General features: G+C 43.2%; 2 protein-coding genes across 5 annotated transcripts; both read right to left on the bottom strand.

Annotated features, from left to right (window-relative positions):
- Window positions 1-40,237: 40,237 nt before the first annotated feature.
- MAPK13 (mitogen-activated protein kinase 13) lies at window positions 40,238-48,815 on the bottom strand. The gene is made up of 12 exons (XM_045772043.2): window positions 48,613-48,815; window positions 47,677-47,806; window positions 46,367-46,425; window positions 43,565-43,673; window positions 43,317-43,346; window positions 42,884-42,931; window positions 42,642-42,756; window positions 42,464-42,535; window positions 41,433-41,512; window positions 41,089-41,167; window positions 40,814-40,990; window positions 40,238-40,576 (listed from the first exon to the last, which is right to left on the bottom strand). Exons 1-12 carry the CDS (start codon window positions 48,729-48,731, stop codon window positions 40,494-40,496), a joined length of 1,101 nt encoding a protein of 366 aa, XP_045627999.1. The 5' UTR covers window positions 48,732-48,815; the 3' UTR covers window positions 40,238-40,493.
- A 17,417-nt stretch (window positions 48,816-66,232) lies between these two features.
- MAPK14 (mitogen-activated protein kinase 14) lies at window positions 66,233-138,633 on the bottom strand. 4 transcript variants are annotated; one of them, XM_045772058.2, is made up of 12 exons: window positions 138,114-138,629; window positions 114,255-114,384; window positions 107,938-107,996; window positions 93,952-94,063; window positions 93,218-93,247; window positions 92,835-92,882; window positions 91,597-91,711; window positions 90,956-91,027; window positions 75,135-75,214; window positions 72,709-72,787; window positions 69,428-69,601; window positions 66,233-68,619 (listed from the first exon to the last, which is right to left on the bottom strand). In XM_045772058.2, the coding sequence occupies exons 1-12, from the start codon at window positions 138,227-138,229 to the stop codon at window positions 68,552-68,554; spliced, it is 1,083 nt and encodes a 360-aa protein (XP_045628014.1). In that variant the 5' UTR covers window positions 138,230-138,629; the 3' UTR covers window positions 66,233-68,551. The 4 variants fall into 4 exon arrangements, with proteins under 4 accessions (XP_045628014.1, XP_045628013.1, XP_045628016.1 ...); XM_045772057.2 differs by lacking the exon at window positions 75,135-75,214 and adding an exon at window positions 79,104-79,183 and having other exon boundaries at window positions 138,114-138,627; XM_045772060.2 differs by lacking the exons at window positions 66,233-68,619; window positions 69,428-69,601 and adding an exon at window positions 69,752-72,206 and having other exon boundaries at window positions 138,114-138,633.
- Between the last annotated feature and the right edge of the window lie 5,546 nt (window positions 138,634-144,179).

Genomic DNA, 144,179 nt, shown 5'->3' with positions numbered 1-144,179 from the left:
CAAAGTAGATTAAAGACTTGAACATAAGACCCTGAAACCATAAAACTCCTAGAAGAAAACATAGGCAGTAAAATCCTTAACATTGGTCTTGGCAATGAGTTTTTGGATCTGACTCCAAAAGCAAAACTAAATAAGTAGGACTACATCAAACTAAAAAGCTTTAATACAGGAAAGGAAACCATAAATAAAATGAAAAGACAATCTGCCAAATGGGAGAAAATATTTGCAGGTCATAGATCTGATAAGGGGCTAATATCCAAAATATATAAAGAACTCATACAACTCAATAATAAAAAACTCCATAAATCCAATTTAAAAATGAGCAGAAGATCTGAATACACATTTTCCCAAAAAAGACATATAGATGGCCAAAAGGCACATGAAAAGATGTTCAACATTGCTAATCATCAGGGAAATGCAAATCAAAAGCACAAAGAGATATCTCTTCATACCTGTTGGAATGGCTATTATAAAAAAGACAAGAAATAACAAGTGTTGGCAAGGATGTGGAGAAAAGAGAGTCTTTATGCCCTGTTGGTGGGAATGTAAACTGGTGCAGCCACTGTGGAAAACAATTTGGAGGTTCCTCAAAAAATTAAAAATAGAACTACCATATGATCCATTCCTGGGTATATAGTCAAAGGAAGTGAAAACAACAGCTTGAAAAGATATCTGCACCCCCATGTTCATTGCAGCATTATTTACAACAGTCAAGACATGGGGACGCCTGGGTGGCTCAGTTGGTTAAGCATCCAACTTTTGATTTCAGCTCACGTCATGATCTCAGGGTCGTGAGATCGAGCACCCCGTTGAGCTCTGCTCTGAGCATGGAACCTGCATAAGATTCTCTCTCTCCCTCTCCCTCTGCCTCTCCCCCACTCTTAAAAAAAAAAAAAAAGTCAAGACTTGAAAACAACCTAAGTGTCCATCGATGGATGAATGAATAAAGAAAATGTGGTCTATATACACACAATGGAATATTATTCAGCAATAAAAAAGAATGAGATCTTGTAATTTGCAATAACATGGATGGACCGTGAGGGTATTACGCTAAGTGAAATAACAAAGACAAATACTGCATGATATCATTTATATGTGAAATCTACCAACTCGTAGATACAGAGACTAGATGTGTGGTTGCCAGAGGTGGAGGTTGGAGTAGGGGACATGGGTGAAGGCGGCCAAAATGTACAAACCTCCAGATATAAAGTCCTGGGGATATAACATACAGCATGGTGACATGATAACTAATAATACTGTATTTTATATTTGAAAGTTGCCAAAAGAGGAGATCTTAAAGTTCTTATGACAAGAAAAAATGTTATAACTGTGTATGGTGATAGATATTAACAAGACTTGTTGTGGTGATCATTTTGCAATATATACGTATATCGATTGATTATGTTGTATACCTGAAACTGATAGAATGTTTTATGTCAATCGTATCTCAAATTAAAACAAAAAAAGATTTCCCCAGTGACTTATTTTTCACCCTGCAAAGCAGGCACTAAATCAAGAGAGAGTTGCCACCACAATATGAAATTTATTCAAAATTGGTGAGGAGGTAAGAAAAATGTATCTTTTAAGTCAAATTTCTTTTAAGTCAAAATTATGTTGTCTTCCTGAACCAAAATGAAAGTGTTTATATAGGACGCCAAAAGCACAATTGGTAAAAGAAAAAAAAAAAGGTAAATTGGACCTCATCAAATTTAAAAAATTATATACTTTAAACACCATTAAGAAAGGGAACAGATGAGTCACACCGAAAAAATATCTGCAAATCATGTATCTGAGAAAAGACTTGTGCCGTTGCAACTTAGTAATACAAAATTAAATAATGACTGAAAGATTTGAATAGACACTTCACCATAGAAGATGTATAGAAGACAAATAAGCACATGAAAAGATGTTAATATCCTTAGGCATTAGGGAAATGCAAATTAAAACCATAGGAGATGGGGTACCTGAGTGGCTCAGTCAGTTAAGCATCTGCCTTTGGCTCAGGTCATGGTCCCAGGGTCCTCGGATCAAACCCCGTAACGGGCTCCCTGCTCCGCTGGAGCCTGCTTCTCCCTCTCCCTCTGCCGCTCCCTCTGCTTGTGCTCTCTGTGTGTGTGTCAAATAAATAAATAAATAAATAAATAAATAAATAAATAAATAAATCTTTTTTTAAAAAATGGGAGATACCACTTCACACTCACTAGAGTGGCTATAGTAAAAAAGACAGACAATAAAAAGTACTGACAGGGAGGTGGAGAAACTCCCATATATTGCCAGTAGGAATGTAGAATGGCTCAATTACTTTGGAAAACGTTTCCAGTCTTACAAAGGATTTATTTGTTTTAATTTCTTTGAATATTGAAATGCCATTTTCAAATGAAATGGCACATTTCACACACTGTTCCTTTTCATGTAAAAAATTTGCTTACTTAAAAAATATTTTAGGGGCACCTGGGTGGCTCAGTCATTAAGCGTCTGCCTTCGGCTCAGGGTGTGATCCCGCCGTTCTGGGATCGAGCCCCACATCGGGCTCTTCTTCTGGGATCGAGCCCCACATCGGGCTCTTCTTCTGGGAGCCTGCGTCTTCCTCTCCCACTCCCCCTGCTTGTGTTCCCTCTCTCGCTGGCTGTCTCTATCTCTGTCGAATAAATAAATAAAATCTTTAAAAAAATATATTTTTAAAGGAAAATGGAAACGTCTTTGGTATTAAGTCTCACTGTTCAAGAAGAGGTCTTTTTGCTCAAATCTTCGTGTGCTTAATAATGCTTTAGGCCCCACCCTCCTCTGCACTAGGTCTTAACAAATTTCTTGCTAAGGCTATCCTTGGGTATTTTATATTTTTGTTTCTATAATAGGTGAGGCCTTTTTTTTCGGTCTATCTTCTGATTATTATTCACATAAATGAAAACTACTTCTATTCATGTATTATTTTTTTGTACTCTACCTTACTGGATTGTATTATTGTTTGTAGTAGTTTTCAGTTGATTATCTTGCATTTTCCATGTATACAGTCACATTGTATATAATAAATAATATTTATTTATGTGTATAATAAATAATATTTATTTATGTATATAATAAATTTAAAATAAATTTTATATATTTATTTACATATATTATAAATAATATAAAATTATTTTATAATGTGAAGGAAGAATCTATTCTTACTTTTAAAGTGTTTTTATTTTATTTTATTTTATTTTATTTTTTTAAAGATTTTATTTATTTATTCGACAGATAGAGACAGCCAGCGAGAGAGGGAACACAAGCAGGGGGAGTGGGAGAGGAAGAAGCAGGCTCCCAGCGGAGGAGCCTGATGTGGGCTTGATCCCACAACGCCAGGATCACACCCTGAGCTGAAGGCAGGCGCTTAACAGCTGTGCCACCCAGGCGCCCCTAGAGTGTTTTTATTTATTTATTTTTTTTAAAGATTTTTATTTATTTATTCGACAGAGATAGAGACAGCCAGCGAGAGAGGGAACGCAAGCAGGGGGAGTGGGAGAGGAAGAAGCAGGCTCATAGCAGAGGAGCCTGATGTGGGGCTCGATCCCAGAACGCTGGGATCACGCCCTGAGCCGAAGGCAGATGCTTAACCGCTGTGCCACCCAGGCGCCCCTCTAGAGTGTTTTTAAATCAAGCATGTTTGTTGAACATTATCAAACCCTTCTCTGCATCTCTGCAAATGATATTCTCATCTTGAGCTATCTTTGTATTTCTGAAATAATCAACATCATAATGTGTTGTCTTTCATGTTTTTGTTTAATGTTTCTCAGGTTTTGTTTGCTGTATTTTAGTTAGTGTAGTGGGCAGCATTCTACACCCTTGTATAATCCCCTTTCCTTAAGGAGTTATGAAAACTCCCATGATTATGCTAAATTACATGGCGAGGGGAAAGAGATTTTTGCCAGTGTAATTAAGGTGTCTAATCTGTTGACTCGGAGTTAATGAAAGCGAGATTACCTTGCATGAGCCTGACCTGATCAGGTAAGCCCCTTCAAAGAGGGTCTAGGACCTGCCCTGAACTCAGAGAAGCCTTCCTGCTGGCTTTGAAGATATCAACTGCCCTGGTTTTACAGCTGTAAAGAAATGAGTTTCTGCCAACCACCATGTGAGCTTAAAGACGAGGTGAGCCTCACGTGAGACTGTACTGTAGCTTGGCTGACCTCGTGAGACCCAGCTAAGCCACGCCCAGACTTGGGGTCCGCGGAAACTGTAAGGTAGTAAGTGTACATTGTGGTTTTTGTTGTTGTTTTTAAAGATTTTATTTATTTATCAGACAGAGAGACAGCCAGCGAGAGAGGGAACACAAGCAGGGGGAGTGGGAGAGGAAGAAGCAGGCTCCCAGCAGAGGAGCCCGATGTGGGACTCGATCCCATAACGCCGGGATCACGCCCCGAGCTGAAGGCAGATGCTTAACGACTGCGCCACCCAGGCGCCCCAGTGTACGTTGTTTTAAGCTGCTGTATTTGTGGTCACTTATCACACAGCAAAAAAAAAAAAAAATCACAAAAATACTAATACTCAGTATTTTTGCATCAATATTCAGAAGTGAGACTGGTCTGTCATTTCCTTCCTTTCCTCCATTGTCAGATTTGGATATTAATGTAATACTTGTTTTATAGAAATAACTTAGAAGTTTTCTCCATTTTTCATTGCCTTGAAATAGTTGAAAAAGCATTTGAGAAAGAGGCACTGGACCATTGTCTGTTTCTTAAAGGCTTGGTAGAATTTTTTTTCTGAAACCCGCAACTGAATTTTTTGGGAGGGTGTTCTTTAAAAACTATCATGTTTTGGTTTTCTTCTTACTTGGGAGTTTGTTTTGATAAATTATGTTTTCCTCAGAAGTAATATATTTCATGTAGTTTTTCAAAATTGCTTGCATAGAATTACAGTAATTTTTAAATGATTCTCTAAACTTTTTGTTTGTTTCTATGGTAATTTCTTATTTTGTGTATTGGTGCTTTCTTCTACATTTGCTTCAGATTGTTTTTTTTTAAAGATTTTATTTATTTACTTGACAGATATAGAGACAGCCAGCGAGAGAGGGAACACAAGCAGGGGGAGTGGGAGAGGAAGAAGCAGGCTCATAGCGGAGGAGCCTGATGTGGGGCTTGATCCCACAACGCCGGGATCATGCCCTGAGCTGAAGGCAGATGCTTAACGACTGAGCCACCCAGGTGCCCCGTCCGTGAGGTTTCTTATGTGTGTTTTGATAAGTGTCCATGGTCCCTTGAAAAGAAAATATATTCTCAATATGAGACTATAAAATTATGTGTGTACACACACTAGGTGTGAATGTTTATGTGTGTGTGTGTGTGTTAGCCTTGCTTTTATCCACGGGGATCTTTCAAATACTGCAAAGAACGAATTAAAGTATCATCCTGCTAGTATATTTCTTCCTATCTCTCCTGACATGTCTGCCTTATTAATTTGACTACCATATTATTTATTACATAGATATTCAGAATCGTATCTTTACTGTGAATTGTGCCTTTTAGAATTACGGAGCGATCTTCTTTGTCTCACTTAATTCTTTTAGTGCCTGGATTCCACCTTTCTGACATTAAGAGCAAGACCCCACTTCTCGAAAATTCGTATTTACCTATTGTGTTTTAAAAATGTACTTTTTGGTATATCCTTTAACATTTTACCTTTCTGAATTGTTTGGGTAAATAATTTTCTTTTCATGGATGATTTGAGCTCATCTATACTTGTTGATATGATGGGTGTATTTGGTTTGAGCCGTCATGTATTTGATATTATATTTTTCCGTTTAAGTCTTGCGGTATGTTCACTATGCTCTGCTTTTTATTGGATGGCTCTTCCGATATTTAGAGAGGTTTTCATTTTTGTCCCAATGTTACTTTTTATGATTATAATTTTATATAATATCCTTAATTCTCTATTTCTTTAGATAGTATGAATTTCCTACTGGGACTGGTGTTAAAATCAATGCGCTTTGTCTTCTTTCCCATTGCCTTCCTTTTCTTCTACAGTCCAATGTTAGTTATAAAAAAAATACCTTTCTTTTGTTTACCTTTGAAATGCTAACTATGGTTCTACTTCTGTTACTTGATTTGCCAGCTCTGGATGGTATTATTCGACCCCCAGCTGTTACAGATGAGGCGGTTATCCAATTTAAAGTATTTGCCATCTTCTTTTTTTTTTTTTTTAAGATTTTATTTATTTATTCGACAGAGATAGAGACAGCCAGCGAGAGAGGGAACACAAGCAGGGGGAGCGGGAGAGGAAGAAGCAGGCTCATAGCAGAGGAGCCTGACCTGGGGCTCGATCCCATCACGCCGGGATCACGCCCTGAGCCGAAGGCAGACGCTTAACCGCTGTGCCACCCAGGCACCCCTGCCATCTTCTTTTTCCCTTCCCCTCCCATTTTTTTGTTCGTCCTATCATGTATGTATGGTCAGACCACATTACATTTAAATACTGATTTGCTATCCTGATCTCCACATTTACCTTAATCTTATTCCAATGGTTATATATTAGGCGAAATGTTGATCACCGTCCGAGAGTCATGGTCTTTGCAATCATCTTTTCATTGGCTAAAGTTTATCCTTTAGGTGTTTTCTCAAGGAGAGCTCACGGGAACGATATCCCCCAAGTTTTTGTGTGTCTGTGGTCTTTATATCGTAAGACAGCCTCGCTGGATGGTAAATCCCTGGCTCACACTTTCTTTTGATTATTTTTCAAGTATTGCCCCACATTCTGCTAGCAATGTGTGTTGCGGTGAAGAAATGTGAAGGCAGTCTGAGTTTTTTTCTTCTATAAGTGACTTTCTTTGGAGGGAAGAGAAAATACCTGGCTACCCAAACGTTTGTTTTTACGATCCAATAATTTTATTAAGATGTGTTTGAATCCATTTTCCCTGGCACATGGTATATATTTTGATTCGAAAAGAAGACCCAAATCTTCTTTTATTTCAGGGAAGATCTTTAAATTTATATCTTGAAATAGATCTTGAACAATATCATAAATACTTAAGTCTCCATTGGTTTCGTTTCCTTTTTCAGGGGTTCCAGTTACACGTGGGGTCCTGTCTCCTTTGCCTATCTTCTACACCTCTCATTTTCTCTCTCATCCTGCACTGCCCAGTATGGTAGCCGTTAGCCACATGTGGTCATTTAATTAATTAAAATTAAATCAAATCTAGAATTCAGTTCTGTGGTCTTACCGCTCACATGTCACATGCTCAATGGAGGCTAGAGGCTACCACATGGAATAGCACATCAGTAGGTCATTTCCGTCATCACAGAAAATTCTAGTGGACAGGGCCACTCATTTGAACTTCATTTCCATTTCCTTTTGTTTGCTTTTGTCACTTTTGTCCTCTATGTCCCTTTACTGTATTTTGCATCATGTCTGTTCTCCCTTGGGCCCTTACTAGCTAGATCCTGAATTCAGAGATGGTCTATTTTTCCTCTCCTATTTCTTTCTGAAGTTTGGCCAATTCGTATTCCATCTCCTGTTTTCTTGCCATGTCTTCCCTGATTTCCTGCATTTCTGCTCTGAAGCCTTTCTCCATGGAGGCAGCTACTTGTTTTGTTTATAGTTAACTTTTGAAAAAAATATTTATTTTAGTGGGGGGACAGAGGGAGAGGGAGAGGGAGAGGATGGCAGACTTAAGCAGACTCTCGGCTGAGCACAGAGCCCGAGGCTGGGCTCGATCCCACAACCCTGAGATCACGACCTGCGTGGAAATCAAGAGTCAAGCACTCAACTGACTGAGCCTCCCAGATGCCTCTATTTATTAACTTTTGATCAGAATTTTAATCTGTTCCTTGTCTGGTTTTTCATCTATTAACTTTTGCATCCCTTCTCACCTTTTTTTCTTGGAGTATTTTTGTAATGCTGATGTGCCAGTTCCCTTTTTATGATGCTTTATGCAATGACAGGAGGTTCCTTCAGTGAACGTGTGATGTGGGCATTTTCTGAGATCTGACACCTCTGGCCTCTTTCTGTTCACTTAACCTGCTGTGGTATCTGTTGAACTTGATCTCTGTGTAGCTTCTGTGAAGGTTTGTTTTTGTTTTTTTTTTTTAAGATTTATTTATGTATTTATTTATTTATTTTTAAAGATTTTATTTATTTATTTGAGAGAGAGAGAGGGCGAGCACAGAGAGAGAGAGAGTGAGAGGGAGAAGCAGGCTCCCCCAGGAGCAGGGAGCCCAATGCAGGACTCAATCCCATGACCCTGAGATCGTGACTTGAGCCAAAGGCAGACACTTAACCGACTGAGTCACCCAGGGGCCCTATTTATTTATTTGAGAGAGAGAGAGAGAGAGAGAGAGAGAGAGCATGAGCAGGAGGGGCAGAAGGAGAAGGAGAGAATCTCAAGCCGACTCTGTGGTGAGCACGGAGGCCTCCCGCATGGAGCTCCATCTCGTGACCTGAGCCAAACTCAAGAGTTAGATGCTCAACCAACTGCATGGTACATTCTGTGTCCTAGATCTAAGGATTCATGTCTTTCATCTGGTCTGGAAAATTCTCAGTGGTTACTTTTCCAAACATGTCTTCTTTCTAGTCCCTTTATTCTCTTCTGTAGCTTAATAGATTATGTTAGACCTTCTCATTCTAGTCCCCCATATCCCTTAAGCTCTCTCTCTCAGAGTTTTTCAACTTCTTAGCTCTCTGTGCTCCATTTTGGGTCTCTTGTTCACTCACAGTGTGATTGCATTTTTACATCTTTAAGCATTTCACACACTTAAAAATATTCTCTGCCAAGTGAAAGATGCTAGACACAAAGGGTAACATAGTGCACAAGTCCATATATATGACATTTTGTAAAGGGCAAAAGTTTAGGTTCAAAATTCAGGTCAGTTGTTGCCAAGAGCTGGGTGTTGTGGAAGAAAATTGACTTCGAGAGGGCATGAGGGAATTTTGGAGGTAAAGGAAATATTTAATATCTTGATTGTGGTAGTGGTTATATGACTGTACAGTTGTCAAAATTCATTGAGCTGTATACCTAAAAAGGATAAATTTTACTGTACTAAATTAGACCTCAATAAACTAGATTTTTTTTTAAAGATTTATTTATTTATTTATTTATTTATTTGACAGAGAGAGACAGCCAGCAAGAGAGGGAACACAAGCAGGGGGAGTGGGAGAGGAAGAAGCAGGCTCCCAGAGGAGGAGCCTGATGTGGGACTCGATCCCAGAACGCTGGGATCACGCCCTGAGCCGAAGGCAGACACCCAACGACTGCGCCACCCAGGCGCCCCAATAAACTAGATATTTAAATAGTGTACAGTTAACCACTACTTACATGCCAAATTTAAACAGTGCAAGTGGGGAAGAGGAAAACAAAAATTTATTAAAATGTATAAACATTTATGCAATAAGGAAAGAAATATGTGTAGAGGTGACAGTCTTTATTCTATAATGACTTACGAGGATATAGTTGGTATGTATGACTTTCCCTGTCTGTAATTTGTGCCATGTTCCCTTTTGCACAAGCACTCAGGGAGTTGGGGTTTGTTACCAGACTTTGAAGGGATCGGAGCCTTTGATAATCCTGTCCTTATAGGGGCAGGGTAATCTTCCATTAATTTTTTCCCATTGGAGGGATGCCTGGTGGTGCAGTCATTTAAGTCAGACTCTTGGTGTCAACTCAGCTTGTGATCTCAGTGTTATTAGATCAAGCCCCGCCACGGGCTCTGTGCTCATCAGGGACTCTGGTTGAGATTCTCTCTCTCCCCTTTTCCCTCTATCCCTCCCTCCCTCTTTCTCTCTCTCTCTAAAATAATTAAATCTTTAAAAAAAATTTTTAAAAATTTGTTTCCATTAGATGTGGTAGTATAAGAACAACATTTCAGAGTTCTGTTAAGATTCTTCCATGCCGGGGCGCCTGGGTGGCACAGCGGTTAAGCATCTGCCTTCGGCTCAGGGCGTGATCCCGGCGTTGTGGGATCGAGCCCCACATCAGGCTCCTCCACTATGAGCCTGCTTCTTCCTCTCCCACTCCCCCTGCTTGTGTTCCCTCTCTCGCTGGCTGTCTCTATCTCTGTCGAATAAATAAATAAAATCTTAAAAGAAAAAAAAAAGAGTCTTCCATGCCCACTTTGAAGCTGCAGTATTTTTCGCCTTTGAGTGTCAGGATTATACAGGATTAGTCACCCCACCTAGCACTATGACCCCCTTTTTTGCTTACTCATTTGTGGTATAAAAGCCTAAAATGAGCAGAAGTGGAAAGATTTTTTCCTTTAAGGAAGGAGTAATCTCTTCTTTGTCCAAAGCCCAAGTCAGCAGATCTCCAAGTCACAGAGAAGAGAAGCAATTATTTGTTAAGTCATTTGACTTAGTCATGAAAGGCACTGTCCCACTTCCAATCCGTAGTTTCCATACTTGCATATTCTAATTATAGGAGAAGCAGTGCTACAGATATATTGGTTCATGATTCTGAACATATAATGCATCCTGCAGGCCAGCATCCCAACCTCATGAGGGGTTGTCCCATTTGGAGGCTTAACTGGATCTTTAATAGGCCACTCAGCTGTTCTGTGAGGCAAGTAGCTGGTCTGGGCATGGAGGGAGTATGAGTAACACACTCATACAACTTACTATGTCTTCAGAAGTGTCTGGATCCTAATCGTGTATATTATACCTCTTCTAGATAATGATAGAGTGTTGCTGAGAAGGCCCAGCTTTGTAGCTTGATGGCTCAGATAGCTCACAGTGGGCAGCTTCAACATGTACACCAACGTTTGAGCTCCCCAAGTACCCTGGGGCACAGCTTGAGCAAGTTCTCAAAATGAAAATACTCACCTGAGAGGTTATAGTTTTGCTCCATGACTCTAGGGGCTTCTGCTCAGATTCCTATTGAGGCCTGCCATAGACTACCACATGGACTACCACATGGCGTTCTCATCTGCCACCCATTCGTGGAACACCAGTGGATCCACTGGGTCATAGAGTCTCCGTGAAGGAATTCTCTGCCTCTTCAACAGGGTGTTTCAGTAGATACATCAAGTAGAACGTGACTATATTACCACCCATCCCGGGGGCTCATCAGAATGCTTTTGACTACAAGAAAAACTCTAATTCAAACTGTCTTAAATGATAAGAAAAGCTACAATCTTATGTAAAGTGGAAGTCCAGAGGTAGGGTGAGTTGTGAGTCATCATGGGGTGTGATTCAGTGGGGTCGTTACCATCAGCACTTAGTACTGTCATCACAGAGGTTCTTCTGGTTGCTCTACTTTCCATTCCTCTGTGTGGTGGCCGTGCTCAGGCTGGCTTCCCTCAAATTCACAAAGTGGCTATGGTAATTTGTGTGTCATATCCAGACATAAAGTCCAAGGGAAGAAGAAAGGTTCCCTTCCCCCCCTTCCTGTGTTTGGGGTAGTTATCTTATTTTAGGAAAGAAGATACATTTCCCAAAAGCCTCCAGGAGAATTCCCTTCATCTCTCCTTACCCAGAATTGATGACATGTCCAGTCCTAAACTAATCACTGGCAAAGGGAATAAGAGTACCATAATTGACTTGGAGACTAATCACTGGGGTGGAATGGATGTTGGAAAATCAAACACCGTGACAAATATAGACTCAAACTAAACACCTCTAAGCTCTTCACTGCCTATTTGAGTAACAATACCAACTTTACCTCTGATGGTTAAGTGCCACTGTATGACCTCTGCCACCCTGGAAACTCCCAACCTCATTAAAATTAGATATTCCATCTCATTTCCATGGTCCAGCAACATCAGTGGCTTCCAAAGAAGAGACATTAAAATGCTTTTCAAAAATGGTGGCACACCTTCACCAATATCTTAAGTCTTTGGTGAAGAGAATATCTTCTGGGCTCTCTGAGAGCCCATAATTGTACGTACATGGTTGTGGTGGTGGTGGTGGTGGTAGTATTTACATAGGACGAATTGTTCCAACCTTTCTGTCTTCCTAAGTCTTGAGGTTTCTTTTAATGCATTATTTCAAGAAACTTCTGGCACCTCAGTTTGGTGTGGTCCATTGTTAAGTGAAGGCCAGAGTGGATCAGGGTTTTGGTTAACCAGCTGAGTGAATTGTTAGAACTATGCTCAGCTGTTAACACAATGAATATAAAATATTGAGTAAGGACACCCACATCAATAAATTCAGTCCCAATCTAAAATTGCATTCCTCCTAACTTGGTGGGCAGACACAGAATCCAGTCATGCTATAAATTAGCAAGATCCCTATAATTATTTTTTGTGTGTAAGCCTCTTCTCCAAGATTTGACTTGAATTTTTCTCTCCCATGAGAGATGTCCATGAGCATGCCTAGATCTGACTCTAGCTATAAAGGATTGTTCTTCTCTTGCAAAGGAAGGGGGTATATGTGTTTTCAAGCAAGGGAGAGATATCTTCATCAGATAAGGAATGAGAGATTGTTTTAATGGGTATAAAAATGGAAGCAAATAATGCGACCAAACGCAGGAAGGTAACTAACAGTTCCTTCCACCCAAATCCTAGCACAAAGAGCACAGAATAATTCCCTAAAAAGAACTGAACACAAAGTCAAGAGGGACGTAGGGCAGCTAGTGTGATTTTGGCACCCCAAGTAAAGCCCTCCTTATTCTGAAATTTGAGGACTTCATCCGAAACAAGATCCCAGCACTTTACACAGAGGACTGCAGGCCTCTGACATACATGGCCCTCATTGAAATGTTCTCTTTTGTATTTTTACAATATGAACAGAAACCCAAAGATCAACCAACATTGAGAAAGGCCTATAGCATGAAAGTGGAAAAACCATGATGAAAAAAATGGGGAAAAAAATCTGAAAACAGAGACAATTCAAGAAATAGAATAGAAACAATAATAGCAACAACAGATGATTAATAGTCCCAAAGATACAGCTTTTTTACAAAAACAAGTCATAATACTATGAAAAAAGGAACAAAGAACAGTAAAGAATCTTGAAAATTAAAAATATGATTACTGAATTTAGGACTATGATGATGGCATCATAGTATTTTTAAATTAAAGCTTTATTGTGGTATAATTGATACATTCTGTACATGTGTAAAGTATCAATTTGTCAGTTTTGACTTATGTATATACTCATAAAACCATCACCACAATCAAGATAATGAATATATCCATCGCTTCCAAAAGTTAGTTCAGGCCATTTTATATTTCCTTTCTCTTATTCCCCTGTCTCCCCTCCCAGGAAACCTATGATATATAAATGAAATGACAAAGTATGTCCTCCTTTATGTCAGGTTTATTTCATTTAACATAACTATTTTAAGATTTATCTATCCTGTGGCATGTACCAATAGTTCGTTTCTTTTGGTTACTGAGTAGTATACCATTGTATGGATATACCACAGTTTTCTCTGCCATTCATTTGTGGACGAACATTGGATTATTTTAATTTTTCAAACATTATATATAAAGCTGCTATGCACACTTGAGAGCAAGTTGTTTTGTTTTGTTTTGTTAGATGAGAGAGAGTGAGAGTGAATAAGCACTTGGTGGGTAGGGGCAGAGGGAGAGGGAGAGAGAGAATCCCAAGCAGGCTCCATGCCAAGCACGCTGAGCCTGAGGCAGGGCTCAATTTCACAACCCTGAGATCATGACCTGAGCCGAAATCAAAAGTCGGACACTTAACCAACTGAGCCACCCAGGGCACCCTGAGAACAAGTTTTTATGGGCATATATTTCCTTTCTCTTGGGTAAATTCCTAAGAGTGGTATGGCTGGATCATAGCAGCAGCAAACATAGCAGATTTATGTTTAACTTTTTAAAGAAACCATCAACTAGTTTTCAGAAGCAGTTTTCACATCCCACCAGCAGTGTGTTAGAGATCTGGTGATTCTCCATCTTCACCACTTCTTGGTGTAGCAAGTCCTTTGAAAGCAGCTTTATTGAGATATAACTTACATACCATAAATTTCACCTGTTTAAAGTATACAATTTAATGACTTTTAGAATATTCACACTATCTAATTTTTAGAATATTTTCATCACCCTCCAAAATGTTTCATATCCATCAGCAGTCACTCCCTAGTCTCCACACACACCCCTATTTTAGGCAGCTACTAATCTACTTTCTGTCTCTAGATCTGTCTATTCTGGACCTTTCAAGTGAATTGAATCATATAATATGTGGTGTTTTGTGACTCGCTTTTTTACGTAGCGTAATGTTTTCAAGGTTTATCCATATTGTAGCATGTATCAATACTCGTTCCTCTTTTAAAAAATTTTATACTGTGAAATAGTTATAGATTCACAGGAATTTGCAAAGATGGTACAGAAAGACAGGTCTCTTGTATTCTTCACCCAGTTACTCCCAATGGATACATCTTACCTAACTATAGTGCAATATCAAAACCAGGAGTTCGACATTGGTACACAACATGCGCATAATCTTGTCATATGTGTAGATTCATGTATCTACCAATACACTCAAAATACAGAACTATTTCAACACCACAAAGATTTTCCTTGTCCTTCTTCCTATCATCCCTAACCAGTAGCAAGCACTAATCCATTTTCCATTTCTTTAATTTTGTCATTTCAAGAATGTTATGTAAATGGAATCACACAATATGTGACCTCTTAAGATTACATAATGAATTTCCCCTAATGTTAAGAAAAGAAGTAATAACTAGACAGTGAAACCAAAATCTTATAGGTAATACCCATAACAAAATTCAATGACAAACCCCAAAATAACAGGGATTAGGGCCAGAATGACAGCACCAACCCTGCACAATAGTAGCATATGTGTGAGAAGAAGCAGAGGGAATAATGGTGTGTCTGGAGGACCTTAGAAAAGGAGAACCCCAAAATAGGCCAAGGAAGTATTACTGGAAAGTGAAATGGGGACTCTGAGGACAGCAGCAGAAACCAGGAGTGGTTTTGCTCACTCCAGTAGCTTGTCAAGGCAAAGCCATCCCCAGGAATGTCTGAGGGGGCTGGAGAATTCTAGCACTATACATTCGTGAGATTGACCACCCAGGACCGCCAAACTGAGGAGAAACTGGAAAGTGGAATCACAATTGAGCAGAACAGGGACACTATAAGTAGCAAAGGAAATATAAAGACAAAATAAAATTCAGTGGGGCAGGGAAGAGGAGAGATAGAGCCAGGACATCCCAGAAAGTAAGCTGCCATTTATTTGAACACAACACAAAAATAGAAATGAGAACTCTGTAAGGTTAGAAAATCTCTTCTGACTACACCTGCTTTTAAAAGTTCAGGGAAAGTAGTTTCATAGAAAAATGAGCAACAGAAGGAGCAAGGCAAGGATGCCTGTTTTCAATACTTCTATCCAACATAGTGTTGGAAGTTCTAGCCAGAGAAATTAGGCAAGAAAAAGAAATAAAGGCATCTAAATTGGAAAAGAAGTAAAATGATCTCTGTTTACAGATGATTGATCTTTAAGTAGAAAACCTTAAAAATTACACACACACACACTGTTGGAACTAATAAATTTAGCAAGGTAAGAGGATACAAAGTCAACACACAAAATCAGTTGTTTCTCTATACATTAACAATGAACAATCTGAAAAGGAAATTACAAAGACAATTTCATTTACAACAGCATCAAAAACAATAAAATGCATAGGGATTAACTTAACCAAGGAGGCAAAACACATTGAAAACCACAAAGCATTGCTGAAAGAAATTAAAGAGGACATAAGTAAATGGAAATACATCCTGTGTTCATGGATGTCAAAAGTGTCAAAACTACCCAAAGCAATCTATAGATTCAGTGCAATTCGTATAAAAATCCCAGTGATGGTTTCTGCAAAAATAGAAAAACTCACCTTCAAAATTCATATGGAATCTCAAGGGACCCAATTAGCCAAAACAATCTTGAAAAAAACAAAATAAAACCATGTCCGCTTTCCTCCTCCCCCTCCTCCTCCTCCTCCTCCTCCTCCTCCTCCTCCTCCTCCTCCTCCTCCTCCTCCTCCTCCTCCTTCTTCTTCTTCTTCTTCTTCTTCTTCTTCTTCTTCTTCTTCTTCTTCTTCTTCTTCTTCACTTATTTATTTGTCAGAGAGAGAGAGAGAGAAAGAGCAGGCAGACAGGCAGACAGGCAGAGGTAGAAGCAGGCTCCCCGCTGAGCAGAAAGCCCGACACAGGACTCAATCCCAGGACCCTGGGATCATGACCTGAGTCAAAGGCAGATGCTTCACCAACTGAGTCACCCAGGCATCCCAGGACTCACACTTCTTGGTTTCAAAAATTACTACAAAGCTACAGTTGTCAAAACAGTATGGTACAAGCATAAAGACAGATATATAGATCAATGGAATAAGAATGGAGAGCCCAGAAATAAACCTTCATATATATGGCCAAATGATTTTTGACAAAGATACATTCATTGAGGGATAGGGCAGTCTTCTCGACAAATAGTGCTGGGATAATTGGATATCTACGTCAGAGAATGAAGTTGGACCCTTACCATTTACAATTACCTCAATATGGTTCCAACACCTAAATGTAAGACCTAAAACAATAAAATTCTTAGAAGATAATACAGGACAAAAACTTCACAACATGGGATTTGGCAATTTTCTCATGTAAGATGCCAAAGGCACAGGTAACAAAAAATTTGCAAATTGGACTTCATGAAAATTAAAAAACTTTTGTGTATCAAAAGACACTGTCAACAGAAAGTTGACAAAGTATTTGCAAATTATGTATCTGATAAGAGATTAATATCCAGAATATATAGCAAACTCCTAAAACTCAACAACAACAACAACAACAACAACAACCCAATTTCAAAAATGGGAAAAGGACTTGAATAGATATTTCTCCAAGTAAAATATACAAATGGCCAATATGCACATGAAAAGATGCTCACCATCACTAGCCATTAGGAAAATGCAAATCAAAACAACAGTGAGGTACCATTTCACACCCATTACAATAGCCACTATCAAAAAAACAGAAAGTGATAAGTGTTGACGAGGATGTGGAGAAATTGGAACCCCTGTGCACTGTTAGCTGGTGTGAGAAATAGTGTGGCAGTTCCTCAAATAATTAAAAATTGAATTACCATATAATGCAGCAATTCCACTTCTTATATACCCAAATAATTCAAAATAGGGTCTCAAAGAGATATTCGTGCACTCATGTTCATAGTAGCATTATTCACAATAGCTAAAATGTGGAAACAAGCCCCATGTCCATCAACAGATGAATGGATAAGCAAAATAGGGTATGTACCTATTATTTAGCCTTAGAAAGGAAGGAAATTCTGTCACATGCTATCACATGGATAAACTTTGAGGACATTATGCTAAATGAAACAAGCCAGTCACAAAAAAACAAGTACTGTATGGTTCCACTTATATGAAGTTTTTAGAGTAGCCAAAACCACAGAGACAGAAAGTTGCCAGGGGTTGGGGAGAAGGGAGATGGGGAGTTATTGTTTAATGAGTACAGTTTTACCAGATGAAAAGGTTTAGGGAGATGGATGGCATAACAGTTGCCCAATATTACAAATGTATTTAATACCTGTGAATTCTTCGCCCAAAAATGATGAAGATGGCAAATTTTATGTTACATATATTTTACTACAATTTAAAAAAACTGAAAAAATGAGCAACAAAAAATATCGATTGAGTCCATATAAAATTATTATAATAAAAAAGAATAATATGCAGAATAACATCCCTACAGCTAATAAATACATGCCAGGACAGGCCAAACAGTAGATCAAAGCTGTAACGTATTTTAAAACAAGCTAAAAGACATTAAAATAAATTAAAATATGCCATAACAAACCCCTAAATCAGTATTACAAAAAACTCAGAATAAAGTGACAGAGTTCAGGAAGTAATTAAAAGATCATTCCAGAATCAAAGACCTAATTAAAAGAAACACAAGAGTGAAAAAACACAACAGATGAAGTTTTAATAGTGATAAAAGGTGAAATGAAAGAAAATTTTAAGATTAAAATAAATGAAGAAAAAATTTTAAAAAATTTAGGAGAAAACAGCAAATATTGAGGACAGGCACAGAAGAACCAACATACATGTACTAGGAGTCCCAGAATTTTTTTTTATTAGAGAATAAAGCAAACACTAAAAGTATAACTCAACAAAACATCCCTGATATTATTTTTTTTAAATTAAAACTACACATTGAAAAAGTCAACTTTCCCCATCATTGTCTTGTACCCCTTCCAACCCTTATGTTCTGTGTTGCAGCTTACTGTGTTTTTGGAAAGTCCCAAAGCATGCTTTATTTTCATGCCTCTGTGCCATTTCTTAGACCAGTCCCATGCCTAAAATGTCTTTCCCTGTTTTTTCACCTGGCACACTCCAGTGTGTCCTTCAAGACTCAATTCCCGTATCCCTGTCTCCATAATGTATTACCTGAATCTCCTTTGCCTACCCCATCCACAGTTCTCAGTTATAACAGCCTGTAAATATGTTTCCAGAACTATGTCCATCATATTTTAACCCCTGCAAAAAACTATGTCTATTCCCTGCCCTCTGACTATAAGTATTCCAGGGCACGAACATGTCATTTTTGTCTTTAGATCCTCCTTATCTGGCGCAATATGTGGCAGTCTGTCCCTGTTAAATGAACAAAACAGGATGAATTTTGTATAAGTTACTATTAGAGAGATGAAATTGCTCAACTGTACCGTTTGTTAATTTGAGGAGGTACAAGAGAAGAAGAAAGCATAAGCCTATTATATTTACATGGCCACTATCATTATATTAGGAATGTTTTTTGCTCGAATCTAGCAAATAGTAATATCATAACATTTTACCAGAAAAAAATGTCTTAAATAAAAAGACAAACTTGTGATAATAAATAGGGTGTTCCCAACAATCGTGAAGGAAAAAGTATGTCTAAGTCAAAAGAATGGATATTTTAAAAAAATATTTGGCATTGACATTTTATCAAACGTCTCCACTCCCTGTGTTGGAACCTCCATCTTCTGACACTTAAAAAGGAGCTGATCAGGTGAGCAACAGATAACACGGATGACTCTCTTCCAGTTAGTCAGCGGTAGCTCACCTCGAAAATGGCCAGAAGACTCTCGTGTTTGTGTCTCGTGTCCTTGTATTGTGAGTGCCCTCATCAAATGCCTTTTAATGAAGAAGGAGCTAAATGTTGATATTTGTAGTCCTTTGGTACGGACTAGGTGATAGAGCCATTGTCTGCGGTTGTTCCCATAAAGCAGTGTCACACTGGGGTATACACAAATGAGTCTGGGGAAGCTGGAGACACTTATTTGTAATCCAGACTGATGTACTCCCATTTTTTGGCAAGAACTTGTGTTTATTGCTGCTGGAAAAAATGACTGATGCTTAGCAAGGTTGAAATCAGTAAAAAGTTAAAAATAAAGTGATGTATCTCTGTACACCACCTGAGTCATGACCATAATTTTCAAACACGGTATGATAGGATGATGTTTTCTTCTGCCCAGTATTCTTCTTGATCATGCACAATAATGCATATCTCACTAAAGCGATTTCTTAATAATCAGTTGTGACTGAAAGCTTTTTTCTCATCATTAGTAATAGCTTAGGGTTCATAATTCGCACACCTCATTGATGCTATTTCCCCTCACTTAGTATTTGCTCATATTATAGTTCCTTCGCTGATGTTCTGACAGCTTCATGACACCTTCCTGTCGTTTGTCCCCTCTTGCTTGGCACACTATCTAATGTCATCTCTAAACTCACTTAACTTTGCACTCATTTTCCAAGATTTACGAAAAATAACAGATATGTTTTTACCTGCATTAATTTCTAGGAAACCACACTGAAACTTCTCCATCTAAACTTCTCCATCTGTTCACCCCTGCCCACTCACTCTTCCTCTGTAGTTTACATTCACTCTCCCATAATTTGAGTCAAAATACCTTTACAATTTAACTCTTACAGCTTGGCATTTCCTCATAAAGTTAAACATAGAACTACCATATGATCCAGCAATTCTACTCCTAGTTATATACTCCAAAGAACTGAAAACAGATATTCAAAAAATCTTTGTACACCAATGTTCATAGCAGCACTAGTCACACTAGTCAAAAGGTAGAAATAATCCAAACGTCCACCAATGGATAAATGTATAAACAAATTGTGGTATATCCATAGGATGGAATAGTATTCAGTCACAAAAAAGAATGAAGCATTGACATGTGCTGCAACATGGATAAATCTTAAAAGCATTATGCTAAGTAAATGAGGCCAGACACAAAAGGTCACATATTGTATGACTCTGTTTACATGAAATATCTGGAATAGGTAAATCCATAGAAAGCTTGGGGTTGCCAGGGACTAGAGGTAAAAAGGAATGAGGAGTAATTGCTCAATGGGCATGGGGTTTATTCTGGGTGGTGAAATGTTTTGGACCTTGATAGAAGTCGTGGTTGGACAACATTGTGAATGTACTAAATGCCACTTAGTCACTTTAAAACGGTTAATTTTATGTTATGTGAATTTTACCTAAAAAAACCCCAAAACTTTGCAAAGCTTAACTGTTTCTCAAAGACGTCCTCTAAAACCTCAACAGAGAATACTCTTTTTCAAGGTAATCATGAGGGAAGGTTCAAAATGGAAAGGGTATGAAACACTTTGCTGAGTAATAAACAAGACCCTCATGAGAACATGGACCGCATTTCTGAGTAACTCTTCTATTAAATAACAATAAGAGAGAAAACTAAGGAGTAGAAAAACTTGGAAAGAAGGAAAATTTATCATTATTTGTTAATGGTACAATTATTCAACTGGAAAACCTAAGGGTAACTATTTAAAAACTAAGTAATAAGAGACTTTAGTCAGGTGACTGGATACTCAGGAATCAGATCAATGGAAGAAGAGTTTTACTTACAATTGTAACCAAAAAGATAAAATTTCTTTAAAAAAAAGATTTTATTTATTTATTTATTTGAGAGAGAGAGACAGAGCGAGGAGAGAGCATGAGTGGGGAGGAGAGGGAGACGTGGGGAGCCCGATATGGGGCTCCATCCCAGGACCCTGAGATCATGACCTGAGCTGAAGGCAGATGCCTAACCAACTGAGCCGTCCAGGCACCCCTAAAAAGATAAAATTTCTAAGAATAAATTTAACAAGAAATGTGCAATTTACTGAATGACATAAAAGATTTGAACAAATGGAAAGGCATGCCTATCATGTCTTGGATTTGATTTTTTCAAAAATAATAATACACGATATTTTGGTGAGGATTTAAAGTTAAAGGCACTTGGCAAAGCATACTGAGGTATGATTTGATATACACTTTCCTACCTTTGGGTTAGCAGTATGTGCTGGGGGGGGGGGAACTATACATTTTATGGAACAAAGGGGAGAGAAAGAACATATAATAGTGATGGGGAGGGTTGCATTGGGATATCTTCACGCTAAAATGGTAGTTAAGGAGTGGATCCCTCCTCCCTAAAAAAAAAAACCCTACTAGAAAATAAATAAATTTGAAAAATCTTGGGTCGCCTGGGTGGCTCAGTCGTTAAGCATCTGCCTTCGACTCAGGGCATGATCCCAGGGTCCTGGAATCGAGCCCCGCATCGGGCTCCCTGCTCTGCTGGGAGCCTGCTTCTTCCTCTCCCACTCCCCTTGCTTGTGTTCCCTCCCTCGCTGGTTGTCTCTGTCTGTCAAAGAAATAAATAAAATCTTTAAAAAAAATTGAAAAATCTCTGTCAATTCAAGAGATGACATTTTATTGATATTGCAGTTGCTCGATAGCATTTGACACTTAAAACTACTCACTGTAATCCCCAACGCTGTAAGAGTTGAGACACCACAAGACCAGAGGGTTTTGGCCTCAGCTTGTCGATCACACTCAGAAGGCCCAATAATGCTCGTGCAGGCCAAAGACGACTAGCTTTAGGACAAGATACAGAGCAGAGAAGGCGGCCCCGCGCAGCCATGCCTTCACAGACACTTGTGACATCAGAGGGAGATCCCAGTGGCTCTGGTTGCTGCATAGCCTGTGTTTTAGTCGTGAGCAATGACAAGAGCTGTAAGCATATGGGTCACATTAGATCAAGGAAGCCATGGTGTCTAGGGTCCTTCAGCCTGGTGTCTAGGGTCCCTCAGCCTGTACAGCCTTCTGTCACCCAGCACCTGGAGGGAGTGTATGCAGTTCCCATTCCTTAGTGCAGTGCAGCTGCTGTCTTCAATTACCAGTGAGATACGAACCAACAACCAGAGACTGTGTGTCCCTGGGGTGTCCTTGGATTAGCAGTCAGTACACAGCAACTCCAGCAAGACTGTCATTTCTCTCTACTGGTTAATCACTTAGCTTGCAAATATAAGAAGTTCCACTCAAGGTCAAACTCCTCCCTCAGCGGGAGGAAAAGATTCACAGTCCGGTGGCTCACCCTTTTCTTCCAGATAATTCTCAATGGACTCTTGAGTTCTTTCCCCCTTGGACTCCCAGGTGTCTTGAGTGCCATGATAACACAGCCAATGCTTCTTGAGACTTGAGCAAATGGTTGAGGGAAATGCCACTCCATAAGAGAGATGAGACATGTTTACCAGACACTTGAGCAACCAGTCATGAAGCAAAACAGAAGCAAGGAGCAAAGTGAAACAAAAATTAAGGTGTCGTGATTATGCTGCCTTTTATAACTTGGCTGGTGGCCAGTTGTGAGGTCTAGTCTCTCCTGTCCTGCCCATGTGGAGCTGTGATATGTTTGCATTTAACTTTTACTCACTTTGATAATTCCCTTAATTAATATTGAGGATTCAGGTTCTTTGTTCTCCTTGTTATTCTTTTCAGGGCTAAAATCAAACATATATAGACCCTGTCTCTCTTAGAAGGTTTAGAATAGGTACCTTCTCAGTCTGAAGTAGCCCTTCTTTTAAGCTGTAACCACCCACTACCTACACAGGTGTTCTCCTGAGGCACGCTTTTGTCCTATGTGTTTTTCTCTTTAGCGTATCTCCTCCAAAGTTGATGTTTATAGCCTAGGCCTACAGCATGAACTTTGGTGTGGATTGAATTGTGTTCCCCCAAATGATAGGTTGACATCCTAACCCCTGATACCTGTGACCATGACTTTATGTGGAAAAAGATCTTTGCAGATGTAATTAGCAAGATGAGGTTATGCTGGAATAGCGTAGGTCCTAAATCCGATGACAGGTGTCCTTACAAGGAGGAGTGTTGGAGACACACCGAGGGAAGACGGTCATGTGAGAATGGAGGCAGAAGCCAGTGATGTGGCTGTAAGCCAAGGAAGGACAGGGATTGCCAGCAGCCGCTCAAAGCCAGGAAGAGGCCAGAAGGATTCTTCTTCCCCAGCATCTCCAGAGGGAGCATGACCCTGCTAACATCTTGATTTCAGACTTCTGGCCTCTAGAACTGAGAGAAAACAAATTTTGATTGTTTAAACTCACCTGGTTTGTGGAAATTTGTCACAACAGCCTCGGGAAACTAACACAAACTCTTTGTCTCAGTTTGTTTAAATGAAACATGTAAGACAGACATCCTGGGGGGCTCCTGGGGGGCTCAGTTGGTTAAGTGTCTGCCTTTGGCTCAGGTCATGATCCTAGGGTCCTGGGATCGAGCCCCACAGTGGGCTCCATGCTCAGCAGGGAGTCTGCTTCTGAACACTTTCCCTCTGCCCCCTCCTCATGCTTCCTTTCAATCTCTCCCTAGCACTCTCTCTCAAATAAATAAATAAAATCTTTAAAAAAATAAGAAGAAACGAGTTCTTTTTTCCTTTCTGACAGGAGATATTTTATTGTCAGTGTAAATTCTGTAACCGAAACCTTTTCTTATAGGAGTTTTCTTGCTAAAGCTGCAATGAAAATCAATAAAGAAGGCTGTTAATTAACAAGTGAGCACTGCATATAAATTTAGATCAAACAGGCTGAAATTACAAAGTTTGGGAAGTGTTCGCTCTTTTATCTCCCGAGGTTGGTTCTGGAAACAAGCAAATGCTACCTCCTTATCATTTGCTTTCCTTCCTTTTTTTTTTCTTCTTTGACCTTGGTGGCAATGTTTTGAGGATTAAAGACTGGAGTGATGGCTGTCCAAAAGTGAAAGAACACAGCTTTGAGACCAGAAATACTGGAAAAATGAAAAATAGTGAGCCTTTATTGACTCGGGGAAGAAAACGGGTACCTGAGAAATGAGGGATTCAGCAATGGGACTGCGAAAACAGGAACAATTCGAACAAAGGGCTCAGAGATTTCTGAGTCAAAGGCAGAAGAGGATTATACTGTAAAAAAGAATGAAAAGGCAAACATTTCAAATCAGATAAGTGTACAATATAGGAGAAAATCTAGGTGGACTTGGGTTTGGCAATGAGGTGTTTTGTTTTTGTTTTTAAGACTTTATTTATTTATTTATTTATTTATGAGTGAGGAGTGAGGGGGAGAGAGAGAGAGAGCAGGAGGGAGAGGGAGAGAGAATCTAAAGCAGACTCCACACTGAATTCAGAGCCTGACATGGGGCTCAATCCCACAACTGGGAGATCATGACCTGAGCCAAAACCAAGAGTCAGACGCTCAATCCACTGAACCACCCAGGGACCCTGGCAGTGAGTTTTTAATACAACAATACAACACCCAAAGCGTGACCCATGAAAGAAAGAATTAGTAAGTTGGGCTTCATTAAAATTAAAAACTTGTGCTCTGTAAGCGATACTATTAGGAGAATGAAAGGGTAAGTCACAGAAGAAAAAATATTTATAAAACACACATCTGATAAAGGACATGCATTTATAATATACAAAGAGCCCTTGAAACTCATAGAATGAGAAAACAAACAACCCAATTTTTTAAGTGGACAAAAGTCTGAACAGACACCTCACCAAAAAAGATATCCAGTGGAAAATAAGCATATGAAAAGATGATCAAAATAATGAATCATTAGGGAGTTACAGATTAAAACAATGAGATACCACTACACAACTCTTGGATTGGCTCAAATCCAAAACACTGACAACACCAAATGCTGGTAAGGGTGTGGAGCAACGGGAACCCTCATTCTTCGCTGGTGGGGACACAAAATGAGGCAGCCACTTTGGAGAACAGTTTGGTGGTTTCTTTTGAGGTTAAGTAGAGGCTTACCCTACAATCCAGCAATTGTGCTTCTAAATAGTTACAGATCTGAGTTACAAACTTACGCCCCCACAAAAACTCACACAGATTTATAGCAGCTTGATTCATAATTGCCCCAAGTGGGAAGTACGCAAGATTGTCCTTCAGCACGTAAACAGATAAACACCCTGCAGTGCATCCGGACAATGGAATAGGATTGAGTGCCAAGAAGAAATGAACTATCGAGCCACAAAAAGACATGGAGGAACTTTAAATGCATATTGTTACATGAAAAACCTAGTGCAAAAAGGCTACCTACTGTATAGTCCAACTATACGACATTCTGGAAAAGGCGAGACTATAGAAAGAGTGAAAAGATCAGTGGTCGCCAGGAGTGCAGCAGGAGGGGAGGCGGGATGAACAGATGGAGTGCAGAGGGCAGTGCAAAGCTTCTGTAGGGTACTGACACAGGCGATACGTGGCATTCGGCATTTATCAAAATACATGGAGCTGAGCAACATGAAGGGTGAGCCCTAATGTAAACTATGGGCATTGGTTAATAAGAGTATATCTATATTGGCTCATTGAAGGTGACAAATGTACTACAAGATGTTAATAATAGGGGAGGGGTGCCTGCGTGGCTTAGTCAGTCGAACGACCGAATCTTGATTTTGGTGACAGTTTCAGGGTTGTAAGATGGAGCCCCACGTTGGGCTTCACGCTCAGCAGGGAGTCTGTTGGAGATTTTCTCTCTCTCCATCTCCCTCTGCCCCTCCCCCCACTCACAAGCTCTCTCTAAATAAATAAATAGATGAAATCTTAAAAAAATATTAATAGGGGAAACTTTGTAGAGAGGGAGAGAGCGAGTATATGGAAGCCCTGTACTTTCAGCTCAAGCATTCTATAAACCTAAAACTGCTCTAAAATCTAAGGTCTATTTTAAAGGATCATTAGTGGGTGCCTGGGTGGCTCAGTTGGTTAAGCGACCGCCTTCGGCTTAGGTCATGAACCTGGAATCCCAGGATCAAGTCCCGCATTGGCTCAGCAGGTAGTCTGCTTCTCCCTGACCCTCCCCCCTCTCATGCTCTCTCTCTCTCTCAAATAAATAAATAAAATCTTAAAAAAAAATAAAGAATCATTAGCACCCATCTCATGTTCTTTCACACAATGCAATGAATTAGAAATGCATAACAAAAGGATATATTTTAAATCTCAGAGATTGGGAATGTAAAAACGTATTATAAATAATTTACTGGCCCAAAAAGAAATCATAATGAAGATTTGAAAAAAATGTTTAATATGAAATAATAATTAAGATGTCACATATTGGGTGTCTGGGCTCCATCAGTTAAGCATCTCTTTGGCTCAGGTCATGATCCCAGAGTTCTGGGATCAAGCCTCACATCCAGCTCTCTGCTCAGCGGGGAGTCTGCTTCTCACTCTGCTTCTCCCTCCCCTCACGTCCCCTCCCCTCCCTTTCCCCCTCACCTCTCGTCCCCTGTGCTCGTGCTCTATCAACTAAATAAATAAAATCTTTTTTAAAAAATAGAATCAAAAAAAGATATCACATATCAGATCTTCAGGGAGGCAGCTGAGAAGTGAATTCATGACCTTAAATGTATATATTAGAAAAGGAGAAAAATTGAAAATTAATGAGCTGAGCATACAATTTAAGAAGTTAGAAAAAAGAACAGTAAAATAAACCTAAAAAAAGAATGGCAGCTAAGAGCAGAACTGAATTTTTTAAAACGAAAATGCAAAATAAATATACGGTCGACCAATAAAACCAAAAGTTGATTTTACAAAAAGGAAGACTAATAAAGTAAAAAAGCTCTGGCAAAATTGAGAGAGAGAGACAAACAGAGAATGCCAAGAGCAATATTAAGAAAGAAAAGAGAGGGGCACCTGGGTGGCTCAGTCGTTAAGCGTCTGCCTTTGGCTCAGGGTGTGATCCTGGTGTTCTGGGATCGAGCTCCACATCAGGCTCCCTGCTCAGCAGGAAGCCTGCTTCTCTCTCTCCCACTCCCCCTGCTTGTGTTCCCTCTCTCGCTGTCTCTCTCTCTCTGTCAAATAAATAAATAAAGTCTTTTAAAAAAAAGAAAGAAAAGAAAGACTTAACACAAATCCTCAAATCCTTAGAGAATACTATGACAATCTTTATGCTGATATAGTAAAATCTTAGATTATGTATATAATATATATATATAAGTTCTTATGAAATACATAATATAATTTCCTACAGAACTGCAATTTACCAAAACTAATTGACAAACACTATCCATTTGTGGCCTCTTCAACAACCATATTTGCACATACACACATACACAGAACTCCAATTTAATTAAATAGCAGGTAAAGATTCCTCGATCTCAGAAAAGATCAGTCCCAATGTTGACTGCTGTCCCAGATGAAAAGACAAAGTTTCCCAGCTTGTCCCTGTCCGGATCCACACGGTGCCTCGAGGTGCTGTAGTCAACTTGGGACCATGAAGCACAAGCCAGCAACTGAAGATAAGGGAGTGAGGACATTGAAGGAGCCTGTGTCCTTGACTATCTACTCCAGCCCTGAAATGCCTCCTCCTCACTCTGGTTGTGGGAGGTAGGAAGATGAGAGGACTTGTTACTGTGGCCACTGTTACATTTTTGGTCACTTCTTGCCGAAAGCATCCTAATGCTTTGACACAACACGAAACAGAAAATTTGAATAGACCTAGAACCAAGAAAATCAAATCAGTTATTAAATATCTATACACACCCCCCCAGTAGGCACAAATGGTTTGATAAATCACTTCTTTCAAACATCTAAAGAACCTACCATTTTAATCTAATACAAATATAGAAACTCTTCCAGGGAAGAGTGAGAGAAAATGAAAGAGAGAGAGAGAGAACTCCCAAAGTCACTTTATAGATTGAAATAAACTTAACATTAATCAAATGAAGCTAGTGGGAGAGAGGAAATTGGCACACCAATCTCACTGATAAACTTAGTACCTGTGTGTGTGTGTGTGTGTGTGTGTGTGTGTGTGTGTGTGTGTGTGTTTGTGTGTGTGTGTGTGTTATGACCAAGAAGGATTTACCATGGGAATCTAACCTTGGAAAATCTGTTTATATATATAGCACATTAACAAATTCAAAGGGAAGAAAATGATGACTTTTACAGAAAAAGCAAAAATCAATACAATTTAACACTCTTCAGAATTTTTTTCAAAAACTGGTAAATTAGGAAAAGCCAACTCCCTTAGCCTGACAAAGTGTATGTACCAGAAATCAGTAAACATTCAGCCTTAATCACAACATAGTGTTTTTGAAGCGCTTCCTTGAAAACAAGGCGAAGCTGTGCCCTATCTCCACTTCTGCTTAGCGTTGATCAGGCTGTTGGAACTGACGTGCAGGGGAAGGAGCAAGGCGAAGCAGCAGTCATGGTAGGATAAGTGGGATAAAAGCAGGTCGACTTTTGCTTTTGCTTCCCAGTTGTCTGAGGACAATTGCCAATCACAAGACAACTGGAGGCCATTGCTCAGTTGGTGTAATTTTTTTTTCAAATTCAAGTTCATTCTTTCTTCTTTCACCTTCAATATTCTATTAAGCCTATCCAGTAAATTTTCCCCTTCAGATATTATGCTTTTTAATTCTAGAATTGCCACGTGGTTCTTTTTTAGTTTCTCATTCTCTGTTGAATTTGCCCATCTGTTCACTCATTATGATTGTATTTTTTTAAGCCACTTTGAAGTTTTCACTACTAATTAAATAATCTGAGTTATTCCAGAATTGGTTTCTATGGACCACCCCTCTTCTGGCTAAGGGTCACATTTCCCTGCTGGGTTTGCAAGTTTAGTGGATTTTTTAAAAAAATCTTTTTAATACTGGGCATTGTAGACGAGACATCAAGAAAATCGAGATTCTGGTATCTTCCTCTAAAGAGTGTTTATTTTTAGTAGGCAGTCATCTTGGCAGGCATAAAATTCCAAATGCTGTGTTCTCTGAGATGGGCAGCATGGAAATTTCTGCCTTGTTCTTTCGGCCTTCAGTTGTTTTTTCTTAATTGTTTTCTGTTGGGTTTCTTAGTGGGCCCCCTGCACATGTACAGGTCAGGACTCAGCCAAGGGCTCGGCCAAAGTTTATATGAACCTTGAAGAAGCCTCTCTTTGAGGCACCTGGCTGGCTCAGTCTGTAGAGCACATGACTCTTGATCTCGGGGTTGTCAGTTCAAGCCCCACATTGGACCTACAGCTTACTTAAAATAAACAAATAAGCAAATAAATAAATAACAAGCCTCTGTGAACCCTTCCTTTCTTGGATTTCTCTTCCTTCCCATTCTCTGACTTGTCAAACCAGTAAGACTAGCAGATTTGTACTTGAATTCTGGCCATCACATGCTCCATATTCTGCATAGTGCCTTCAGGCAAAATTTTTATAATCACAAATCTTACCCACTGCCCCTCCCTTCTACCAATGGTTGACTCTCCTCCACTTGCTGCCTGCTTTTGTTCTCTCTAGTCTCTTCAAATTGCGTGTGTGTGTGTGTGTGTGTGTGTGTGTTAAGATTTTATTTATTTATTTATTTGACAGAGAGAGCACGTGCATGAGTCGGGGGACTCGAGGGAGCCCGATGCAATGTGGTGCTCCATCCCATGACCCTGGGATCATGACCCGAGCCAAAGGCAGATGCTTAACCGAATGAGCCACCCAGGGGTCCCAAATTGTGTGTTTTTTGACATTTTGTCCAGAGTCCATAACTTTTAAATACAATACAGGTTACTCAACCACTACTGGAAAAAAAAAAACCCTCCAACTTACGTTTTAAAACACTCGAGTCCCAATGTTCATAGCAGCATTGTCCACAATAGCTAAATTGTGGAAGGACCTGAGACGCCCTTCAACAGATGACTGGATTAAGAAGATGTGGTCCATATATACAATGGAATATTACTCAGCCATCAGAAAGAACAATTACCCAACATTTGCAGCAACATGGACGGGACTGGAGGAGATTATGCTAAGTGAAATAAGTCAATCAGAGAAAGACAATTATCATATGGTTTCACTCATTTATGGAACATAAGAAGTAGGAAGATTGGTAGGAGAAGAAAGGGAAGAAGGAAGGGGGGGTAAACAGAAGGAGGAATGAACCATGAGAGTCTATGGACTCTGGGAAACCAACTGAGGGCTTCAGAGGGGAGGGAGGTGGGGGAATGGGATAGACCGGTGATGGGTAGTAAGGAGGGCACGTATTGCATGGTGCACTGGGTGTTATACGCAACTAATGAATCATCGAACTTTACATCAAAAACCAAGGATGTGCTGTATGGTGACTAACATAATATAATAAAAAAATTATTATAAAATAAATAAAAATGAAACACTCGAGTGAAGGGCACCTGGGTGGCTCAGTCATTAAGTGTCTGCCTTCAGCTCAGGGCATGATCCCAGGGTCCTGGGATCGAGCCCTGCATCGGGGTCCCTGCTTGGCGGGAAGCCTGCTTCTTCCTCTCCCACTCCCCCTGCTTGTGTTCCCTCTCTCGCTGTGTCTCTCTCTGTCAAATAAATAAAATCTTTAAATAACAAAACAAAACAAAACCACTTGAGTGAAGATGTTGACTTGCCTAAAATTCAGAGGAAAGATCAAAGGTAGCGATGTGCATGTAATCATTGACATATTGATGGTTGTTGAAGCCACGAGAAGAGAAGAGACCTCTAACAGGTGAGCATAAACAGAAATAAGATCCAAGAAAGGGCGCCTGGGTGGCTCAGTCAGTTAAGCGTCTGCCTTCGGCTCAGGTGATGATCTCAGGGTCCTGGGATCAAGTCCTGCATTGGGCTCCCTGCTCGTTGGGGAGCCTGCTACTCCCTCTCCCTCTGTCCCTCCCCTTGTTTATGCTCTCTCTCTCTCTCTGTGTCTGTCAAATAAATAAATAATAATAATAAATCTTAAGAAAGTAAGAAAAGGATCCAAAAATAGAAAGAGAGAGGTTTTTTATTGAGTTAATGTAATCCTCTCGAAATCAACAGTCATTACAGGTGCCACTCATTGAACCCGGTGTGGAGGCATTCCACGCATGTCACTGAATTCATCCAACAGGATCGCAAGACAGACAACCGAGGCCCAGAGCAAGTGGTTTGCCCACGGTCACAAGGAAAGTGAATGAAAAGAGGAACTTTAGGAAGAGACAACACAAGAGGAACAAGTGAAGGAGACTACGGAGAAGGTGCACGGTTTACAGGTAGAGGAAGACCTTGGGGAGATTTTTTCCAACTCTTAGACACCAGTTTCCACATCTGTAAAATGGAAATAATTATTACCTTGTCATTAGTGTCAAGATTAGAAAAAACGTATTTATAGTACCCAAAAGAGCACACCTAGAAAACCTGCAATAGAAGGAGAGCTACGATGCCTAAGAATGTTATTTATTGTATTCAGCCCTATTTTGTCATGCAAATAGAGTGAAGGTCCCCCCAAAATCCTTACTAGGCATGGGTGGACATACAGGTGGAAAAGATTAGGAGGAGCCATGAGGGTGAAGATGGACAAGAGAGGAAGGGCCTTCAGAATGTCCATCCAAGGTGAATTTTGTGGGTGACCAGCACCCAAAGGAAAGAAGTGAAAAATGTTTCCCACGCCCCTAGGAATTCATGTGTTTGCATGATTGATGAGTGGACTCTCCTCCCAGCTGTGGGCCGTATCCCCAGATCCTTTCAGGGAGATGGGTTCCATCTCCACGAAAGGAAGAAAACCTACAAATCAAGTCAAGGGTAAAGCTTTTATTATCTACTTTTAATTATTTTTATTTTATGATTTTATTTATTATGTGAAGTATAAAAAGATACCAACATGCTGAATACATCTCTTATACAGAAGAACTTCAAATCATTTTTTAGATACTCTCTCCTCAAGGAAGTGGAGCATAACTGCCCCTCCTCAATGTGGACTGTACTTAGTGACTTGCTTCCAAAAGGAACATGCAAAGGGGGGTAAATGTAGCTTTATGTTGGAGAAATCTGGCAAACACAACCTCAGCTAGGCGATCAGGGTTGACATCAACAGTGATAAATCATATTGACAGTATGTATGTTGATATAATGTAATAAGAATGGCATTTTATGCCTGTGGCCTTCAGCCCCAAGACGCATTATGCCGTTAGAAGAACATCAGGCAACTTGAGAGACGTTTTACAAAACCGCGGTATTCTTCCAAGTCATTGAAAACAAGAAAAGTTTGAGAAACTGTTGCAGCCAAGAGGAGCCTCGAGTGACATGTGGACATCCTGGATGGGGTCCCGGAACAGCAAAAAACATTAGGTAAAAACTAAGGAAACCTGAATAAAGTATAGGCTTCAGTTAAGAATAATATATCAATATTAGGGGCGCCCGGCAGGCTCCGTTGGAAGAGCATGGGACTCTTGATCTTGGGGTTGTAAGTTTGAGCCCCACGTTGGGTGTAGAGGTTATTTTAAAAATAAAAATGTTAAAAAAAAAAAGAAGATGTCAATATTGGTTGATGAGTTGTAACAAACGTACCGTACTAACGTAAGATAATAACAGGAAAAGTGGGTTCCAGGTATACGGGGATTCTCTGTATTCTCCTTGCAGCTTTTCCGGAAATCTACAACCTTTCTGTAATTAAAAGTTTATTTTATAATTATGTATATACATATTTTTTCAGGTAAAATACGTGTATAGAGGGATAATATATATATATATATATATATATATATATATATATATAAAATTTTTTTCCCAGCTACAGCTTGATACTGGATACAGAGAATGTATTTTGGAATCGTTTTAGTCCTGAATCTGAAGGAGGAGGCTGAAGTCGTGGTTTCACCGTCAAAAAGCACAGGAAACAGTAGGGGACAAGCATGGACAAAGGCACAGGGATTCCTGGACAAGCAGAGGAGGGCGCCAATAAATGGGAACAAGGGGCAAGTGTCAGAGAGAAGCAGAGAGATCCATATCTCATCCCACCTACTTTTAAAAACTCATGCTTAGCCTGAACATACTAGAAGAAGTAGTGGAACAGTGGGCAGCACTAGCTTAAAAAATGCAGGAAGGAAGGGAGGGAGGGAGGGTAGGAGGGGGAGAAAAACCGAGAAGAAGGAGAGAGGAAGGGAGAGAGACAGAGAGAAAGAATTTCCTTTTTAAAAATCACTCTCACTGAAAACAACTTTCTGGAATGTTAGCAGTATTTCACAATGCAGACATCTCAGTTTGGCAGCTTGATTGATTTCCTGATTTCCAGGAAAACTGAGCTGTCATCTGGTTCCTGCTAGGCTCTGTAGCCTCATGAATATGCAGGTTTTACCAAATGTGAAATGGTTGCTGAAGAAGAGAAATTGAATGCGTTCTGACGTATTGCTCCAAGCCCTCCACTGTCTCGAAGATGAAGGAAATCAGCGGGAAAACTTTCCTCCTTCCCACATAGAGAAGAGAGTGAAGAATTCCTGAAGACCCATTTCTTGGAGAATGTTCACATGCACTAAAGGTTCCAGACCCATCTGTTGGGTGAGGAGTCAGCGGGGCACAGTGCACCCCCGTGGCTTTGTGCAATATCTACACAACCCACCTGCCAAGGTGCCTACCGCGGCTTGTAGTTCCCGGAACCCGAGACTATGGCCATCACCATCACGTGTTTGTAAGCACCCCCTGGTACAGCTATGACAATAGCAAAAAAGACTAATATTTACAGTGCACCCCGTACGCTCTTACCCCTCCCCAGTCCTACACCTGAGGCTCTCCTCTTATTCCACTTGAGACAAAGGAAAACGAGGCTCAGAGGAGTAAAATACTCTGCCCCCGACACCTGGTATGAGGGTTAATTTTATGTAGCAATTTGGCCAGGCTCTGTGCTCAGTTGTTTGGTTAAGCACTAGTCTAGATGATGCTATGAATTTGTATTTTTTTTAATTAAACTTTTACTTACTTATTTATTTATTTGTTTGTTTGTTTTTTAAGTAATCTCTACACCCAACATTGGGCTTGAAACTACAACCCTGAGATCAAGAGTCACGTGCTTTTCTGGGTGAGCCAGCCAGGTGCCCTGGCTTCGAAGAATTTTTCTTTTTTAGAATTTTATTTATTTATTTGAGAGGGACAGAGAAAGAGAGGGAGAGCACAGAAGGAGAGAGAGAGGGAGAAGCACACTCCCCACTGAGCAGGGAGCCCAACGTGGGCTTTGATCCCAGGACCCTGAGATCATAGCCTGAGCTGAAGGCAGCTGCTTAATCACCTGAGCCACCCAGGTGCCCTCAAAGAATTTTTACATGTGATTAACATTTACAATCAGCTGGCTTTAAGTAAAGTGGATTATACTCCATAATGTGGGTGGGCCTCATCCAATCAGTTGATGGTCTTCAGAGCAAAGACTGAGGTTTCCTGGAGAAAAAGGAATTCTGCCTCAAGACTGACCTGGAAACCCTGCCTGAATTTCCAGCTTGCCAGCCTGCCCTACAGATTTCAAACTTGCCAACACTACCCCCTTCCCATCAAGTGAACCAATTCCTTAAATGGTGCTCTCTTTCTTTTAATCCCAGGGCTTTTTGTATGCAAAGCCCGTGTCCTCACCTCCACAGGCTCCTGCCTCCCAGACCCCAGAGTCGATATATCTCTGAGTGATAGTGCCTTCGGCTATTTCATATAACAAAAAGCCTGGAGGTGGGCAGTTCCTGGAGTGGTTTCACAGCTTCCTGATGTCTCCAAGAAATCAAGATCTTGTTATCCCTATATTTTATCATCCTCAGTGTATGGACTTTTTATCCTTGGGCTTGTTTCCTCATGGTCACAGAATGGCTGCCAGAACTCCAGAGCTCACAAAACCATCTTCAGGGCAGACAGCAGGGACAGATCTCTGGATCTCCTTCCCAGACTTCCCCTAGGTCCTCTTGGTCAGAACTGAGTCCTAAACCGGTAAGTAGCAAAGAGCACATTAGCTCACTTGGTGTAGGACAATCATGGGTCACCACCTGGGGCTGGAGGAGAGGCCCACTTTCCTGTGCAAGTTGCAGCCTGAACAAAATATGGGTTCTTCAAGGCAGAAGGGAGTGTGGCTGATGGGTAGAAAACCAGCTGTGTCTGTCACAGAAGCCTCTGTCCCACTCCACCAGACTCTTTCAGGTCTATGGTTCTCATGCCACAGGACGCACTTGGGACACAGGAATTTCAGCCAACACTGGGAGCACTGTGTCTGGGGTCCAGGCTCCCTGAGTGCACTCAGCAGCCTCTTCCTGAGTTTGGCCAAGGTGTTGACAGGGAGCTGGTCACAGTCTCAAGAGAATATGGGGACTAACAGTCTTTTGCTTCCTTCTGGTCAAGAGAAGCCATGCCACTTCTCAAATGTATTTCCCTCCCAACCTTTTCTCTTCCCAGAATCCTAGCAAAATATTCTCAAAGATGAGACCTTTGGGAAAAAAAGAGAAAAACAAATGTCTTTCTGGTGGCTTCTTCTCTTGGCCAGTTAACACGAACCTGTCTCTAGGCCTGGCTCTCTTTATGCCTGAGGTGGTTGGGGGGACAGGGACGGTCATGCAGATCCCAATACGTTCTCATGCCACTGTTGGAGTTGGCAGGCAGGAGGAGTTGCCTCTACTCTGGGCCCCTGTCTTCGACAGTAAAATGGTTTAGAAGAAATGCCATGCAGCGGGGATGGGAGAATTCCACACAGTTCGCAAACTAGAAATAGAGGCCTCGGCTGATTCCCTAGCAAAATGCCTCAGTCAGACCCATTCTACGTGGACAGTGTGGGCGGGAGACACAGGGAAATGGGGGTAACACTTGTTGTAGGCTTCCGGGTGCAGATGTGGGTGTTTCAGACCTGGCTCCGTGATTATACAAGATGGAGACGGGGTGCTGAGGAGGGGTGTGGGGGGGGCGGGGGATCGGTTAAGAAATAACAGAGGGTGCCCGAAGTCACATTTTAGTATTGAGAACAAGGTTCTTTTTTTTTTTTTAAGATTTTATTTATTTAACAGAGATAGAGACAGCCAGCGAGAGAGGGAACACAAGCAGGGGGAGTGGGAGAGGAAGAAGCAGGCTCAGCGGAGGAGCCTGATGTGGGGCTCGATCCCATAATGCCGGGATCACGCCCTGAGCCGAAGGCAGACGCCCAACCGCTGTGCCACCCAGGCGCCCCGAGAACAAGGTTCTTAACTGGGGCGCACCCACCACAGACTGCACGTGGTAATTCAGAGTCTGTGAACTTGGCTTGAAAAATATCAGCACTTTCTTCCACTGGCTGCTGTGTGAACGGTTCTGAGACCGTGATTGTAGGAGCAATGTCGGTAGGAGGCGCAGAGCTTTCCGCCGCCCTTTACAGTTGCTGTCGTTCTCTTGAAACATGTCTTACGCCCATTTCTACTTCAGATTTGTGGTTTATCCGGCTCCCAGCTAGATCTCGTTATTTAATGCGTTCATAAAGAAACTTATGAATTACAACATCACACACTTAAGTGTTTTCACAACTGTATTTCAACATAACTAGCTTCCTTTGTAATTCTGTGTATTTCATTTAAGCCATATGAAAATATTGTTCTGAGATGGGATCCGGGGCACAGAAAATGGTCAGGAGCCCCCCGCCCAGAGGGGCCTCGTGGACACTGGCCCAGAGCAAGGGCAGAGGTTCAGCTCCTGCGGGAGGGAGCAGATCAGAATTCCGGCAGGCACGGCCCCTGTTCCAGGAAATCTCTGGGTGCAGGGGCAGGGGTGAGGCCTCCACGGGGACCTCTCACTGACAGCTTCAGTTTGACGGAATGGTGTTCGGCCTTGACTGCCCATTGCGGAAAAGGAGAAAGTCATTAGCTCCTTACCTTAAATCACAGGATTTGGGGGGATGAGGACAGAGCCCCGAGCTCGCTGTGGGATAGAGGGAGGGGGAGCGTCCCAGCATCGGTCCTTAGGGAACTGTTGCAACTGAATTTAAGGACACAAAAGCAAAGAGTGGGGAGAAGAGGTGGGAGGAAGCAAGTCTCCCACACCCTGGCAGAGAACAAAAGCTATGTCATTGTGCCAGGCGAAAGTTGAGCCATTCCCTCTTGCAAACAAGCCTCTGGGCTCGCAGGCACTGGGGCACGCATGCACCCCGGACTCTTCCCTGCAAGGACAGTTCCTCCATCTCTGTCCCCCATGAACTGCACCGCTAACGCGCCAGGCGGGCCCTGCCCTGGGTGACACGGTGGCCACCGGCCCCAGCTGTGGGCCCCCGTGGTTGGGAGAAGAGCTGCGTTACCATACGAGGACGCCCTTCATTTCACAAAGGAGGAAATCCAGGACCCAGATGCTCTTACTCAACTGTCCCCCGTCCCTGAGTTTAGCTACCTTATCTCTGTCAAGATCTTCCAAGCTTCCCTACCTGCCGCAGGGCAGATCCCACCTTTGTCCCCCAGCGGGTGCGGCGGACCCAAGACTTGTCAGAGGTCCTGCAGGCCAACTCTGAGAGCAGCTGAGCAGATCCGCCAGCCAGCCTGTAGTTGGACTTGCTTCCTGTCACTCTGGCCATGTGCCCAGAAGGTGAGGCCAGAATCCACGAACTCCTTCCCACTGCTCAGCCGCTCACCTTCCTGTGGAGAAACCTCCCAGGATTGAGATAATTGTAGGCAAGGGGCTGAAATGACACATAGAAGTTGAATTCTAGGATGGGGGGTGGACTGGAGGAACACTGAGGAATGATGGGGGGAAGGCCTGGGAGTCTGAAACCCTAGAAATTTTCAGGGGAGCCACTTGAACAGACAGGCCAGGGCTACCCACTTTTGCTCTCTGCTGTGTTCTTCGCTGCCCATGATACCATGCAGTCTGGTCAGGGCAGAGAAATGATCGACAGGACCTTGGGCCATCATCCATTCATTCACACATTCATCCATTCACAGATATTTGTTCCAAGCTGGGGGAGGGGAGGCAGAGCCACACACACTGTAAATGCTGTCTGCAGGGGGCTTGGGGGAGAGGGGGGAAATACCCATTCTCCGAAGGAAGACTGTGGAGAACTACTTCCTCGATGGCGGCCTGAGGCTAAGTCTTGCAGGACATGGAGGATTTTCCTAAGTGAGGAGGGGGATGAAGGGCCTCCTAGGCAGAGACTCTGCAAGAAGCTCCAGGCCCACCTGGAGTGTTGGGACTTGTGTAATGGGTTACACTGGGCAGAGAGGGCTGTGTGTGTGATGGCTCTCAGGAGAAAATGGGGTCCCATGGTTAGGTACATTTGGGAAGTTCTGGATTAAACAATGTGGAACAGAGCTCTTTACCGCAGGACTTGTCAGAACCTTAACCTGTTCGTGTGCAGGGTGAGCCTCATGGTGTATCCCAGGACTAGCGTTCTGGCCATCCACACTGGGATAAGGAACATGGGAGGCAGTGGGATTGTATGATGTTAGGGAGGAGGCAAGGGGCTTTGGATGCCAGGCCAACGAGACTGGAATTTGTTCTGGGGACCAGTGAGGCATCTCAGGAGGCTGAAGGCTTTAACTGAGGGATCCTGACTCAGGCGACTTGGGGCAGTTTAGTAACCAGCAGGGACAGGGCTATGGCAGGACATGGCCAGCCCCTCCCTTCTTGACAGCAGGGTCACTCTGTGGGAGAGGAAGCAGAATCCACGGACACAGGCAGTGAAGGAGCTCGGAGAGGCAGGCTAGAAGATATGGAATCCTGGGGCACCGTTGAATCCAAGTGTGGGTTAAGACCATAGTGGTCAAGGCGCTAGATTCAAATCCTGCCTCCACCACTTCCTCGCTGTGGGTATCTGATCCCATCTCCCTGGGCCTCAAGCTGCTGCTGCTGCTTTTTTTTTTTAATAGACATTATTTTTAGAGCAATTTTAAGTTTGCAGAAGACTTGTGCCAAAGTACAGAAAGTTCCATATACTCCCTGCCCAACACGGCCCCCACCCCTGCCTCACAGTTGCCTGATTATTAACATCTTGCGTCAGTGCGGGACAGTCGTTACAAGCGCTGAACCGATACTGACGTGTTGTTACTAACTGAAGACGGCAGTTTACTGTCACTCTGCGTTGGACCGTTCCCCTGGTTGTCACTACCGCGTTTGTCACCTACCCACCACTACAGTATCATACAGAATAGCTTCACTGCCCTAAAAGTGCCCTGTGGGAGCCTCAGTTTTACCATCTGTAAAAAGTGTGTGAAGCCCACGTGAGCGCCTCTGCCTCCCATTGTCTGTTGCTGATTTAGGCCTCTTGACAAATGGGACGGATGTCAACTGAATGTTTTTCTAAATACGGTCTGATATCCATCAGAATCCCTGGGCTTGGGGGAGGGGGTCTGCATTCAAATGTTTTCAGGCCTTGACCCCGTACCCTGCTAAGTCAGAATCTCTAGGGCAGCACCCGGGAATCTGCATTTTAACCAGGCCTCTGGCGCCCAGGGTCGGAACTATGGGTACCTGGAAATTGGTTCTACCAAAGATTTCAAATGCAAACAGAAAAATCCTAGCCATTGTCAGGTTAAAGCTCCGGAGAGAGGCACCATTCCTGAGAGGAGGCGGGAGGAGAACCGTTTTCCATAAAGCCTGGAAAAAGCCCATGTCTGCCTTCCGCAGCTCCCAGCCCACAAGCCTGCTATTGTTTCGTATCTTGATTGCTTATCACTCACCCAAAATAACCTGCGTGCACGTCTCACCAGCTGCAGCTCTCTCTGCAACACCCTTAATTTAGCAGCCAACACGTTTGGCTCCGCGACAGAGCCCAGAGCCCAGGAAGGGGCCCCTCCCTCGTGGCCATCTGTAGGGGGTTAAGTGGTGTCCTCCCAAAATTCGTGTCCGCCCAGAACTTCAGAATGTGACCTCATTTCAAAATAGGGTCTTTGCGGATGTAACGAGTAAGGACTGAGATGAGGTCATGCTGGATGAGGGCGAGCCCTCCATTCATCTCTGGTGTGCCTATAAGGGCAGGCGAGGACAGACAGAGCTCCACCGAGGGCCGGGGGCCGTGTGAGGACGGAGGCAGAACCTGGAGGGAGGCAGCGACAAAGCCAGGCACACCAAAGAGGCCTGGGAGCCACCAGAAGCTAAAAAGAAGCAAGGAAGATTCCGCTCTAGAACCTTCAGAGGGAACATGGCCCTGCCGACACCTTGATCGCGGACTTCCGGCCTTCGGAACCCTGAGAGAACACAGTTCTGTCGTTTCAAGCCTAGTTTGCGGTGATGGGTCCCAGCAGCCTTAGCAAACCAATACACCATCACCGCACGGCCCCCTGCCCCAGCTCGGCCCGCCCCTCGGCCCCACTACAGCCCCGAAGGAAGGACCCTACACGTGGGCGAGTCTCCAGATGGACGTTTTAATGTGGATGGTTGCGATCAGAGCTATTTTCTCCCACCCAACATCTCTGAATTCTGCAGCCACGAGGCCTGTTTCCTACACCCGGGCAAGGCCCCTCTCTCCTCCGCCCGGAAGGCGGTCATCCCAGAAGGGCCGGACCGTAGTAGTGACAAGCAGGCGTCGGTCCTGGGGCTGTATCCGGCAGGCGGTGCCACGCGGCGGCCCCTGGGCTCAGCCAGGGGTCCGGCTGGACGGGTCACTGCAGCTTCATGCCGCTCCGGCGCCGTGAGTCCTTCCGGGCAACGGGGCTGAAGTTCACGATCTCCTTGTAGATGTGCTCTGCGAAACACAGGCTGGCTCGAGGGGCGTAGGGGGTGCTGAGGGTGAAAGAGAGCCCCCCTCCCTGGATGGAACGCGGAGCAGAAGTCAGCTCAGGGAGCAAGAAATGCATGCAGGAGACAACAAGCTCAGAGAGGAGGCAGCAGTGGGGATCCAGGAGGGCGGGCCGAGGCCGGGTCTGGAAACAGAGGGGGCAAAGCAGAGACAGGCCGGCACCCCAGGGCCCCCGGCTCTTACGCTTCCATTCATCCACTGTGAGTTTCTCATGTTCCAGGGAATCATCAAAAGGCTGCGGGGCCTCTGTCTCCTCCTCCGGGTCTCGGAAGAGTTCAAAGAAGGGGTGCGCGAGGGCCTGCGAGGCCGTCAGGCGCTTGTCCACGTCCAGCTCTAGCATCTTCTCCAGCACGTCTATGGCTGCAATGACAGAGCAGGCACGTCACGTCCCAGGCCCAGGAGAGCCCGCCCGTGGGGACAGACTGTGGACGCCCCACCGAGGCAGGGCCAGGACTCACCCTGGGGGCTGGCACGCGGGAAGAGCTGAGAGAAATCCTTCTTGGGGCTCTGTGGCAGGGCCTGGATGTAGGATTTGGCCTGGAAGACAGAGGAGCAGTGAGTAATCCCCCACGGCCAGCCTCTCAGGGGTCAGGCCTTGGGGGAAAGGGCAGGGACTCCAGAAAAGCCCCAGAGCCGGGCTGAAGGCTCAGGTCAAAGTCCAAAGTGGGACGAAGGCAAGAGCACCGGCCAGGGCAAAAGGAGGGGACAGGTGAGCCCTCCTTTCCAAAGGCCTAGAGCCCACGTGACCCCCGGTTAGCCAAGTGCACAAGCCTGGGCCAGTCCAGATTCATTTGCCACTCACTGCTTTGTCGTGCAACTTCTGCACAAACTCTGCGCCCGGCACCCCGGTCACTTTCAGGATCTGGGACAGCTGGTCCAGGTCTTGGCAGTGGGTTAAGGCTCGGCCTCACTCTCCGCTGGTGGATCTGGGGCTGCCCTTCCCGCCACCCTTCCCTAACTCCCACCCAGGCACGGAGGCAACCACCCAGGCTCCAGGCGCACTTTCAGGAGAGGGCGCAGGTCTCTGGAAGCCTTCCCCCCTGCAAGGCCGGACGAAGCGTCCTTCCCCACAAATGCTCCTGGCCTTCCCAGCTCCCATCGCACCCCGTCAGCCACCCTCATCGGTCTCTTCGGCACCTTCCCCCACCCTCACGCTGAGCTCGGCTCCGCAGACCCCACACATTCTCGACACCCGCACGGCCCACAAGGCCGCTCAATTCGTGCATGCGGTGCCGGCTCGTGAAGTCTCTTCTATGTGGTGGTGGAATGGCAGGTGACTGCTTTTCAGCAATTCCCTTAACTGCATTTTATTATTTTTTTTTAAGATTTTACTTATTTATTTGACAGAGAGAGAGACAGCCAGCGAGAGAGGGAACACAAGCAGGAGGAGTGGGAGAGGAAGAAGCAGGCTTCCTGCTGAGCAGGGAGCCCGATGTGGGGCTCGACCCCAGGGCTCTGGGATCAGGCCCTGAGCCGAAGGCAGATGCTTGACGACTGAGCCACCCAGGTGCCCCCTTAACTGAGTTTTAAAATTGTTCTACAGTGAGGGGCGCCTGGGAGGCTGTCGGTGGAGCGTCCGACTCTAGATCTCAGCCCAGGTCTCGATCTCAGGGCCATGAGTTCAAGCCCCGTATTGGGCTCCATGCTGGGCGTGGCACCTACTTAAAAAAAAAAACCAAGTAAATAAGTAACTAAATATATAAAGAAAATGGTTCTACAGTGATCAGGTATCACTTTCACATTAACAAAAAACAGAGAGAGAGAGACATTTAATCAAGTGTCTGTTGAACGAGGGAACCCCTGTTGGAGTCTGGCTTTTCCAGCAAAGGATACAATCTTTCCCCTTGAACAGAGTCTTCCCCGTCAGCATCTCTGCCATGATACAGCCCACAGACCAGATGTCCACTGCAGAGGGAGGGGGAGCGTCACCTGGACCAGCTGACCCGCAGTCAGTCAAGCCAGAGTAACCGAAGCGGCCTCGGGGCCCCGCCGCGGGCAGCCGGCCACTGACCGGTCTGGTTGTAGTGCATCCAGCTGAGGATCACCTCGGGGGCCCGGTACCAGCGGGTCACCACGTAGCCCGTCATCTCCGCGTCCGCGTGCCGGGCCAGGCCGAAATCCAAGATCTATGACTCAGGGGACATAGGGAGAGAGAGTTGCTGCGCACAGGGGGCTCCTGGAGCAGCTGCTGGGGGCTCCCGGGGGAGAGGGACCCGCCCCCATGCCAGGCTGACCCCGCCTGCGCCCGCTCACCTTCAGCTCGCAGTCCTCGTTCACAGCCAGGTTGCCCGGCTTTAGGTCCTAGATGAGAGGAGAGAGCGAGCGCTGGGCTGAGAGGCGGAGACGGGAGCTTGTCCCCCTTCCTCCCTCTGGGTGTCAGCTTCCTCGTGTGTAAAATGGGGGCTGGACTAGGTATCCTCTTGGGCCCATCCAGCTCTAAAATACTCTTGATTCTTGGAGCCTAAAACACCCAGCTCAAGGCTCGCTTGGTTTGCCGCATCCAGAAAGTTCCCCAGAACACAGCGATCTTCTGAGCAGGCCTTCCTGGGCCAAGGCTGGGTCTGAAAAATCCACATTCCAGGCTCCAGAGGATTTTCACCTCCCCATTCCTTTCCTTCTTCCCGGTTGTGGAGAATCCCTCCAGGGTGGAGGGGCCTCTGAGGACCACCGCAGACCATGCACTCACCCTGTGGACGACCCCAGCTGAGTGGATGTACTGCATACGAGAGCGAGAGCGCGAGAACCAGAGAGAGAGAGAGAGAGAGAGAGTAGGGTGAGTCCAGCTTCCATACCGGGGGCTTCAGGCTGGCTCCACACCCCCTCTACCCTGTCCCACTGTGCTCCTTCAGCCCCCACGGCCTGGCGTTCCCCAAACCTCGGGTGTCAACACCGAGGCACCCCCTCCCCCCGACCACCTTCCCGGTGCCCGCACACCTTGAGCCCCTTAAGCATCTGATACACCAGGTACTGGATCTTGTCCTCGCTGAACTCCATCCCCATGATCTTCTGCAGGTCCGTCTGCATGAAGGGCATCACCAGGTAGCTGCAAAGCACGAGAGCTTCTTGCCAGTCCCCAGCCCACCCAGCCCAGGTCTGAGCTCAGAGCAGGTGCAGGGGCTGGGGCAGAACAGACGCCTTAGAGGAGGCCTCCGTGTGCAAGACCCAGCCCCGCCGCAGCCAGCCAGACCCCCACATGGGCTTCCTGGCTCCCGGCTCCCCGCCTGGCCACGGCGGCCGCCCTGTGGGCAGAGCTCGGGGTCAGCATGTTCGCTGGAGCGTGCTCAGGAAAACCAAATGGAGCTGTGCTCCCTCTCTTCGAAGGCGCCCTCCCCTTGCCCTCCTCCGTGCCCCCCAGAAAGCCACAGCTGTGACTTAGGAGCACCTGCCAGCATTTCCTTCTGCTTCTGTCCAAGTATTTTCTTCCCCAGGGGGTCATGCCCAGCTGGGAGAGCTCCACAACAACCAAGAATGTCTGCCCTTCCAAGAAGGAAGTAATCGAACAACTTCCAGGAGGGCAGAAGAAGGAAGAAGGAGTAGCTGAGCCACGGCACCCTCTGATGGGATTGCAAAACAGGTCAAGGTCAGCAGAACATAGCTGTTGCTCAAGGTGGTGATGGCAAAGTCCAGAGCGGAAGGTGAGAGATTTAAACAGGGATATTTACCAAAAAAAAAAAAAAGGATGTGGTGGAGGCCGTCTCTATGAGCCTATGATTTTCTTTCTTTTTTTTTTTTTTAAGGTTTTATTTATTTGACAAAGAGAGACAGAAAGCACAGGCAGGGTGGAGGGGCAGTGGGAGAAGGAGAAGCAGGCTCCCCACAGAGCGCGGAGCCCGATGACTTGCATGACTTGCGGCTCCATCCCAGGACCCTGGGATCACGACCTGAGCCGAAGGTACCCTGAGCCTGTGATTTTCTGAAGCTCTCTTCTACCCGATCACCCTCTCTCCCCCACGGGGACCCTGCTCCATGCACGGTCCCCTCCCCACTGTTGTCCTTCACCTCCCCATGGACCCTGGTTCTCTCTTCTCTGCAGACAAACTTGCTGAAGTCTTACCGTGCTTGAAGCACCTTCCCTTGACTCGTTTCTTCCAAGAGCCACTCCTTCTCCCTCTTTCCCTCCCCAAACTTCTAGAAAGAGTGGTTCACACCTCTTGACTCACTGCCTTAACTTCCAATCCCTTGACAACCTGACGTCTGCTCCCGCCTCTCCGAAACTGCTCGGATCACTCTCACCAAGGGCTGCCCAGCACACACGCCTGACTCCCCTTTTTCCTATCGGACCTCTTGCAAAGTCTGGCCCTCCCTCAAGATTTTCTGTTGATCTCTTCATCAGCAGAATTGTATCGTCTTCTACCCGAGCCCAGACCTTCCTGAGCTCCAGATTTACGTGCAACTGCTGATTTAAAGAACCGAATGTTTATAGGCTCCTCAAAAGTTGTGTCCAAAACAGAGTTCATTATATTTCTCCCAAGATCTGTTCTTCCTCCACCTTGTTTTCCAAGCAGGAGCCTGGCATTCTGACCTACGCCCCCTCTCCCGGCCACCGCATCTCCCAACAGATACGACTTTGGACAGTCCTGTCTCCTGGTGGGTCTCAAGTCTGCTCTCGGCATCCCATCTCCTCCGCCTTAGATCAAGGTCTGGGACTGCTCTCCAGGCTTTCTCTGCTCCTAGAACTGCTCCCTGCTTTTTTCCCTCCTGCCAAAGTGCACCCCCAAATCTGACCTGACTACTCACCCCAATGTTCAAATCCTCCAGGGACTCCAGGCTGCCTGTGGGATCAAGTCTGGACTCTTCCCTTGTCCAAACCAGCCGCTGGCCTTCACTAGTCTCACTGAACTCACTCACATTCCCCTACCAGTCCGGTCTCAGGCACCGTGGCCTTTCCCTTGTCCACGCCATGCCCCCTACCCGGGATGCCTTCAGCACCTCTACCCCAGGACAGCATGTACTCACCCTTCGGGGCTGAGTTCGAGGGCTGCCCGCTCTGGAACGCCCCAAGGCAGCATGCAGTCCCCCTCCCCCCTCGACCATATTTAGAGCACCCGCCACACTTTCTCGAGCCTTCACGTAGACACTGTACCTCCCCCCTGCCTGGGAGGGGTGCTGGTCCACTTTAAGTTCCCAATGCTAAGCCCAGCAGCTGGCTTTAGAGGGAAAACAACCTCTGAGTTAAATTGAAAACGAAAGCATCCTAACAAAGGGACCTCGGCTGCATCTGAAATAGGGGGTGGGAAAAAAAGAAAAAAAAACCCACCTTCCCTGCAAAGGTCCCTGCAAAGGTCCCTGCATTTGAGACCGGGCGCTGCAGTAGCAAAGCCATGCATTTCACAACCACATTTCTGGTTCTGTGTGACTCCGTCACACACCCCGTCAGCCAGAGGCGGCCAGGGCTTCCTCTTAGGAAGAGCCCCAGGGTCCAGACCCACACCCGGGCCCCCGCGGAATGGCGAGGTAAGTGGGTTCGGACCCTGTGAGGACTGCCAATGTGGTCTTGGTGGTATAAAAGGGAGTATCGAGGGAAGCGGATGAGCCGACAGCTCTTGTCAGGCAAGCCCCCCACCAAGCCCCCTGCACCTCTTCCTGCCTGCCCTGCTCCCCACCCTCAGCTGAAAGAACCTCCAGAAAGGAGCAAGCCCGCTGCCCAGAAGAGAGAATCTGGACTCTCCCCCAGCTGGCTCCCGAGGGGCAAGTAAGGCCCGCAAATGCCCTGGAACCCAGTGCAGCCCAACTCACAAGTCATGGAAGCTGCGCAGGGAGGAGGCTGGGGTGAAGACATCCAGGAGCCCGATGACCTGGGGAGAAGGTTGCCAGTGAGGCGGGGCGGCCGCCACAGCCCTCGCCCCCTTTCCCTTGGGGCCCCAGCCATGCACACCACCACCCACCCTTTCCTGATACACCGTCTGGGGCAGGAGGCAGGCTCCCAGCCTTCTTGGGAGCAGTAAGAAGGGCAGAGGCAGAAGAGGAATCCCCTTAATGGGGAGGGAGCTCGCAGTGCACAGTGATGCAAAGTCAGGCTGGGGAGAAGGGGAATTGCCCCCAAGTCTGGGGTTCAGGACAGGCGTGCGAACTCACTCTCAACTCAAGCAGGCAACCACAAGCGGTGAAGGGAATCAAGGAGGGAACAGGGAAGGGGCCGTCCAGCCAGCAGGCTCCCTGCCCTTGACCTTGGGTCTCCTATCACAACCATCCTTGCCTGCCAAAGGGCTGGTCTGGAGCCAGGGGCCATGGGGAGGGGTTTGCTGAAGAGGAATGGGGCTTAATATCTGTCCGTGATATTTTGAAATCATTATTTTACCAATCTAGGTATCCTGGAGCAAAGCCTGGTTGTTAGGCCCAGTGCTGGGTGGCTAGCCTTCCGAGCCGTTTCTATCCAGACAGGATATTCTAATGGTTATGCACTGAGGCCTGGGGCCAAGCTGCCTAGGTTCAAATCCCAGCTGGGCCACTGACTAACCATATAACGTATTAGTCTTTCTGTGCCTTGGTTTCCCCCTCTGTACATGGGAGTAATGGCACTCAACTCCTGTGATGTTGTGAAGATTAACAAGTCAGTTTATGCGGAGCTCTGAGGATAGCACTTGGCACACAGGAAGTGCTCAAGTACCTACGGTTATTGTTTTACTATTAGGGCCCCGAGTGGAAGCCCCATTCACCAGGCTGCTGGGCGCCCTAGCTGCGACATTTAGAACAAACGACGAAGTTCCTCCGTGCCCATTTCTTCACAACAGCAACACAGTAAGTTTGCACCTCACGAAGTTCATTTTGCTGCCAAAAAACACCCTCTGCACCCTTCCTGGGAAGCAGGCAGGGCAGGTCCTGGCACCTCATTTTAATGAGTGAGGAACAAGGGTGGGGGGACAGGGAGGAGAGTCCCCTTCCCCAGCCGGTCCTGAGTCCCGGACCCTCCCGGGCCATCTGCCCCACACACGGGGGTGGGGGTGGGGGTGGGGGGTGACCTGGTCAGGAGACTTCCGGTGCCCCTCCCCCCCCCGCCCGCCCACCTGCTCCAGAGCGGGCCCCCAGAGCCCCCGCGCCCAGCCTACGTTCTCATGCTGCATGTGCTTCAGCAGCCGCAGCTCTCGGTAGGCCCGCTTGGCGAAGATCTCGGACTGGAAGGGCCGGCTCAGCTTCTTGATGGCCACCTTCTCCCCTGACCGCTTGTCGATGGCGGAGCTGGAGGGCACGCACAGGTCGGCGGGCTGGGGCTTGCTTTCCTCCCCAGCAGCCCCCACGCCACATTCTGGGTGTATGTCTCACGCCCCTCTGGGGAGCCCGGGCCACCCTCACCAAAATCCCTCCTGGCCCGCGGGCTGGGCTGGGAGGAACGGACCCCACCTCCTGGGAGGTGAGGGAGCAGCCTCAACCGCAGTGAGGGATGGGGGGCGGCGGTGCGGAGGGGGGAGTTCTGCATCGGGTCAGACCCAAGTCCGTGCCAACAGGATCCAGAGCCTGGAGGGAAGCTCGTTCTTTGCACCTTGGCAACTCACATTTCCCCCTCTTTGGGCCTCAGTGTACCCACTTGTAACAACGGGGATTTGCCTGGATGAACCCTGGGCTCCCTTGTAAGGTTCAAGTCCTGGAGAACCAGACCCAGTCCTAATTCAACCCCCAGAGACCCGCCTGTAGTGTGGCTGCAGGCCGGCCTCTGCCACAGCCTGAGGCTTCTGGCTCGTCCTCTGCTGCCCCGTCGCCTCCTCCCAGCTCCAAGCGCTCAGCCCAGCAAAAGCACCCGCCAAGGACTTCCGAGCCCGCGGGCCTCGGGGCCTCGGGGTCCTCGCTCAAGGGGTGGGAGCGCGGCCCCGGGCGCCCAGCAGGGGAGGGGACCCTCGAGGCGGGCCCGGGAAGGGGTGCACTGACCCGCCCGGCTCGTCGAGGAGCTCCACCTGCGGCCTGCTGCCTGCGCGCCCGCCCTCCGTCCGGCCCGACGCCCCGCGCGCCCCCCGCACCCTCCCAGCGGCGCGCAGGCCCGGGGGTCTCACCACACGGCGCCATAAGCCCCGCTGCCTATGTGCGTCGGGGACACGTAGGTCTTGGGCAGCTCCCAGCTGGTCTTGTTGACGTCCTGCTTGTAGAAGCCCTTTTTCCGGGTGAAGCTCATCCCGGGCACCCAAGCTCGGCGGCCCCAGCGCGGCGCCTGCCTTCACGGCCCGCGGGGCTCCCAGCACCCGGCCCCCGCCCGCGGGCCACAACCGGCCCGCCCCTGCCCGCCTCTGCCCGCCTCTGCCCGCCTCGCTCCTCCCCCGCACGAGGGCGGGGTCCCGGGCCCGCCGCGCGTCCCACCTGCCGGCTCGCCCAGGTGCGCCGGGTGCGGCCCCGCCCGGACTTGTCCCGACAGCCCCGCAGTCCGGGCGGCAGGTGCGCTGCCCCGCAGGAGAGGGTGCTGGGCGGCGCTGGCGCAGGGTCGAGCCGGGGGCTCCCGCGTATAGGACTGGGCGAGGGTGGGGAGGGATTGCTGGTGGGAAGACGGGGCCTCCTAGGAGATCTGCGTGGGCATCGCGGTGCGCTAGAGAAGACAATTTTGGAAAAACAGAACCTCACAACTTTTTGATTATAGGAAGTTTCAAAAACCATTTCAAAAGTACGAAAGTAGACAGAAGAGCCCGCTGCTTCTCACATCCGAATGTGCCCTGAGTCCCCTGGGACTTTTATTTGATTCAAATACAGACACGGGTTCAGCTGATCTGGGGCCGAGCCAGGATTCTGCGTCCCGACCAGCGCCCGGGCTCAGAGGCTCTCTGGGCCGCGCTTCGGCGACGAGGTTCTGGTGAATCCGCGCGGCCCTGGTTCCTCAGCTTCACCAATTGTACCAACCCTTAGCCAACCCTGTTTCCATCATTTTGAAGCAACACCAGGCATCATATAATTTCATCCATAAATATGTTTGTATCGCTAAAAGATGAGGGACTACTTTTAAAACATAACCACAATATTTCTGTATTTAAAATGACCAACAGTGATGCCCCAGCATCAGCTCCCTAGTCCGGGCTCAAGTTTCCAGTTTTGTACGGTTTTTTGCTGACTTCCTAATGGCCCGTGAGGGCGATGACAAGCCAGGGCCTCCTGCCACCTGTGTCTGGTGCAGACTGAGGAAGATTCTGTGCTCAAATTAAACCAGAGAGGCCTCCCAGGAAGGGGGGTGGGACAGAGAACCCCCACACCCACCCCGGCAAGAGGTCTGCATGTCTGGCTTGACTTACCTGACCCTTCACTGGCCTGGGGAAAGGGTTGCAGAAGGGACGGGGACCACTCGCTTCACTTAGTCAAAGGGAGAGAGGGGGTCTTGAAGAAGGAAAGGAACCTGCCTGTGGCCCACAGCAAGCCGGGGGTCCTCACTAGGGAGTCTGCAGGCCCCAACCCCTGGGCCCCAGTCCCTCCCACACAGTCTCACAGCCCCAGACACAGTCTGGAAGCCCTGGGCAGGGTGAGGGTGGTGCAGGGATCCCACAGAAATGCCCAACAGGCATGGCATTCAGAGAATCTGGCTGATTCATATTTGGCACACAGTAGGATATCAAAAACTGTACTGAGAATGAATGGAAGCATCAGCCGTTCAAAGTGAAAAAATATTTCCTGAACACTTGTGCGTGCCACAGGCGTCATTATTCTGAGTGTTTGACACATACAACTCCCTTAGTCCTGGTGAGAGGTCCACGAGTCAGTATTATTATTATCCTCATTTTAGAGATGTACCTAAGGTACAGAGAAGTTAAGTGACTTGCTGAAGGTTGCACAGCTCTAAGGGGCAGAGCTGGGTTGAGGAAGTGAGCACGGCCTGGTTATAGAGGCTCTGTTCTCGGCTCCAAGTCTCTGCAGTGTCTCTGGGTTGAAAGGCCTTGCTTCTTAAAGGCAATGGTCTGCATTTCACCTTATCTCCCCTCACTCCCATCATGACGACGTGTCTACCGATCAAACCATGTCTCCCCCCACACATCCTACACCAGGGTATCTGGCATATTGTCTGCCCTCTTCCCTGCCCCACCCCCGACTCTGGTCCTGAGACCCTGCGGGAGGGAAAGGAAAGGGAAGGGGCTGTGTGCCTGGGAGGGCTGCAGGAGTTCGGGACCTTTGGGGTTGGTGGTGCCAGGGGATGGCACCCTGATTCTGAAGCTGGGGTGAGGTCTTGGAGGCCAGAGTTCAGGCTTGGACTCAGGCAAGACAGAATTGTCCAGGAGACTCAGGGTTTCCTTCTGGGTTGAGGATCGCGTTGCCCAGGGCAGGGGCAGGGCTTCTGCCTCTCTGTTGTATGTCCCAGTGACCTGAGCATGGCAGAGGTGAGCCCAGCAAGGTGGGGACTACCAGAGACGGGCTCCTGCCAAGTGGGTACAATCCTGCGAGGGCACGAGCTGGCCACTCAGGCTGTGGCTCTGGATGCCTTTTAAGCAATGGTCAGGAAGTGACTCAGGCCTCAGTCCGATGACACTGACACCCCCCCCCCGCCCCGTGCCCTCGGGCCTCAGTGTTTACTCAGCAGCCAGGCGGCCTGGGAGAGAAATACCTTGGAGGATCCCGTCGGGGAAGTCACACATGGGGGTCACTGAGGACGTCCCTGGTGCTCCCCTCCACTAGCTCCAGGCTCCTCTTCCCCTTCAGCTCCAATCTCGTCTGCTCTCCTCCTCCCAGACGCTGGCCCGACGACATAGTCGTGTTGGTTTCTGCCCCATCGAGGCGGAGGCAAGCGGGTTAGGAAACCTTTCTACAGAGATCTCAGCGCCCCCCTTGTAAAGTAGGAGCGATAGTAAGCATGGCAGGTATACCTAAAGAGTCCTGGGAGTCTGTCATCCCCAGCTCAGCACAACACTCCAAGGAGATAGGGACTGTCAGCGCCTCGAGCCAAAGATAGTTAGAAACCCACCAGGGAGTGAATGAGCCGGTTTATGACTCCTTGCCGCGAGGGGAGCCAGGGGGTGGCTCGGTAACAGGGCGCTGGGAAGGACTCGCTCTAATGTCTGGGCTCGTGTTAGGCGATCAGTGGAGGGTTTAAGGAAGCAAGACTTTGATCTGGATTAGACGCTGTCGGGAAGTAGAGGTGATTCTATGGTTGGGGATCTTAAATCTTACCTAGAAAGGAGAGCCAACTGGAAAGAGGAGAGAGCTTAATTGGTAGAGAAGCAGCCTTTACTCAGATTAGCGACGCAGGGGATGTTTGGTCATTTCTGTGGTCTGGACAATATTCCTGTTGTGTCTGTTTTCAGACGTGATTACGGAGCGGTCTTGTTTCTGTCTTGACCCATCGCGGTCACAGATGGCCTTGTCTGTGTTCGCAGGGGCAGGAGGGAATTGTGCCAGGCCAGCGCCGAGCCCCACCAAGGCCTGGCTGATAGGACCAGGCTGCTCCCGGATGTTAGGGCTGCTTTGCTCTGTCCACTTGGAGACCGAGGCCCAGGGGTGTTAAGTAATTGGCCTAAAGTCACACGTGACCGAGAAGCTGATGACTGCGGTGTCCCAGGGGCTGCACGTTCAACCACCAAGCAGACAGCCCGGCACCCGGCAAGCGCCTGAGAAGGGGCTGTTGTAGTGCTGTCCCCTAGTGACGCCAGGGTTGGGGGGCAGGGGCTTGGGTTTCAGGGGGATCGATGACCGGTTTCTTAGAACAGAGACAAAAGCCTCAGAGGACAACGAGGCTGGCTGCCCGTGTCCCGTCCTGGCCGCCCAGGCTCCATCTTGCCTCAGGAATCCGGCCACTCCTAGACACTCCAGCCCTCTCTGTCCCAAACGCAGGGCCAGCCACTCAAATCCTCACCGCAACTGGCCAGGAGACCTCTACAAAACGAGAAACCATGAAGTGCCTGGGGTCCCGCCGGGACGGAACAGCAAGGGAGCCCTAAGAGCTCGGGCTCCAGCTCTGAGAGATTCCCCTGCTCCTAAGGGGCTTTCACAACTCCACAGAACAATCAAAATCAAGAGGAGGGAGGGAAGTGCAGAGGGAAGGCTACGCATGAGCCTTGTTAACCTAGCCCTGGACAAGTTAGCCTGTCTGAGCCTCAGTTTCCTTGTCTGTAAAGCAGGAGTGGTGACGATACCCACCTCGCGGGGCGTCACGAGGACTGAGAGAGATGGCAGGGGAGGCGTCTAGTTCAGTGGCTGCACGTGGAAGGGTTCCCAGATGTTCCTTCCCCGCTGTTGCCCAGCTGTGCCTCCCCGGCACCAGGCCCCTCACTGCTCTGCCCCGGCCTCCCGCCGCCCCTGCCACCCCTTGGCTCCGGCCCTGCCCCAGAAGCTGCTCCCTGGGCGGCTCCCACTCACAGCCAACTCTGTTATCAAGCTTTTAAACTTGTTAAAGGTTTTTAGTCAAATTCCAGCTAGTCAGCGTCGAGGGTGGTATTAGTTGCAGGTGTGCAATGTCGTGGTTCAGCACGTCCACATGTCACCTGGGGCTCATCACGGCAAGTGCACTCCTTAACCCCCGTCACCTGTTTCACCCCGGCCCCCAGCCCCTCCCCTCTGGTCACCACCAGTGTGTCCTCTATGGCCAAGAGTCTGTTTCTTGGTTGCCTCCCACCCTCTCTTGAACCCCACGCAAAGACTCATTCCACCCATCCACTCAGTGTTTATTGAGGGTCTCCCGAGGACCAGGGACTGACCCAGGCGCTGGGGACACACCTGAAACGTAACAGATGAAGATCCCCCCCCCCCCCGCCCCAGAGCTGACATTCTAGCCGCAGAGGCAGATGGAAAACCAATGAACACGTCCGTAGCATGAGGCTGGGCCACATGCAACGGCTGGTATTTGACCATTGCAGACGATTCAAACTCCCGTCACATCAGGCAGTGCAGCCCAGGAAGAGCAGAGTGCTGAGTGAGGGTATGAAGAAGGACTGGGAGAGCTCTTGTCGACAGGCCGTCGGGAAGGTCTGAGGAGGCCACAGGCAAGCAACACCGCAGTGCACAGGGGAGAGAGCCGTGCGCATTTCAGGGCAGGAGCAGGGGTCTGCCTTCCCGACCTTTCCACGGGGTTCCCCCATCTGGGCCTGCCCGCCCCCAGCCTCGTCCCTCACTCCAGCCCCTCTGCCCCGGCCCTCAGGGGACCAGCTCACCACACCTGGGGGCAGCTCCCTGGCCTCTCGGTATTGGGCCATCGGGGGCTGGGGCTGGTCCACAGCCTCAGGACCTCAGCGGCACAAGCACCCCAAGAACAGAATAGCAGCCCCCCCTTCTCACAGGTGCCTCAACTGCAAGAGCGTTTCTCTCTCCTGCCCGAGCTCATCCTGGTCCTCTCCCTGCCCTCAGCTTCAGCACCCCCTGGTGGACGACAGGGTCGGGGACAGCTCTGCTGGAGTGACCGCTCCCCGCCGGCCTTCTTGGGACCCAGAAGGTAAACGTCCCCTCCTCACACCATACACAGCCCTGCTCCTCCCTCCCCCCTCCACTGCACCCCGACACCCACCCCTCTCTGCCCAGCCTGCACAAGACCGGCCCTTCGACGGACTCCTGTGAAGAAGCGGCCTAGGGTCAGTCGGGTGAGACGCGCCAGGGATGGGGCCGACCCTCCTCCACTCGCCCTGCTTTGTCCTCTGCGGCATTCGTCGCAATCGTAATTAATCAGCACCGTCCCGCATGAAATGTCTGCCTCCACCACGGGACAAATGACTCGGTGAGGGCGAGGGCAGTGTCTCATCACCGCCGAGCCCCCGGCTCTGTGCTTGGCCCGCGGTAAGTGCTCAATAAATACTTAGTGAATGAATGAACCAAAGATTTTTGTCTCTTGTTGGTTCAAGAGGCAACGAGAGGAGTGAGGTTTGAAGACCCGAAAGGTGGAATTGAGGAAGCAACAGTAGGGGAGTCCTGCTTGAAATCAGGTCCGCCGTGAGGTGTCTGGGACGCGTGGTCTCTGGTTGGTTGGACACGATCTATCCTGAAGGGTGTTCAGCTTTGCGCTGTTATTTCATCGCTCTCTGAGGCAGGGCCTATGGACGTCCCGCTCGGGTGGCCCTCAGCTCCATGTGTGCTGGTAAAGGGCTTTTAATTAAGAACCAGGCCACACACCCCAAACTTGGGGACCTCTTTTCTCATCAAGAATTTGCACCAAACTTCCACTGTCAAGCAGCCCCCCTAACCTATGGCCTTCACCGCTCCCACCGACATTGTAGATACGCCAGACCCTCTACCCTTTGGAATTGCCCCTCCTTCCTGATCTTGAAAGTCCAGCTCTAAACGCACCTCTTCGAGCAGGTGTTCCAGACCTGCTTACCTCAGCACCCCAGTACCTACCCTCCTGACCCCACAGCCCAGGCTGCCCCCCACCGCACACACAGCCAGGCCCTGTGATGCCCGCAGCATCCCCGGGTAACTCCGGGGCTCCAGTGCAGAGTAACGAGGCCTGGGAGGTAGAGTGGAGTGTGACTCTCGTGCCAACACTTACAGGCTGTGTGACCTTGAGCGGGTGAACACATGTCTCTGTGCTTCCTCATCAGTAAGATGGGACAGCAACACCCACCTGGCCAGGGCGAGCAGGAGGACTTAATGAGACGATGGAGGCATGGGTGCTCCCTGACATCCTTCACGATTGCTCACCTGTCACCTCCTCTGAGTGTCCTCCTGACCCCACCGCCAGCCACGCCCCACCCACTTCTCCTGGCCTCATTTTCCTTTAAGACCTTACGTGTCTCTCAGTGCACTTGTTTCTCATCTGTCTGCCTCCACTAGAACGTCTGGTCTCCGGAGAGGGGCTTTGACGGCTTTGTTCACCGCTGAATCCCAAGGACCTGGGATGGTGCCAGCACACAGTGACTGGCCAACGGCCGGGGGCGGGGGGGCTCTCAGCAGAAGATGCTGTTACTACTGTGCAGCTCTGTCCTCTTCGTTGGCAGCTGACACGTCGGCCAACTCACCTTCGGGCCTGGGGTTGTCCCAGGTCAATGACCTGCCAAAATGCGGGAATAGGTCAGTGTCCTGCCTGGGGGCCTAGGTGCCCTGCTCTGGACCCCGGAGGCCATCTCAACAAGCTGCCTTTCCAGGGCTGAGGCCACCGGGGCCGCCTGCTCCACCCTTACGATGGAAACATCCATCGCCAGGACACATGAATCATCCCCAGCATCCCCACAACCCTTGTCAGGGCCAAAGGAAGTCAGATAAGACCAGCAGGACTACCCGCCATGGCAGAAGTTTGGGCTCTGATCCCAGCTGGGCTTCGCGTTTCCTGCGTGACCCGAGGTACTAGTCACACTGCCTCTCTGGGTACTTAGGTTTTCTATTTTGTGTGTTTAATGAATATCGATAGAGCATTCATTTCTAGCCAAAAAATGTTCTCTGAGCTTTACATCCATGTAACTCACTTCGTCCTCTTAAGACCCCTAGGAGATGAGTTGATAATACCCTCCATTTTTCATATGACCAAGCTGAGGCCCAGAGAGGCAAAGTGACTTTCCTGAGGTCACACAGCTGGTAAGGGGCAGAGCCACGATTCAAGCCCAAGCAGGCTCAGCTGCAGTTGGTGCTGGTAACCGCAATGCTCAGTGGCTCTGCACAGAGCCCCTGGGGGCCCAGCCCTGGCCTTTTAGGAATCTGAATTTAGTTCTCTTGATGGCGCCTCCATTCTTTGGCCACACACTTATCTTCCTAAAGGTTCCATTTTGGCTTCCCTAAACAAAACTCTCCCTTCCCATCCTTCTCCACATCTAATCACGGAATTATTTCCTTATTTCTAGAAGGAAACAGTCAGTGGTGTCTTGGAGAACTCGCGCCAGGGGATGGGGGTTCCAGTGCGTAGCGCTTAGCGATTTCTGTGATGTAAATACTTCCACCGTGGCCAAATTCAAGCTACCGACTTGATGTCACTGAACATGGAGCGGGAAAGAGAGGCACAAGGTCAGCTGTCAAGAGCCACAGCGGTGGGCTCTGGGGCTGTCAGCCCAAGCAGAGATGTGGCGACAGGGATCCGTGGGATACTGGGTACGAACCGCCAGCAGGTCCCCTGGGCCCCGGGACCGTGCTCCTCCCTGCCTCACAGAACCTTCTGGATCGGCACTCGCTCACACTTCCGTGAGACTGCCGCTCCTCCCCCGGGGCAGGAGCCGGTAGAGTGCACCTGCTGGGCAGCCCCACGGGGCAGGTCAGAGCAGCCTTTGCTCTTCAACGCTCCCCACCCCTGTGAGCTCCCTTTTGCCTCCAGGAAAAAGTTGAAACTTCTCCGCCTTTTGGACAAGGCTTGCCCCCAACCTGGCGCCGCTTCCTGTCTTGCTGTCGGATCCTCCACGGCGTCAATGCACAAATGACCTCCTTTCTAATCTCACAAACCTGCCTTACTCATCCCTGCACCGCACCTGCGCTTCAGCTGTGTTGCCCTTCTGGAATGCCATTCCTCTGCTTCTCCAAGGCTGCGGAGGACCCTCATGCCTCAAGGCCTGGCTCAGGAGCCCTTCCTGGGGCTGGCAGTGCCTGGCCACTCCTCCCCAAGTGCCCTCTTCCTCCTCTGACTCCTGGAGGACTCAGCAGGCCCTCGGACTTGAATCGTCGGTTACATTCAAACGAAACTGAACTGTGACTTCCTTGAGGATGTGAGTGTCTTCTCTCTCTCTGTCCTACTTAGCCATGTGTCATAAAGCCTTAATCCATGCGACCAAATTTTAGGTTGAAGTACCTAGCAAGACATTAAAGATACACAGACAGATGTCATGGCGCCTGTCCTCAAGAAACTCATACCCTAGGGAAGGAGGCAGAGCAAAAAAGGAAATGACAACTGTCACCTGCGGGTGGGAATGTAAATTGGTACAAGCTTTTAGGAGAGCCGTCTTAACAATATGTTATCACAATGGTGAAAATGTGCGCCTCGTTTATCCTGGGAATTCCATAGCTATCAATTTAGTTGACATAAAACAGACAAGAGGGCACACACTCATCACTATTGTGCCGCATCTTCATCAATAGAGAGACCGTTCCAGCCTCGTGAGAAGAAAGTAAAAGGGAAAAAAAAAAAAAAAGAAATGCCTGGATGGATTGTTCCAGATTTGCAGAGTGGGTGTGCATTATTCCCATATGTGATTTTTACTTGTGCTATGTATGTATCTGTAAAAATATCAAACCAGATCAGTCTGCAACTTCCTTTTTCACTCAGGATTGCTGGTGGGATCTGCCCATGTTGATTCGGGCTAGCTCGAGACTTCCCCACCTCAGCACCAGCGACACTTGGGGCCTGATACCTCTTTGTTGGGAGGGGGGCTGTCCTGCGTGTCATAGCACCAGCCCTGGCCTCTACCCACTAGATTCCAGTAACTCACGCCTCACTTCAACTTGTGACAAACAAAAGTGCCTCCAGACATTGCCACTGCCCCTGGACACAGATGGAACCAGGGGGGAGGCAGAGTCCTTCTAGGTCATGTGTCCTCACTGCTGTGCAGGATTTTGTTGCAGGAATACGCTTCAACTATCTTCCTAGCCTCCTGTTGATGGACTTTGAGGTTTGCTCTAGTTTTTCTTCTCTTTTCAAGGTTTTTTATTTTTAAGCGATCTCTACACCCGGCGTGGGGCTCGAACTCACAGCCCTGAGATCAAGAGTTGCACGCATCACTGATGGAGCCAGCCAGGCACCCCAAGTTTGTTTTTTTTTTTCTGCCCTTACAAACAATGCTGAGTGAAAAGTCCCCTGCATTTATTTCCTTGAGCTCAGTGGGAAAGTTCCTCCAGAATAATTACCTAGAAGTAGACCGTGGTGTCATAAGATAGATGGAGCTTCTAACATACGGAAGTTTTACGGTCTCTGCGTCCTCCAACTCATTCGTCTTTTCCTTTATGGTTTCTGGGTTTTGTGACATGCTTCAAAAGCTCTTCTCCATTTAAGCCTTTGCTTTATCTGGGAGTGATGGGGGCTAAAGGAGGAAAGGAACTGTCCAGTCGTCTCAACACCATTTATTGACACAGACAGACGGAATAATCAGCATTCATTTTTATAGACGTTGTGTTCTTACAGATTTAGAAAATCTAGGGGTTAAAGCACCCTGTCAACAGCTGTTATTTCTGGGGAGTGGGATAATGGATGTTACCTAGCTACATTGAAAATTTTTTCAACAATAACCACGTTTTGTGTCATGGAAGAATAATAGTAGTTAGAAAAAGTAATGCGGTCGGGGCTTTGACGCCAGTAAGCTTGGTGCGAGTTATAGAAACACCTGCAGTGGGGGCACCTGGGTGGCTCAGGTCATGATCCCAGGGTCCTGGGATCAAGCTCCGAGTTGGGCTCCCTGCTCAGCGGGGAGTCTGCTCCTCCCTCTCCCTCTGCCTCTCCCCGTGCTCATGCTCTCTCTGTCTCTCTCTCAAATAAATAAAACCTTAAAAAATTTTTTAAAAATTTAAAAAACCCAGAACATCTGCAGCAGGCACCTGAGTGGAGGCCGGGGAGAGGCTCGGTGGGGTGGGGTGTTCCCTAGCTGGGGAGCGGGTGGGGCTTGTCAGTGGCAGAACAGAACACTCCTCACCACAAGCATTTGTCAGTGGCCATTATCAGATAGTCACTGCCTCTGTCACTGGACGGAGCTGTGGGTGTGAGTTTTTGCAACAGGGCCCCAACCATCAGCTGTGTCATACCTGAGCAATGGCCGAGGGGAACTCGATCTTCAGGTGATGACTTTGCACCTCCCAACCAGAAGCAGATGACTGCATTGGCAGCCCTGCAAGGGAAGCCAGCTGATCCCCAGGCTTGGGGACTCCCATGACAAAACCCCACTGTTTGTCAGCTGGGTGACAGGGAGGTGGACCAAAGGTACCCCTGGCCCAGAAAGGGCCCCCAGCAATGAGCACTCAGAGGTTCTGTCCTAGGGGTGCCGGGGAAATGGTACATTGTTTGAGACTATCTTCCCCATTAAGAATGTCAATTCCGAGAGGACAGGCCTTTTTTCCCATGTTCCCAGTGCCGGACACATAGAAGTTACCAACAGGTGTTGGTGGAATGGTTGAATGAAGGTGCAAAATATCATAATGACTTCCAGTTTCCGCTTCTTTTTTCCTGATATTTTCATTTTAAAATGGCAGACGGATGAGGAAACTAGGAATTATCCGGATCACGGCCATCAGCCACCTTCGATATCTTTTGATTCTTGTTCCAAGTCATCAAATCGCTGTGCATCCAAGTCAAATTACACAGCCAGATGCAGCCGGGAGAATCGGAAGCCAATTGTCCTAACGCTTGTCTCTTCTTAAACTGGAAACTTCCACCCAGCACCGATTCTTTGGGCAGATATCGGTCCATATTTGGTTTCTTTCTTTAGATGGCCTTTGCAGAGATCGTTGATTATAAAAACAGGAAGCAGAGGACAAGATGATGTGCGAGTGATTAAAAGATGATAGTTGTTCACTGACTCAGCCACTGAAGGTCGGCTGCCCACTGGGTGCCAGGTGCCAGGCCAGGTGTTGGGACACAGCTGTGAACAGTCTGTGCCCTCGAGGACATACGGTCCTGAACTGACATTTATTGAGCGTTTAATGTAGGCCAAGGGCTTAACACACCTCAACCCGTGTAAGCCCCACAACAACTCTATGAGGCAGATTCAGAAAGATGAAGTAATTTGCTCAAGACTGGACCCTGGGAGCTAGAGGGGCCAGGACTTGGACCCGCGCAGACCGTTTCCAGGGCCTGTGTCCTTAACCTTTTTATGTTTTTTCTCTTGAGCACGTGACACAAACGCCAGGGAATTATAAAACGGGGATGGCGAAGCGCAGATGGCACCTCTACCCATCCGTGCGGACAAGAGCAAGGCACACAAAGGGACGTCTCATCCCAGCTTGGGGGTGGCCGGGGAAGGGCTACAGAGGGAGTGGCAGAGATCCGTAGCCCGGAGAGCGGGAAGGCGGGGGTCTGCGCAGACAGAGCAGGCTGAGCCCACGGTGGGTCCTGCACGCGGAGCACGGCCCTAGGGAGCGAGAAGCACTGGCGGGAGCGGAGGGAGCTGCCTCGGCCCCTCCTCAGCCCCATGTCCCTCCCGAGGGCTGGGGGTGCCTGTCCGCCCCAGGCGCACAAGGCGGCCAGGGAGAGGGGCTGGGACCTGAGTGGGAGGAGGCCGCAAGTGGCTGCCGTGGACATTGGTGTCCTTTTCCCTCCTCTCCTCTTTGGTCCGAAACAGCCAGCAAGTCCTTAGGGAAACGATGCAGACTGAAACCCAAGAGAGGCACGTTTACTGTCAATGCTGTAAAACTGTGGAACTAGGAGGCCTTCAAGGTTGATTCCAGGGTGGTCTGGGCATTCCAGCCTCAGTCGTTACGTGACTCCGGATGAGAACTTGAGATAGGACTTGCAGAGCATACAGAAGGGGTTCAATACGATAAGTTTTAGTAGGGAGGGAGGGGAGGAGGGGGAGTAGGGGAGAAGAGGAAACCAGAGCTGTCCTTCAGTGCGGAGGCTTCACTCCACAGCCCCCGAGCCATTTCTGTTTATGTCAGCAGTTCTCGAAGGGTGAGCTTGGGGAGTCGTGGAGTCATGTGTGGTCGTGGCCATGACCAGAGCTTTCTGATAGTTCCCATGCCTGAGGCATCATGCAGAGTGAGATTCTCAACAAGAATTGCTTCGTGTAACAAAATACATCCTGCGGGACATTTGTGTAGGTGGAAAAAACTATTTGTTGTTGTCTGAGCCTAGACTGTAACTTGATTTTTTGTGTAAAACACAGGTTTTTTGTTTTTTTGCATATATATTTAAAATTTCCAGGATCACAACTAAGTAAAAAAAGATTACACGTGTTTCATTTGAAATTTTACTAAGAGTTGTTCACCAGTTTCAGAAAGTCACATGACTGCGGCAGTCCGTGGTATTTGAGCTGCCAAGACTGGGCGACGTGGCGGTCACGTTCAAGGTGATTCTGTGTTGGGATGCAAGCATCTGACTGCTTCACGATGTCTTTTATGTACTTCTCCTCAAGCATTGATATATTGATATGCATCTTTTCTCTTTATCCATCATTTATATTAGATCATTTTATCTCCTTTGAAATCGTGTGTGTCTATGTCCGTTATCTATGAATTTCACTTCAGGATCCTGAAGTGGATGTTTCAAAATGTTAGTTATGTGGGGCGCCTGGGTGGCGCAGTCGTTAAGCGTCTGCCTTCGGCTCAGGGCGTGATCCCGTGTTCCGGGATCAAGTCCCGCATCGGGCTTCTCCGCTGGGAGCCTGCTTCTGCCTCTCCCACTCCCCCTGCTTGTGTTCCCTCTCTTGCTGGCTGTCTCTCTCTGTCAAAATAAGTAAAATCTTAAAAAAAAATGTTAGTCATGCAAAAGCCTGTTGGATCTGATAGAGTCGAGAACTTTGTCAGAGTTCTTTGTCAAGGGGCCAGGCTACATTTTTTTTTGCATCCTCCCCAATAACACTCAAAAGGTGGTGGTGTATGTAGACTTTCTTCACTGCAAAACTGGATTTGAGGTTACTTCCTCACTTAACTTCTTTAGTGGCTTCTCAATAAAGCACGTTCTCTAAACCGAATGAATCAAGAAGGTGTGCAGCACAGCAGTGTCCCTCTGGCTGTGTGCACTCACACCACAGCCTCTGGCCTCAATAATGGGAGTTTTCCAGAAACTGCATTGGAGCTAGGCCCTGGACTATCTCATCCTGGGACCTCTCCTCCCATGTGGTTTTAGAGGTTCACAGCGTAGGGAGGACACTCCCACGCTCACTCTGATAGAACAGCCTCATCACCCAAGGTCACTCAAGTGAGATACAAACTAACCAGTGCCTCGAGTGTCCCCAACATACGGGGCACGGAGAGGTTTGTTATTTCATTTAAACTTTACAATCACATGAAAACTAAAAACTATAATCCCAGTGTCACGTGCCTGACAAAAGCTTGAGTCAGGATTTGAACCTGGGATTTATCACTTCCAAACCCAGTATTCTTTCCACGGTAACCCATCACCCGCCTAAGAAAATCTTGCAGTCATACCCCAGTTTAATTACTAAGTTAAATATTCTGGCTGTGGCAATGGCCAAAACGCTTCTGAACAAAGAATAATTTTATTCACTCAACACCCACTTCCTTTTTCTTTTTTTGAAAAATGGAAGAGCCTCAATCCAGTATCAAGCATACTTTCTTCTGAACTAACATCTTCCTTTTCTCCAAAGAAGATATACTCCAGTCTTCAAAAAGGCCTTTCCTACGTCTTTAAGTGAGAACAGGTTAGTAGGTGTTAACCTTCAATTATTTCAAGAAGAGTCTTCGTTATTCTGCAAGACTAGAGGTGTCTCAGCTCTATCATTTAAAAAAAGAACACTTTTTAAAGAAGTAAGCTCCAGGCCCAATGTGGGGCTTGAACTCACGACCCCGAGATAAGAGTCACCCGCTCTACTGACCGAACCAGTGGGACATCCTGAGGTGTCTCAGCTTTGGACCAATGGTTCTCAACCAGGGGTGACTTTGCCCCAGGGGACATCTGGCAACGTCTGGAGACATTTTTGGCTGTCAGAGCTGGGAGAAGGGAGTATGTACGCCACTGTCATCTTCTGTGGAACAACCTACAACGTACAGGTCAGCCTCCGCAAGTAACAATCTGACTCGAGGTGTCGAGTGCCGAAGTTAAAAAATCCGGCTTCAGATCCATAAAATATACTCCTCTATTGGGGAAGAAACTGCCAAGCCCTCCCAGCGGGGGCGTGGGGCGGGGAGAATCCTGCCACACAGCAGTGGTGCTGTTCTGCTCCTCGGAGGCCCAACAGCTGGGTGCAACTCCTCTCCAGCAAGTGTTCTTCCGTCTTGGAAAGTTGGGCTCTGACCCTGGCAAAACTGAAATTGGGGAATGGTTCCCCAGGTCACACAGACCAAAAAAAAAAAAAAATCTTTCTTATCAAAACATTTTTTTAAAGTTTTCTGATTACAAAAGAAATTATTCAGTGTTTTGTAACAAAACAACAGAAATTGCACAAATTTAGAGCCTCCTATAATCCCACTACCCAGAGATGGTTGCTGAGTTTGGTGTGTGTTCCTTTAGGTTCTTTCTAGCTGTACCTTTCTACCAGTAAAAAGAGAGGATGATATCCTACACTTTGCCACTTACTTTCTCTTCCTCCTAATATATCTTGCGCATGTATCCATACAGAGATATATGGTATTCCACCGTAAGATAACCAGGTTATTTAATCAAGTCCTCATTGACAGAAATGTGGGTTACTTCCAATATTTTGCTATTATAAAGAATAAGACCACGGAGTGACTGGGTGGCTCAGTCAGTTAAGCGACCACCTCTTGATTTTGGCTCCCGTCATGGTCTCAGGGTTGTGAGATCAGCCCCACATTAGGCTCTGAGCTCAGCGGGGAGTCTCCCTCTGCCCCTCCCCCCCCCACCCACACTCATCCGTGCTCTCTCAAAAAAAATTCTTTTAAATAAAATAAAAGGGGCATCTGGGTGGCTCAATCGGTTAAGCGTCTGACTCTTGATTTTGGCTCAGGTCCTGATCTCAGGATCGTGGGCTCGAGCCCCGCGTCGGGCTCCATGCTCAGTGCAGAGTCTGCCTGTCCCTCTCCCTCTGCTCCTCCCCCTGTTCGTGCTTGCTGTCTCTCGAATAAATAAAATCTTAAAAAAAAAAAAACGACCATGAATAACCTTTTACTTTTTCATTCGTGCACTTGTGATGCCGCTAAGTCCTGAGAAGTGTAAATGCTACGTTCAAAGTTGAAGTGTATTAAAACATATCTGTATTATAAATAAAAAAGGTCTTCATTCGCATATTTGCTGGCCAAGTCCACACAGCTATCAGATTGCACAGAAAGTGAACGCGGTCACACAAAAACATCCACTAATGAATGGACTACTTATAACATTCGTCCCTCCTTGCTTCATTAGTATCTGAACCCAGAGTGTCTATCCTGCCCATTCTAGTCTTCTGTGAGTCTCCGACTGACTCTAGTATGAGCATATGACCAATGACACAAACACAGTGCAGGTTAATTGCAATAATTGCAAATCTTGCAAAAGATGGTAGATTTAATAAACTTGATAATGCTAGGAAACTGCTTAGATCTCAAAAATGTGGATCTGGCAGACTCAGGCCAGACAACAATAAAAAGGGAAAGGTGATAAAGTGATCACCAAAAGATTCTTAATAAAAAAGAACAATGTGAATATCAAAAGACTGAGGCCCTTAGGAAAACTGAGGGATACCTCAAATATTTTTGCAAAAATTTCCTCTATGATTATGCTACAAAAATCAAAACGGGAAGGATATTGCAGCGATGTCACTGAGAAGTACTTCATTCGTTCTTTGTTCGTTACAAATTGTATCTGAAATTATGAATATGCTTTTATAATTTTGTTCCGTTTTCATGACAGTCCCAATCAGACTTCCTCTCTCCTCCAATCCCCACCACATACTATGCAATTCTGGTCCCCATTTTAACTGGATTCACTTTAGGTGAGCTTTTTCTGGTGTCAATTCTCCTTGAGCTAAGAAGCAGGGCCTCCACTCGGAAGACCAGGAGGAGGGTTGTGTCACGGCATTCATGCCTGGTATGTGACGGCAAAATATTTCCTACAACTGTCTGATCCTTACGGGGGCTGACAGACCACATGTGACAACTGGGTCCCTTTTCTTTTACCCTCTTATGAAGATAATGAGGAAAGGATGAAGAAGAGTCTGTGCTTAGTTTGCCTTCTGCCATTATTCCCAGCTGCCAACCTGGGCCCAGACCCCATAGGACAAAACACCCAGCTGCACACTCTCGCTATCCTCACGGGCTGGGCCTCACAATCTACCCTGGGACACCTGTTAGCATTCCTCGGTCACGGAGAAAAGCAGCACACCAACACGGGCCCTGACAACAGCCACGAGAACTTGTGGCCCTTTAAGCCTGTGGTGCAATTCAGCGGTTTTGAAGAATATTGTCAAGGGCCATAAGATAAGAGTCATAAAACACATTTGCGTCAAAGTCTATGAACAATGTATATATGTACACATACAACCTTCTCTCTGGCAATTTTCAAACAAAAATATACTTTCTACGGGTAGTCTGAGAATGTCAAAGCTGAAAAGAACCCAAACGACTATCTAAACAAACTTCATCTTACACACGAGGAAACCGAAGTCCTGGGCCAGGGGTCGGCAAACTTTTTCTGTAAAGGGCCAGAGAGTGAACAGTTTCGATTTTTTAAGTCATGTGGTCTCCGCTGCAACATTCGACTTTGTCACTGCAGCATGAAAGCAGCCATAGACAATACATAAACAAACGTGTGGTTGTGTTCCAATAAAACTTTATTTATAGACATTGAAATTTGAATTTTACATTATTTTTCACACACTACAAAAATACTGTCCTTTCGATGTCAGCCATTTGAAAATGTAAAAACCATTTTTAGCGGACTCTACAAAAACAGATGGTGGACTGGATCTCACTCTTGAGCCACAGTTTGCTGACCCCTGTCCCAGGCCACTCTGACACCCAAGTATAGTAATCCTCTGCCTGCCATGTTATAGCTTATTTGCTATTTGCTCTGCCCATCTACATCTCAGTTCTGCTTCACCATAACGTGTACAACTAAGGAGCTCTGTTAAAGTGTTTTCTAAATTTTAGGAGTAAATATTAAGATCTATCAGAAACATATGCCAGGCCGCAACTGAAAGAACATCGATATAATGCCATATTGTACACTAAATAAAAACAATCAACATAAAAATACAATAAATTTGAGAAACTCGCTAAATTTGAAAAATAGGCTTTATTTTAACCAGTGGTATTGTATGACATCCTACAGGGCATAACTGATTACAGCCAAGTTCATGAATACAAATAAAATAGCAGTTTCCCTCATTCTCTCTTTGCTTTCTGTTCAGAGAAATCAGGAGATGGGAGCATGGTGCTCAGAAACCGAGGAACTCTTCCATCGGCTCCGGCTGAGTCCAGGCTCCTGGAACATTCAGCCTCCTAATGCATATACAATCACATGTGCAAAGACCTTTATGAGAAAATATTCAGAGCAGTATTTCTGTAGGAAATCACACTAGCATTTACAACCAGACATGGCTGATAAAATTCATCTTGCTGTGGATTGCGAAGATTTGAACTGCATGTAAAGGAGATGAGGCCTTTGCGTTCATTTTCCTTTAAAGAGGGGGAGAGTCCCAGGTGAGGTGCCGTCGCCGTCAGCCTGCTTCCTTCCTTCTTGCTCCAGCGGACTCAGGGGTCCTACCCTGTCCCTCCAGAGCGCATGTACCACTGCGCTGTGACAGAGAAATGGATACACCTTGTCCCAAATACAAGATTCTGTCACACAGCCAACAGTGGAAGTGGCTTTGTACTTTCTTATTTCACAAGAGGTTTAAATACATGGGCCCTTAAGTAGCACGAGACACTTGCAATTCAGAAAATTATGAAAACAACTCTTCTCCACCCCTGAGGATATTTCATCTTTATAAAGTTGAAAATACAAAATATTAGAATAATTTGCCCTTTCTCCCCATCAAAAGGAATCACATTCTCAAAGGATTCCTGCAATATACAAAAATCTGAAACAAAATTTATTTCTCCCCAAACCAAGACCAAAAAGTCAATGTTAAGCTGCCAAGAAGACCCTCTTCCAAAGAAGGGTGGAAAAGACACCTCGTTACTTTTTTAATAACCATGTGTAGGCAAAGATAGCAAAAGGAGTTTCTGGCCTCATGAGCTTTTATTGTTCACTTCGATTTTCAGCATTTCTTAGCACTGGCTATTGGGAGTGAAGAGAACAATTGTTTTTCAAAGTCGGAGATATTCCCGGGAAAAAGCCCTGATCTTTCCCGTGTCGACTCCCCCAAAATAGTCTGTGGAAAACCAGATGGCAAGAATGAAAATGCTATACACCCATCTGTTCCATTTCTTCATAGTTTTCACATCAAAAGCACCTGGAGTATCAATTGTGTTCAACACAAAATAGCACTGGGGCCGGAGAGAGGGTGATGTCACCTGCCCGCGGCATCAGCCGAGGTGATGTGGGCTCTGAACTACCCAAGAAGTCTTCATTGGCAAACCTGCCTCCTGGCACCAGGGCCTCCCGAAGGAACAGACAAGCAGCTGTGCATGCTCAAATAGCAAGACGTGCAAAACACATCGTCACTCTGCTGGGAATAAAGAGCACACGGGAAGTACACTGACAGCAAGAACCGGCTTCTGCCTGCTGGGGCTAATACGCAAGAGACCTCGGCGCTGCACGTGGGGGGCGGGGGGCGAGCAGAGAGAGGGCATCCCCTGGGGCGGGAGGGCGAGAGAGAGGCACACACACGCATGCGCACACACGCACACACGAGGCCTCCGAGGGCTCGCTGGTTACTTCCGGTTCGCAGGGGCCGTCTGACAACCCGACTGCTTGCCTGGCTCAGCACTCCGTCTGCCGCGCTGAACTAGCTACACTTGCTTCTCTCCCCTTAAGGCACAAGCATATTTACAGTTTCGGACATACCTGCTGAGTTCTGAGAATCAGCCTAAGCAAATCAACCACGGACTAGTGCACAGAAGCCAGTTGGTCCTTTTTGGCTGCGCGCCGTCGCTGAGGGACGGCTTCTGAAGCAACCAGAAAGTGCGAGCCCTCCCTCTGTGCCACTATGGGACGCAGGCGAGCCCCCCGCCCCCCAAGGCAGGGCCCTGGGAGACGCCAAAATGGCAAAGCATGACTGGGATCTGGGCCGTTGACTATTTTTTCCTTTGCGTGTAACAAGCCCTAACGAGATGGCAGCTCTTCGTGCCCGAGCGGACTCACAGCGAGCAAGCAGAGGCTGCCGCGGAGCTCCTGTGACTTCACGTAGTCACTGTGACCCTAGTTTGCTCCTATTCTCTTGCCCTCCCACAAAGACAGACACACACATGCACACGCACAGGAGCACACACATACACACATACGCACACAAGCGCGCACACACACACACACCCCTTCCACCATGGAGGAAATCTTTGCAACAAGAGGCACTTGAATGATATTTGGAGAGTTCCCATGAAAAGGCCTTCCCCTCACAGTGAAGTGGGATCAACAAAACAGAAACCAGATGCTCAGGATTCCATCTCTTCTTGGTCAAGGGGTGGTGGCACAAAGCTGATGACTTCATCGTAGGTCAGGCCTAAAAATTGGGAAGGAAAGATAGGATAGGAGAGTTCAGACCATTCTCTTCGCTGGCAGGCACTCTAACTTCTAAGCTCAAGGTCCTTCCCTCCCGTCCAGGCTAGTGGTTTGATGGACTTCAAATAACCGCCTCATGTGTGACACCCCAAAGGAACATGTGATTACACAGAAGTTCAAGGATATACAAAAAAGAACTATTTTTACTTATTTGTTTCATTCAGCAGCGCCTCCTTTTTAAAACTCTGGAGAATGTGCTCAAGAAAAACAGAGCCCTTCTACAAGCTGCAGCAACAGATAATTCTGGCTTTGGGGATCTCCCTGGAGTTCTGAATGTGTGTTTCATGGAAAAAATTTGAAGTTGGCCATAGAGGAGACATAGGTTCCATTTCTGGCTGTGTCCCTAACTAGGTCTAAGGTAACACACAAGAAATAAACTATCAATTGTAAAACTGTAATTCTAGAGTTCTATCAACTATAAAACTATAAAAATACCTTATTCCCTACTTAGACAGATGGTGTAAATGCAGATTCTGAGAACCTCGAAGCTCTAGACAGATGTAGGGAAGTGTGTGCAAAATCAGACCAGACATAAGCACCTCAGAGGTCCAGAGTGTCCTCATCTATGGCAGACAGTTTCTATCAGAGGAACATATCCATTCTGCACAGAGACACTAGTTACCAGCTTTAACAAGTTGGTTATAACCAGAAATTCTATTTTCCCATAGCTTTTGGTTAGTGGCTCACCTAAGAAAGATTTTTAAATCTAAGTCCTCACACTAGATGTTAGACCTGCTCTTAGGACTTACTTTTCCATTCATCTATAAGGAGGTCCCTGCTTTCAAAGGACTGATCGTAAGGATCAGCCACTGGTTCATCATCAGGATCGTGGTACTGAGCAAAGTAGGCGTGTGCGAGCGCTTGGGCTGCCGTAATTCTCTTGTCTGAGTCCAATACAAGCATCTTCTCCAGCAAGTCGACAGCTTTCAGTCCACGGATTGGAAGGAAAAAAAGTTTTTAACAAGTTAGCAAAAAATTAGACCTTATTAAGCAAACACACGGTTTTGAGTCTTCATACTGAACAAAGAATTCTCCTCCCATGTGTCTGCTAGGAAACATTATCCCTTTTCTTGTGTGTGTGTGTTTGTGTGTGTGTGTGTGTGTGCGTGTGTGTATGGATGTGTTTTGTATTAAGAATACATTACTAAAGAGGAAGTTTTAAAAATAACTGAGACTCTGTTTGAACAAGCTTTTGCGGAACACCAATGTCAAACTGCTACCACAGAGTCAAACGGTGTCAAAAGGAAAGCCTAGGGGCGCCTGGGGGGCTCAGTTGGTTGGGCATCTGCCTTCGGCTCGGGTCATGGTCCTAGGGTCCTGGGATCCAGCTGGGGTGGGACTCTCGCTCAGCAGGGAGTCTGCTTCTCCCTCTCCTTCTGCCCCTCCCCCCACTCACGCTCACTCTCTCTCTCAAACAAATGGATAAAATCTTAAAAAAAAAAAGAAAATCCTATAACCAAAGTAATCTAAAAAAGGTAAGCAGGGTGGTTTTTAAATTTTTTTTTACTTTTTTTTGCCTCCCTGTGCTGTTTATTTACTAACATAAGGCAATGAATATTCATCAAATGGATCTTCCGACAATGAACAAATTGAGGGTTTTACATGGTGTGTGGGCAAGACATCTGGATAAAAGAAATATAAAGTTTTCACTATGAAAAATTTCAATATCCAAAACAAGAGTACAGTGAATACTCCTATGCCTACCACCCATATCCAACTATTAACATTATTTATTTCTCTCTCTCTCTCTCTAACTGCGTTTTTTGCTGGGCCATTTTAAAATAGAATGATAGACATGTCACTTTATCCCTAAATATTTCAGCATAAAGACATCTTTCTATATAATCACAAAACCATCATATCTGACAACTAAATTTAAATTCTCAAAAATCATCTAAAGTCCAGTTTATGTTAAAATGTCTCCAATTATCCCAAAGTTGTCTTTTATACCTGGTTTGTTCAAACCAGGGACCAATTAACGGCCACACACTGCATCTGATTGGATTTCCTAGGGTGAAAAGTACTATGTCCTAATAACCAAACCTTGAAGAGGAATAAGGTTTAGGGATAAGGAAAAGACTCCTCTAAGATCTTGACACAGAAACACACACACTGTATCAAAGGGCAATTCAAGTTTTAATTCATGTTTTGAGAGTAAGAGTCAAACATGAAGTCGGTGACTGACAAAATACAGCTGTCATTATTTACATCGTTGGTGTGTTCCTGCTCAGTTAATACGCTGGGCACAAGTTCATGGTCAGTAACACCATGTTCTGTCTGCAGGAAGAAACTCTTTGTATGACGTCACTGTTTGGCAGTGAGCTATTAGGCATGTTTAAATTCTGAGAACTGCAGTGCTGAGCACCAGATGGCCCAAAGCCTCCATTCAACTCATTGGCAGTCTGTATTGCTAAGTGGTATCCAGTTCTTTTGAATGTTTAAATGTCATGATTCCAGAGAAGGATGGATGTGACCTAAATAAGCTGCTGGGACACACACGTACACCCCCCCCCCCAAGAAAAATGAGTTTACAAATCTCTTGGAGTTGGCTAACAGGAAGCCAAACAGTGAGCACTGCCAGGTCTGAAACATGAACTGGTATGATGAAAATACATTCGGAACAGAATGACAGACAAGAAGGCTACCAGCATACAGCATGATTGCATACAGCATGATTTCCCAACATCCTAGAGTGTCTACGACTCAAACAGAGCTTGTCACAGACCCTTGAACTAGATAATAGATTTCAAATAAATCCTATAAAGCCAATGCGAGCACACCGGGGCAGATGCGAACCTGGAACAACTGCATAACATTCTGTATACACCCCTGATGAGTTTGTGGACTCATTTTTGGGTGTGAGGGTGGCCCAGCTGAGATCTGGCCTACTTACAATCTCCAAGGCTGACACAGACACCCAGGACTGCTCAACATTTGAAAAAATGCGATTGTAAGAATTCTCACAGTTACACTGAAATCACTCTCAACGATCACTGTGGACGAAGTACTTAAAAAGGGAAAACCACTTGGCTTTCACGACAACTTCTGAAGAGGGCATCGTGACTACCAGCTCTCAAGGGTAAAGCTAAACCTACAGCACAGCTGTTGGGACCGAGCAGAGGGATGACCCACTGAGAGGTTTTAAAACATGCCAATATAACACAATCTTCAGGAAAGTGAGAAGGTTGATTATACTACCTATCATCGTAGCCTGGCTCCCCTCCCTGTCTCACGGGAAGGCCCGATCTGATTTTTCTGTGTCTGCTGTTAAATGGCACGGTCTACTGCACAATCCTTGAATCAGGGAAGTAGGGTCTCAGGTAATGCCACTTCTAGGGGCCGACCAAAGCACATATTAGCCCCTAACTTTAAGGAATAAATCAACTCCCTTTTTCGCCAAGGCAGTACATATCCTGCAGCTACCACTGTCACAGCCCTCTGCCGAGGATCCTGGAAGTGATGGTGGCAGGAAGGAATACGGAGCCATTCCTTAGAGTCTGAGGTGGCAGATTCGTTCCACAACTGTCCCTGGGGGGCAGAAGAAGAGGAGAAAGGAAAGGTGCACGAAGATGGCAGGATCTGTGGCACTGGGAAGCTACAGGCAGTGCAGGGCACACTGCAGGGAGCTCCTGGGGGTTCCTCTAAACACCCATCTGTGCTTCGGTTGTTTTTGCCCTTGGCTTGGGATACCACAAAACAGCAGCAGCTGTGAAATCCTAGGCTTTCCTCTGTACCTCCTTCTTCCTGTGCCCCTCGATCTTTTCTCCCAACATCCCCACTACTTGCTCTCCTTTCTTCACCATACAAGCCCACTTCCTCCACCAAATTCTAGGATCATATAAATATATAAGCATATTATGTGGTTAAAAAAACCCGACAATACAAATATAGGTAACAAATGGCATTACTTACCACCTTCCAGGATTTAATTAATGGCACCCTATCTAATCAAAAGTTAAACTCTTCTTAAATCCCCAATTTATATCATTAATAATTCAATATTCATGAGGTGAGGCTATGATCAACTTACCCAAGGGATTGGCACCAATAAATACATTTGCAAAGTTCATTTTCGGCATCTGGGTCAAAGACTGAATGTAATTTCTTGCCTGTAAAAATAAAAGGTTTTCAAAATGGCTTTGTTCAATAATGTTACCGCTCCCAGAGAGTTTCAGTCCTGCCAAGGAGCAAGTGTTAACTGACAAAGTCTGCTAGCTTCCATGTTTACGACGGTCTTTGATATTCCGTTAGGAGATTTCTCTCTTACTGCCTTCCTAACTTCCTTATGTGTGGTCAGCACTTTTGTTTATTCTGGCGATCTCTTACGATCACATTTCAAGAGAACGAGAATGCTAAGCAATTAAGTTCCCTTTTATTAGCTTTCTGATCAAAGGATCAGAAGTTAAAAAAAAAAAATGAAGCCAAGATATCTAAAAAAATCCCCCTTCTGAGACAGCCTTCCTAGAAAGCTAAAGTTAGCATAGGGATTGGTACTCCCAGAGAGTCTAGGACCAGTAGTCTTCTGGCGGCGCTGATCCTAGTTTGTAAAAAGGGTATCAATGTGAAACCTTGCTAACAAAGTAATCTTGGTAATAAGAAAGCAAACATAAGCTTAGTATATTATTCTAAAAGTCCTGAACACATTTTTTAAATACTAAAGCAATTTAATAAGAGTGACGAAGAACAGTGGATTATAAGTTACATGGCCTGTGCAGAAATCTTTCCCCTACCACTTAGAAGCTACGTCTTCTTACGCAAGTCTCAACTAACACATCAGTGACCTCATCTGCAAAATATAAGTATTAGATATTAGTATTTGGCTTGCCTGTATCGTATGGTTATTGTGATATTCAAATAAGATAAAGCTCACGAGAGAGCTTCAAACTAAAATTCTGACACAAACAACATTTATATTACCAATATAATAGTTGTTGTAAGTTTGGTCCCTATCATAGAACATGCTTGAGTTTGAATCTTGACTTCATCACTTTGGGCAAGTGACTTGTTCTCTTTAAGGCTTGAGTTCCTCTTCTATAAAATGAGATTAACAATGCCTACCTCACAGGGCAGCAGTGAGGACTGCAGGTGACCAACCAGCACTTCCTTGGCACAGGACTTGGTGCAGAGTGAGAACGCAACAGACGTTAGCTGCTCTCCCTGTTGCCTTTAGAAAGTTTGCTCTCACTCCCTAAGGGTGTTTCAACTTCACAATTTCTGAGATCCACTCAAAGGAACTTAAGGTGCCAAATACTTTTAAGGACTGATAGCTCTACCAAGGCAAAGCCAAAAACTGGTCTTGAGAATAATCATACAAATACTCATATAAATGTAACTCATAAATGTGTACTTCAGATATTAGGTATTACACTGTGTCTACGACCTTCCCTGTTTCAAAACATAAATCCCACTATCAGTCCATCTGAGTGGTTGAGATAAAATTTCTTTGGATCTATCTTAACCGCTTCTTGAAAATTCCTGTTTTAATACAGCTCAACAGTAAAAGTGTGTGTGTGTGTGTGTGTGTGTGTGTGTGTGTGTGTGTGTGTATGCACACACAAGCCTAGAAAAAGTTCTGGTTACTCGGGCAACTTCACCTTCTTAGTCACTGTATGTATAGCAAGCAGGAGAGGTCCACTGTGGTTGAGAATCTTTCCAATTTGAAAAGAAAGTTCTAGGAATTGAATATCTACATGTCTGTAGTCCCTTCCTACTCGAGCATGTAGATAAAAGGATGAAGGGAACACAGAGGTAAGAGACACCTGTCTCATGCAGAGAACAGTCATTGCTCTAATAAGATAGATAAACACTGCTGAGAAGGGCCTCTGTGATGCCAACCTGGCTCCCAAAAAGATTAAAGGCACCTTGGAAAGAAGCGCCCCAACCATCTCTGATACTAAAACTAGTGTTAGATTAAGTAGTAAGAACTGGTAAAGAAGACACCTAACCCTATATAAGCGTTCATATTTATTCCATATTATTTGTATATTTTCTTTTAAATAAAGTACTTATTAGTTTAGATATTTTATAGACTTTTTTTTTTTTTACCTTAAAGGAAGGATCCTCTTTTGGTCATTATAAAAAATCGATGACTAGGAAAGCATCCTAATGGCCCTCAGTTCAATACACTTCCAGCCTACAGTCATCAGATGCTAACGTACCCTAACTAGGAAAACACAACAGTCTCTTGCGCACTAAATTCATAAAACCCAAATATAAAACTAATATCATTTTCTGTTTACAAGCCTACAAATCATATTCTCAATCCAGAGGACTGGATGACATTTAATCCCAAACGTCAGCACCTGCCATAGCACAGAGGCAGTCATCACCTTAGTAGCCCTCCAGGCACATGCAAGCACTCAGTGATACTAAAAACCGTGTTGGTTATACAGTGGCAACAAAATGCGAATGCGGCCTTCTGAATTGGATATCCCTATCCAGTCTGTTTGTTCTCACCTCATGGCTTGGCATCCTGTTAATGAGATAAGCAGGGGGGGTCCCCGTCAGACGCATAATCTGCTGAAGCTGGTTAATATCTTAGATGCCTAGTCAAGGGCATTGTTAAACATACAGTGCAAAAAAATAACTTCCAACTCAAGTTCTTAAGAAGGCCAAAAAAGCCACCCCAAAACGAACAAAAAACCCCACTCCCCACCCATCCCATCCACCCCAGGCCGGAGCCCAAGGCTGCATGTGAAAGCACACTTCTGTGGAATGGCGTGAGAGTTATTAGGCATGCAGCCGGTAACTGGCCATGCAGATACGGAAATAGCTTTCCTTTAGTTCTAGCATCATCTTTAACATTAAATATTTTAGGCTCCCTGGAAAGAGACAGCCCCTTGATCCAGGATGCCAGCCAGAGAACTGTTTTCAAGCACTGATGGCCAAAACCTGCTTGTTTGGGGGGTAAATGGAGATGATTCAGAAAATTTTGATTCAGCTTTGGACAAAACAAAATTTTCAATATATCCATTCAAGGAAGAGGTTAAATTTTCATGGCACAGGTTCTGGTAACTTTCCAAGGAACCACCCCTCCAAATGTAAGACATGGGTGGGTATGTGAGCTGATAAGTAATGCCAAGTTTCGAAGACATTAGTAGTGGTACATTTATAAAACATGCCACAAACACACAGTGGTGATGAAGAGGAGACATGGGGCAAAGTTAGAAGCTAATGGCAAAGATGAAATTGGCTGCTCATGGTATTACAGCAAGCCACAGTGATTTCCTCCACAAGTCTCTAGCAGGTGAACAGGCTGACTTTATTCAATAAACAGCCGGGAGGAAGTCTGCACAACGCTCTGCAAGGATCTGACAAGGGCGAAACTACTAGGTCTTCCATATGTACAAGCACATATGGGAACGGTACTCCAAACTTCCCTCTTCTTGCTGCCCCATCAACTTTAACACAATTCCCCCTCCTCCAAAATGTTACATGAACTGTTAGTTTATCATGTGTTCCTATTACAGGAGCAGTGATGGGATTTTTAAAATCAATGCAATTCAATAAAAATCTTACTATATTCCCTTTCTTCTTAAACTATTAATTCCCTCCTCCGGTTGTAGCGGCGTCTTCAGTGAGCACCCTGGTCAGGCAATCACACTTCTTTGTGGCTTCCTTCAGTAATTCTTCACATTAACTCATCCTCTGAACTGAAATTCCCCAGTGGTCAGAGGACTACAAATACACGTTGAAGGCTGGCCGGCAGGAGAGAACTGGGACCATGGGCTCTATCCTGTCTTTCACACTCCTTACACCCACAGACAGAGGCCAGCAAATTCAAAGGTGGCATGAAGCCCTTTTAACATTCTCTCAACAAAGTTTAGATTTACCGTTAAACAAATTACGAAACAAACAGTACTTTGCATGCCAAGAAATACAACAAACGGGGCTCACTAAGTAAACCAGCGACAGCAGAATACCGGTTGGGTCTTAAAATCTTAGAATCCTGCCACCTCTCTCCTCTTTCTTGGGAACAATACTTGGCCTGTGCATTTTCTATTTTTGTCTCCTTTAGTCAAATAGGTCATTATATCCCCTTTCTGTCAGGACGTTAGGAAGAATATATTTCTAGAGAAAAATGGGAGTCACTGAAAGGGGTTTTACTTTCTTAATATGATTTTTTGTCCCTTCGCTGATTACTATAGGTACTGGGTCACTTACCAAAACAGTCCTCTCTCCTTTAGCTGCCAGGACTTATTTATCCCCTTTCTCACAGCATATCCCAACTTGCTCTCAATCAGCCCATTTATTATTGCATTTTCTTACAATGTCCTACTATTACCTTACTACTTTTCAGGAGTAATGAAAACAGCTATTTGATTTCTTTCATTACGTTCCTTCACTAATGAATTTTTCTTTCAATTTTTAAAATCCTTAAGCAATTTTACTCACCTGGCTTTGTTATTTACGCACCATGTGTCCCAAACACATCATATGCTTTTCAGATAAACCAGTACTTGGGCAGTATTACTAACATCAATTTAAACCCCTTTTATCCACTTGCCATAACCATGTAGGAAAAACAAAAAAAAAACCTTTCTTATTCCTATACTCAATACAATATTACGGGGTCATGTTCTATATTCCGGTAGTCCATTTTATCATGCCCAACTCTAGAGCTATTTAAATGTATGATGGCCCCTATTTCACGTACGGTGAAGACATCCCATTGTTGAGTTGGGCACTTGATGTTGTTTCTTTCTTAAAAATAAATGATGGATTAATAATAGGTAAACACTGTATTACCCATGCCTTTTCTTTTAGAAATTCTTGTGACTAACAGCACATACCTATAAGGCAGATGGATGGGTGTGGGAGAGGGGACTGAGAAAGAGCTCCTAGTGGCTATTCCCAGACAGGGAATGAATTTACTATCTTAGTCTCATTAGCACTATTGGTAAATAAACTTCCTCCCACCCCCACTCCCTTGCCTCCATGTCTTCTGTATTACCAGTCTAAGCACATGCATTTAAAACAAGAAAGCACCATCCTTTCTAAGCAGCATTCCTTATCTTCTTTGATTCACTCTCTCCAGCTTCTGCATTTCATAAAGCAAAAGAAAATACTCCTTTGGATTGACACGGTGGTCAGTAACTCTGACAGTGACTTTCAAAATAGTGTGCAATCGCATGAGATTAAAGTTTAGAGATCATGTTATCAGAACATCTGAGATCTACACTCAGCTCTGCCAAGTGACTCAGTGCATGACTCAGGCAAGTCACAGTTTTTTTGTGCTTTTCCTTCTTCATCTTAAATAAATAAATGAAACAAAATAATAGAGCCAGCACAGTCTCTTACAACCCTCAGAGTGGAAATTCATAAATACACTGGGCTTTCTGGTCTTTTAATGGAATGTACCAGAAACATATCAGATGACAGTATTCTTTATTTTATAAGGGAGATGATGAACCATTCAAACTCACCTGCTTCGGCCTGCCTCAAGCCACCCAGCAGTCCTTCCAACTGGGCAAAGGGACCCCTTCAGTCAGAATGCTGGGAGGAGAATTCAAGAAGGCACCACTGGAGCTTGGCTCCACAGTTCTTTTTCCCTTTTAGTCAACTGCCTGGCAGCAGACAAAGGGGAAAAGGGAGAAAGGCCGAGCTTTCGTGATTTCTCTCCTGTCTCTGGCCCCAGAAAATGACCAACAGCAGGAAATTGGAGCCAAAGTAAGCCAGAGTCACATTCCCATGGCTTCTCTCTAAATCCCTGCTTAGAGGCAGGAAAGCATTAGCTCCAAAGCTTTTTCTCAGGTTATTCGACTTGTCATTACAAAGGCAGGCTGTGGGAGGAAGGATTTACAAGGCTATTCCAGTGGACGTGAGGTATCCTGGTCTGCAGACAGGGTGCAGAGGTGCCCCCGTAGGGAATAGACAACTTCTACAAGATGTGTGAGTTGTCTATTCCAAAACAGTAAAAAGCAGTAACTTCTGGAAAGGGGCAGTAGTAGCGTGGACACAATGCACATTTCATTCTTGTAGTGAAGCTCGACTAATGCGTGGTAAAGCTCATGCTCTGAGAACAAGCACTAACCAAAAAATAAAAAGAACTCAAGTATATGTGAAACTTCTGAGAAAGATGATGTCAGGGCTTGATAACAGAGACATATTTTCCTTTAATCTCTTGGAATGAGTTAGACTCTCAAATCATTTACTGGGATACTACTGCCCAATTCAAGCTCTCGTGATTTAAGCACATACTCCAACAGAGAACAAAACACACTCATGCATGGGGGCAGATGAGTGCACGTGTACACACACACACACACACACACGCGCACACGCACACCCACCCCTCATCCTGGAAGTCAGCACAAAGGGGCACACATGCTTACAAACATACCCGGGGCAAAGTACAGACTGATGGAAGGCAAGTGGCAGAGGCTCCCAACAGGGCAGATAATTACAATCAAAGCATCAACTCACAGACTCTGAGGAGATTTTCTTCAAAAGATCAGCCCCTGGGGTTCCAACGAGTCTTAAAATGAGCTTCAACTGATCAATATCTAATGGTGGACTATAAAGGAAAATGTTGGGACAAAATAAAAATAAAAAACAAACAACAAACAAAACAAAACAAAATACCCCCCAAATTAAATTAAACAAAAATGAAAAACCCAAACCAGGCCAAAACGGTGAACTCATCTAGATCAAGGCTTCTGCGGGACGGTCACTCCAAGTAGAACACGCTCCCCCTGTACAAAGACTCAGAATGCTGCCGCACACGTATCCAATTTAGATTCACTTGCGTTCTGTCAACATCACTCAGCAGTAAAGCGAAGTGACCGGAGCTGGGTACTCAGCTGCCAAAGACAGCAGGTGAGAACACAAGGGCTTCCCTCAGCCCACGCTACCCCCTCGCCTTCCACCGACGCATCAGTAGCAGTTAAGCGAAGAGCACTGGTAAGCAGAGCGCTACAGATAAGAAAAAAGCAGCAGAGCAGAGGAGCGAGGGCTAGCCAAGGCCACCTGTGAATATTCCCCGAAAGCCTTCACCTAAGGAGCCTGTGACACGACAGGAGCCTTTGACCATCCCAGAGTCTAACCACTCGAGTGAGCCCTCTAGAAAACTTCTCCCTCTACGTGGCCGCCGCAGGCAGAGCAGAGCGGTGAGTGACAGTCGGCCAGCAGAGGGCCCCACTCGCCCACTGCAGCGGCTCGTTCCTCAGGAGCGCCACAATGAAGCAGAGCAGAGAGGCTTCCACCTCACAAAGGCAGTGACAAACCTCACACGTCCCAGAGGCTCTGAACAATAGGCTACAACGTCCAAACCTTTATTCTGGTAGCCAACTCTTCCATGCACACTCAGGATGTCTGTGCACGTATTAACCAGAAGCCAAAAACTTTTCATTTGTTCTTACTGCCTTTAGCCTTGCCTAAAAAGGAAGTTAAAAGGGGAGAGAAAAAAAATCATATAAAACAGCTTTTAATATCCTCTATGAAAATGTGAGTAGCGTATCTCCATGTCTATACTGACATTCAGGGAAAAAGGAAGGGAGGAGGACTGTCTTGTGATGCCTGTCACAAATCCTGTCAGGTTTTTCGCCTATTAGGTCCTTCTCAACTTCAGGTCTCAGCTTAAACTTCACTTCCTCGGAAAGGCCTCCCCAACACTCTAAATAAGGAAGCCCCCTCTTCCCTGTATTCTCTGCCTCAACACAATGCTGGCAAACATCAAAGTGCTTATCACAATCTAGAGTTACTTTGTTTGCTGTCTGTCACGTCTACGGATCCGTAGCTCCATGAGGGCAGGGGCCACCCTGGCTGTTCACGCCACCTATCCCCAGCACTTAGCCTGCCACCTGCTACGTGGTGGGCAGTCAAAAGACTTGAGGAGAAGGTCGAGCAGGATGGAAAGGAGGATGGAAGAAAAGACTTCTGCGTATGATTACACATATAAAGGTAATGTGGTGTAACTTAAAAATAATGGCCTCTGCAAACCATAGTTGCCTAAGTTACAGGAATTACTTATGCAATATCACTGGCATCTTGCCCTGTTCTTTTTTTTTCCCCCAGATACGAAACTGACTTAAATGGAAGAAAATTCTAGACAGGAGTCAGCAAAACTCAGCCTGCTGCCTGTTTTGAAAATAAAGTTTTATTGGCACACAGCCACGCCCGTTCTTTCATGTGCTGCTTTCACCCTACACAGCAGAACTGAGTAGTTACAACAGAAACCACAGGGTCCCCAAACTCTTATTTGGCTCTTTAAGAAAAGATTTGTGAAACCCCATCCTTGACCCAAACAACTTGTGTTCTATAGAAAACAAGGATAAATTAGAAACAAGTCCACACACAAACTATTTCTAAATTAAGAATAGTAGAGAATATTGTCATCTGCAAATGGCAAGAATCAATGTGTTCTGGAGGGTAAAATTTCAATACTGGTTCTTAGTTCAAAGTGTTGACAAGAAAAAAAATCTAAAGCATGCATTAATGGGGACGGAGTGGGGAAGGTGGATGATTACTGTCTTGCTCTAAAATAATCAAATTAACTATACAACAATAGAATTTAGTACAAGATCCCCTCTGCCCATTTAAAATTATTCAATTTACAAGTATTAAGTCTCCTCACATGCTTCAGGAACAAATTTAAGTGGGTAGCTATCCCACATCACAAAACATATCATATATGAAAACCAACTAGACTCCTTCAACTCTCAAACAGGAAGTTTTACAATATACGCATTAAAAACCAGTCTCTAGAAATAAAGCTGTTGAGATTGGTACTCTCATTTAAGATACTCCTGACTACTGAAATGAGGGTCAAGGTTTACACTCCCTCCGGGACGACAGAAGACTCTGGGCTGTTTCTTTACTGCCCTCACTTCACTTCAACATACCTAAAGAGTATGCCACCCCCACTACTCACAGTGCTCCCTGGAGCAAAGAGTTGGGGGACCCCGTGTCTCTCTCCTGCTTCTGCCAGTATGAAACAATCACAGGTCTGAAGAATAAAGCCCCAATTCCTCAGCGCCTCAAGGCCCTCCCTGATTTGGCACCAAGCTTCTCGCTTCTTTTCTGACTCTGCCTCAGACTATGGCTCCTTGATGTACTCAATGCCTCAGTGCACACCAAATATTCTAGGCACTGCTCAGCTTCCAGCTTCTTATTTCTCCAAGTCATAAACAGAAAAACCTTCCACTCTCCCCTCCCACCAAGTCTTCTTCTTATTTATTCTTCAAAGTCCTACTCAAACAAGGACTCTGCCATGAAGTCTTTCTGGATATCTTAGGTTCAAATTAATCTCTACTTCTTCTCAATAATTCACTTTATACCTTTATTATAGCATTTTTATCACTGTCTTATTTTATAATTAGAGAGCAGACATTTGTCCCAGTAACTCCTATAACTCACTTCCACTGAGTATGATCACTGTTTTTCGGAACAGCTGCTACTTTATCTCTAGCACCTTCCACAGAGTAGTTTGATAAATATTGGTTGGCTGGAAAAGACTTGCTGTAATATGCTTTTTAACTCAGCTCCACCCCCTGCCTTGTCCTCAAAACCTATAATGACCACACTCTATGGAAAATCTAAATACAAAAAACAGTTAAGAAAAGTTGTTTCAGGGGCGCCTGGGTGGCACAGTCGTTAAGTGTCTGCCTTCGGCTCAGGGCGTGATCCCGGCGTTCTGGGATCGAGCCCCACATCAGGCTCCTCCGCTGGGAGCCTGCTTCTTCCTCTCCCACTCCCCCTGCTTGTGTTCCCTCTCTCGCTGGCTGTCTCTATCTCTGTCAAATAAATAAATAAAAAATCTTAAAAAAAAAGAAAAGTTGTTTCATTTAGCATCAGGCTTAACAAATTTTTTGAACACTCCATCTGAAGTGTGTACCATAGAGAACATACAGACATGGTGCCATGAGTGCGTTAAGGGCTGTGGACAAAGAGAGTCGCTACAGCAGGATAGCCAATATGTAGGAGATTAGTAAACACACAATGCAAGATAAAAATCTACTTCGTAGCTAAAAGCACTTGCACGAAGGAAGTCAAAGCATGCAGACCTCGGAAGAAATCACCATTGGTTTTCCAAGAACTGGCAAATCCATCGAAATACAGGTCAGTCTTCCAATAGTACCAGCTACTGTAAGGCCATTACAATTTGTCCAGGCAGTTAAGGCCAGAAGGCGCTTCAAGTAGCTACATAAGCAGAGCAAAGCACAATTTACCACATTATGACAATTAGTTATCTCCACAAGTCATCCTTCATAACTAGTTGAACCCTTTTTTTTTTCCCAGATAGAAGAAATTTTTACTATTAGGTAAAAATGCGCTTTATTGGTCATAATCAAATTGTCAAAATTTAAATCCTAGATCTGGTTCTTTCTAAAACAACCACTGAGACCTAAGATAATTCTTTTCGGTTCTCTGTAACAAAAGTAAAAGGTAGAACAAACAGTTAAGGAAATCAACTTAAGGGTACTAGGGTAATTATAGAAAATAAGAGAGGAATATTCTCTTCACTTCTAAGTGTTCTAGGCAACTCCAAGAAAGCGTCCACAGGCCAGAGAGTTGAAGACGAGGAAGAGGACCAGTGGCAGGACCTCCCTGACGCTACTGCTGCGTGTGAGCCACAGTTTTCAATGTGACAAAACCCATATGGACAAAGCCAGAACATCAGTGTTTGGAGGGTAGGAGATCCTCCTGGTGACAGGATGGACTAGAAGAAGACTTAACCTACTTTCTTCTCTTCCTGGTTGTCAAAATAGTAATTTTCACTGTCACATACACAAAAATTCTTAAGGTACTCTAGGTTTGTGGACACACATGAAAATTCCAACCTTTTCTGGGAAAAAAAATTTCTATGTTTTCAAGTTGGGAGAAGAAAAGGCAATTAATCTAGTGAAATATTTTTCTTCTTCAACATTTATTAGGACACTTGCTTTTAGTGTCTGAAGTAGAACTGCTTTTTTAAAATGAGAGAGAACAGGGGCGCCTGGGTGGCTCAATTGGTTGAGTGCCAACTCTTGGTTTTGGCTCAGGTCATGATCTCAGGGTCTTGAGATCAAGCCCTGAGTCAGGCTCTGTGCTGGGCAGAGAGTCTACTTGAGATTCTCTCTCTCCCTCTGCCCCTGCCCCTCCTCCCTTAAAATAAATAAATAAATAAATTCTAAAATGAGAGAAAACAAGGGTGCCTCGCTGGCTCCCTTAGCTGGTGGAGCACGCAACTCTCGATCTCAGGATTGTGAGTTTGAGCCCTACGCTGGGAGTAGAGCTTACTTTAAACATTTTTTTTAATTAAAAAAAATAAAATGAGGGGCGCCTGGGTGGCACAGCGGTTAAGCGTCTGCCTTCGGCTCAGGACGTGATCCCGGCGTTATGGAATCGAGCCCCACATCAGGCTCCTCCGCTATGAGCCTGCTTCTTCCTCTCCCATTCCCCCTGCTTGTGTTCCCTCTCTCGCTGGCTGTCTCTATCTCTGTCAAATAAATAAAATCTTTAAAAAAAAAAATAAAAAATAAAATGAGAGACTATTTGAAACCAGTGACTGCAAGTGAGGAGTAGATACGACAGGAAGGGGTCACCACAAGTTTTTTTTTTTAGCTCTATTGGCATGTTTTATCTCACGATCTGGGAGCTATGAACATAGGTGCTCATTATATTATTCTTTGTCTTTCTGTAAGTATTTCATAAAATGTTTGAAAAAAATCAAAGGAAGAAATGAATAAAGCAGAATTAAGGAACAAATTTAATACACTAAGGAAATTCATATGGAGTAAGACAGCAGCTAATGGCAAGTGGATTATAACTCATCAGCTCCATCATCCTCTAGTTAACATCTTTTAAGAGTATCACTTCTATTAAAATGAAAGAAGAAAGAAAGTTTTACACATTTAGGAAATTCATGTGATTACCTAGGAAAGGAAAACCACAGCAAGCAAATGCTGTGATCTCTGAAAGAGAAAACAGTATCTGGTGGGTAACAGAGTTGTGAAACTCATTTTCTCTCTTCCTGTAGGCTACAAACTATTAAGTCTTGGTAAAACTATTTTCTAACTGGTCACGCTTCTCAAAACCAATGGCATTTGAAATAAGTTAGCACTAGACCTGAAGAGACATTCTGTATCCTCACTCTCTTCTAAATATGACGTGCTGCCAGCCATGTCCACTTCATATTCCTAGTCAACTGGACTTACAAGGCAGGGCTTCATTCTTTAAATAAATAATACTGTTTTTGAGCTAGATGGAAGAATCTACATAGTATAAACAAAAATAGTTTCTAAACTAACAATATATAATTAGCTTTAAGACAAAAATTAGTATTTCTTATACCTTTAGGGAAACTCTAAGGATTATTAACAACCAGTACTAAAAGAATCTCTCAAGGAGGGGACTAATTACAAAAAAAAAAAAAAAGAGAGAGAAAGAGAGAAAGGTAGAATAGAAACAAGACTTGCAGAGATCTAAAACTGCACTGTCCAATGCAATACCAATCATGTGTGATTAATTAAATTTAAATGTAATCTAAATAAAATCTAATAAAACTTGAACTTTGGATTAAAAACACTCATAAAACTATGAATACCAAGGAACTTCTCTGGCATGATGCTTCCTCGACATGATAAAGAGCATTTATTGAAAAATACACAGCTAAAATCATAGACAGTGGAGAAAGACTGAAAACTTTCCCTCTAAGATAAGAAGAAAACGAGGATGCCCACTTCACCACTGCTATTCAACACTGTACTGTGAGTTCCAGCCAGAAAAACTGGGAAGGAGAAGGAAAACCATCTCTATTTGCAGATGACACAATCCTATGTATAGAAAATACCAGAGAATTTAAAAGAAAGCTACTAGAGCTAATAAACAAATTGAGTAAAGATGCAGTGTACAAAATCAACCAATTATCAGTTGTGTTTCTATACACCAACAATAAACAACCTGAAAAGGAAATTAAGAAAATAATTTCAGGGGTGCCTTGGTGGCTCAGTCAGTTAAGCATCTGCCTTCAAATCAGGTCATGATCCCAGGACCCTGGAATCAAGCCCTATGTCAGGCTCCCTGCTCGGCAGGGAGTCTGCTTCTCCCTCTCCCGCTACCCCTTCACCCGCTTGTGCTCTTTCTCTTTCTCTCAAATAAATAAATAAAATCTTAAAAAAAAAAAACACAAAAGACAAAAAACAAAAAGAAAAAAGAAAGCAAAATTCCATTTATAATCTTTTATTCTAAAAGAATAAAATACCTAGGAATAAATTTAACCACGAAGGTGAAAGATTTGTCCAATGAAAAGTATAAACCATTGCTGAAAGGAATTAAGAACTAATAAATGGGAAGACATCAGTATTCATGGATAGGAAAACTTAATACTGTTAAGATGTCAATAATACCCAAAGTGACCTAAAAATTCAACACAATCTCTATCAAAATTCCAATAGTCTTTTCCGCAGAAATGCAAAAGTCGATCCTCAAATTCGTACGGGATTACAAAAGACCCTGAAGAGCCAAAACCAAAACCAAACACTTCACAGTGAGAACAAAGGTGAAGGATTCATACTTCCTGAATTCAAAACTTACCATATAGTTTCAGGAATCAAAACAGTGTGGAACTGCTATAAGGACAGATATACAGACCAATGGAACAGAATTAGCTTTTGACAGAAGTGCCAGGCCCATTCGGGGCGGAGAGAATAGTCTCTTCAACAAATGGTGCTGAGACCACGGGATTTCCACGTGCAAAAGAATAAAGCTGGACCTCCAACCTGACATCGTGTACAAAAATTAACTTGAAATGGATCAAAGACCTAAATATAAGAGATAGACCCATACAATTCTTAGTAGAAAACACAGTAAATCTTCACAACCTTGAATTTGGTAATATATTCTTAGATATGACATGAACAAAAGAAAAATAAATTGGAACTTTAAAAAATCAAAATCTTAGTACATAAAAGGACATTATCAAGAAAGTGAACAGACAGCCCACAGAAGGGGAGAAAATATTTTCAAATCATGCATTTAATGAAGGTTTAATATCCAGAATATATGAAGAACTAAAAACTCAACAATAAAAAGACCACCCAATAAAAAATGGCTAATGGACTTGAACAGATATTCCTCCACAGAAGATACACAGATGGACAATAAACACAGGAAAAGATGTTCAACATTATTGTTCATTAGGGAAATACAAATTAAAATCACAAAGAGGTACCACTTCGTACCTATGAGGACGGCTATAATTTTTTAAAAAGGGAGCAGGGGGGGAGGTGGAGGAGGACGGAATAAGTGTTGGTGAAGATGTGGAGAAATTGCTCATATCACTGGTGGGCAAAAATGATGCAACTAACTGCTGTGGAAGACAGTTTGGTGGCTCCTCAAAAAGCTAAACACAGAATTACCATGTGACCCAACAATTCCACCCCTAGATTTACACCACAAAACACTGAAAGCAGAGACTCAAACGAATAACTGTATGCCAATGTTCACTGTAACATTAATCACAACTGCCAAAGGTGGAAATAACCCACGTGTCAATGAACAGATGAGTCCAAGAACAAAATGTGGCCTACACACACAACGGCCATCGCAACATAACGGAACATAACAGTTCTGGGTAACATGCTACGACACGGATGAACCTTGAAAACATTATGGCTGAGGGAAATAATCAAGAAATAAAAGAACAAATATTGTGTGATTCCACTTATAAGAAATATCTAGAATAAGCAAATTCAGAAAGTACAAGAGAGGAAACCGGAGGCTGTGGGAAAAGAAAAATGGGGGAGTTATTGTTCACTGGGTACAGAGTTTTGGTTTCAGGTGATGAAAATGTTTTGGAAATAAGATAGGGGTGATGGCCGCACAACTTTGTGAATGTAATTAGTGCCAGTGGACTGTACATTTTAAGATGATTAAAATGGTAGATTTTGTAGGCATATTTTACCACAATAAGGAAAAGTTAAAATGGCACATTTTATGTTAATACATTTTACCACAGAGATATTTTTAATCAGTTCCTAAGTTTCACTAGCCACATTTTAAGTGCTCCATAGCCACATGTGGCTGGTGGCCACCAACCACCATAGTGTACAGCACAAATATAACACAACTGCAACAACACAGAAAATTCTATTAGCGCTTATCTAGAAGCCACCAGCTCTAAATGCAAGCTGATTAATACAGGAGGAAAACAGGGAGAAAACTGCACTCAAATAAAGAGCACTCTGCTCTAGAGGTCGCCTCAGCATGCAGATTCATTTAAAAATCATAAATAAGAGGTAGCTGCATTCTTCTCTGGGCAAAGGAAGAATATGTGGGCCCAGCACATTCTCCAAAGGTTTTAAGAAGAGAAGTTCTAGAAATTAGGGGAATAGGCAACAAATAAAATAATGGAAAGAAACTGTGACCTGAGTCATAAATAACAGTTTTGGATCTATCTTCTCTGGGTTTTGGTTTCCTCACATCTATAAAAACAGGGGGTTCCATTAGAGGTTTTCTCACATCCTTCTAGGCCCCCAAGTAGATAAGTCCAAATTCTTAACTTTCTGATCTCATGGGTATATTAAAAAAAAAAAATGAGGGAAGACTGCCTAACTAAGTAATTTTTTAAGGATCAGCCTAAAAGATTAAAAATAAAAGTCAAACGGGTTAAACTCCAGTTGTGCTCGACACCTGCTACACACTAGAATCAATTGGGGACTTAAAAAATATGCCAGAGCCCATGCTTTGACCCCACACCAACTGTAGTTGAGTCTCTGGGGTGGTGCCCAGGCATTTGGAGTTTTTAAAAGCTCCCTAAAATATTTTGATGAAAAAAGAGGGTTAAGAACCACTATGCTAGACTATAAGCAATTGCACACTTCAGGCAAGAAAAAAAATAGAAAACACTTCCCTCTTCCCTTGTCAGGCCACCAAAACTACACCCAAACAGATGACAACTGACAAGATGGGGGTTCTGGTATATTACAAATACAAATCCTCTGATTTTGATTTTTATGATCCAGGAGAATATCTGTCTCAAAAAGAGCCAAGCAGAGAAGAAATGGTGTATTACTAACATGAGAATTTTGAAATGAATTTTCATGTATTGAAAAAAAGAAGCCCATGGTAAAAAATCTAAATGCTAGGTTTTCTAGTTAAAGCTCATAGAAGGAAAAGAAGTACGCATAAAAAAGGAATACTTCCTACAGGCTGAAAGCTAGCATTCTTTTATTTTATTTTTTCGAGAGAGTATGTGCATGTGCAAGAGAGGGGAGGTGGGGGGCGGTGGGCAGAGGGAAAGGGAGAAAGAGAATCTCAAACAGGCTCCACACCAACATAGAGACCGATGTGGGGCTCGATCTCACAAACTAACAAAAACCTGAGCTGAACTCAAGACTCAGATGCTTAACTAACTGAGCCACCCAGGCGCGCGTGAAAGTTAGCATTCTAAAACAGTCAGACACCAGGGAGTAAGCAGCTGTCTGTGAGATAAAACCACAGGGCACAGCTGCTTTGAAACCTTTCTACCAGTAGCCTGCCGAGGGGACCCACCTTTACTACTTGTTACAATAGTTAAATAAAACAAAAAAATTAAACTTCAATGATTCAGAGGTAGACAACAGAGTGGGAAGGTAAAGGAAAAACTGTTTCCCAAAAGTCGCTAATGAAGATGATGACAAATATTTCCTGGCAGGCTCTAAGAACTTTCCAGATACTATCTCACCTTGTGAGGTATATACCATTAACATTTTATGGTTAAGGAAACCAGGAGATAGAGGTTAGAAAATATGGTCTAAGTCACACAGCTGGGAGTAAAAGAGGTAGGATCTAAACCCAGGAAGTCTGATTCCAGAGTATGTGCTCTTGACTAGGACACCCGGCTGTCTCTCTCTCTGCACCACTCTGGTTATCTATGTAGGCATAAGTGTCTGTGGCTGACTGAAGACAGACGGAGCTACAGATAATAAAGGAGACGAGGGGGAGAAGGGAATAGAGCAATGCATCAGAGTAGTATGCTCGGGAAGACAGGCTAAAGGATGGGACTCTGAGATACGTACCTGAGGAAAGGGGGAATTACAAATTTTCCCTAATTCTCTTAGCCTGAACTGTAATGTATATGCCACATTTCTAAGATGCAGACATAAGGTGAATGAAGTAAAGGACAAAGGAGAAACACTAGGTATTTAAACTTAGAATCTGGGAATGAGGAGCAATAATAATAATAGGGAGACAGAGCTCTGTATCAATGCAGAAATATTCAGAGGGAAATAAACAGCTTTGCCTGAGGGGCAGAAGTTTTTCAGTTCATTAGGAAAGTACATTTCCTCTAGCAGAAGATAGTTAGAACACGTCGATAGGCAATATGAACACCACAGTCACCACAGAAGTATATCCCAAACTGTAAGCAAGTAAACTTGATGTTCTGGTTTATCAACTCAATGAGTTTGCTTAGGTGAGGGGCTGAAACAGCTTTTAGGTCTCTAAGCATGATAGAACACATTCATAACATAACTGCAGTATCTTTAAAGCTCAACCAAACCCACTCCCCCCCAAGCTAGTCAGATGAATTTTACAAAAATCTTCAAACCTAATTGTAGACACATAAGTCAGCATTCTTTCTCACCTGAACATTTTCCCCAAGTGAAAGAAATGGGAGTTCCAACAAACCTATTCCTAAACCATGAAATGGGCATGCAGCAGATAGGAAAGGACCTAAAATAAAAGGGCCATGATAAACTATAAACTAATAATAAATCTGGAAGTAAATTAAGGTTTGGCTACACTCCAGGCTAAAAACAAAACCGTACTGGGAAAGAAAAAGGCACACGTCAGGATGACCTTATCATTTCTTGTTTTTATTATTTGTTGTTAAACAACAAATATAAAAAGAGGCAGCAGGTCCCTCATTATAGGGACCAAATACAATCTTTTTAACATGTAAACCAAACATAAAAGCTAAAGATACCCCTGATTTGTAAATGGGTACCTTGTGCTCATTAAGTGTTGGACAAGCAGACTAAACCAGTCATTGAGATCTGGAGCTTCTCAGGAATACGCTCAGGTTGCAGAACTGCTGTGGGAAGATTAATATAACAAGGGACTCACTGCCAAAAAGATGAAATGTGAGAGATGTAAAGAGTTCTCCAGCTTATGAAGAATTTTTCCAACTCACGCAATTAAATTGAAGCCTCTTTCTTGACAAGGCAAGATACTAAGCCAGAGGGCAGATCTCGTAACACATATCTGAACTATTGAAGCAAGTAACTGAGAGCCTTCCCTAGAGATAGATAAAAGCAATATACTTCCGTGGACACTGGAATACAAGAAACAAGAATCCAAAACTTTTCAAAGGATACGGTCTGTACCAGGAAACAACGTTCTTCCAGTCAACAGCTCGGCCATTATGCATCCCACTGACCAAATATCAACTGGCAAAATTAAAGAGAAAAGGGCATATGATATCACTGTTATCATACTTGACCACAAATGGAACTATAACTAGAGGTGAAATACTCAAATTAATATATAATACATCCAAGGTTCAACAATCATACTCTTCTTTATAGAAGTAAGCCTATTAAGACATTTACCCGACTAAAGGGCTTCTTAGGTAGGACGTCAAAACATAGTTAAAGCAAGAGAAACAAGCTGCTCGCAAAGGGGCAGAGATTCTTATTGGTAGGAATGGTAGATTCTCCAAAGTAATGTGGAGAGGTTAAAACTGAACCCATTGTCTTCAGGTGGAAGTACTCACAGAATATGTTGGAAATCTAAATAAGTAAAAACCCAACTGCTAAATCACAAAGTTTGAAAGCTGTGTAAAAAAACCCCACTTTCTATCTGAATACCTGAAATATTTCCTGTAGACTTTAAAAGGATCACTGGGTGGGGGGGAAAAAGATGTTTCCTCCCACTCCCATCATCTCCACTTCTGAGAATCCCAAATACACCCAACGTCGTGACTAATAAGGTGCTAAATAACCACTAAAAGCAATACCTGTCTGGTTGTAATGCATCCAGTTCAGCATGATCTCAGGAGCCCTGTACCACCTGGTGGCCACATAGCCTGTCATTTCATCATCTGTATGTCGGGCCAGTCCAAAATCCAAGATCTAAGGGAGAGAAGAGAAATCAGGCACTGGAACAGTCAAGCTCCTAAGACTTATAAAGCAGGAGGGGAAAAAACTCTAACGCCTTAGAAAAAGGAAGAACAATATAGTACTTTCATAAACATACTTCCTAGTCCATGCTTAGAATGTATGATAAATGCAGCAAAAACTTTAAAAAATAAAATTACAAAAAGCTAAACAAAAAATGCTACTCCTAGGGATTTACCCCAAGAGAAATAAAAACATACATCCACCCAAAGGCTTGAATATGAATATTCATAGCAGCTGTACACAGCCCCAAACTAGAATTAAAGCAAACGTCTATCAACAGGTAGATGGATAAACAAATTGTGGCATATTCATAAAATGAATACTACTCAATACAACACAGATTTCAAAATATTATACTGAGCATAAGTTAGATACACACACAAATACTGCAGGATTCCATTTATATGAAATTCCAGAAAAAATAAATCTATTCTAAGTGTCAACGAGCACATCAGTGGTTGTCAGAAGCCAGAATTAGGGGTAGTGGAAGGGTGGGGGCAGAGGACTGCCTAGGAAGGAGCACAAGGCAACTTTCTGAAGTGATAAACTGTTCTTTATTTTAATTGTGTTGGTGGTTAAATGGATATAAAAATTTTGCCAAGCATACACTTAAAATGATGCATTTTATTATATTTAATTATGTTTAAAGATTAAGAAGAAGAAAAAACATTCCAGAGCTGCTTGCTCTCTACAGACTACCTACATTCTATTTGAATTATTTTGAATGAGTGGCTTCTGCCATTTTTCTCTTAGGAAACTGATCTAGTAATTATTTCTTCAGGATTGCTTACTTGATATTCAGATTATACTTTTCCTTTATTATAACTTATAAATTAAATTTCTTACTTAACTTTACTTTAAAATGAAAACAAGATACCTGATGCCATCTTCAATGTCCTGTAAACTAAAACTTACGAAGTCTGTGGTTCAAATTTCAAAATCTGATATTCCTAAGGACGGTATGAGTTTTCAGATAAAAAGTTCCATTACTGGAACTGTTTCATTACTCTGCCTGGTTAGCCAAACATAAAATTACACATTGAAACAAACAATTACCAGTGTCTCTTCATCTCACCTTCAGCTCACAGTCTTCATTCACAGCTAGATTACTAGGTTTTAGGTCCTAGGAAGCAAGTACAGAGAGGACACGATCAACATCATGATACACGGTAGGTTTTCTCCCTACAGGTAATGACGAAGATCCAAACATGAAGGTAAGACTTTATCCAGCCATCAGTGATCTCCATCTATAGTCATAGCTAGTCTTAATTAGCCTTAAAAAACTAAAAACTATACATCTTCTTTCTTTAATCAGTTTAAACCTAAAGCAAAGTTAGAATCAATCAATAGTTCCATCGCTAAAGTAAATTCAGATTAGGATTTTGGCTGAATGCCAGTCCTCTCCACTTCAGTACCCCCCCCTCCCCAAATAATTTAATCAAAATCACAATACATTACCCTGTGAATTATGTCAGCTGAATGTATATACTGTGAAAGAGAAAAGTCAGTTAATCAAAAAGTTATCTCCAAACTCTTACAGTCATATGACATAGTTGAAGTATATTTTCATGAGCCAATAAGAACTGCTAGTATTAAATAATGGGATTAGAAATGGGAACAAGTAATTAACAGTAATCTGTTCATTTATACATATCTACAATGATTTCTATACCATCAACTCTACTGATAGAGTTGAGGCATGAGTTAAACAGAGCTTTCAACCTGTTTTCTGGTGGGTGTTATGGAGCTCAATAAGGACTCAAAGCCGCTAAATGTCAAAGGTGGCTTAATTTTAAAACATTACTTACCTGCCCCTCCCACAAATAAATTAGGCTCCTTGAGGAGGTTTTTAAAGTTTCAACATGACACTGACCAGATATTAGATTATATCAAGAAATTATTACTACTCTTTAGATGTAAGAATGAAGTCCTGAGCTCTTGGACATACATACTGAAATATCTATGGGTGGAATGACAATATGTCTGGACCTGCCTTAAAATAATCCAGGGATTGAGGAATACAAAAGAAACAAGATTTGCCCATATGTTGGTAACTGTGGTCACTGAGTAAACATAGGGGTTCACTACACTGATGTACTTGTGATTTTGTGAGTGTTTGAAATTTTCCATAAGAAAAGTTTTTTTCCCCCTCCCTTTTCTTAAGCCTTGGAATGGAGAAAGGAAGAACATACCTTGAGACCTCGGAGAATCTGGTAGATGAGGAACTGAACATGGTCATCCGTAAGCTTCTGACATTTCACAATGTTGTTCAGATCCGCTCCCATGAGATGGGTCACCAGATACCTAGAAATTAATGGAGAGTTACACAACAATCCAGAACCCCTATGAAAGCTCTTATCTTCATAAGACTTCCAAAAGTTTTTAAGAAGAGGCCACTCCTAAATGGCAACCTACTGAATAGAAGATATTTGCAAACGACATTATCTGATAAAGGGTTAGTATCCAAAATATATAAACTGATACAACTCAATACCCAAAAACCAAATAATCCAATTAAGAAATGGGCAGAAGACATGAACAGACATTTCTCCAAAGAAGACATACAGACGGCCAACAGACACATGAAAAGATGCTCAACGTCACTTATCATCAAGGAAATGCAAATCAAAACTACAATGAGATAACACTTTACACCTGTCAGAATGGCTACAATTAAAAACACAAGAAACAACCAGTGTTGGTGAGGATGTGGAGAAAAAGGAACCCTCTTGCACTGTTGGTGGGAACGCAAAATGGTGCAGCTGCTGTGGAAAATGGTATGGAGGTTTCTCAAAAAATTGAAAATACAACTACTCTACAATCCAGTAATTGCACTATTGGGTATTTACCCCAAAATACAAAAGCACTAATTCAAAGGGATACATGCACCCCTATGTTTACTGCGGCACTATTTACAATAGCCAAACTACGGAAGCAGGCCAAGTGTCCATCGATAGATGAATGGATGAAGATGTAGTGTGTGTGTGTGTGTGTGTGTGTGTGTGTGTGTGTGTGTGTAACGGAATATTACTCAGCCATAAAAAAGAATGAAATCTTGCCATTTGCAACAGCATGGATGGAGATAGAGAGTATAATGTTAAGCGACATAAGTCAGTCAAAGACAGATACTATATGACCTCATTCATATGTAAAACATAAGAAAGAAAACAAATGAACAAGGGGGGGGGGCAGAAAGAGAGAGACAAACCAAGAAACAGACTCTTACCTACAGAGAAGATATCTATACAAACCAGACAAGAGGTGGGTGGAATGATGGGTGAAATAGGTGATGGGGATTAAAAAGTACAGTTATCATGATGAATAAAATAAAATAAAATAAAATAAAATAAAATAAAATAAAATAAAATAAAATAAGTCACCCAGTAAGTGCCACAGTGATAGCTAAAAACTTAATAACTACTCATGGGGGCTCATTTTTAACACCCCTATCCTAACTTTACCACCTACCATCTATTTTTCTAAAAATTTCTATACTCGTTCCTACTTGATATTAGTTTTTTATCTAAAGAGAAAAGAAAAAAGCAAAGATGAAAATTAGAATGATGTATGTGTTAGTATCCGTTTTTTAAAAAAGTGTCGTTGCATGAGAAATATGCAGGGCTACTAAATGCACTGCTGTAATAAAGTATCTTGGATTTTTAAATCTATCATTATATTTCCACCTCATTATAAACCAAGTTGTAGACTCTAAAATCGTTATCTTTAAATTTTCAAATTATAATTCTCCTTTTTTTAAGATTCACTGGCAAAAGGATATTGTTCACTGACAATATTCCTGCATTTACTTTAAAGGAAGGAAGAACATTATCTATAAGCAAGACAGAACCTCTCCTCACAGGTGTGGTGCTGGTTATTAATCCTACGTGGTCAGATTAGGGAACAATTACATTCAAGTCCAACAGGTTCACCATGGATATTCTAGATGCAATGCCTTACCCACTCATTACTGTATTACACAGCCATGGGAACATAAAAACCAGATCAGTACTAAAAAGGCTGAATTTTTAAAAAGCAGGTTAGGTTTTATCTACCATGTAAGAATCACTACGCATTCCTGAGGCTGAATAATAATGTATACCAGCTGAGCTATAAAGAATGCTGATTTCATTTCATTTCCATCTTTATTTTTTATATAAATTGGAGGGAAAGAAACCAGGCTAGTAAATTTAAATCTACTATTAATATATTGTATAAATAAATATGTACAGACTTCTCTACACACACACACAATATTATTATTTAAATTTCCTCAAAAAGGAATTGAATTTTTTTCTGTTTCATAATTTCCCTGTTGGGATGATATGGTCAGTTCCCAATTTCACAAAGATCAACAGAACTTAGCCTAGATGTAAAATTAAGGTTTTAGCATTTCATACTTTTAAAGCTTGCACAATTCAACTGCCTTGAGGAAAGGGCAGAGTCTAAATGTAACTTAAAGAAAAAACTGGACTGTCTGAAATGTTTCATGGAGGTAATTCTCTTGTAAGAGATGTTTCAAGCTGAACACAACATAACCAGAGGCAGTCAGTGTGTATTCTGTGCCAAGCACTATTTATGATGCCTGTGTCTCATGGTCTCTTCCCGACAACTCTGTAAGGTTAAGTTCCATTAGCGCTCCCATTGCATTGATGAGGAAACAAGAGACAGAACAAGGATATGTAACCTGCTCAAGTTTTAGAGTGGTAATGTCAGGGGTGGAATCGAAAACTGTCTGCTCTCAGGACCATTCATGTTCTTAATCACAGCACACACTGCCTCCAAATTCTTCCAGATGACTTCAAATTTAAGTCAAGAGAATGATCTTTTTTAAAAAAGTTTTGTAAGTATCACAATAATCTGGGAAGCAGTATCTCCAGATAATTTCCGTAGTAATTCTCAATACTTACTATCAAAGTTAATCTTTAACGAAAGAAGAAAGCTGGCAAAAACCTAGCAATATTCCATTAATCACAGTCACTGAAGTTTTTAACACCAACTGACACATAATCTGACAAATAAGAGAATGTTGCCAATAACTGGTTAATGTTTTGAAATCAGAACTTCTCCCAGAAGATCTAGTATAATGGTTGCCATATCCATATCAATTATGACAAATTGCAAAGCTTAGGCTGAGGAAGAGAGAATCTGATTTCTATTTCATAAGTGTGTTTTGCATAAAATTACATTTTATGACTTTGGATAGTACAAGGATTATTCTCTCAACTTTAAAAAATAATTTTAAAGAGAAAAGGTAAAGAAATTGTTCTAGATGATTCCACTTAGAATCTATTAATTTGTCTTGAAATAAAACCTAAAAATCTTAACAGGTCTGTGCTAGTTTACAAACATGTTAAGCAGTATTACCAATGCAACCATAGTAACTTCAAGTATAATTACCGTGTTTAAATGGTTACCAGTAGGGGCGCCTGGGTGGCTCAGTAGGTTAAGCATCTGCCTTCAGCTCAGGTCATGATCCTGGGGTCCTGGGATCAAGCTGTGTCGACCTGTGTCAGGCTCCCTGACGAGCAGGGAGCCTGCTTTTCCCTTTCTCCCTACCCCCCAACTCGTGCTCTCTTGCTATTTCTCTCTCTCTCAAATACATAAATAAAATCTTAAAAAAAATAAAATAAATAGTTACCCATGACTTAAAGCCTACACAGCCAGAAGACCACTGATCGCACAGTCTGAGAAAAAAAGAGCATGCTTTTAATTAGAATATTCCACCACTGTCCCCATCAGAAACCACATCCATTTTATCACTAAAATTTCCAGACAGAGGGTGAGACTGTCAAAACATGATGTAAGGATATAAGATTAATCGGTCGAAATGGTAGTAACTGTCAAGCATTGCCGCCAGGCTACAATGAAGTAAACTGAAAAGCGTTATTCGTGGCTGAAGTGTCTTGCAGGAACTAACCTAATGACTGTATGCCATTTCCACGACTCCCAAAGACCAATCTGCAACCACCAATTGTCAAATTCCAACTCATCACATATAGAAAGGGTTCCAAAAATAAATCTTCCAACAGTGGACAAAAGCAAGCATCACACAAAGTTACTGAATGTCTATGGAAGTGGTATGAACTTTTAAATAGTGAACAAGGGAGTGAGAGGAAAATACAGATGAGCACATTTTAAATAAGTCAATTCCAAAAAGAGCATTCACGGATAACCACGTAATTTCTACAGCATTTGTCTCTGGAAAGCAATTTAATTACATTTGAGTAAAGACGTAACTACTATTGTCAGTGTTCCTAACACCTCAAACAAATCAACGGAGGTTTGACTTAAGAACAGCTGGAATGCTATCTAGTTCTCCCGTCTTTTTTTTCCCTCCTTGTTTATCTTTAAGCTAGAAAGGAAAATCAAATGTAGAACAATTATGATGGACTTTTCGAAGGAACGGGTACCACAGATTTGGGGCCCAAGTCTAGTCAGGATTCTAAAATACCTAGTTTCTTCAACCCGAGTTGGGCAAAGAAATATACTGAAAGTTTTCTTTCAGAAAAGGAACATTTGACAATATAAAAAAACATTTATTTTGGGGTAAGAGAGAGATTTTCCCCAAATAACAAGATGAGTTACAGTTACACTATTTCAATAATTTATAATTCAGCCAGTCACAAAGAATGAGGCCTATATAACCATTTTTCTCTTTAAATGAGAAGCTGAGGCACAAGTGGAGTGGAAAAAATATGATAAATCTTAAAAATTCAAATGACAAGTTCCTTTTGGCTAGAGAGTGAGACAAGGATACCACACAAGCTCAGACTGTGCAATCTGTAAAGACAGTGATAAAGTGACTGTTCCACAGATGAAGACAGACTTACAAGGGACCTCCCCCCGCCGCCCCCAGTGTGTGAGAGGGAAAGGAAAGAATGTATTTTAGCATAATATGCAGTTGCATTTACACCTAAAGAAGGGCTATCAAAATGAATATTTGAGCAGTTCTCCATGGTAACTTTAATGAGTCTACATTTCAGCTCCGTGTCCTCAACACCTTCTATCTGCAGCTCAAAGGCACACAGCATCTGCCAGCCATGCCCACAAATTCCTGAGGTCCCAGCTGAGGCCCTCTGCCTCTGAGCTTGACAGTGGTTAACCATATCCAGAAGGCTCTGGAAGAGGTCTGCTGGGCAGCAGGACTGCTGCTGCTGCTAAGAGGCCTCCTGTTGGACTGGAGACCAGGAGCCAAAATAATGTCCAGAAGCAAAAATCCACTGGTGCGTCAGCAAAGCAGGATGTTTGGCCTGTCAGCTTCATCCTTCCCCCTCTGAGCTATTCTGAGGACCTCCCACCGCAGCTGCAGGCCACGAGAGCAGAGAGATAATGTAGGACAAGATGACCATGCTTATGATGGCAAAGAACATCAGGATGAAAATATCCAGCATTATGGAGTCCTTAGCCAAGGAGGCCTCTGGATTCCAGGCAAATGTGAGCTGTGAGCACAGAGGCTGCAGCTAGTGGAGAGAAATGGCTCCCTATTCTCCCTTCCCTACTCCCATCTTTAAAAATAAATTAAGTAGGGGCACCTGGGTGGCACAGTCAGTTAAGCCTTGGACTCTTGGTTTGGGCTTAGGTTGTGATCTCAGGGTCGTGAGATGGGGCCCTGCATCAGGCTCCACACTCAGCAGGGAAGGGAGTCTGCTTGAAATTCTCTCTCTCTTCCCCTCTCCTTCTGCCCCTCCCCCCCAAATAAATAAATAAATAGTTAAATAAAAATGAGGTAAGTAAGTAGGACCTTATTACTTTAAAGGCTTAAAAGACTATTACATGGTCTGACACAAATCTCATTTTTCACTTTTCTTGTGAAGATGGTCTCCTTTAAATTTATTCAAACTTAAGGAGCACAAATTACCATTTTCACTTTCTACCCTACGATCAAAAACGCAGAACTCTATAATAAATGGTTTTCAGTACTCTAGACAGCGCCCGTTCTAGAACTTCATTTATTAAGTTAAGTTATTGGACAACACCCAATTGTCAAGAGCCCTCCCCTACCACCTTTCTTTTTAAAGCATTATACGACCAGAAAAAAAAAAAAAAAAAAAAAACTTATGTAGAAAAAAAAGCCTCTTTTCTATCTATAGATTGGCATGTTTACTACTGTCAGCCCTATTTGATAAAGCAATTACCAAAAAAAAGCAGAAAACATTTCCGTATTTAAACAAAGTATTTAAAATAATCACAGGGATTGACAATTTGTAACCACAAGGCTCTGAAATACATCAAGTGATCCTTGGGACTTGTTACAGTCTATTTGCAACACAGCAGCAGAGTAACTCTTTAAAAGTAAAAATCAGATCATGTCACTTTTCTCCTCAAAAGCCTTCCCTTTTCATTTAGAATAAAGATAAAAACCCCTTCAATGGCCACTAAAGCCTTACATAATCCGGTACCCCCGTCCTCAGTTATCTCTCTGCCCTCATCGTCCACTTCTCTCTGCTGTTCACATTCAGCTCCACACTGGCCTCCATGCTCCAGGCACACAGGCCCCTTGCTGCAATTCCAATTCAGCATGGGGGTCTTCCACCCCGGAACTTTTGCAGCGGCTGTTCCTTCTGGTTGGAAGGCTTTTCCCCCAGATATCCATGGGTCTAATTCCTCTCCTCCTTCAAATGTTTGCTCCAAAATTCCCCTTCTCAATGAGGGGAAAAGCATTATTCATCTAAGCATTATTCAGTCTATCCTTGGCCACCCATTTAAAACTGCACCTCACCCCCTACCCTCACACTCCTAACTCCCCTTCCCTACTCTACCTTTTCTTTTTGTCCACAGCATTATTGCCTGCTAATATACTGTCAAATTTTTTGTATGCTCGCTGTTTATTGTTACCTACCTGTACAATGCTCAAGGAGGACAAAATTCTTTTTGTTCCTGTAGCAGCTAAAGGAACTAGAACGGTGCCTGGTAGATAGTAAGCACTCAATTACTACTGAACAGAATCAAATGACCCAGGACAACGCATATAGATATACTAGTAAGACCAAGCAAGACACATCTCATTGAAATACTCCTGCCAAAGATCTTCTGGTCAGCAGACCAGATGGTTCTAATGTAAGGAGTGAAAGCACCATTTAGCAGCCAAGTAGACAGCTTAGCCAGCTTATTGCACAACAAACTATTCTCCTCATCTGAAGCAAAGACTACTGAGAGGTGTCTTCTACATGACCCGCATCGACCAAACTAGACTCCTTAGTCTCCATATGGTAGAATATTGAGTCTAGTTATATCCTGTATATCCTGTTACAGGATAAAAACAAAAAAAGCTAGTCAAAAGAGAATGCACTGAGCGAACTACAGGAAAACTAGACCATCAACCAGCTATAAACAAGACAGCACAAGGGTATTTCTTCTATCACTCCACCAACAAATATTAACCATTGAGCACTGGGGATGCAATGATAAAAAGGATGAGAGGAAGGCATATATAAGCATAAAATAATAATAGAGCATGATTAGAACTAGAAAGGGAACGCCAAGGTGCTAGAGGGCCCCAACCCAGACTAGAAAGGGAACGCCAAGGTGCTAGAGGGCCCCAACCCAGACTAGAAAGGGAACGCCAAGGTGCTAGAGGGCCCCAACCCAGACTTAGGAAGGGAACACCAAGGTGCTAGAGGGCCCCAACCCAGACTAGAAAGGGAACGCCAAGGTGCTAGAGGGCCCCAACCCAGACTTGGGAAGGAGTTAATGAGGGAAAGACTGAAGGATCGAAACTCTAAGCTAGACCCTGAAACGTCTCTACGTTTTGAAATCAGCTCATCTGAGAAAAGGGGGCATCTTATTGACATGTCAGACAAAACTCAGAGGTATTTTCTTAAAGGATGTGTAATTTATTCAGCTTTCAAGTGTACGTCAGTGAAGGCATCTACAAGGGCTTCACCTCCTTCATCTTTCTCCCAGACTGATTCTCTTATATTACCTATCTTGGACACTCAGCCTGTTTTCAAAGAATGAAAGTATGTCTGTAAGTCCGAACAATGAGGCTGGGTACTTCTTTCACAGTGATGGAGGAAAGCATTATTTCCAACTAGATAATGTTTATTTGCTAAATCAGGAAAACAATTCTTCTCTGCTACAAAAGTCAATCAATCAGAATTTACCTACAGTTTTTATCCAAATACAAAAGAAAAATCAATGGTTATCTATCTACTCCTTTAACATTCTCCATTAAATGCAAATCTCTTTTTCTGTACAATTTACATGTTTTCTTTATTTCTTTGACTGCCTGGAATAAATTTTAACCTCTACACCCACCCATATTTATCTGTTTCTTCAGATAGTTATTACCTTCTTCCTCCACTAAGTTTCTCTCATATTCTGATATCACTTTAACACCCTGTATGTTGCTTCCACATTACAAATTTGACTTGGTCGTTTAGCTGTTTTAGGCAAACATTTATGCTTCATCTCATTAATAACAGGCACCACATGCAACTGGAAGGCCTTTAGTTTTGATATCTTACACAGAACTGATCACAGTATTTACCCAATAAGAAGGGTTGGTAGACTTTTAAATAATAATCATAGCCCTGGATCAAGAAAAATGTGATCAGAAATAGATTTAGAACGAAAAGACCTGAGATGTGTGCAATTCGTAGGTGGTATTACAGAGTTGAGTTCATCTCTCTCAAGTGCAGTTTCCTCATCTGAAATCTCTAAGCACTAAAGATTCAACAAGGAAGGAAACAAACTCCCCACTCTACTACAGCATATAAGCCAGAGAGAGAAAAGACACACAGTAACAAACATGGGATGGTAAACTGTGCTAAGAACCAAGTGGAGTTAGGAGCAGACCTGATAGCGGAGGCAGGTTGCAGCTATGGTGGTGAGGGGGAAAGAGCTCCTAGTGAAGAGACCCTTGAGGAGGGTCCTGAAAGAAACGAAGGAGCCAGTCATGTGGATATGTGGGGAGAGTGTTCAGGCCCACCTTAGAAACCAGGGCAAAGGTCCTACTGAGAATGTGGATGTCTGTACTCAAGGAAGAATAGAGGCCAGAGTGGCTGGAATGCAGAGAGTGAATGGAAAGAATATAGACGGGGTCAGAGAGTACCCAGGAACAAATCATGGATCCTTCAGAACTGACCACACTGTCTTTTGTTTGATTATTTAAAATTTTCTTCTCTCGAGCGCTTGGGTGGCTCAGTCGGTTAAGCAGCTGCCTTTGGCTCAGGTCATGATCCCAGGGTCCTGGGATAGAGTCCTGCATCGGGAATCCCTGCTCAGCAGGGAGCCTGCCTCTCCCTCTGCCTGTGCTCCCCCCACTTGTACTCTCTTTCTCTAACAAATAAATAAAATCTTTAAAAATTTTTTAATTTAAATTTAAAATAAAATTTAAAAAAATTTTTCTTCTCTTCCAGTAGGAGTCTGAACTCTATCATCAGGGATCATGTTTATCTTATTTACTGCTACATTCCCCAGAGACTAGCCCTGTGCCTGGTACAGGTTGTGCATTCAAATACCCAAACACTGGGCACCCAAAAGCCAAAACACTGAATGAAATCAGGTTAAATGTAAATCCAGAAACTCCCTTTACCTATTCGGTATGCCCAGCAGCTTTTACATTGACATAAAAGGCTACACTGATTGGTTAAACCATCATTTTTATCAAACGTGACTCTAAACTAGGTGATAATCTGCCCACTGGTCTTCATGAAAACAATGGCGGCTGACCAACCCTGTTGGAAGGTCCTCTGCTAGATCGTAGAAGAATCCACAACTCTACTTCCATTTGTGTCTTCAAGAACTAAGGAGAGGTAAGGAACTCAGGTATGAGAAACCTGCAATGTCAAGTTGTAAAAAAATGGAAAAAGCGGTAAATAGTAGGGACAGACTGCCTTCCACTTAGATGACAATTCAGTTTTCCTAACATTTGAGGAAATAGTTTCCACTAAGTCCAAAAACTCTTCACTGCCTCCTAAGCTTGGTTAGAGAACCTCTATAGCCAAGAAAAGGCAACAGTGTTGCACAAAGGTGCAGCTTACTCTAGGGGTTAGGTTCTAAGACTGGCCATTTAAAATTTTTTTACTTCTATTGGTAACTAAATATTTGCAGCATGCATATGCATATATATGCCACCTCCTGCCAAATATTGCCATTTAGAAGCCAACAGAAATGTCCAAATGATTTCCAATCATTTAAAATGTCTAGTTATATCTCTACAAAATTTTGCTGTCTGTGCAACCACATCACACAGCAGTCACCAAGAACAACCTGATATATTCATCTTTTAATTTCACATTTTCCAAACAATATCGGTTAGATTCAGTAACTGCACGTTATTCCTAATGATCAAAACTCACTACCTATTGTTCCTTTCTTAAAAGTACAGTCTTATAAATGAAGTATGCAGAATGCCTATTAACCAAGAAGTTAAAAATCCAGTAAAAATTTGAATTGTATGATAAATGAAAAGTGCTAACTGAAACATAAAGGCACAAATACACACAACACATAATTAAGTTACTGTAAATATGAAAACTAGATATTTTATTAATTAGCATGAAAAGTTCATGTTCAAAATTATAGCCTGCTCCAAAACTGGCAGCCTGTAGAACCACTCTAGCCTTCAGCGTGTTTCATTTGGCCCGAATACATTTTTTGTTTGCTTGCTTGTTTTGTTTTAATGTCAATTTGAGTGCTTTTAGGAAGTGCAAGTATTCTGTTTCACCACAGATCCTACCATTTCCAGTTGTATAATACTGAGCCTCATTTACGTTATTTGTCTGACCCTAAAGGTATTTAAATTTGCAAACCTTGCAATTGTTGGTGAAGATGTTTGGCCTCATGCAAATTCTGAAATGACTTTGGAAAACACTGAAATAACCACAGTCCTGATAAGCGCTAATTTCTTTCAGTGATACAAACATCATAGAAAAATAAACAATGAAACATTTTCGTAAGGCAACCTTAGGGTTACCACTCTATTTTCAGAGATCCACTTCAGGGGCGCCTGGGTGGCTTGGTGGGTTGAGCGTCCGACTCTTGATTTTGGCTCAGGTCATGATCTTGGGGCCGAGGGATCTAGCCCCCATCAGACTCCCGGCTCTGCACTCAGTGGCAGAGTCTGCTTGAGATTCTCCCTCTCTCTCTGCCCCTCCCCCTCCTCGCGTGCTCTCTCTCTCTAAAATAAATAAATAAAATCTTAAAAACAAAACGCTTCAGAAGTCCACCACCCCAACTTTCATCACTTGCCTACCAGGTTTGATTAGAGAACCAGTGGGCCCACAGAAGCAAAGTAACTTGTCCAGGTCATACAGCCAAGTAACTTGGTTATGAAAGTGTTCTTGAGTTTACTTCCTTCCCCAGTTAAGATTCTGATTTCATCAAGGGGAAAGATTAGTGTTTCCCATTATTTGGAGACTTTTTCTAACACCCCTCTCAGCAAGCATTCAACAAGTGGTACTGAGATTTGCTCCCAAGAAATGAACTCAGTTCCTGTTTATAAAATAACCAGAACCCAACTCACACAATGTTCGATGACTATTATATCTCAATAGAGCTAGGAAGGAAGGAAGGAAGGAAGGAAGGAAGGAAGGAAGGAAGGAAGGAAGGAAGGAGCGAGCCAGAACTCAGCTAAATTCAAGTAGAGAGAACAGATTCCTACTCAGCAGTGACAGTATTTGTTGAATGAATGAAGAAATAAATGCAACTTTAGTTCAGTGGGTATGCTTGTAATCAGTGGCCTTCAAATGGATAAAGGAGCCATTGGCACAACAATGGATAAAACTTCACCTTTCAAATAGACACTAGCCTTAAATAAGATCTTTTCACATGGAAAAAAACAGGTTCATAATCCAGTTCCATAATGCCTGATTAAGCCAAAATACAGATTTTCCCAGTCAGCAAATCACCAAATCCTTTGTTAAATAATAAATCCATTCTCATGATACCTAAAATTTTAGGGTATAGCTCAGACCTGATTCAAATGTTTTCCAGAGTAATTCACAAACACATTACTTCAGCATTTCTTCCACATCTAGGCAGAATATCAAAACTCACCATTCTTAGAGCAGTGAAAATACTCTGTATAATCTTAAATGTTAATATGTGATGATGCATTTGTCCAAATCCACAGATTTACAGCACCAAGAGTGAACCCTAAGGTAAACGACGGACTTTGGGTGATCATGATGTGTCACTACAGGTTCATCTTCGGTTAAAAAAAAAAGAAAAAAAAGGGTACCATGCTGGTGAGTGATGTTGACAATGGGGGAAGCTACGCATGTGCGTGGGGGGGAGGGCAGGGGCATATTTGGGAAATCTCTGTACCTCCCTCTAAATTTTGTTATAAAGTTAAGGATGTTCTAAAAATATTCTTTAAAAAAATAAAAATTAATTTTAAAGGGGAAAAAAACCCCACATAATTCTGCAATATTCTTTTCCAAGTACAGCCTAACAGGAGGGCTCAACAATTTGCAACACATGTGCCCTTGCCTGGGTAGCATCCAATAACCTTTGGAAGCCTCCACATTCCAGTGCCAAGCAGGGCGGCAGGTTCTTAGTTATTGCCTATTTTTCCCTTTGTTTCTTTTTTTCTTTTTTTAAGACTTTGAGAGAGAGAGAGAGAGAGAGAGAGTGGGAGCATGAGCAGGGGGAGGGGCAGAGGGAGAAGCACTCCCAGCTGAGCAGGGAGCCTGACAAGGGGCTCAATTTCAGGATCCCTGGGATCACAACCTGAGCCAAAGGCAGACACTTAACCGACTGAGCCAGCCAGGTGCCCACCCTTTGCTTGTTTCTTAGACTTTCATTAGCAGGATCAAGGTTAACATGGGTGGAAATTCTCATACCTGGACCAGATTCTTCACTTTCATCTTCTATTCTTAGCCATATCATCTTCCAACTAAGTTCACAAGGTGGGAAAAAATTTCTGCTACCTTTCCTGCTTCTTTCTACATTTCATGTTCTATGTTTCTTTTTCATTTTTTTCTTTCACCCCTTTCATTAGACAGAACACACAAGCTCAAACATATCCCCCTGCTTATTCTTTGGGAAAGGAGCAAATGATGCTTGCAGTCAGCCTAGGATAAATGAAGTAGGAGAAACTGAACACAGGATAAGGGTGGGGAGAAAGTAAGTTCAGCCCTGGGGACAACGGGGAGTAGAGGTTAAGAAGCAGCCATGATCTGCAATTCTGTTTTGATTTTCACAACAGTCATCCTTTCCAGTAGTAATGCTAAAATTTCAAGAGGACAAAATGTATAACTCTGAATTTAAGGTGTTCCTTTTCTCTATGGTAGAGTATATCTGTGAACTGGGGATGGGAGGGAGGTGGGCTAATTCAGATACTGGGAAAGCTACAGTAGATAGCTCCTACATGCACAAGAACACCTGCTGGAATCGATCTTGTACTCACACATGTGCAATCTGGGTATGTGAGGGCATTAATGCCCCCTGGAGCAAACCCTTGCCAACAGGGTCAGGGGCCAGGGGATAAATGCTCCCCATCTGAGGTGCATTCAAACTGCTTCCTAGAAGATCCTGGTAGTTTTCAGCCCAGTTGCCCACAATGGTGACCTACTAAATAAATATTCTCACACCAGCTTTCTCTCCTGTTTCATTTTCCCAACCTCCCACTACTGGTTCCTGATAATCTCAGGCTAGCACTGGGAGAACTAGCACTATGCAGTAGCTTTCTCAATGCCTGAGGCCCACCCCTTGTCTCAGGACAGAAATCCAGTACGTCAAGGAAGAGCATACAGGTCTAGTACCATTTCCACATGCAAGTGGGACAAAAGAGAGAGAAGAACTTATAGGGAACCAGGGCCTGGTTACATTTCTTGATGTGAATGTAATGATGTAAAGTGTAAAGGTGTCCCTTTAAAAGTGGGACAGGCATTTTGAGAACAAAAATCATAATCAAAACTCCCTATGCTCCTTTCCATGGAACTCCTGCAAGGACTCACCACTGAATCTTCACAATGTGCCTGGAATGATGAAAATACTAATAGACAGTTGAGCCTTGAGCAATGCAGCGGTTTGGGCGCCGACCCCTCCCACGCAGATTTATACCACACATGATATACAGCTCTGTATCCATCCCCTTCCCCTAGGGGAGTTGGATCATAGGAATAAAGAATCCTTTGAAGCCTGTATACTACTAAATGGTGCAGGAACAGAAGTGGGCTGCTAATCTTCATCATCCAGCTGAGGAAGGCAGATGCAAAAGAATCACTCACACATCATTGAATTCCTCCAGAGACCTTGCAGGTGTAAAAACATCCAACAGACCAATCACCTAGGAGAGAATAGAAAAATCAAGCAGTAAATAAATATAGAACTATAATATCCATCAGGTCTTAACCATTTTAATAGGAACTGATTTCAAACCCCACTATTTCAGTTCAATGACATCACACCATCATAGACTTAACCACGACTTATTTTTTTTACCCAAATTATGCTTTTGATTTTTACTTAATAGCATCACCTCCCAGAATAACATATTTTACCATTAAAAACATCATTTCTTTAGAATTTGTTCACATATAGCCATTAGTTTATCAAGAAGCAAAAAGATTTAGGGCTCTTGACTTACACATGCCCTAACAGCCTAATGAACAAGCGGAAGAAAGTCACACTGCAACACCTATTACTATAGTATCATTTTTCTTTTTTAAACATATTATTATTCCATGAAAATTTTAGATATGTAGTGTTCAAGACTGACACTTTTTGAGCCCCATAATATTCTCTTAGTATATTCTTGGTGTTATTCTTATAATACTCTTAATATTCAGATACTTTTCTTAATTATCATCAGGTATTTAGATCAGACTATTAAAAAATGAAAAAACAAAGGCCATGTTTATACAAGGATAATGCAAAAACTACTTAATACTCGGTAAGCCACGGTTTTTGAGCAGTTTTTCTGATCATGGAGTTATACTGACTAATCCATATATACCACCACCATTCCCCAACCACCGTCAGTTACTCCTAAAACCGAGGTTAAGAATATCTGGAAATGAAACAAACAAAAGCTAAATGGCCTTTATGAATACTGACCCATGACTGGGCCTCATTAGCATTCTGCTCTAACCTAGCAAGTTAAAGAACAGCCCTGACAGTAAAATATACCAATGCTCAAAACATTACCATAAAAAAAGAACACTCTTAATTAGAATGTTACTTCATTCACCCATCAGGATTTTAAAAGTAATTTCAATTACACAGCCTGAACCCAAAAGGGAAACAAGCCCAAAAAAAGGCCTTGGAAGTCAAGGAGAATAGCTTTTCAAGACTTTGCATCTTATTCCAAAGGGAAGATACGGTTATCCATAAGATCATTACCCAGACAACTGCATACAAGAAAATCAAAATTACTTCTAATTGCACTACCTATTATAACTATCATTAACATTTTGAGATATTTCCTTTGATGTTTCTGATGTATGTACATTAAGAGTTGGGGTTATACTCTGCATAGTTTTATATCCTGCCTTGTCACTTACTATATAATGACTGTATCTTCAAATATTTTTCATGCTCTACCATTTGTATATACCATAATTTAACTGATTTCTCATCTTTGGACATTTAAGAAACACAGCAAGTGTGTGTGCATATGTGTATGTACATGTGTGTGTAATATATATTTTTCACATTTTGTATTTCCTTCCAGAAAATAAATTTCAAGAAATAGAATTATAGCATCAAAGGACACCAATACACTTAAGGATCTTAATATTGTCAAATTGTCCTACATAAAGGTGAAGTCAGCTTACATTCTCACCACCAGTGTATCCCTGACCTTATGAAAGCTCTGAATAGTACTTTAAATTTAAGTCAAATCATTTTCTTTTACCTTCCGCATCTAAACCATAATTGTTTTCCTTGAGTTTGATATACTCCTGGCTTAAGACCTCTGGTCTTTTGATTACTCTCCCCATCGCCACTTGTACTTTAGGTAACTGAGATCTAGAAGCCAATTTTATTCAACTGTTCCTTCTTGCTATGTGAGATGTCCCACCTCCCCAATACAACAGGAAAAGTTTAAAACAATTTACACTGTTTTACATTATTTCAATGGTGATTATGAAAATCGTCTGATTAAAGTAAATCACGAGAGATCAATTTACACAGGCTTTTTCACGCAAGAGTTACCTCAAAGACAAAGTAAAACAAAATAAGTCCAAATCATTTTCAAATAACTCCAACTTCAATTTGAAAACACAAGCATTTTGGAATCCAACAGCTGTAAGTCTGAACTCCACAGTCAGTTTGTGATTTCCTGGATCCATGAACTTATGTCTTCTTCAATCCAATAATCCAGCACTTGGAATAGTGCCTGGCACACAGTACTTCAATTAATATTTGTTAAACAAATGAAAGAAAGGTATCTTCTCCAAGCTTCACTCCCTCATACAGATGAGAGAGGGATGCTTATTTGGGAAGATTAAGTCGACAATGTAACTGAAGGTGCCTTGTCCAAAGGCCTGACCCTCTGTTGATTACCAAAATAAGTGGTGATCACAATCCTTAAGTTTTATAAAGAATTACAAAGTACAAATCACAGAAACAAACTATTTGAAGCAGCTACTTCCGGTACAAAATTTGAGATACAAAGCTAAGCTGAATTATTCAAATGATTAAGAAGCATGACTGCCAGAAGCACAATAAACTAATTTGGAAAAAATAATAGAACAAGTATGTTAGCAAACAGCCTATCAAATTTTAATTTCCTAAAAAGGATACATTTTATAAGATTAAAACTACCCATGTTACATCAAAAGTATTTTTAATTTTCTGTCGGCTTTTACAAATATCCCTTCTCCATTTATTGTATTTATGGAGTATTCATCAAAAGGAAAATACTGTAAAATAAAGTTTCCCAGCATTAGAATAGGTCTGGGGAACTTTTAGGAATATTCCATAATCTATTCATTTCTCATTTCTTAAACGGAAACTTCCTTTTAATTCAAGTTATATTTTAGCCTATTTCTATATTCTTTTTTCCAATATGTTTTCAGACACCCAAAAGTAACCCAGGAATTATTTAGAGAACGCATTTATAATAGAAATAATCAGCCAATGTCTCGGATGACTGTCCTACAATGATCCAAAAGCTGACAGACAGAAGTAACATATTTTTACTAAACTGGCACATACTCAAGAAAAAACCCACTTTAACTCTGTCACCAAAGACAGCATCTAATGTATTTAACACAAGTGCACCAAAACAATGACTTGGTCTACCACGGTAGGGTTAAATCTAAGGCTCCCAAATACAATTTATGAAAGGATTCCTTGGATATTTTTAAATTTCAAAATGTACAGATCTCCAGGCCCTAACTCCAGGCAATCCTCGTAGCACCTACCCAGAAAGCAAAAAGATGCAACTGGCAGGCTGCTTCCCTTTCATCTTTCCTTAGAGCAGGTGTTAAGGAGATCGAGGTCACAAGTTCAACCAGGAATGTACCAGCTAACTGTTCACAGAGTAACTCTTACAGGCACAGAGGACACACCCCTAGCTCCTATTATTCATCTGGTAAATGTGTGTCTGTCACTCATTATCACTAATAAAAGAAATAACTTCAGATGAACCATTGATTCTGAGTCAGGCATTTTTGGTAAAAGATCACATGTGCACTTGGCACCTAGAAATTACATTTGTTACCAATACTTAATATTGTCAAGAGTTTTAAGCTGCTGCTGTTTTCGGAGGACTAGTGGCTAGTTAAAAATTATACAGCGGCCCAAAAGAGTCATTCATTCCTTCATTCATTTAAAACATTTTATTTTTAAGTAATCTCTACACCCAACATGGGGCTCAAACTCACAACCCTGAGATCAAGAATCTCATGATCTACTGAGTGGGCCAGCCAGATGCCCCCCAAAAGAGTCTTTTTTTTTTTTTTTTACGATTTTACTTATTTATTTATTTGGAAGAAAGAGTGAGAGAAAGATATAGAGCACAAGTGGGGGGAGGGAGAGGGAGAAGCAGGCTCCCTGCTGAGCAAGGAGCCCAATTCGGGCTCAACCCTGGGATCATGACCTGAACGTAGATGCTTAATGGACTGAGCCACCTAGGCACCCCCAAAAGAGTCACTTTTTTAAAAGAAAGAGGGAGAGAAAGAGGAAGATGAAAGAGAGGAGCTCCTCTTAAAATCCTCAATTACACTTATTTGGAGGTCTTAGCTCTTCCCTGGGTAAAACTACCTTTACAATTTGAGCTTCTAACAAGTGTTTGTGGAATAGGGTGACATTCAGGAATTTTCCTGTATTTTCCTATATTGAGTCTGTTAGCCCCTGTAACAAGAAGAGAACTATAAAACATTCAGCCATATGCCTTCTTTTGTTCAAAACCAAATCACCAATATTTAAGTACAGATGAGCCTCTAATTGATACTGCTAAAAACTAACCATGTTAACATGAAAAGACCAACTGCTATTAAGCAAGCTGCTTATGAAACAACTTATGTAAATTAAAATCCTGTGTTCCTAATATTATCAGCCCCTCCTTTCTTTTAAAAGATTTATCCATTCATTTGAGAGAGAGAGAGAGAGAGAGAGAGGGAGAATGCAACATGGAGGGGCAGACAGAGAGGGAGAGACAGTCCCAAGCAGACTCCTTACTGAGCATGGAGCCCAACACAGGGTTCGATCCCACAACCCCAAGGTCACGACCGGAGCCAAAACCAAAAGTCACATACTCAACGGACTGTGCCTCCCAAGCATCTCATCAGCCCTCCTTTTTTTTTTTTTTTTTTTTTTTTTAAAGATTCTTGTAGCCCTTCCTAAATTAGAACAATCATATCCCATCACTGTGGCCTCTTCATTTCTACAGAGTGACCCAAATGTAACCAGCCTAATACCATATAAGACACATTTTGAAGTACCCCATACAGAAAATTAAAGCATGATAAATAATCTTGTTTCTTATGATTACTAGAAAAGCTAAGGCATGGATTCAGATAATCCAAAATAATCTTTGCCCTAAACATTGGCTTAAATGGTCTATGAAGAGAAGCAGAACAATAAAGTATAGTGCTGGTAATCTAAGCCAGATGCTCATAAATGAGCACTGGCAACATCAGTGGGATCCCAGGGCCTCCTGAAAGTGCTTTGGGGTTCCATAAATGTTTCGCTTGCATTCCATTTTCAAAGTTTTCTTTATTTAAAAAGCTATGATAATGTCTTTGTCACATTTATTAATGTGTAATGAAAAACAGCACACACTCAACTGTGTTAAAAACCAAATGTAAACGCATCAGTTAACCTGCCAGGCCACCTTGATTGTACGCAGACCCTGGAATAAAGCTCCTCCTGGTAGCTTTTTCCATATATCTCAACTTGTAAACATGTCACTGATGAGGAAGGCTGCAGCACTGCACTGAACTTTTTAAAAATTCAGCTTTGCACATGGATGCTTACAGAAATCATACCTAGGAATAGAGGTTACCTGGGGAAAACAGAATTTGCTCAATAGTACGCAATTAAAATAAACCATGAAAATAAATAAGCTAGAGCTGGGATTACAACAGCATTGGTAATCCAATTCCAAATTCAAGTCTCAATGCTCCCAATTTAGAAGAAATGTATACCCTGTGAAACAAGCGTATATTAATAAAGCATCACTGATCTCTAATTTAAAAAAATTTTTTTATTCAATTAAAACAGAAAAGGTCTGAATAGGCAAGTAATAAATTTACACATTCTGAATTTTTTTCTACACAGTAACAATAGGGTGAAATGACTAAAATCTCTATGGCCACTGTTTCCACAATGCTACAAATTTTACAGTTCCTTTCATATGGCAGTCACATAAATTCTTTTAACTTGATTTTGAAATTTAGGAAAATAAGTATCCTCCGGTAATTGTTTTTTCACTTTCAGCTAATAGTCCAATTGCATCCTTTTATTTAATGTATTAGGATTTTGAAGCACTCCTTTGCAGGATGTCATTGCTCTCAAATTTCCAAACTGACAGAAAAGAAAAAGTTGTATTTAACTTAAACAATGTCTTCATCACATTTATTAAAATACCTGAATCTGGAAAAGCTGTCTTGAAGAAGATCTAAAAGGAAAATTATAATATTAAACTATCCATAAATTAATAGTCACCTTCAACAGGACATCCAGTGAACCTAAGGCATACTGCCTCAAACTTCCCCACTGGAATAACCCATAACAACACAAAATAGCCTTGGACTCCCATATTCGGACACTACAGCCTTAAGTATATCCGGTAAAGAATGCAAAATCTGTTTGTAATATTTTCTCTTAAAAATCTTTCTATTAAAAAAAATGTTGGTTAATGCTTTCCCTCTAAAACTGTCTGAGTAACACTCGAACTCCAGGAAGATGTACCCATTGATTCCCAAGGCTTTGGGTGGCTATCTGGCATCACACAGCAGCCACAAACACCCCAATACCAGAAGCGTGGTCCAAAGTTTGACGCATTCTCGAGTACTCCCATCTGCAGTAATTAAAACACCACTTCTTCCAGTCTGTTCAAGAGCAGCATTTATTCTTCCTTGCATGAATAACTTACATTTTCATGTTTCATATGTTTAAGTAACCGCAGTTCTCTGTAGGTCCTTTTGGCATGAATAATGGACTGAAATGGTCTGGAGAGCTTCTTCACTGCCACACGTAACCCAGTTTTTGTGTCAAAAGCAGCACTAAGAAAAAAAACACAGACATGAAGAATTCACCATTGAACATGCTCTAAATACTTCAAAATTAGCATTTATAAGGAAGGCTATTTCATTTCCAAATTAAATGGGCCTATAGCAAAGTACAAAGTATAAAAACTAAAACGACCTATAATCCCCCTATCCGAAGTAATCTTTTATTATTGGTGTTTCCTTCTCATCTTTCTTTCTATGCATCTAAATCGGGGATCAGAAAGTTTTTTCCATGAAGGACCAGAGAATAAATATTTTAGACTTTGTGAGGCTTAGGGTCTTTGTTACAACTACTCAAGTCTGTGGTTATAGCCAGAAAGCAGCCAGACAATAAATTTAAAAATGGATGTAGCTGTGTCCCAGTTAGCACAAAAGCAAGCAGCCACTTGATCTACATGAGCAAGAGACTGATATACAAAGAGCTGGATTCTGTCTCCCCTGCCTTAGGCTTCACAGTCACCTTGCCACAAAATGCTGCCTGATCAGAGTGGAGGGCTTGGAATGACTTCGGGACGAGCTGGCACAAAAATTTCTTGAGTGCCTACAAAGTATCTGCCACTCTTCAGAAGCTAAAATACAAGAAGGACAAGTCAACAAATCCCTGCCCTCAAGCGACGGGCAGAATCATACAATAATTTCCAATAGTGATGAGTGCTATGACTAAATAAAACAGAATAATGGGGCAAATAACAGAAAGCCAGTGGGGTTTTGCTACTTCAGCTAGGATGTCTGAGCAAGTAGGTTCAAGCTGAGACAACTGAATGATGAGAAAGTTAGCAACCATCTAAAGGTATAGGGAAAAAGAGCTTCAAACAGAAGAAAAAAATAGTATTATTATAAATACTAAAATAGTATTATTAACATTTAGTATTATTAACAATAGTATTAACATTTATAATAAAGACTCAATAGGTTTTATTACATACCAGTAACTGTTCTAGACCCTTAACGTTAATTTTTAAAATTAAAATTAAAATAAGTTTTAATCCCCAACACCGCTGTGAAGTAAATGCTATTATCATACCCCCACTGAGAAATGAGGAAACTGAAGCATAGAGATGCTAAATAACTTGCCCACGATCACAAAGCTAGAAAGTGGCAGGAGGAGGGAATCTGGACCCACAGCTCATGCTATTATAACTTTGCCACACTGCCTCTCTGAAGAGCAAGTGCAAACAAAGGAAAGAAGAAACAGAGGTAGAAAAAACAGGGCATGCTGGAGGGTGTAAAGATGGCCTGTGTAGGTGGAAGGCAGAAAGCAAGGGGAGAGGAGAAAAGAATGAGGTCGAGGCTAGATCATGTAGGACAACTATAGCAAGAAACTTGATGTGTATTTTCATTATTTTTAGAGACTGGGCTAATCCGATCATGCCTCATCCTCCCGTTTATCTCAGTCTCCAACGGGAATCCAAGATTTCCAGATCATCTACCATGACCAACTCTTTTCCATGTGACTCTGTACTTACTTCAGAAGTTCCCCTCCTCTCCCTCCCAAATTCTTAGACTAAGTCCTCACTCTTCAACTCCCAATTTGTTATAAACTCCTATAAATCTTCATCCCCTTTCTGAGCCTTCCCTCCATTTCTTTAATTGAAACTAGGCTCTACCTTAAAGACACTACTTCTCTTACAGCCCTGCCCTTAGAGGGGATTCTCTCTCATATCCCAAGTCCCTCGTGGCCAGCAGGTGGGGCAGATGTCCTCCTCACCAACCATTCCTACTTCCCAACTATAATTCTCCATTTGTTTTACAAAAGCCCGGACTCACGGCTATCACTACCTCTCTGCTGCTGTAATCCACTGACCTGGAATTTTCCATTATTCACTGAAAAGTTGGTTCCTATCTCCAAGTCTCTCTCCACTCCCAATTTCTGTCATCATTCTTGGCAACTTCAACATCCAGGTGGAGGACACATCCAACATCCTGGCCTCTCAGCTTCCTGACCTCTCCAGGAAACTCCACCTCATCTAGCCTCCTCCGGGGTCACGCCCTGGACCTCTATCACCAACAAAAGCTGCCCCGCCTACACAATTTTGAATGCCAGCACCCATTTTCCATCACAAACCTATGCCTTTTAGTTTACTTCTGGTTTACTTATACGCTGACTACAGCGATTTGTGGACCTCATCATCATTGGCTTCAAGCCCTCTCCCATCTTCATTTCCCTTCTCGACTGGCTTAGACTACATGCTCCCTTGTGCCTCTGTCCCTGCCTCTGTCTCCTACACCCACCTGGATAAAGTCTAACTTTGGGTGATCTCAACTACTTAATTCTCCTTGTCTGAATCCAAGAACTAATTGTGGTTCAAGAAAAAAGAATGTACAATCATACAGATGGGTTTCATTCTTAATTTGACCTTAACCTCAAATAAGGCTCTCAAAACTGCCACTTTTTTCTAGGAAGTGCGTTTTCTTACTCATTTGACACTGTCTCTCTCCTCAAACCTCCAATTCACCCTCTTCCTTCAAAAGTTGTCCCTGCCTTCATCAAGAAAATAGAAACCAGCAAAAGGAAGCTCCATCTGCCTACGGGTAAATCTACAAACCCATCTGCACTTGGACCTATCTTCTCTGCTTCCTCTCTTGCTATACCCAAGGACACATGCCCTTTCTTACAAAAATCCAAGACCTCAATACATGCTCTGGAGCCACCTCCCTCATCCCCTCAAGGACTTCACTCCTTCATTCCCTTTCTCTCTCCCTTCTGAGTCTCTCTCTATCTTCTGGATGATTCTCATCAACATAAATATGCCCATCCTCGACAAAAAAAAATTTTCCTTGAAAGCTCTCCACTACAGTTAAAATTCTCCAGTGGTTCTCCACAGTGTGGTTCCTAGACCAGCAGCATTTGTGTCACCTGGGAACTTAGAAGAAATGCAAATTCTCAGGTGCCACCCCAGACCTACTGAACTGGAAACTGAAGTGGGTCCAGTAACCTGTACTTTATCAAGCCCGCCACATAATTCTAACACACAGTGAAGACCTAGGACCACTAATCTATACCTCTGCTCCTCCACGGACGAGCAGCACTGGCATTATGGGGGAGCTCTTTAGAATTGCAGACTCTCAGGCCATAAAGTAGAATCTACGTTTTGACAAGACCTCCGAGTAATTCATATGTATCTTAAGGTTTGACTCATTTCCTCAGCTTGCATTCCTTCCTCAATCCGTTACACTGGAACTGCTCTTCTCAGGTCATTAATGACTTGTTATCAGACCCAAAAGCCACTTTCCTGGATTACCAGCTGACATGGTTAACATTTCCCCTTTCTCTAAACACTCTCCATTCTGGAGTCCATATCAGCACATTCTACTGATTTTCTGTGACCTCTATGTCACCTCCCTCTCTGACTCCACTGCATGTGGTCCCTCTACTTGCAACTCTCTATTAGTTCCTCAGGGCATGACACTGGGCTCTCTCCTCTCTCCCACATTCTTCTGGATGATTTCATCTATACCCAAGACTTCAAACTAAATACCATCTTATATTGAAAACTTGCAAATTTATGTCTCTTGCAAATCTCTTCTCTGAGCCTGACTGCCTACCTAACATCTCCACATGAAAACCACACAAGCACCTTCAAACTTAGCAGGTTCAAAACACCTAGAACTATTCCTCTCCCTGTCTCCTATATCTCAATAAATGGACTTTCCATCCAATTGTTCAAGCTAAACATTTGAATATCATCCTTGATTTCCTCCAGCCTACTGGCCCCATCCAAATCTATCAGCAAGTCTCGTCATTTCCATCTCCAAAATACATCTCTAATTCAACTTCTCTTCATTTCACTGCTACCATACTGGTCCATATCATCCTCATCATCGGCCTGACTTATTCTGGTCTCCCTGCCTCCTGTTTTGTTCCCTTCGTATATACTCTCCACAAGCATCCAATTCAATCTTTTAAAAATATAAATTAGATGACAACACCCACTGCTTCAAATCCTTCAAGGAATTTCCTTGGCATATAAAATAAGACGTGAATTTCCTACTATAGCCTACAAGGCTCAGGGGATCTGACCACCAACGACCCCTCCATCCTGCTCCTGTGCTACCCCTTCCTTACACTCAGCTACTATGTTTTGAACATGCTGGCTCCTTTTAGTTCCTTAAACTCTTCAATGGGCTGTTTCTGGTTCCTAAGCTGCTCTTCTCTCCAATCTCCACTCCACCCCACAGTTGAATCTCTGTCCTCAAGCACTGGTTTAAATTGCCATCCCCCTCGAGATTATCAACAGGTCTCAGTTATTCTCTGTCACACCCTCCTTGTTTCCTTCCTTATCCTACATAAAGGGACGGAGCGTTCTCCTCTCTCCCACTCCTGTTCCTACAAACCCATAAAATAATAACTTCTTCCCTCTTGGAAGTACCAAGTAAACGTATACTCTCTTCTAAACCCCTCAATGGCTCTAGTGAGACAGAAAATGGTCATTGCCATGTGACCCACCCTCAACTCTCCACCTCAGTTTGCCTGCCCACCTGCAGGCTGAGCATGTTCCCCTCTCCTCCACTGTTAAGCCCTCTGGGACCTCCTGGAGCAAGGAATGTCATCAGGTTTCCAGCTGACCTGCCCATGACTCAATGTGCAAGTTCAATTCAGTAGGGAAGAAATAAGAAGCCCACTTGAGCTGCCTGTCCAAGCCATTCTCCATGCCAGCTTTACAGTAATAAAGTACATATTTTTTAAAAAGATTTTATTTATTAATTTGACAGAGAGAGACAGCCAGCGAGAGAGGGAACACAAGCAGGGGGAGTGGGAGAGGAAGAAGCAGGCTCCCAGCAGAGGAGCCTGATGTGGGGCTCGATCCCAGAACGCTGGGATCACGCCCTGAGCCGAAGGCAGACGCTTAAGGACTGCGCCACCCAGGCGCCCCTAAAGTACATATTTTTATCTCTGGCTTCTGTATCCATTTAGAGAAAGACAGGCTAGGATTAATCAGTACCCTACCGCAATAATCACAATTAATTATTATATGTTTATTTACCACCCAGCAGAGTGGTTGAATAAAGGCAGAGGCTTTGGTATTAGACTATCTGGTTTTAATTTCAGCTCTGCCAGTTAGTAGTGTATAATCTTGAGAAAGTTAATTAAATTCTCTCAGCCTCATATATAAAATGAGGATATGATCTATATCTAATAAGGAGAATGCTTATTAAGATTAAATGGGGTAACTTTTGTAGTAGCTTTAGCAAAAGGGCCTGGCCCATAGTAAAGCTTAAATATTGGACATTAATAATGTCTGCCTTTCCCACTCTTAAACACCTTGAGGGCAGTTAGTGTCTTCTGTTTTATTCACCACTATCTTACACAGGACTGAGCATAATGCCCGGCATGTGTACATTCTCAAAAAATGCTTAACAAAAGTATAAAAGTATTTTGTGATGTAGTTATCTGCAACATGAAAGAAAAAACTTCAAATTATGTGGCTCTCAATTTTTATAAATTCAATAGCATCCAGAGGTGCCCAGCTGGCTTAGTCAGTGAAGCATGTGACCCTTGATCTCAGGGTGGTAAGTTCGAGTCCCACACTGGGCATAGAGATTATTTAAAAGTAAAATCTTTAAAAAAATAAATAAATAAATTCAATAGCATCCAACACGAAACTCATTTTACTGTTAAAAACCTATAATCACTAAGTGCTTTCTATTGTAAGGCACTGTTTTTAGATCTTTACACGAATGAGCATCTTTATCACAACTTTATAAAAAGACATTATTATGTTTTCCATTTTACAGATGAGAAGACTGAGGCACAAAGAAGTAATGGTGCCCACAGTATAGAAAGAAAATCGCAGAGCTGAAATGAGATTCAAGTGGTGTGTTTTCCAGCATCAACTCTTAATGGATACCACTGAATGGATCCTCAATGGATCTCTCAATAGAACTCCTACATTATCCTAATAGATAATCAAGTTCAACTTTGTAAAAAGGTCAGTCCATTTTAAATATATTCTAATTGTATGAACTCTGCTTTTCTAAAAAGCTTCCTACTATAATTAATTGCATTTCATATGGAAGAAGTTTTTCCTGTAATTTTACATTGAACTCAGGATAGTATTAATGAAAAGTATTTCATAAGAAATCACTTTTGCTCTATATGCATTACTTCATTTAGGGGAAGTTTTTCAACCTCTAAAGTTCTACTACTCCCTGTGAATCTAGAATACTGGAGGCAATGATGTGGTATCTTACAAATACCAAAATATCACTTCCTATTTACTGAAATATTTCTTTCATGAGATGCTTTGTGAATACAAAAGAAACATTAAACATTGCACCTGATGTCACAGAACCTACCATCTAACTGGAATGATGAAAACATACATGAAAGCAAACAATGCCTAATAATACAGTGCAACTATATACAGTTGACTACTTTTTTAAAACTTGGGTTTAAAAATATATAAATTTGGTTTAAAAGTTTACATATAAAAATATATAAATTGGATTCACAATATATAAGTGTTTATTGCAGCTTGTTCATAAGAACGAAACCAGAAACGACCTTAATGTCCAATAGGGGAGAATCTGGATTATGGTATTTTCTCCCATATATATTGCAGCCACTAACAAGAATCTCCATATAGTACTAAAATGTACATGTTATATTATTGAAGGGAAAGAGTACAAGTTTCAGAAGTAAAGAATGATCTGATCTGTGGGGGAAAAAATGTATACTCACACATGTGAGTAAATATACACAGAGAAGAAATGTCTAATATATTCAGAATTTTAACATTTTTGCTTGTTTTATATTTTTCTATCCTGATTTTTTAAACGAGCTTTTATCTTTAATATAAAGTTATTAGTAAAATTAGAACCTAAGTCATATATATTGTTGTTACCCTAAAACAAAAATAGGTACTAACTTTAATAAAAACACTATTAACATTATATTTCCTTCAAATGATACTTACATAGCTATACTCATAGTACATAAATTTTTATCCTCTATCCCTAAGGCATAAGTATTTTCCATTTTACTAAACATTTATTGTAATTTCATTAAATATCTGCACCACAATACACTAAACTATTCTCTTTATTGATGGGCATTATAGCCGTTCCATTCATTCACACACACAAATACAATAAATACTACTACAATGGACATCTTAATTCACACTGCTTCGTCAATAATTGCATGATTTCCTTAGAGCAAATAATTTTTACTTCAAAGGACATACACTCTCACTTTTTAAAACATATTTTGTTTACAAAAGAGAATAAGCAGGGGTTGTTCAGAGAAACTGCTTTCTGCTTACCAGTTAATGATTCCTATAGCAAAGCTGCTGAAGCAAGGAATATACTACCCATCCTCAACCCCACCTCTTTAAGCATTTAACTCCTCTGACCTAGCCTCCTGTTACTATCACTACTCAAAGCAGTATTTGGAAAGTGGAGAAATCTCATCCTAAATCAAACACTATGATTACAAAAAGCAAAAATTACTAATAATTTTTTAAATCACCTGATAAAACCAATTAAATCAAAGGAGAAGAAATTCAAATTTACTGAATACCCGTTTATGTCATGTATCATTTGGGAAATGTTTAATTTAATCCTTATAACTTTTTGAGATATATTGACTTTCCAAAATAAGAAACTAATGGTCAAAAACATTAACAACTCATCCAAGGGCATATAACTCATATGCAGTGGGATTCAAAGCCAGATTGGTCTAATTTCAATGTGCACTCTTTTTCCAGAATGCCAAGCTGCCCAGGATAAGGGCAACCCAGGACCAGCTATTCACTTTGCCTTTATTATAATGATTCATTTACTAGTATTACCAGTTGGGCCTCTTAATCACATTTTGAAATTATAGCTACAAATAAAACCTTGTTTTCATGAACAATATCATAAAATGGTAACTGGAATTACCTTTACAATGATCACGTTCTCCAAACTAAAATTCAGGATACATTGTTTAATAAGGTTTTCCTTCAATTATAAATTCACATAAGTCTCCCAAAGTTATAAAACTAACTCACATTTTATAAAATCACTGATATGATAAAGAAAAAACTAAAGGAGGGGCGCCTGGGTGGCACAGCGGTTAAGCATCTGCCTTCCGCTCAGGGCGTGATCCCAGCGTTATGGGATCGAGCCCCATATCAGGCTCCTCTGCTATGAGCCTGCTTCTTCCTCTCCCACTCCCCCTGCTTGTGTTCCCTCTCTAGCTGGCTGTCTCTATCTCTGTCAAATAAATAATTAAGATCTTAAAAAAAAAAAAGAAAAAAGAAAAAACTAAAGGAAAATATATAAAATTCATTAAAAGCAGTGATTATAGTATAGGATGTCATACTCACTCATCTACTGCTGTGAATCCAGTGCCCAGGACACAATATTCAATAAAATTGTATGTCTTGTTACCCATTCAAAATTGCCTCCTCTCTCCCCCCCCAAAAGACTGGCTTATTAGATTTTTTTTTTAAGATTTTATTTATTTATTTGACAGAGAGAGAGAGAGCATAAGCAGGGGGAGCAGCAGAGGGGCGGGAAGAAGCAGGCTCTCCACTGAGCAGGGAGCCCAATTCAGGACTCGATCCCAGGACCCTGGGATCATGACCTGTACCAAAGGTAGATGCTTAATCAACTGAGCCATCCAGGTGCCCCTGGCTTATTAGATTCTTAATATATCCTAATATAATTCTGTCTAACTTCTAAATTTATTTATCCCACTTAATTCCACAATAGATTTAAAGCAGTCTGGAACTATACATACATAACTTGAAATAACAGTGATTATAGGAAAATAAATTCTGTATGGGTGAGGTTAACATACAAATGATTATTATGAGATCCTTTCTAAACACCCATTAGAGTGGTTTTTTTTTTTTTTAGTGGGTTCTGAGCCCACTAAAGGCATCATACAACAAGAGAACACAACCAGTTAAGACATGAGTCACAGGAACCATATTATAAAAACAAACTAGGTACTCAGGAGAACTGAAGAGAGGCATAATTATTCCTGTAATAAAACCAGAAGAGTTCCTCCTGTGTATGTTTATGAAGGAGACACTGTATAATGTGGTAAAAATGTCCTAATGAACATTCTTACACAAATAGTGGGTTTCAGATGGTTCTTTTCTTAGAGTTATCTATATCAGTGGAGACTGTTTCATAAAGCCAAAATACAGTCCATTATTAGCAAAGGTGGGGAAGAGAGTACATAATAGCATGGCATGCTGCTGTTCTCTGATGGCCTTAATCTAAGAGGAAATCTTAAGTGTGTTGAGAAAAAAAGGTAAGCTCCATGTTCCTCAGACAATCCTCCAAAGAGGATTTCCATCAACTGAGCTTTTGATAGGTATGGAGACACAGAGACTATTTCTGCTCCATGGCTGCCACCTGGCTTGCAGATTTTCTATGCAGCAAGGTAGGGGCAGATCAATATGCTTTAACAGTCAGGTGGGTTGCTAGGTAGAGTAAGAGAGACAACCTCTTAAGGAAGGCAAGGTACTGCCTAACCAGGACAAGTGCTCACGTCAACAGAGCACGGGAGGACAAATGACTGTACCAGGTTTTTCTTCAAAAAACAATTTGGATTTTCCCCAGCAGAATGAAGAATGAGCAATCACCTGACAAGTCTCAGAGTAATTTGTGAGGATCAGAAGCGGTTTTACAATTTCTTTCAATGATCACAGATGACTTCCATAATCCCTGGAATGATGTGAATGAGTAAAAAATGAACCCTCAATAATGGCTAAAACAACAAACACAATTGTGTTTATTTTTGGAAATTAATGGAAAAATCTAAATATATTAAAATTTGGGGCGCCTGGGTGGCACAGCGGTTAAGCGTCTGCCTTCGGCTCAGGGTGTGATCCCGGCGTTCTGGGATTGAGCCCCACATCAGGCTCCTCCACTATGAGCCTGCTTCTTCCTCTCCCACTCCCCCTGTGTTCCCTCTCTCGCTGGCTGTCTCTATCTCTGTCGAATAAATAAATAAAAAATCTTAAAAAAATATATATTAAGATTTGTAGTTACAATGAATTAACAAATTCTTATTAATGCATCAAATTAATTAAAATATCTAAGGTGAAGGAAATAATTGCAAAAACATGACATCTCTTCTCCAGATCATACAATTTGAGGATTTTTTCCAATTGAATTTAGGTTAACTGCTAATAGCCTTTAAAATGTGCCTTCTAAATAAGTAATTTATACTACTAACTTGGAACTTTCTCTTTACCTATAACACCTGATGCAAATTTCAATAAATATCATACTAGAAATATTTTTCGGTACACATCTTCCTCTACTATAGAAACCTACTTTTTCTTCCTTCTAAATTCGAACAACTGTGCAAGTGTCACTGTAGTTTCTTTATTTTTATGCTCTACACCTCCATTTTGGAAGTAATGTCATGAAAATAAGGCAAATTTGTGCAAAAACTAGAACTCGAGTTTTGATTTAGGAACCTCAAAAAATATTCTTCAGAGAAGCAAGGGACTTAAAAGTGACTTTAAAAAACTCACCACATTTGAAACATTGTTAGCTTGCTTTTAATATCTTCACTAAGTCTCAAGTACCTTGTTTTTATGTTTATATAACACTTTTTTTTAAAGAATCACAAAATTATTTGACTACTTGCAGCTATATATAGTATTTTTAAGTGGAATTTAGTTTCTTACAATAACACTTTCATACTTACGGGAAGAACATCAGATGTTGTTAATACAACTGTTACAAGTGTGTACGATGCAACCAATCCCCAACCTTTCCGTTTTTAAATATTCCTCTCAAAGAGGCTCAAAACACAAACGACATATTAAACACTCTTAACAATAGATCAGTAAACTGAATAGAAAAGAGAGTCATTTAATTGACCATATACTTTGCCTTACACAACTTAATAGTTCAAGAACTTCTATGGAAATTGAGTATTTTCATGGAAATCTCATTCAGATTGGAAAGTGTATTTGTGACAGGATTAGGGACACCAGCTATGTGTCTGGAACTCAGAGCATAGCAACACATAGGCTAGATACCTGCCATTCCTGATTGGTCTAATTCCTGCTGCAAAACTTTTAAGCTACTGGAGCAAAAACGTTTTTCACAATTGCTTTAATTTTTATTAGCCTGATGAAAACTAAAATTCAAACAATGTAGAAATTTACTTAGACATGCAATTTAAAAATCCAAACCAATTTGTGATTAAAATGTGAAATGTAATTAATCTTCATTTGCTATAAGCTCCGTTTGAAAATAGAATCATTTTATAAGACATTTCTTCACTGAAGCTTTAAAGGCCACAGTGGTGTGAGTTAACATATTTCTTTGATTGCAAATGCAGTTGATACATCTGCATCAAGAGCAATAGTTATCTCATATTGATTACAAAAATATTACATGTGGATTATTTTGTTACATGTGGAGTTACTTTCCCAAGCCTCATTAGAATGTTGTCACCATGGGTTTATCTTCCCTACTTTTGTGTTTGAAAATTTCAGCAACAAATGTTTTTGAAGTTATCATTAACTAATTTTTACCTCCTTTTAAGCAAATATGAAATAAACTAATCTTGTATTACATTGTAACTATTTATGATTACTACCAATCAACTTTGCCTGCTGCTCCAATTAAAAGGCTTTTACAGTAATAGTGTTTATAGGCTTCATATCCAGAAAAGCACCCTACGAACATATGCTATAAACATGACTACAGATGCATATAACAGGCATTAGTGTGTTTTCACAATCTTTGGTTTGCTCAGTTTGTGACTCTCTCTCTTGTATGACATAGACATATATTTTACAGTAACACTTCGAGTTTTATTAAATAATAAATTACCCCCAAGCTTGGTGGCTTCAACAAGATTTATTATCTCACAGTTTCTGTGAGTCAGGAATTGGGGAGCAGGATAGTTGAGTGGCTCTGGCTCACAGTCCCACAGGAGAGTGCAGTCCAGATACTGGCCTTCGCTACAGTCATCTGAAGGCCTGACCGAGGCTGGAAGATCCACTTCCAGGATGGCTGCCTCACATGGCTTTGGCAGGCCCCAGTTCTTCACAACGTGGGCTTCTCTGTAAGGCTGCTTCGGTGTCTTCTCAACAGAGCTGTTGGCTGTCCCTAAGGCAGTGGTTTCTCAACAGAGGGCAGTTTTCCCCCCAGGGGGTATCTGACAATGGTTGCTACACCTGGGGTGTATGTTGGGGGGGGGGGTTACTGGCATCTAGTGGGCAGAGGCCAGGGTTACTGCTAAAACATCCTTCACAACAAAGAATTACCTGGCCCAAAATGTCAATAGTGCTGAGATTGAAAAACCGCTCCAGAGTAACTGATTTCAGAGAAACATTCAGAGAAAGAGCAAGATAGGGCCACATATCTTTTATGACCTAGCCTCAGAATCACACTCCGTCATTTCTACCACACTCCATGTATTAGAGAAGTGAGTCAGTAAGTACCACCTTCACTGAAGGTGAGGATCATTAGCTCCACCTCTTTAAAGGAGAAGTATCAATTTATGGCCATATTTTTAACTCATTACATTTAGCAACATGGTTTTTTTAAACAAAATACTGAAATTCTCAAGAAATCTCACTTACTTTTGGGAATACTATTTAAGAACCTTCTTACTGCTCTAGAAAAATCACTGGAATTCCATTTAACAAAGCTACTTTTGCTTCCTAGTGAGTGGTCTCTGCAGTATTTTGATGGCCTAATCTCAAAAAATTCTATTAAGCATAAACATATGCAGTCTGATACAGGGAAAAAATAAACTAGTAGTCAAAAGATTTGAGTTCTAGTTTTGGTTCTGGCACTTCCTAGCTGGTTATCTGGGACAAAGCTTCTATAAGCCTGTTTCCAAATAAATAAAATGGGAGTGTCACCTGCTCTGCTTATCTCATAATGTTGTTTTGAGGCTCAAATAAAATAATTATGTGACTGTACCTTATGAACTATAAAAGGTAGGTAGCTTTAAATGTTCTAAGTTGAAATAACATGATATTATAAAATAGTTTCATGACCAGCTTCCAGCATGGGGTTTATCACAAAGTAGATTTAGATATATATAAAATATATAGATTTTATATATGGATAAATAGATATATTTTTATATCTCTTACTCTCAAATTTGAGGTTGAGTAAACCTCTGAAATAACAGTAAAATAGGGAAATTAAAATATAATCGAGGGGGGCGCCTGGGTGGCACGGCGGTTAAGCGTCTGCCTTCAGCTCAGGGCGTGATCCCGGCGTTATGGGATCGAGCCCCACATCAGGCTCCTCTGCTATGAGCCTGCTTCTTCCTCTCCCACTCCCCCTGCTTGTGTTCCCTCTCTCGCTGGCTGTCTCTATCTCTGTCAAATAAATAAATAAAATCTTAAAAAAAATAAAATAAAATATAATCGAGGGACCAAATCCTTGACCATTTGTTATCAATGCTATGGATAACTAACATATTTGTTAGTTCTCCAAGTTAAAATGTACATTATTTAGCAATTATTAGATAAGGTCTAAGACTAGAATCAGCAATATAATGTAGCCAATACTTTAGACATTGAAATTAAAAAAAAATCCCTTTATTATTTGTTTCCAAATCCAAACTCTGTGGGAGAGCAGAAGCTATAGGTGATCTGAGTATCCTCAGAATCTAGCCCGGTGCCTGGAACATAATCCAAGATTAATAAATACATACCAAAGCAGATAGTTTCTGACCTCAAGGAACAGAGAAATCTCGTTGGAGTGTCAGAATAAACAGACACTCACATAAACAAATCACTGAAGACTTTTAAAAGCAATACATTTGCTTCCTCTAATCCATTCCATACACTCCAGTCAGATCAGTTTTAAAACACTTCCTCAATACTTTACAACTCAAGAAATTTAATAGCTTTTCCATGGCCCAGAAAAATGCAATGCCTTAGCCCTACTCCAGACCTGATTCTTCATTGTTGGGGGTAGGATCCAAGCATCTGTATTTAAAAACTCCACGCTGATTCTGAAGCACAACCAGAATGACAGCCACATTTGGGTTTAAGCTACCTGAGATATTCTTGCTGTCAGGCCAGTCCATCTCATAACTAATTCTCTTAGCGGTGTTTTCTCCTGTTCCCTAAAAAACGTTCCCTTTCCTCTTCTCCAAATACTACCCACCTTTCAAAATAACCTTCAAATCCTTTTTCTTCCATGAAACCATTCTAACTACTATAGCCCACAATGCCCCCACATCCCTATACACATTAACACCTTTTTATATATACAGTTCACTTATATTTTATGTCTATTTCTTTTTTTGTTTGTTTGTTTTAGTAGGTCCATGCTCAGCATGGAGCCCAATGCAGGTCTTGAACTCACGACCCTGAGATCAAGACCTGAGCTGAGGTCAAGACCTGGACGCTTAATCAACTGAGCCACTCAAGTACCCCTTATGTCTGTTTCTTTTAACATCGATGGGCATTTAACACTGATGGATAACCAACAGATTTTCTTCACTACAGTAAATCTAAAACATAAGCAAATATGCACACACATTTCCAACTTTCAAAATCATGTTGCCTTAATACCTAGAGTTACAGAAATCTTCAGGTAATTGGCTCGTTCCCTGACTGTAATTTTCATGACCACTGTCATTCATCAGCGCTCATCTAAGCTTTCTTCAAATATCACACCTCCACATCTTTAAGGCTGAATCATACAAGTTTATAACATCAATCTATTCCTAGGGTAGTTAGTGCTACATCTGAGATCATCCTCAAACAATGTTAAGAAAAATAATCAAGGAAAGGCATGAAACATTACATTTCAATAGACTTGAAAACCAAAGGGTTGGCTATTCTTGAGATAAGCTTTAGAAGTACAAATCTGGACATACGATGTACAAACAAAGCCACTGTTGAGACTGTATCATATGATCAACTGAAAAAGAATATGCACACGGGGCGCCTGAGTGGCAGAGTCGGTTAAGCATCTGACTTTTGGTTTCAGCTCAGGTAATGATCTCAGGGTCCTGGGATCAAGCCCCACATCAGGCTCCGTGCTCAGAGCCTGAGACTCTCTCTCTCTCTGCCCCTCCTACTTGTGTTGTCTGTCTGCCTATCTCTCTCTCTAAAATATATAAAATCTCTAAAAGAAGAAGAAGGAGGAGGGGGGGAAGGGGAGGAGGAGGAGGGAAAGAAGAAAAAGAATATGCACAGAAAGTATAGTTTTTCTATCTTTCTGCTGATGGAAGGTTCAAGTTATCCCACCTAGTTTTTCCTCGGGCCAATCAACCCAAATACATAGGGTTATAGAAGTAGTTCTCAACAAGGGTAACTTTGTCCCCAGGGGACATATGGCACTGTCTAGAGACATTTTTGTCTGGGATTGCTACTAGAATTAGCAGGTAGGGTACAGGATGCTGCTGAATATCCTACAATGCACAAGACAGACAGCTTCCCACAGCAAAAAAATTATCCCACCCAAGATGTCAATAAGCTGAGTAACCCTAGGTTATATTATATTTGGAAATGTAAATACAGCTTGATAGATGTTCATAATACTTACTGTTTTCTTAATTTGCTATTTTTCCCCTTTTGTCCCCTGTAGCACTGATATCATTTACCTTATCGAGACTGCTAATTTCAAAGCAGATCATTCAAATATAAGGCACTTAGGACACTAGACTAGGAACAGAAAATGAAGCAAGACAAACTTATAATGTCAAATGAGAAAATTATTAGAAGTTTATCAATATAAGATGCCAACATCAATATTTCACTTCAATTTAATACGAAAATCATTAGGGAGCAGAGGAAGATAACTAAGATTTTCCCAGCATTTGGTAGCCTGGAGAAGAAAACATAAATAGAAACTTATTATGCAAAAGTCTAAGTTCAAAAAGTCTCAAGCTAGCTAAAGCCCTAGATGGATTTGACAGAAGAGGGAAAAAAAGAAATATCTCTTGGGGATATTAAGAATAAAGCAATTATTTCTGGGAATAAAGTTGTATCTACTACAAGGATGATGAAATACAAGAAAGAATTCAATATACACTTGTATAAACCAGACACTTCAAGCTGAGTATCACAGGACAGACTAACGGCATGATTAAGGACACTTAATTTGTAAGTGAAGAAGACTGTCACAGGAGAGACACCACCCCAAGTGGAAGTAGAGGGCTGGGTTAAGGATCTAAAGGACCCTTACCCTCACAGTCCCCTGCTTCCCCTAACACATAGCCTCCGTGAGCCCTGGGCAGATCAAAAGAAGAAGTTCTGACCTGTTGTGGGCACATGCTGATGTCATCACTTTCTAGATCTGAGTCATCAGATGGAAAGGCTCAGAGATTTCCAACACATATACTTGCACAGAGTTGCCCTAGATATAAAAAGTGACCAGTATGTCACTAGAGTCAAGGGAGACAAAAGAATCTAGAAGAAAATTTCAAAGGAAGCATTAGAAACATAAAGGTAGATTTGAAATGGCAACTTAAGTGAAAGAATGCAGAAAAGAAAAGCTACAGAGGACTTCCAAAGCAATCTCTGAGGAAACAAAATGTCCCTTCTAGACGGATATTTTCAAAAGCAGTCACTCTTCCTGCTTTGTTTTCTTTTTTTATTTTTATAAACATAAATCTAGCACAGTGCTTAACACTGGCAATACTGAATTAATGAATTTAAGAAAACAAAGGGGACAACTGGTATGCTTTTGCCTTTGGGGGGGGGGGCATAGTTGTGTTGTGTGATGCCTCTACCCGGGACCATAGGCTTGGCAAAACAACCAATGCATACTTGTGGGTAGACTGACAGTAAGACACACATACTCACATACCTTCCTTCATGTCATAGGCACAATGACAATACCACCAAGGCCTAGAGGTTTTGAGGAAAACAAGGAAATCTATAACAACATCATTCAAAGTAACAGGAGCCAACGTGTTCAGGGTCTAAAGTTACTCAGACAGCAGCTAGACAAAATAAACATTTGTTCTATTACCTTTTTGTTATGTTGCCATGGGAATCTGTGTTTAGGAACACTTATTTTCCCCAACCAGATGATAGAGCAGTAAAAGGGGGAGAGCTTCCATGAAAGAGGAGAGAAAGAAGCCTGTATATCTATAAAGGCAGGGAAGACAATAAACCTTTGGGTTTTTATAGGGTCACGTATGTGTAGAATCGTTCAATCTGTAAGACTTACTCAAGTTAATAAAGAAGTCCTTGGGGCCTCACAGCCAAAACATTAGTAACAGGTAACAATAATCAGACCTCTACTAAAATTACTATAATAGGGGGAAGGGAGAGGAAGGCAAAGGAGATACAGAGCCAAATAAAACAGAAAAATAAATGAGATCTTAAATGTTGAAGGTAGGTAAAAATACCTTTTAAAATGTGACCCAATTTTAAGAAAAAACCTAGAAGCCCAAAGAAGTTAGAAAACATTCAACCTGCCAGCAGGCTAATCTTCTTTTGTCAGCAGAAGTCTAGAGCTAATCTCTTTGCTCCCTTCCTTTTGGCAACAGAAACCTGAAAAAGTGAAGTAAGCCCGTGTTATTTAAAGAGCTGGACTGGAATACCCTGAATTTCTAGGGCCCAACAGAAGTACTGGCTCTGGTACTCTGAGCCTTCTGGAATGAGAGTTGTACACATGGGTTGGGGTTGGGCACCAATTCATCAGACTCCCCCACTCTACCCTAAACTACCATTAGCACCTCTAATGGGTAGGGAATAGAAATGAAAAAATAGAGACCCCAGAGCAGAATGATCTGTTAAAACATAAATTAGATCATGTCTCTCCTCTGGTCATAACCCTCCATGGCCTCCCCTCTGGCCCAGAATAAAAGGCACAGTTCTTATAAAGGCAAGCAAGGCCTTCATGATCCCTGCACATCTGCAGCCCCTCCACCCTGCCCTACTACTATTTGGCCCCTACATCATTGGGTACTAGCCAGACTGGTCTTCTAGCTATTCTGGAGAGAGAGGCCTCCTGATCCCTCAGCCTGGAATGTTCTTCCCTCCCCACCCAAGTCCAACCCATGTTCTATATCACCTCCTGCAGGTCTTTGCTCAGCTGTCACTTCATCATCGAGGCCTACCCTGACTACCATGCTTAAAAGGGCAACACAGCCATCCCTCCCCTTTCCTTGCTTCATTTTCCCCATAGCACCTATCACCTGACATACTATAAATTTTATTTATTACCTATTTCTACTTTCATCCCCCTTAGAATATAGTTTCTTATGAGCAGAAATTTTTGTCTGTTCATACTCCATCTCCAACACCTGAAGAATGACTCATACATAGCAGGTGCTCCAAGTATCAGTGTAACACACAGTCCTGTCCTCAAGGACATTAGCATGAACCCATCTTTCTCTCCCTTCTTTCACAATCCTTACAATACTCCAAAGTTCAGATAATGGTATGAAAATAGCTGTTTGTCCAAAACCAAAACTTCGGGGTCATCCTAGACTGCTCTCTTTTCTGTACTCTTTCTCCCCTGACCTTCAGCCTAGGAGCCAAAATGTCAGGATCCAAAACCTATTTGTTAAAAGTGCAGAATTTACAGACCACCATTTTCCTCTTTCCTAGAATAAACTCTTAACAGGCTGAAATGCTGGAAAACGGGTTCATTGTATGAATCTTTAACATGGACTTAATTTATGGAAACCCTGTGCAAAGACAAACTTCTAATATTGAAAGCTTTATTTACCAATAAACAAACAAATAAATAAAAATTTCAAGTTTGAAGAGTTCTTTTTTTTTTTTGTCCTGAAGAAATATGTGCATGATTTCCAAGTACATGGTGACCGTGAGACAAAACCCCTGGGTTCCCTAAAGTCAGGGAAACCCACTTTACAATGAGGTTTTTATTGAGCATTACAGTAATGATACCTCTTAAATAGGAACAAATCAATACCAAATTTCACAGTAAAGAGCAAAAATCTAATGTATTTTCAAAGGCCTGGAGAGGCAGTTTCTTCTATTAATATCCTATACTTACATAACACAAACATGTACAGATAGTCCTAACTTTACAAAATGCACACTGAAGAATTTCAAACCAAAAGGATTCATAAATTCAGGAATTAAATATTTGCACCACCTAATAATTACTTGGGGAAAAAATTTGATCTGGGCAATGACTTAATTTTTTGGTCTACCAATTGTGAGGAAGAGGTGTGACTTTAATGAGTTCAGTCACTGCCCCTCAGGTTAGCTAGGCAATGACACTGGTGGGATTGGTTTTGTAGAGTCAAAGCTCTATTGAAGTGACCCGGCAACCCCTTTCTTCACGAAAAGAAGGGTAAGTACAAAGTACAGCACAAAAGAAGGTATTATACCACACAAACTCAGCAGCCTATATGTAGAGAACGTCTAGTGTTGAAACCCCAGAACCAAATCCAAAGTACCACTGACAAGTAAGCCATTCCTTCAATGAATGAGTCCAGTTCTTCATCTACATAGCTGGGTTAATAACAGAGATCCCATGAAGACTGAATAATAATGCTTTCAATGAAAATACTTTATAGTGTAAAATCCTGGAAAAATGACAATTTATACTAAAGTGAGAGTGATCTAGCCCAGATAATTCTTTCATCTTTGAATCCAAAGCCTCAGGGACTCAGCACCATCTGCACTGTTGCCCATGAAAGGCAAAGTCAACACACAGATCATCTCTACGGCTGAGTTAGAGGGAAATCAAAAACAGAGTACTCTTCATTATCAAGAAATTAAACTGGAAGAACTAAAAAGCCAGAGGTTCAGAATACCCTTATTTTAAAATGGGAGCCAATAGAAAAGCATCAGTAAAAAAATGGGATTCGATAAATAGGACTTTATAACAAATTTGACTAAGACTTTTTTTAAAGTCTTTATATATCAATAATATAAATATTTGCCATTATCTTTAAATATTTATTTGTCGGTACTGGTAATCTGCAGCCAATCACCGTGCTTTTGGTTACAAAGAAAAGCAAATGAGAAGGAAGATCAGTATGGGCCTATTATCGCCACTAGAAAAATAAAGGGCAAGCCCCTCTTACTGATCAGGAGCCAAGAAAGTCATCTTTGCATAGTCAACAATGATGTATTATCATTTATCTGTGCCCTGGCTCATCCTAAAAGAAAAAAAAAAAAAAGATTTAAAGCAGTGAATGGCTATTAACACTAAAACTTAGCTTTGTTTATTTTTATTACACTTACGTATATACAGTCTTGTTCCACAAAGCATTCAGGAAGTTGGATTTGATTTCTTAGTAAATTTTGCCATCCTCTTACTAGAAGTCTTGTATATGCTTTATATACTGATGATAAATATAAACTATATAGCAAAATGCCTAGAACATAGTAAGCAATCCATAAAATGTAGTTATTATTTTCATTAGGCTGTAAGCTCCACGAGGGAATGGATTATCTGTCTTGCTCAGCGCTCTATCTCATGAAATCTAGCCCGTTCTCTAGTCCATAGTCGGTACTCAATATTGTTGAATAAACAAATGACTATGACTTAAGAGTAATTCTCAACTTTCACCTCTTTTATGGCTACCAGGGCCCCACCTCCTCTAATCAACAGCAAGGGTCTGGAAAAACCATACCCAGAGGAAAGGCATTTAAGTTCCTGTTTATGTTTCCTTAAACTCACCACAGAGTCCCCCCTTCTGTCCCAAAACCAGAAAATCAATGCTTCGCAACAAAGTACTCTTAAACAATTTTGCTTCATTTCCCCTCACAGGCAACGCACAAAGTTCCTTAAAACTTCAAGACTTATTTAGTTCCTTTTACCCCTTAAAAGGGAAAGGTACATTTATAAAACCTTATCAATTCTCAATTTCTAGTGTGATTCCTTGATCTTGGATTCATAATTGGTTATCATACAGGTTGCTACTTGCTTTTTTACCATATACTTAGCACAAATTAAAATTACGAAAATAGGCTTAATTTAAAGAACTTTTAAGTTATACATCAAAGTATATGACACTTTGGAACAATCAAATTAGGAAACGGACACCCATTTCAGTGAGGCTGCATTCCTTAAAATACTTTCAGAGATTCTTTTTCGGAACAGACTTCAGATCCAGTTCTACAAGTCCCTCAAGAAATTCGGTCATTACTTTATAGTTACAACTCCTTTTTTTTTTTTTTTAAAGATTTTATTTATTTATTTGACAGAGATAGAGACAGCCAGCGAGAGAGGGAACACAGCAGGGGAGTGGGAGAGGAAGAAGCAGGCTCCCAGCAGAGGAGCCTGATGTGGGACTCGATCCCAGAACGCCGGGATCACGCCCTGAGCCGAAGGCAGACGCTTAACAACTGCGCTACCCAGGCGCCCCACAACTCCTATTTGACCTAAAACAGTATGACCAACCTGAATGCCTAATCTTTTTCACCAGACTTGAGTACAAATTCTCTAAATTATTTGGATTCAGTTTGACTGTGTTATTCCCTAAAATCAAATCTGTTCTCAAAGGATGATGGTAGCGAAAAATAACATGGGCTCCAGAATGGATACTAAGAGAAATTAAAAAAAAAAAAAAGTTTTCTGCAACACCCAAAAACCTGCTAATTGAAAGGACAACTTCAAGTAATTCTGAATGAGATACCACTTACTTGTAAATCTAAATTTTGGTATTTTCAATCCAAAATCAGTTACATTTGTTTATAGTCAATTGTCACATAATATCAGATACATTTTCCTTCACCAATATACCATAGATTACACTTTAAATCCCTTACCAGAATTATTCCTAAAAAAAAGGGGGGGTGGGGACAAACTCTGCCACCCTGTAAAGACACATAAGAAACTTAACAGTGGTTGTCTCTGAGGAAAGGAACAGCATGGTTGGAGAACAAGAAAGGAAAGGATACCTTTCATTAAATATCTTTTTATGCCTTTTGAATTTTATACAACATGAACATATTACCTATTTTTAAAAATCTGTTTAGCAAAATTACTTCCAAGTGTCAGATACTGCTGGCTTCTGTAAGCCAGAAAAGTATAGTACTAAAGAAATGTAAAGGTCATTTTAATGACACTTCACTATAAATCTGAATCTTCAGTTCCAGTGCAGAACTATTCATACCAAGAGTAGGAAACCTTGCAAGCAGTTCTTTTTGAGTTCACTAAACTCCCCCATAATTGAGCTATTCTGCTGTATCATTTCATTAAAGTTTAAACACCACTGGAAATGAGAACTTGGTACTACAAAAATTAATGTCAATTGAAGAATGAAAAATAGAGGTAAAATAGTAAGCTATTAAAGGAGCAATGATCCAAATAAATCTTTGAAAATGTGCAAATCACACACACACATATACATTTATACAGTAACATGTTGCAAATTCCCTTAAAACGTAAACTGCCATATTATAAAAATGGGGAAAAGATGTCAAGCATAGGGCCATCAGCAACATTAACTCAGGCAGCTTGAACTAGAAAATGCAATATGATCTGTTGCTTGACACAATTGCACAATCTCAATTACCCAGAAGATTCTACCAAACAGGAAATTCATGATGTGACTTTAAGAAACACAGGAATTATAAAGATTAACACATCCAAAAGTCTTGGAATTTGTTCCAAAACAAAAAATAATTTTATAGAGCCCTTTTCAAATGATGCATGCACAGGAATACATGGATTAGTTTCAAATCAGCAGCTCTCAAGTTACAGTAAATCTAACATATAGTGCGTAATACCCAAATGAGTGAAATATTTCAGATCCAGAAATTTTATGGTATCAATTTAATTTAAAACACAGAGTGTGATTTGAAGCTGAGAAGTGTCTCTTCCTTACTTTGCTATATACTCCATATCGTTATGAAAACCATCGTGTGCCTCAATCTACGAATGTGGGTAAGCTCCCTGCAAACTCTCTGAGACTTTAAAAACACAATATTCACAAGACGCATTGAAATTAAAAAATATTTACAATACCTCCCAGCATTGTTAGTAACTTTTTGATCGTGAGCGCTCCAACGGATCTGAATCTCACTTGCTCCAAATGAGAAAATTGTTTTGCCAAACAATACTTAAATGAGCAGTGGTATGTGACTAATCAGTGAGGCCGCCAGTTTCTCAAGCTGCAATGTTCTTGCAGGCACTACCACCCACCCCCACTCTGCGAAAAGGAAATACGCTTTCAACCGAATCGGAAACACACCACTCAAGCTGGCACTATGCTGGCCGAGATAAAGTCGGTATTTTAGGTCTATGGGTCGCTGCTAATGCAAGTGCGAATTCAAAACGAATGCTTCTCAAGATGAGATTTCGAAAGAGGTTTGCAAAAAAGCCCGGACAGAACGCCCTTCGTCGTCAGTTTTGTTCGGACAACCGCAGTCTCCTGGTCGAGCTTTGCCCTTCTGCTCCTCCCTGCAGCTCCCCGGGCTTGTCTGCTTTGAGGGCAGGTTTCGGCGCTCAAAGTGAGCGCACCTCGGGAGAGAGCTTTTCTGCTCGACGTTGGCAGGGAGACCCCCCGAAGGGGCACCCCAGCCTCCGTGCCAGCCCCCGGAGAAGCAACCCCCCAAGAAGGGCTTGCGCAGGGTGCGAGCCGGGGCCGAGCTCCAGCACCCACAGCCCACCGTGGACTGCATCTTGCACACAGCTCACCACCTACCTGGGAGTGCAGAGTGCAGGGTGCAAGGGGTACACGGAGCGCAGGACAGGGGTCGAAGGGGCAGCGATGCCCTCCCCCACGGAAAATTCCTGCCGCTTGGTGCAACGCTGAGCTGTGGAGGCAGGCCTGGCCCTGGGGTATTAAGGGCCACCCAGACCACCGCAGACCCAAGCCCGGTGACACTCACCACACGGAGCCATAGGCACCGGAGCCCACCGGGGACAGATTCTGGTAACGCTCGGGCACCTCCCAGATTGTCTTGTTCAGCTCCTGCCGGTAGAACGTGGGCCTCTCCTGAGACATCTTCCAGCGGCGGCCGCGGGGCTAGGAGGTGGCCCTGAGGGGCCCCGCCTGCGCCCGCACCCACTCCCCGGCCCTCGTCGCCCGCCCAGGCGGGCGGGGACCCGGAGCTGGCAGTCGCCGCAGGTGCGGCAGACGCGACCCCGCCGACTCCCGCGCGCGCGGCCCCTGTCAGCCGCAGCTGCTGGACGCGCCTCAGCGACGGGGGCGAGCCCGGCTAAGGGCAAGGGCACGCTCCGGGGCTCAAGGCTGCGCCCACCACGCTCTCCCTGCACCCTCTCCCCGACCAGGCCGACTCCCGGCTGCGCCGCGAGACTACCGCTCCAGCTGCAGCGCCCGCTGAGGTTCCAGTGGTCGCCGTTCCAGAGCCAGCGAACAGGAGCCTCTTGCCGTACTCTCGCGAGAACAGCTCCCGGGACTCTCCGCGAGCCGAGATTTTACCCAATATGGAACCCGCCCACGGGAGGGGGTTGACGACGGGAGAGGATGGGAGGAGCACTTCTCGCGAGAAAAGAGCAACAGCTGGAGACCAGAGGCAGGAACTCTTAGGGACTGTTCTTAAGGGCGCGAAGGCGTACCCGGGAAGGAAGGGATAAGCAGGCAACGTATGCCGCGTGCGCCCCACCGTGGTCGGCGGGGCAAATGCCTGGCTCCGTGGTGGAAAGCCACAGTGACTCCTGACACAGTCGGGAAAAGAGCCAAAATATCTTTGAACTGCCGGTAGTCACCAGCAGCCGAGCATCTGCTCAGCGGAACCCCCAATTTCCAAGCAATACTTACATTTAAAAGAGGAAGGTACTGGCCAGAAAGCCGTTGTATTCCATCTGCTCAAGGACATATGGCTTAATCTTCGGAATTGTGACGAACTCTATCCCAAAACCAAGTATTAGCTCTGCATTAAGGCTGAGGTTTTCCATCCAAACTCTCCTAGCGGTTCTTAAAACTTTTACGTGCAGAAGAATCACTTTGGGTGTTTAAAAATGCGAAGTCCCAGGACCCACAGGCAGTCTAAGTGGATAGGTCCATGATGCGTGCCAAGAATGCACATTTTTACAATACGCCACCAAGTAGTTCTGATTCAGGAAAGTTTCCGGTATCTCCCTTTGACAAGGATTTTTGAAAACATTCCTCTGAGGGCTTGAAACTGAATCCTGCTCTGAAGCTTCCAGTAAAGACGATTTTAAGCATTTGATTCATGCCTCTCAGATTAAGAAGGAGAGCAAGGCAGAGAGTGGTCTTCTGGTAGTGTGGCATTAGGCAAGTCCTTTCTTACACCCTAGTTCCAGTTTCTGCAAAAATAATTCCTGCCTTATACTCCCACCTAATAGGGGCATTTGTAAAGCTGAACAAGATAATAAGTGTGAATGGGCAAGATATTACAACCCCATACCTACCCCACTGTTACCAACTTACTCCTTTGTTAAAGCTTGTTAAAATCTCTCCTAGAAGTAACTGGGCCCAAGCCAGGACGCTTCTCAACACTTACCATGACTATTCTCATTGGTGTTACCCATCCCTTGGAGTGCTCAGATTTTGCCTATCTTGTCCCAGCATCTAGCACAGTGCCTGGAACGTCTTAGGAAACCCATAAATATTTATTAGACAAATTATGAATAATGACTATGATCTCAATTTAGGAGGTGGTGCAGGATCCTCAGATCTCCTCAAGGAAAAACAAAAAAAGTCATGGGTGATTCACGGAAAGCTTTTCCTGGGAGATTCAGTGTGGCTTAGCCTGGATTCTCTTGCCTATGAAGACATGCTGCTTGAAAATGTTCCAAGCCTACCTGCGGGTTAGGGAGCTTTCCAAGAAGTAATGAAGGTTGAAGGAGGAAGTGAGAGCAAAACTGTGCCGGTGAAGAAATGGTGGGTGGGAGTGAGGAATCAAGGTGATGAATGGATGGATGGAGAGAAGGGAGGAAACTCGGAAGTGGGAATCCTAAGGAATTCATGTAATTATCCAAAACTTTGGGATAGTGAGGCGAGAGTGACTGAAAGGGTAAAGATGAAGTAAGCAGAACATCCAGTCACTCATTCAACAAATATGTACTGAATGCCTACTCAGTGCCAGGCGCTTCTGATTAGTCAATTCAAAAACAGACACAGTTGCTGCCTACATGGGGTTTACAATTTATTGAGCATTTACTATATCCACCACATTGTTTAGGCACTGGTAATACAGCAGTTAGTGAGAGAGAAAAATCCCTGCCTTATAGAGTGACAGTCTACAAAAAGGAAGGAATAGGTAAAGTGAATGTGTTAGACATTATTAATACAGTAATCGAGCAAGTGTAAAACTGCACTGGGCCAAGCAGGACTACAGGGCGTAGTTCGAGACAGTGACAGGGACTGAGTCAGCTTCAGAAGGTTAAAGGGCAGGGCGTTGGGGGGGCCCAGCAAGAGACCTGGGCAGAAGAGTGTCCTTCAGTGGGAGGGGCCAGGCTTGCGGGGCAGAGAGCTAAGGTTGGAGACCTGAGTGACCTTCCAGCCTCCGGTTTCCTCCTGGGTCTTCTGACATGGTCATAGGGTGACTAAGTGAATTACTGTGGGTGAAGTGCGGGGCACGAGGCCTGGCATCAAGGCCCCTAGTCAAGAGCAGTCAAACCCCAAAGAAAGTGGAGGCCTGGGAGGCACAGGTTAAGGGGCTTCCCGGCCCGGTTACCCCCGCCCCCCGCTCCCGACAGCAGCTGCCCGTGCTCCCGTTCCTCGCCCCAACTCCTGTCCCCTGCCCGCCAGAACGCCCGCGGGTTCGGCCGCAACGGCTCGGGAACGGCCGCCGTCCGCGTCTACAGCGCCGCCAGCCGGGCGGGAGCAGCGTCGGACCCCAGTGCCCGCACTCGCGCCCCCGCCGGGAACCAGGTGGAGTCGTGGCAGGGAGCCGCTGGGGGCCGGGGGCCGCAGGTTTGAGCGGGACGACCGCGTCCGGGTGCAGGGGCACCAGCTCCTCCTTACCCTTCGAAGTCCCCGGGCGGGGGCCGCGTCCATCACTGGCAGGGCCAGGCGCGTCGCGGGCGCTCAGTGTTTGTGAAATGAATGAATGACGATAGTCCCCGGGAGTTTATCTCTCAGAGGCATCGTCTGTACTTGTGAAAGGCCGCGGAACCGCAAGGACTAGAGGCAATGCGTGCGTTGCAACCGAATCCTTTCAGACTCATTGGTCTGAGTTGTCTGCAGCCCGAGGCGTCTCCCAACACCCCATCGTCCGTGCCCAGGCGCGCCTTCTGCTTTCAGACCTCACCGCTCTGTTTGTTTGTTCCTTCGGGCTTAGCCCCCACTCCCACCTGCTTTGGTCCCTTTCGCTTGACTCTTGTTAATGTATCGGTGACCCCCTGGAAGCCTTCTCCAACATCCCCACCCCGACAATGAGTTTCTCTCCAACACACCCCACTGGTAATAGTCTCACCAAGTCTCATTAAAGGTAGTTGTTTCTGTGCCCGGTGGTCAGCTCCTGAGGGCTGTCGATTTATTATTCATCCCCAGCCACCAGACAGCATGACGGAAGGATAGGAAAAGCAAGGCACCTCGCTTGTGCCTTTGCTATATTCCAAATACATTCCTTATAAAAATGAGGTAGGGCAAAGGGCTGTTGTGTCTGATGGAATTACAAGTGCTTATTTGAAATTTTGGAGGTGAATTTTACCTTGTGATTATAGAGAATATAGGAAAGATGACGCCATGAGGGGAAAGATATCCTTGCCAATAAACTAAGGCTCAAGATTTCATATCTATCAGGTCAATAGTCAGAAAATTGGGTTGCATCTAAATTTTTTTATTCTTGGCTTTTTAAAATACTTTCAACACATTATGTAAATGAATGGATGGATGGCTGGATAGACAAGGGTAGTATGGGGGAGGCAGGGGCTAAGTCAAAAGTGCCTGTTTTTAACAATGCCCCCAATGTTAGCAAAGAAAGACTGACCAAGTAAAGATAATTGGCTGCATTTACAGTGATCCCCATACTTGACTGTTTATCGAATCACCTGGAGGGTTTCTCAAAGCAACTGCTGGCCCATCCTCAGAGTTTCTGATTAATTAAGTCTCGCTAGGTAGGGCCTGGGAATTTGCATTTCTAACACATTCCCAGATGATGCTGATGCTATTTGTGAGGGCACCAAGTGTGGACTACGTAGATTAAAGTAATTAGTTAGTTAGTAGTGAAGCCCAATGCCCGGAATCACATTTGAAGAATGACAAAATGACGTCTTAAGACTTTGGACCCATGGTCCACCCACCTAAATATGTTGTCCGATGTCAGGAAGCATCAGGGAATTGTTTTCTTTCCCTCTTCCTTCCTTCCTTTCTTTCTTTTTTTTAAAGATAGTGCACGTGAGGGGGAGTTAGGGGCAGAGAGAAAATCTCAAGCAGGCTCTATGTCCAGCACGAGCCCAACGCATGGAAAATCAAGAGTTAGAGGCTTACCCGACTGAGCCACACAGGAGCCCCTGGGAATTGCTTTCTAAGTGGACACTTACCCTCAAGATTATGATTAGAGGGACACCTGGGTGGCTCAGTCGTTAAGCATCTGCTTTTGCCTCAGGTCATGATCCCATTGTCCTGGGATGGAGCCCCGCATCAGGCTCCCTGCTCAGCGGGGAGCCTGCTTCTCCCTCTCCAGCTCCCCCTGCTTGTGTCTCTCTGTCAAATAAATACGTGAAATCTTAAAAAAAAAAAAAAAGATTATGAGTAGAGCTTAGCACATTGTTGATCACACTGTGTACAGAGGCCCATCATACTGATGCCTTCAGGAGTTAGTAACGGGGGCGCCTAGTCATTAAGCGTCTGCCTTCGGCTCAGGGCGTGATCCTGGCGTTCCGGGATCGAGTCCCACATCGGGCTCCTCTGCTGGGAGCCTGCTTCTTCCTCTCCCACTCCCCCTGCTTGTGTTCCCTCTCTCGCTGGCTGTCTCGCTCTGTCAAATAAATAAATAAAATCTTTTTTTAAACAAGGGAGTTAGTAACAGAGACCCCACCCCCCCTTTACACTGTGTCTCAACTGAAAGGTAGGTTATCCCATCAGTGTAGTTTGGTAACTTTTTTCTGAAATGCACCATATTCTCCACATCAAACTGCACCTGTCCTCTTGTAAATAGGAGCTCTTGTCATCATACTTTGTCACAAGTATCCTGCTAGTGAATAAAAATGAACCACTAGGGTTTCTAGGAAATCCACAAAGACGTAACGAAGCTGGACAAACTCCAGAGATGACATACTCCAGACAACAACAAAAGCCAGTAAGGAAATCATGTGTTTTACCCCGATGCCTTTTGCCGGTCATGTGATGAGCCCTGTAAGACAGCTTTCCTGCTGCCCCTGCTGGCCATCCTCCCTGTGGTCCCGCCCATGAGTTATGACTTGATTACTTTTGCCCTAAACTACAGTAATAGTAATGGTCTCCAATCGGACTTTTTGCCTCGGTCTCTCCTGTCCAATAAAACTCTCTGTGACGATGGAAATGTTTTATACCTGCACTGTTCTGCCGCATGTGGCTGTTGAGCACTTGAAATGTAGCTAGTGCAACTGAGGAACTGATTTTTTTTGTTTTATTTTATTTTAATTACATTTAAATAGCCACAGGTAGCCAGTGGCTACCATATTGAACAGTATACCTCTAGACCGTACCACTGACACCATTCATCCTCCCAAAGAACCTCCCTGTGCATATTACTTGTCCTGCTCAAGCACTTTATTTTTTTATCATGATAAATGTACTCTTTAATCCCCATCCCCTATTTCACCCATCCCCCACCTCCCCTGTAGTAACCATCCTCTTATTCTCTATAGTTAAGAGTTTTCTTGATTGTTTCTCTCTCTCTGTGTCTCCCTCTCTCTTCTTTTGCTCATTTGTTTTGTAAAATTCCACATATGAGAGAGATCATATGGTGTTTGTCTGTCTCTGACTTATTTCACTTAGCATTATACTCTCTAGCTCCATCCATGTTGTTGCATATGGCAAG

Source organism: Ursus americanus, chromosome 32 (genome assembly GCF_024610735.1).
Source record: "Ursus americanus isolate L20-20 chromosome 32, mUrsAme1.1.p, whole genome shotgun sequence".
In the NCBI taxonomy this organism is placed as follows: Eukaryota; Metazoa; Chordata; class Mammalia; order Carnivora; family Ursidae; genus Ursus; species Ursus americanus.
This window is presented reverse-complemented; position numbering and strand designations above follow the sequence as displayed.

Bases quoted from the DNA above. Each gene is read 5' to 3' on its own strand.
- MAPK14 (XM_045772058.2), bottom strand. From the start codon at position 138,229: ATGTCTCAGGAGAGGCCCACGTTCTACCGGCAGGAGCTGAACAAGACA. The intron at 91,712-92,834 runs GTGAGATGAAGA...TCTCTCCCTTAG, and splicing joins ATGAAGACTGTGAGCTGAAG to ATCTTGGATTTTGGACTGGC. The intron at 69,602-72,708 runs GTAAGTTGATCA...GTGGACTGAAAG, and splicing joins TATTGGTGCCAATCCCTTGG to CTGTCGACTTGCTGGAGAAG.
- MAPK13 (XM_045772043.2), bottom strand. From the start codon at position 48,731: ATGAGCTTCACCCGGAAAAAGGGCTTCTACAAGCAGGACGTCAACAAG. The intron at 43,347-43,564 runs GTGTGCGGGCAC...TCTCGTATGCAG, and splicing joins AGATGCTTAAGGGGCTCAAG to TACATCCACTCAGCTGGGGT. The intron at 42,536-42,641 runs GTCAGTGGCCGG...CTCCCTCTGCAG, and splicing joins GATGCACTACAACCAGACCG to TGGACATCTGGTCTGTGGGC.